The sequence below is a fragment of the Castanea sativa genome, chromosome 10 (assembly GCF_040712315.1).
Source record: "Castanea sativa cultivar Marrone di Chiusa Pesio chromosome 10, ASM4071231v1".
NCBI classification, from domain to species: Eukaryota; Viridiplantae; Streptophyta; class Magnoliopsida; order Fagales; family Fagaceae; genus Castanea; species Castanea sativa.
This window is the reverse complement of record NC_134022.1, coordinates 9,505,703-9,649,881: the sequence shown is the minus strand read 5'-3', so window position 1 is coordinate 9,649,881 and position 144,179 is coordinate 9,505,703. Positions and strand designations below refer to the sequence as shown.

General features: G+C 34.3%; 8 protein-coding genes and 1 pseudogene across 13 annotated transcripts in view; 5 read left to right on the top strand and 4 right to left on the bottom strand.

The window, feature by feature from the left end:
• LOC142611998 (uncharacterized) overlaps positions 1–14,063 on the top strand; it is a 17,218-nt gene extending 3,155 nt beyond the window's left edge. The window contains exon 2 of the mRNA XM_075784135.1: positions 12,568–14,063. Coding sequence (XP_075640250.1) covers positions 12,568–14,063 — 1,496 coding nt within the window. The remainder of the gene's footprint in view (positions 1–12,567) is intronic.
• A 24,689-nt stretch (positions 14,064–38,752) lies between these two features.
• LOC142611997 (uncharacterized) lies at positions 38,753–39,964 on the top strand. Its single transcript, XM_075784134.1, has one exon. It carries the CDS (start codon positions 38,753–38,755, stop codon positions 39,962–39,964), a length of 1,212 nt encoding a protein of 403 aa, XP_075640249.1.
• Positions 39,965–40,232: 268 nt separating this feature from the next.
• On the top strand, positions 40,233–40,939 carry LOC142611995 (uncharacterized; annotated as a pseudogene).
• A 30,456-nt stretch (positions 40,940–71,395) lies between these two features.
• On the top strand, positions 71,396–72,837 carry LOC142611994 (uncharacterized). The gene is made up of 3 exons (XM_075784133.1): positions 71,396–71,693; positions 71,831–71,952; positions 72,016–72,837. The coding sequence occupies exons 1-3, from the start codon at positions 71,396–71,398 to the stop codon at positions 72,835–72,837; spliced, it is 1,242 nt and encodes a 413-aa protein (XP_075640248.1).
• An 8,103-nt stretch (positions 72,838–80,940) lies between these two features.
• On the top strand, positions 80,941–86,494 carry LOC142611707 (putative disease resistance protein At4g19050). 2 transcript variants are annotated; one of them, XR_012840089.1, is made up of 3 exons: positions 80,941–81,042; positions 81,970–85,813; positions 86,245–86,494. XR_012840089.1 is itself a non-coding variant. In XM_075783818.1 (2 exons), the coding sequence occupies exon 2, from the start codon at positions 81,972–81,974 to the stop codon at positions 85,731–85,733; it is 3,762 nt and encodes a 1,253-aa protein (XP_075639933.1). In that variant the 5' UTR covers positions 80,941–81,042; positions 81,970–81,971; the 3' UTR covers positions 85,734–86,055. The 2 variants fall into 2 exon arrangements, 1 of the variants encoding a protein (XP_075639933.1); XM_075783818.1 differs by lacking the exon at positions 86,245–86,494 and having other exon boundaries at positions 81,970–86,055.
• Positions 86,495–87,346: 852 nt separating this feature from the next.
• Positions 87,347–89,723, bottom strand: LOC142612618 (RING-H2 finger protein ATL22-like). Its single transcript, XM_075784730.1, has 2 exons — positions 88,840–89,723; positions 87,347–87,826 (listed from the first exon to the last, which is right to left on the bottom strand). The coding sequence occupies exons 1-2, from the start codon at positions 89,486–89,488 to the stop codon at positions 87,666–87,668; spliced, it is 810 nt and encodes a 269-aa protein (XP_075640845.1). The 5' UTR covers positions 89,489–89,723; the 3' UTR covers positions 87,347–87,665.
• Positions 89,724–92,969: 3,246 nt separating this feature from the next.
• LOC142613567 (deSI-like protein At4g17486) lies at positions 92,970–99,678 on the bottom strand. 4 transcript variants are annotated; one of them, XM_075785953.1, is made up of 5 exons: positions 99,496–99,678; positions 98,954–99,225; positions 95,171–95,458; positions 94,723–94,809; positions 92,970–93,477 (listed from the first exon to the last, which is right to left on the bottom strand). In XM_075785953.1, exons 2-5 carry the CDS (start codon positions 99,117–99,119, stop codon positions 93,335–93,337), a joined length of 684 nt encoding a protein of 227 aa, XP_075642068.1. In that variant the 5' UTR covers positions 99,120–99,225; positions 99,496–99,678; the 3' UTR covers positions 92,970–93,334. The 4 variants fall into 4 exon arrangements, with proteins under 4 accessions (XP_075642068.1, XP_075642071.1, XP_075642069.1 ...); XM_075785956.1 differs by having other exon boundaries at positions 94,723–94,803; XM_075785954.1 differs by having other exon boundaries at positions 94,723–94,803; positions 98,954–99,678.
• A 3,499-nt stretch (positions 99,679–103,177) lies between these two features.
• Positions 103,178–107,505, bottom strand: LOC142612589 (nudix hydrolase 8). 2 transcript variants are annotated; one of them, XM_075784692.1, is made up of 9 exons: positions 107,105–107,505; positions 106,687–106,961; positions 105,893–105,958; positions 105,547–105,684; positions 105,207–105,284; positions 105,021–105,071; positions 104,850–104,884; positions 104,309–104,417; positions 103,178–103,688 (listed from the first exon to the last, which is right to left on the bottom strand). In XM_075784692.1, the coding sequence occupies exons 1-9, from the start codon at positions 107,241–107,243 to the stop codon at positions 103,482–103,484; spliced, it is 1,098 nt and encodes a 365-aa protein (XP_075640807.1). In that variant the 5' UTR covers positions 107,244–107,505; the 3' UTR covers positions 103,178–103,481. The 2 variants fall into 2 exon arrangements, with proteins under 2 accessions (XP_075640807.1, XP_075640808.1); XM_075784693.1 differs by lacking the exon at positions 105,207–105,284 and having other exon boundaries at positions 107,105–107,482.
• A 22,002-nt stretch (positions 107,506–129,507) lies between these two features.
• On the bottom strand, positions 129,508–140,638 carry LOC142611993 (uncharacterized). Its single transcript, XM_075784132.1, has 5 exons — positions 140,462–140,638; positions 140,188–140,284; positions 140,042–140,090; positions 132,144–132,247; positions 129,508–131,345 (listed from the first exon to the last, which is right to left on the bottom strand). Exons 1-5 carry the CDS (start codon positions 140,636–140,638, stop codon positions 129,508–129,510), a joined length of 2,265 nt encoding a protein of 754 aa, XP_075640247.1.
• Positions 140,639–144,179: the final 3,541 nt, after the last annotated feature.

Below are 144,179 nucleotides of genomic sequence, written 5' to 3'. Positions count from 1 at the left end.
TATGTATTCATAGTTTAGTTCAATATTGAGAATCTAATAGTGTTTGGTTCCAAGAGAAAAAATCCAACTGAAAGTGTATGTTATCATTTGCCCCTCCAAACACATCTTTTGAACTTTTGAGTTCAGGATCGTTCCACATAGAAAAGATAATTTGCATAGAAGATCCCAAATTGTTGGGTGTAAGAGGATAAAAACCTTTGTCCCACTTTGGCTTATTCAAATTTCAAATACTTTTCATAAGCTTCTTGGAAATTGGTTGTAGTGTTGTTACTCTTTGTTAAAATAAAAGGAATGTTGATATCCATTATCATGACATGTTTTTTACAAGCCCGATTCAATTGAGCCCAATCTTGTTGTGGGTAAAATTCATGTATTGTATTATATTAAATTTTTTTAAGCATGGTCTAAGGTTGTCATTGGAGATGATATCACCGACCACAGTGCCTCAGATAGTCATCAGAGCTAAGTCGTTGACCACCGCACCTTTGGGTTTTCTTAGAGAGAATTTGAGAGCTGAAGAATCCATGAAAGTAAGTTTCCAATCTAACTAAATGAAATGAGTTTTCTGCTTTTATTTTTTGATGATGCTGAAAAAATCACTAGTAAGCTGCGAGCACTCTCCAAACCGAAGCAACACTTGTAAAAGGAGAATAGAAGACCTAACAGAGAGCACCAGTGTGGTACCGGCCAAAAACCCTCCGAATGTCAAGTTAGAGTCTTTTTTAACAACCCTAGAGTGCTAGAGCTGAAGTGAATTATGCGTACCTTGGCTTATGAGGGTTTTGGGGTATATATAGTGGCATGGATCCGAAATAAGCGCCTTGGTGAGGAAGTACTTTCCTTCTAGGAGAGTAATTTATGGATTTTGCGTATCATCTAGAGCCCTTTTCCTTATAGGAATCTTCTTGACTAAGGCCGAGCATGTAGCGCAAAAACTTTCCTTATATGCACGTACATAGAGGACAAAACAGGTTAAGGATGAAGGTTGGGTTACCCCTTTAGCTTTTACCTCCTAAGGTCGTCACCCTACGTACGTCTCCTATACGGTCGTCACCCTATGTATGTCTCCGGCAAGGTTGTCAGCTTAGGACCTTTAGCTTTGACTCCATCAGCTGATACTTCAGCCCAACGCCGTCACGTATGGGGTGTAGCTGCGAACGTCAAAAGGAGATGTTCTAGTGATCATCGCTGACGGGCTTGATACTCCCGTCAACCTTCTTAAAGTATTAGTAACTTGTAAAACCACCACCATCATTTTTCAAATTACATTATTTCATTGGTTGAAAATTTTGGGATATCTTTATTTTGAGGGTTGCCTTAAAGTGGTGTTGAAAAATGTAATATTTGTAGCCAAAACTCTCACAGGAACGCTGCTAAAACTGGTCTGCAATTTTTTAAACAGTTGTATTAGCTTATTTCAAGGGTTTTAACGACCCTTGAAATAAAGTTAGCCATACAAAAGACCTATTTTCAGTGTTTGTTTGGACCCTTTTTAGTGGACCCTCAGAAATAGTGGGTCAAAGCAATTGAAGTTTTTTTGTAGTGCTACTAAATGGGCAAGGGACATTGGTAGCATCGTAGGTTTATGAAGGAGATCTTGTACCTAAAATTTCTACCCAAAAAGATGTTTTTTGCTCTGATTATGGCCAAACTTTTCTGCTTTACACTTTTTTTTTGTCTAAAACATATGACTGACCCTAAGTGGCTAGCCTTGTTTGCTACAACAACCAAATGCAACCTTCAAAGACCTGTCATGTTTAGGAAACATCATACCATGAATTTAGATCACTTCATTTCCTAAATTATGCAAAAAGCAAGTCAACCATCTTACCCAATTAAAGCAAATATTACCATAACCTCTTTGATTGATATCTTGGGGGTTCAAAACCTCTTTTATTAACCAAAAATCAATCACTTAGAACACCCTAAACTTAATACAAAAGGCGTCAATCAGATTCAAAAGGAACCAACCATGTTTTACCTACATAGCTGAAAATTTAGAGCAAAAGCTCATTCAACCAACTAATATTTTCATGATTCTAAAGCCAGGGGTGGAAATATAAGTACAAGGGAGTCTTCCTTCTTTTCCTCACGACCTCTCTCAATTTTCACTTTTCGCTGATTGCGGGTCAAAGTTTCAGACCTATGTTGTTTTTATGCATTTTTCAGCATATTTGTTAGGCATTTTGATTTCTCTCTTATTAAAACACCATTAGCCTCTATTCACTAAATTTTGGAATTTTGGACTTAATACTCTCCACAAATAATCACTTCTAAAAAACCCAGTGAGAAATTTGGGTCATTCTAGCATTTTTGGCCCTTGTCGCAAAACATACCCAACAAGGACTAATAAAAGAAATAATTCTGAAATCGAGACAAGGACTAATAAAAGAAATAATTCTGAAATCTGAATAGAAGAGGTGCTACCCAAAATGTTTGGATGGTACAATTTGACCAAAATGTTTTCCATGTTGTAAAAAAAAAAAAACTTTTTGTAGCAGGTTAGTTATTTTTTATGCATTTCTTGCATTGGATACCTGAATGAAATCTATTGTAGTAGTAAACTTAATATTAACCTGCAGTATACTCAGCAGAAATATTCAAATTTACAAATATAATTGATAACTCAAATTCAAAAGTTAAAAAATTTAAAAAAAAAAAAAAAAAAAAAAAAGAACTGGCAATTTCGCTGAATACATAATTCCAAACCCTACTGACAATTAAAGAATAGCAGCAAACATCTCCCCTTCGCACAAAAGAGATGTGCTTGCAATTTGAGTAGAAAATAAAAGCAAATAAAGTTTAGCTTTCATATAGGAAAGTAATCAACTAAGATATGGACGGGAAAAAAAAAACTGCATTAGCCCATTAAAGAATCGTCTACAAGCTAGGCACAAAGGGACTTGCTTTGCAAAGTGAAGAAGACCTAAAAGCAAGACAGCACATCAGTGAAAGTAATCAATTAAGAAGACAAATCTAGGAAAGAACTCCGAATTTAAAGTAAGGAATACTCTTCCAGCAGATTGCTTTTTTTTTTTTTTTTTTTCACTCAAAACCTAAAGCTAGGCAAGAACTTCAAATGCGAAGTAAAGAATACTCTACCAGACAACTAAATGATGTAGAATAAAACATGATTACTAGCAAATTGTAGAAAAGTAATGGTCCGTCTGGATTGAGGGGGGAGAGAGAGGGAGTAGTGGGGAGTAGAGAGTAGAGTTGGTCCAAAATTAACCTATTTTTAGTCAATTCTACTCTACTTTCCTTCACTCCTCCTCCCTTCCCCCTCAATCCAAACAACCCTAAAGATTAGTTTTCTCTTTTGTCATGTGTACCTCATTAAGAGAAAGCATTCAAAACATTATGGGGAGTTCGAACATATCTGAATAGTGTAATTATGGAGCTAATCAAATTCGTCAACAATGGAAGGCCACTTCCATCTAGAGAAGGTCGAACTCATGAAGACCGGTACCGTCTTGCCAGTCTCATTGCATCGTCAAAACCCTAGCCTAAAAAGCAATGATAAACATTCAAAGTAGCAAATTCAAATCATCTATTTTTCTTTATACTTTACCAATCATCATATGCCAAATTTATCAACAACAAAAAAAAAATCATCGCATGCCATGTGTTTGTTTAATTTTTTTTTTTTCATTGTGAACTTTAGTTATTTTTTAAAAGGAAAGTAAAGCTAATATAAGATAATTGTAATTGGTAGAACTCAAAGTGGAACACATAAGTGAGACAAAAGATTTATATTCGTAAATAGAAATTATAGCATAATACAAATCATTTGTACCACTTTTTGTGTTTCACTTTATGTTCTACCAATTACAACTTGTCATGTGTTTATTTTATTCCATTTTAAACTTTGACTATTTTATAAGAAAAGTTAAATAAATACATGACAAATTGTGATTGGTGGAACACAAAAAATGATATAGATGATTTGTATTTGTTATTGCACCCCGGAAACCACCGTCACATTTAATGCAAATATGCAATGCAATATGTTCCCTCCCCTTTCTAAGGCAAGTCAGAATATTAAGCCGCCCAAACATGGTCAAATCAGAATGACAAGCATCATCACCGTACATCCTTAGTACGATGGTTACCCCACCATATATACACTTAGATTAGGTTAGAGTACAATTCTATCTTAAAAAAAAAAAAAATGATAAGCATCAATTTAATTAGAGAAATCCAAGCTATGAGGCTCAATTTAAGGAGGTGAGGGAGATGCTTTATACAAGTATAAAAATATATCCATTGGGACTAGAGGTATGATCTTTTTCCACAAGAATTACACTTTCTTTTGAAAATCCCTACCTGACTTTACCATTGGAGTGAAATCAATAAACCCCAATATATATCGATTTCTTTTTTTTTTTGGTAAACAAAAAATGGGTAGAGGGAGGCGATCAGTGTGACTTCCCTTCCTAGGTGTGACCATAGTAGCATCCTACCCACTCTTGGGTGAGACCCCATACTCCCAGTTTGTGTGAGGAATTCATTTTTTAGGTCGATTGTTTAGGATGGAAATGAGATAAGGAGTAACAACACACAACTAGTTGCTTGAGGCTCGAATCCAAGTCCTGAGACTTGTTGACCCGGTATCTTACCAATTAGGTCACTTGATGTTGGTATATATACCATTTGCATAGCGAAAATTATTAGTGTTTTGTGCTATTAACAGCAGAAGCTACCTCCTAACTTCCGTGGCCTTCCTAGGTGAAGGAATCCCACTTCCCCAAAATACCCTAAAAAGTGATGAGAGCAAAAATCTTTTATAAAGCATCGAAGTAGTAGGATATAGCCATGTTGAGGTCTTTTTTGTTAGAAGAGAGGATGCTGAGGTTTCTATGCTTGGAAGTTTGGAATATTTGTGGCCTTTGTAATTTTGTTTTAAAGGAAAACTTAAAAAGTTCAATTTCAAAACCTAAACAGACTCTCTCTCTCCCTCTCTCAATGGTTTTCTAATTTTCTTATTTTTCTTTTATAGAAAAAGTTTTGCCACAAACTTTTTTTTAGAATGTGTTTTGGTACAAACTTAGTTGTAGTCTAAGGCTACAACTCTTACTAAAAAATTAACATTGTTATTTACTAAACACGCATGTCAAATTTCGTATTAAGCAAATGTTATTTACTATTCAGTCCATAAACTTATTTTCTATGCATAATTTTATAAAACAAAAACTTGAAATTTAAACATTTAATTGATAACATAGCTAATAATCTTTGATTTGTTGAAAATTTTGCAAGCATGAAAGCTATAAGAAGAAAATGTAATCTAATGGTTGATTTGTCAGAATTTACATCCAATAAAAAGATATTGAGTAGAGTTGTAACTTTAGGCTACAACCAAGTTTATTGCTAAACTATTTCATTTTTTTTATTGACCTCTTTTTTACTATTGAAATAATAAAAAAATAATAATTTTAGTTATTAAATATTCAAAAAATACTATAACAGCGCCGTTATGAGTGTTTTTAATGGAGTAGTGTGACGGAGGTTGACAATAGGCATTGATTGGGCGGTATTTTGAAATTTGGAGGACTCAATTGAACAAAAAATAAAAGTTAGAGGGCAAAAATAAATTCTAGTCTAATTTATAGAGTGGTTAATGTGTGTTTTGCATTGTTTTCAAAATGCTATTATACTCTAGTTGTGGAATCTCTTTAGTTTTTAACAAAAGCTGTTAATTGTTGATTTTTTTTAATAAAAGAAAACCTTTATTAATTAATTTAATATATAGTCCAACTGTTAAATGGGACCTATATAAATCCAATCTACAGTTCTAGTTAATTCAACTAGTAAAGTCTCTGATCGTTGTATAAAAGATCTAGGGTTCAATCCCCGCCTACACCAAACAAACTGATTGGTGTCTTGTTCTGATAATAAAGAGCTATTATTAAGAGCGAACGCCATAGGTTAAAAACTCACTAAAAAAAAAAAAATATTCAATCTACACTCAAAAACTACAGAGTCTAAATATCGATAAAATTTATTCAAAACTTAGACCAAAAACAAAAAATAAAATTTTGATAAGTTAACTTAGCCCCCAACTCCCTCGTTTATTAGGGCACCAAGTAACAAATTTAAGCCAAAAGTCTTTTAGCTTAGCTGGTTGACAACTACCTCTAGTGTTTCCAAGACTTCATAATTCAATAAAGAATATTAGACCCAAACAAAAGCTAGCTCATACACTCAATATTTGAAATTCTTGATGAAAGGTGATATTTAGAGCATTATTATTGGTGGTACAAAAAAGCCATATTGTTATTTTTAGCACTACCAACTACAAAAACTGTCGCTACATTGGTAGAGCCAAAGCCAAATATTTTGGCTTCTCAGCTACACTGCACAACTACTTTTGGCTGGGAACCGAAGCTCAAATGTAAAAATATAAAATAAATAAATCATTATTATATTGAGCGTTCACATTGGGTTAGATTATTTTATTCTTTTATTTTCTTTTTTCTTTTTTCTTTTCTTTTCTCATTTCTTCTTGTTGCTTCTCTCTCCTCACACTTTTCCCTAAGATTTTCCTCTCTTCCTTTACCTCACCAATCTCGCTTGCCCAGCCACTGACAGACCCACAAAGCCTGCCCAGCTCCAACCCACCCCTTGAGTAAGGAGGAGAGCTATGTTGATTGACTTCACCGACGCAGGGGAAGGGCTTTCTAACAACACCAATAGAAACCCAAAGTTTATTCATCCCAATCGAAACCCATGTGAAATTTTGTCCATTGAGAATGGGTATGATGCCCGGTTGTGTGTGCGTGTGAAATTTTGGTGTTGGTGGTGGCTTTGGGTTTAATAGAGTTGATAGATTTGTAAATTTCACATGGATTTCAATCATTTTGTGTTGTAGTCTATAGATTTGATAGATTTTCCCATGTAAAACTCAGGAGCACAACATGAGCTTTGGTTTTTATCAATGGTGGTCGTGTGTTTGCTACTGAGTTTCTTTTTTGAAAGTATGGAGTTGATAGGTGCTTTGGGTTTTATGTTTTGTGTCAGTATAGAGTTGATTTGGTAGACAAAGCATTACAAATTCCAGCCTCAGTCAGTGAAGTTTACATAAAAGCAAAAATAAAGGAAGAGGTTGCGGTGGCGGTAGTGGTGGCAGTGGCAAATGGTTGTGATGGTTATTTATTGTAGTGGATATATTATTTTATTGTATTAGATATATTATTTTATTGTGTTGAAAGCTAAAATGAAACCACCGATGTTGGGTGTTTTGTAAAGTGAGAAAGTAAAATAAATAAAGTAGTTTTTTGTGGTGCCAAATAGCTAAATTTATGGCTCCACCAATGTTATTCCTCTTATAAAGGAAGATGTATATCATTCACTTTTATTGTTCCGGTATAGCTTTCAATAAATCTTTCTCACAAAAGTAAAATGTTTCACATCAAAAAAGAAAATGATATTAAGAATACCAATGAAGAATACCATTACTTTTAAATGAATCATTCTTCAATCTGCACATTGAATGACTACTATTATTGTTATGTTTGTTGTTTGTTTGTTACCTTTTTTTTTTTTTTTTTTTTTTTTTTGAGAATTAGTTCAAAGATTTATAGATTAAAAAGTAGGCTTATCAGCCATTATAAGGTTGCTAATATCCGAAGGAATAGACGTCATCCTGATCAAAGAAGGAGAATAAAATCTGCAACAAAGTTGCCTTGCTTGTAAGCACGAGAGAAACAAAAACTCCTTCAAAGGTTAACATGCGACATAGTGTCCTTAACTAAGTGTCCAAAGGCAGAATGAAACATATCACCTCTTCTAAGGGAATTGATGACAATTTCCGTATCTCACACTATAATGGAATCGTGGAGACCTATTTCGTGGACAAAAAGAGCTGCTCACCTATTTGCAAGCATTTCAAGTATAGCAACAGATAAAGGTTAAAGGATTCTTTTAGCCAAAGTAGTCATCAATTCCCCTTCATGATTTCTTATCACCACCCATAGACCGGCTTCACCCGTATTGTTCATTATTTTTCATTTCAAGTATGGTTCATTATTAAATTATTATAAATTGAATCAGTTTATTGGATGATCAAAATAATATCACTTATATTGTTTATGACATCATCAATCTAACCACCAGTTGAACCCTACCTAATGAGGGAAAAGTTAAACTTGTTTTGTATAAACTTAGTGGGTATGCCTTACGTTGGTGGGAATGAATACAGTCTAATAGGATTAGACAAGGTAAAGACAAAATTCGTTCATGGCCAAGGATGAAAAAGATGCATGCTATCAACTTTTTTCCTTTGGATTGTGAAGAACTTTTGTCGTATACAAAACAAGATTATTATTAGCCAAGCGGTTCATATTTGAATTATTTTAAAAAGCCAAATATTCCATCAATAAAGGAAGAATTGCATGTTGAAGAAAATATTGTTCTTGAAGATTATGTAGAAGTAAAAAAAACAAAATATAGAGATTTCTAAAGAAATTAATGAAGGTCTTGTTATGGAAGAAGATCATAAAATCAAGATTATTGTGAAAGAGGATAATGAAGATCCTATTATAAAGATCTTGAAGTTGAGATGGTAGAGATCATTGAGGAAGAAATTGAAGAGGAAAGTTTCAAGGATCTCAATGAAATCAAATCATATGATTGTTGATCCCAAGATCCTTTTATTTTGGTGGTAAGCGATACACCGTAGTTTATTGATTTTTATTGGGTTTGATAAATTTGATTCAATTATCAGTTCTTATTTGGTAAATCTCTACAATTACACGAAGACCAAGAAAAAAGAAATTCAAGTTGATTTGTTTATTCCATTGATAAGTTGCAACTATGGAAAGAAGACCAAGGGGCTTAAGCATTCAAAGTATTTGTTTATTTGGAGCAGAAGATTTGAGATTTCAAAAATAAACTCGAGGACAAGTTTGTTTCAAGTGGAGGGGTTTGATGTAGGACGAAATCTACAATTAAGTTTTTGTAATTATTTGATTTTGGTATTTTTATGTAAAAAAAGTTATTTTAGGTTTAGGTGATTTATTTCCTTGTTTTTAGGTGCTTTTAATGCTTTTTAGGTCAAATTTGGTTCTTATTATGGTTAGATTTAATTAAGAGTTATTTTAAAATATATATTCTTGTCTCAAGTTTTGAGAAGCCCTTAAATAGGCCCCTAAGCCTGTAAATGTATTTTTTTTTTTTTACAATTATTCAATCAATAAAATTCAGACTTTTTATCTCCCAATTTTCTGGTGGATTCCAGACTCCTTTTTCCTTGTGGATTCAAGAAACTCTCGTAGATTTGAGATTATATTCCAAAACAAATATGTTTTGTTTCTTGTTTTCTAGAAGTAGACTTGTTCAATTTTCTAGAAGTAGACGTGTTCTGTTTTTTTATGTTTCTACATCCCACATCACTTAAACTGAAACTAAAAACCCATAATCTACTCAACTTACCCTAATTATTTCGGTGGTGCTATGGTGAAACCCAAAGCCTTCTCTTTCTTTAAACTAGAGCCATCAAGTATTGGCCAGAGCCAAGTACAATATTGGTCGGAATCACTAAGTACACCTCCTAGAGCCAAGTTGAGCCGCCGAGATACACCTCGATCTCCTTCTCCTTCTCGGTTTTTCGCGCTTCTTCTACCTCTCACTCTCCTGGTCTCTTGATTTATCTCTTTCTCCCTCTTGATCTCTCTCTTTCTTCTTCTCAGTTTCTCACTTTTCTGGCTCAGTTGTCAAGTGGGGTTCTATTTCTTGTTCTTCAAATGTGGGGAGGGATGGCCTGGGTGGAGTTATTTTAATTTATTATTTTTTAAAATAAAATTTTTAAATTTAAGAAATAAATAATTAAATATTAAATTATGGTCACAACGGCGACAATTTGGAGCAAATTAACTGCAAATATAGATGAAATATTAACGGATGGCTAAATTGAGGATGATTGAAATTTAGATGACTGAATGACAAAATTCAAATTTAGAGGATTGAAATGAAATATGATGAAATTTAGAAGGTGTGTTTACCTTTTTTATTTTATTTTATTTTTTGGCCTTTTTTTAAAAATATTTTATTTTGGTCACTATTGTCATTTCAATGAAGAAAAATGATGACATGGCATACGGAATTAATTGACATTCAAAAAGCCACATCAACGTAAGGAAAAGAGAGAGAGAGAGAGAGAGAGAGAGAGAAACCAACACCACTTTCTTAGTTTCTTTTCTTTCCCTTCACTCTCTTTGGCAACCAAAACTTTAGACCAAAATCAAAACACACTTAAGGTTCAGCATTTCAGCCCAAACGTAAAATAAAAATACGATTTTTTTTTTTTATATAGGAAGAAATACGACTTTTTTTAGTTAATTAATGAGCTTTTCTCTTTTTTTTGCGTAAAGTGGTAAACCTTAGTGATTTTTTATTTTAGTTTTAAAGTGTTTGGTTCTGAAGAAAGTAAAGGAAGTGGAATTGGATAACGGTAATTACTAATTAGTCTAATCATCTTTTGTGTGCCCGATAAGGTTTCAGAGGCTCCCATCGGCTACAACATCAACTTCAGTCGCTTAGATAACGGCAACGACCAAGTAAAACTTAATTGAAAAACTCGAAGACCAAAACGAAATTTTTAAAAACATTATATACTAAAATGAAAATATGCCTAACATATAAGAACCTTAAAACATATGATTCATCTCACAGTTATAAGCTACAAACCAAAGCAAAATTCAACAACTATATATTTTTTACAAATAAACACACAATTCCTCTATAGAATGTTCCCGATAAAATCCTCCAACACTGATCATTACTATTTGACCATAAAGCTTTCCAAATTTTAAGAAAGATGCCAAGTATAACTTCTATGATGCTGGTTAATTATTTGTCATGCATTGTACGTATTGACTACCAAAAGGAATACAGTTGTACTAATAAACAGTAGATTAATACCCAGAATTTACATGAAGAAGTATACAATATACTAATCACTTGAAAATATATAAACTTAAAAATATAATTGAGAACTCAAACTCAAAGGCAAACACATAAGTTACGATTGAGTTGAATTGCATACTTCCAAACCTCAACTACCAAGTAAAGAATATCCCCGAAACTTACATGAAGGTTTACAGTATAACGGTATTAGGTATACTTATTTGCATAGTGTGAAATAAAAAGTTAAAAATTTATTTATTTTTAAAATGCTGAAAGTTAAATTAATTGAAATAAATCTATAACAAAATTTAGTGTGGAATTCGCAAATAGTAGATAATTTAAGCAAAAATCTAGTTTTAAATCTGTTGCCAAACACACTAAAACTCAAAACTCAAAAGCTCAAGAGGCAAACATAGAATTTATGATTTAGTGGAAGGAAAATACTAATGATGTTTACAAATTTTATTACATAACCTTTACAAATTGATTGGTGATGAAAACAACATAATAATAAATATCATGGTTACATTTTTGTAATCAGTGACACATCAATTTATAGAAGTTATATATTAAAATTGTAATATATATCACTCTTTAGTGGAATGCATAATTTAAAACCTTTTTTGCCAACTAAAGAATACCAATAGACATCATTCTTTCCTTTTCACATCAACTTTCATTTTTTTTTTTAAGTAAACAATAATACTTAATAAAATACACACGAAAATAATAATACTAATGTTTTAAGGAGAAAAAAAAAAATTTATGTATATCAACTAATGGATTGTTAGTATTGTGTAATACATAGGGTGTAATTGAAACCACAGCAAAAAAATATTTTCCCCAAAGGAAAAATACTCTTTCCTTTGTGACCCAAAGGAATATTGTTTTTGCTTTTTAGTTTACAAATAACACACTGTTTTTTGTCGTATGAAAGAAACATTTCCCTTCCCCGAATTTGATGGTCAAACAAAACAATTTGCTTCAACTTTTCCTTCTCATTATATCCTTCCAAAACTGTTGTTTCTTCTCCATCAATCCAACCATGGCTTCCTCTAATGAAACACATAAAAGTCCTGGAGAAACCTTGACCCTTCCGAAGGGGAACCCACTGTTTCACCAACCACACTTGAAACTACCACCACCAACAACAGCAACACTGCCACCAACCCAGACAATAATGGCCACAGCAATGGCGGTGGAGGAACGGAGAGAATTAGCAACCATTTTAACCATCTTAAGAAGTTACTCGAACAAATGAAAAGCTACTTAACTGAACTTGAGACTCCTTCAGGTGATCAGCGATGTATACAACTAAAAGATCTGCAAAAGAAGCTCCAAGATTTAAGTGAAAAGAGAATTCACCCTCCGCTCCTAAAATTCCAAGCAGCAGGCTTAGTGATATCAGAAAGGAAATTTTGAAGTTAAATCAGCGGCTGATTTCATCACTAGACAGTCTGTCAAAAGAAAATAGTCAGAAATCTAATAATCTACAGACAAGCAGCGGGTCTAATGGCGGCAGTACAGTCCGAGAGTTGGTTAACGTACACCAGAGTGCAAACTTCAGGGAAGGCTCATTTTACAAAGAAATTCAGCATATTTTTTTAAACGAGCTTGATTACACAAAGAAGTTAATTTTGTCATGCTTTACTGTGTTCCCAGAAAATGCAGTGGTGAAGAGGAGGATCTTTGTATATTGGGGATTGGGAGAGGGCTTTTTGCAAACTTCAGGTACTGAAGCAGAAAGCACGCCTGAGAAAATCGTTGATGAAATTCTCAAGGAATTTCAAGAGCAGAGCTTGATCGAGCCTGCTATAAAAAAGCGAAAGCAGCCCCAGCATGTTAAAAGCTATAGAATGGATCCTCTTGTGCGTTCTGCTGTGACTCTGCTTTCCAAAAAAGCTAAGTTTTTTTATTATGATGGTAAGGGAAATGTGCTTCCCCAGAGAGATTGGACTTCTGGTTTAGATTCTAAGGGGAATCCGGTGGTGGATGAAAATGGCTCATGGCCACGCTCTCCCAGGTTGTGTTTGCAAAATATCGTGGAGACGGCCGAGAGGAAACCTTCTACAGGAAAGGATATCAAGCGAACGGTTTCAGAACAAGATTTGGAAAATGCCGTCTCATTATTTAACGTTAATGAGCCTTTTCCTGATCTCGAATTGGCGCGGCTAACAAAGATGAAAGATAAAAATGTGGCACAGACGAAAGAGCCAAGCGCGGCGGACTGGTTATCGAAGATGAAAAGTGCCAAAGTTGTTTGTCTGGGAAGCTGGCCGGGATCAGCTAAATCTCATATTGAAGTGCAGAGCAGAGAATTCTTAAGAGGATTGACAAATATGAAAAGTTTAAGATTCCTTAGCCTTCAAGGGATCTCTAGAATTAAAGAGCTTCCACGTTCCATGAGCCTGCTCAGACCTTTGTTGATCTTAGATCTCAAGGAGTGTCACAATTTGGAGATTCTTTCAGAGGAGATCGCCAATCACACGAACCTCAGGTACTTGGATGTTTCTGACTGTTATCTGCTAGCTGACATGCCCAAGGGGCTAGGGGCACTCTCAGAACTTCGAGTCCTTAAGGGTTTTGTCATTAGTAATCGGCAAAATCGAAGGCTGGGCACTTTAGATGATTTGAGGAAATTGAAGAAGCTAAGGAAACTGACTGTCAATGCAAGAAGTAAGGACTTCCCTACAGGAAACGATCTAACTGCTCTCCAAGATCTTGATGAAATAGGAGTACTTCGAAACCTAACAATAGTATGGGGACCAGCTGAGCCAAATAAAGCATCCAAATCAGAAGCTAAGAATGGAGAAGAAACCAAACCAGCTGGAACGGTTCCTATCATTGAGAAACTTCCAGAGAAACTGGAGAAGCTGGATCTTCAGTGTTTCCCCAAGTCTACAGCAACGTGGCTGACACCTGAATCTTTGCCAAACTTACAGAAACTCTACGTAAGAGGAGGAAACCTTGCAACTCTGGGAGAAAGCAAATGGTCCGAGGTTAAGACTTTACGTTTGAAGTACCTGAATGAATTGAAGACAACTTGGATGAAACTGCAGGAATCTTTTCCAAAATTGGAATACTTGGAGAAAGTCAAATGCCCTGGGATCACACTCTGCCCTGGCGACGAGCATGGAGTGTGGATGAAGACTATTTGATCAAATCGAACAAAAGCAGTTTTGAGAGGGATTGGTTGTTTACTACTGGCCTCACATTATTAAACTATATTATTGTCTTATGTTAATTTACTGCTATTTAATTTGAATTTCAATTCTATATCTTGTTTAAATTCTGTACTTCTAATGGATGTTACTCAATGAGAATAAATATCTTCTTATATTAATGTACTTCTTTATTTTTTGTTCAATGCATGCCATTTGAGAAGTTCTTTCATGTTAGTTTCTTCATAGTTGAATTTATTTGTCTTTGGAGAAAGACAACACATTTTGTTTTACATTGGCCAAAGAAGTCACATGATTAAATTAAACTGAAAAACCTAATTAGGCACAGTATCAGTACCTGAGAAAACTGTACTTCAGTATTATTTTCTTTTTCTTTTCTTTGTTCATAAAGGTTATTAATGAATGATGCAAGTTGAATCCCAATAAATAAATAAAATTCAAAACATTAAAGATCAAACTTCTGCTAGTGACTCACGCATAGGCAAAGTGTGGGAGAGGATAATCTAACAGTTGCCTTTGCAGTTTCATTGGAAGGGTCATATGTAACGGACTTGCTCAATTTCATGGAATTTTAATGGAAAAGACACCCAGAAAGCTGCTGTTATCAGCTAATTGGTATGCTACCAAGTACCAATACAGAGCAATGTCTAGTATCTTGTTTTCATGAAGCATCAATGTGTTTGACGCTAAACACATATGAGAGTGTTAGGATATCTATCATTTCCAAGACATATTGATTGAATTTTAATTATTTAGTTTGGACATTGTACTTGTAAAATGTTGTGGGAGTTAGTCTTGTATTGGGTAGAAGATGTATGAAGCTGGAATTCAAAATTGCAAGTTGAAGGTCTTCACTTAAGAAAAATTGAAGTTTTAACTGAATCTTTAAGGCGAATTGAGATTACGAAATAGACTCTTAAGAAGTATTGAGCTACAGTCCTGACTTTGAAATAGACTCTAATCACACTAACAAGACTTGCATTTGTTCACGGTTTATCAAGCTATAACTATAATTTCAAGTTTCAACATTCCTTCATTTTGATGAATGAGTATTTTATTCATACGAATACAAATGACCACATCATATTGTAGGTAGCTTTGGGTGCATAATATATATCTAACAAAGAGTATAATTTCTTTTCTTTTCTTTTTTTAATTTTTATTGTGTAAAAATGTTTTCTTCAAAAATTGATATATTGATGTATGTAATTGTAGAGAGGGAAAATTCTTGACCTATCACAAGCTAACACATCATACTACCAAGTCCACAAAATATAACCCATTACAAAGGGCCACATACTGATACTAGGTTTTGCTATCACTATTCAGAAACCAATAGAAACTAATAGAAACTAATAGAAACCTGCCAAGTGTCATTGAAATAGGGGCATAAAATTCATCAGTACGTGTAAGCGATGACACAAGCAATCCAGCATGTGTAAGCGATGACATAAGCAGACCAATCAGGCTATGACATGTGTCACTAATCAGACTCTACCACGTGTCGCTCACCTACCCCCAAACTCCTATAAATAGAAGCCTTCCTAAGACATTGAGAGGAGACAAAGAGACCGAGACACCATGACATCTTGAGTTCAGAAATCCAAAAGCTCTGCTGGAATTAAGCCCTGAAGCCTTTGGGAACTTCAAGAACTTCAACTTCGAATACGAAGAACATTCGAAGAGAAATCATCCAAATCATCTTCCTAGATCTCAAAGGTCACTAGAATCAAACTCAAAAGCTTCCAACACACCAAGCCATCCAGAGCACAAACAGCATCAAAGAAGATTCAGAAGTACAGAAACTCTGCCGGAATCAAGTCCTGAAGCCTCTAGGAACTTCAAGAACTTCAACCTCGAATATAAACAACATTCGAAGCAAAATCATCCAAACTACTTGTCTAGATCTCAAAGGTCACTGGAATCAAGCTCAAAAGCCTCCAAAAACCTCAACAAACCACAAATCAGCGAAGCTCTAAGGATTCAAGCCTCTAAAGCCTCGAAGAACTTCCACCACAAACCTTCAGAAAAGAAGAACACACGAAGAACACACGAAGAACACGAAGAACGTGAAGAACAAAGAATTTCTAACAAGCTTATAGCCAGAGATTCACTGTAATTTTGTTTCAAATTGAAGTATATTCGGTGTTCGAATCAAGATCACATTACCACAATTCCAATCAACAAATCTTTCAAGGAGATCGAATCAGATGATCACTCTTTTGTAATTTCAGAGTATTGTACCACACATTCATCAATACAAATTCGCATTTGTGAAATTATTTTACTTGTTTGACTTATTTCGAACTAAAAAATTTAGTCGTCCACAAATTCTGGCACGCCTGGTGGGACTTCTCTGCCTCTCATCTCACTCTCCTTCAAAGAAAGAAATTTTCATCATTTTGCTACCAACTTCAATGGCCTCTAGCAAGAACATTCAAGTTTCAACAATAGCTACTTCAATTAAACTTGGCACGGCTACCACCAACAATTGCATTGGTGCAATCAATCGTAGCTAGCCTAAAACTCACAATCAACTTCGAGCTCAATCAACCAAGGAAGCTAAGGTCCAGACAATCATCTCCGACCCTCTCACAAGAAACAAGGTCATCAACAAGGACATCTCCACCTTGGAACACCTCAAGTATGGGGGCAAATCCCCTTCTTCCTTCACAAGAAGTTGGTCGCACAATTTCTCTCCCATCAAAGGGAACCCAAAAAATGAGATTTCACGTGCTCACTTCAATTCACTTCCTTTTCCATCATCTTGGGAAGTTGTGTCAGTCATGATAACTAACACCTCTATTATGGAAGAAAAGATGGTTGAAATGGAACAAGGGGTCGTCTTTCTCATAAAAGCACTTGAAGATAAGGACTTCCAAATTGCAACTTTAATGAACAAACTTGAAATACAAGATCTTGGTGAGACAAGACATGGTTATAAAATCACATCTGCGAAGGATGAAGAAGGGAGAGAAATTGAAAACACTCACCGACAAGAACATTCTACCTCAATGGCCTCAATATCTATCCAACAACTGAAGGACATGATAACGAATACCATACAAGCACAATATGGAGGTTCTTCTACAAATTCTCTCATATATTCAAAACCCTATACGAAGCGCATTGACAATATGAGAATGCCAAATGGGTATCAAACCCCCAAGTTCTTGCAATTTGACGGCAAGGGAAACCCTAAGCAACACGTTGCTCACTTTGTAGAAACTTATGAAAACGTAGGGACTCAAGGAGGCCTCTTTGTAAAGCAGCTTGTTTGTTCACTAAAAGGGATGCCTTTGATTGGTATACAGACTTAGAACCCAAGTCAATCGATAGTTAGGAACAACTTGAGAGGGAGTTCCTCAACAGGTTCTACAGCACATGCCGCACGGTAAGTATGATGGAGCTTACCAATACTAAGCAGTAGAAAGACAAGCCCGTTGTTGACTATATCAATTGGTGGCGTTCTTTGAGTCTAGACTGCAAGGATAGACTTTCTGAAATATCTGCTGTAGAAATGTGCATCCAAGGCATGCACTGGGGACTTTTGTACATCCTGTAAGGGATAAAGCCACGAACATTCGAAGAATTGGCAACTCGTGCGCACGACATCCATTAGAAGTACAGAATTTAAACAAGATATAGAATTGAAATTCAAATTAAATAGCAGTAAATTAACATAAGACAATAATATAGTTTAATAATGTGAGGCCAGTAGTAAACAACCAATCCCTCTCAAAGAACCAATAACTATTAACACTTCCATAGTTAAGGTTCCAAAGAGAGAAGCAAAGGAAAATGAAAAACAACTTGAAGGATGGCAAAAGAACGAAGTGCGTCGTCTAACCTTTAAGGAACGTGAGCAAAAAGCATATCCGTTCCCCGATGAAGATGTGCCAAACATCTTAGAACAACTCTTGCAATTGAAGCTGATTGAATTGCCAGAATGCAAGCGACCAGAAGACATGGGGAAAGTTAATGACCCTAACTACTGCAAATATCATCGTATCATTGGCCACCCAATTCAAAAATGCTTCGTCTTCAAAGAACAAATCATGAAGCTTGCCAAAGAAAAGAAGATTGATCTAGACCTTGATGAAGTTGTCAGATCGAACCATGTGACAGTTGCTTGTGATGTACTTCCAACTCTCAGGTAGGGGGTAAACACCAATAAGGCTTACAAATTGATTAACAATGATGGTGTAAGGATCGGCCCCATACTTGGAAAGTTCCTCAAACACTTCTATGCTTGAAAATCGAGGATTGCTCCTCGGTAAGAGCTTAAACTACACACTGCAACGCTGAGAGGGTACATGATGTCTTCCATTGCCTTTGAAAGCGTACAAATAAAGAAAAATGAATCCCACTCTATGTCACCATTTGCGAGTGTGGCATAGTGGTTGGATGCCCATGTCGCCCTTAAGGCCGAGGTTTGGGATTCGATTAGAGGTGATACCCACTATTGCGCAATTGGTACCCATGAAATGTCGTGGGGTGTAGGGCGAGGATTACACACGTGAACCCTCCCTTTTTAAAACAAAAACAAAACAAAAACAAAAAAAAAAACAAAACAAAAACAAAACAAAAATAAAAACAAAAGCAAAAAACAAAAAACAAAAAAATCATCAAAACCATAAAAAAAAATCATCAAAATTTTTTTTTCGTTGAACTACGTAATGACTTAATTCCTCTCCGAGATACATAGGCAGCTTAGTACTCTTCACTAAGTTCAATCACATGAAAAGAAGAAGGATTGCCAGTCTAGCTTGAGGAGTTTTTCAAAGATCGTTGTAATAGAAAATGAAGACTAAATGAAGTCTGCATGGCATTCCCCATCTTCTATGGACATTCTCCAACGCTTATGAAGTATGCTTTGCATCACTTATCTCCTAGGGGCATCTTCTTGTACCTTGCAAGTCTAAGCTACATCATCTCTCTTCAAGGTTGTGCCACTTCATAGCTCTGAAATTTGAACCACATCATCTCCTTTCTGAGTGGTGCTGTTTCACATCATGTCTCTGAAATCTAGACAACGTCACCTTCCTCCAACATCTGAAGTTGGTGTTGCATCATCTCTCCTCTAAGGGCATGTTCGTGCAATATCAAAATCATGGTGACATTCTTCTCACATCTTCAAGGTTTTGTTGGCATCTCTTTGCATCCTCAAAGTCTTGATGGGAGCTTCTCAAAACTTCAACGTCTTGTTGGCATCTCTTTGCATCCTCAAAGTCTTGATGTGAACTTCTTGAAACCTCAAGCTTCATTATAAGGGCCAATATTAGTGTGACTTCAATGCGAATGCAAGTGCCAATGTGGAATGTTGACATAGCTTCATGGCAAAGATGAATGTTGGCACAGCTTCAGAGCAAATGAAGTGTTGACATAGCTTCATGGCAAAGATGAATGTCGGCACGACTTCAGAGCAAATGAAATTTTGACATGGCTTCACGGCAACGATAAATATCGCCATGGCTTCAATACAAATAAAGTGTCAAGGCAGCATTATGGCAAAAGAAGAGTGGAGCTTCAGTATAAGGACAAATGTTGGTGCGGCTTCAATGGCAAAGACTCTTGATGTGGCTACTTTGCAAAGATTCTTGATATGGCAACGTTGCAAAGACAAGTGTTGGTGCGGCTTAATTGCCAACACCAAAGCTAGTACGACTTTAAAGATGAGTACTGGCGATAGCATTATTGCCCAGCTGAAAATCCTTATGGAAATGTCGTTGCAAAGATGAATATCACTAAAAGATTGTTGATGCAAGAAGAGAATGTAACAACATGAAAGCATACATCAATGCAAGAACTATGCTATCAATGAAATACAAAGCCACCAAATGAAGGCAAACACTTCTATGAGAACGTTAACGTAAAGTTTGATGTCAAAATTTAAAGATCAAGGAAACTGTGCTGCAAAACAAAAACAAGCAACAACAAGAACTTATTAGAAGAAAATCTCATGGCACGTCAAAAAAATAAAATAAACAAAGAGAGAGCTTCAATTTTAATCTCTAGACTGTCCAAAAAAAAAAAAAGAGAAGTAAAAAGACAGTTTCTCTAGGCTTGTATTACGTTATCCACTGGAGATTATGTTTTGTATAATTTCATGCATGCCCTGGGTGGCTTTATATAGAAAACTTCTGTGATAACAAACAAAAAAGAAGGAGAGTAGGCAAGCCATTAAAATGCTGCCACCAAACAGATAATGTTTAAAGTTAGACTATGCAACTCAAATGCACTCAAAGTTAGGGAAGTCTGCAATAAATTTCGAAGATAAAAGATGGCATTCAGTGCAGAGAAACAAAAAAAAAAAAAAATGGTGGCTCACTACCTACCTCTCAAGTCTAAATCCTGGCACCGTCTTGTCAGAATGGCTACGATAAAAATAGACTAAGATGGCAACAAGTCCAACAATGCCTGCGGTCTCCTCTTCCAGATTTCTACAACTTCTGACAAGATTTCACAAAACTCAACCCACAGAAATCTTCCAAGGACTTCGAACTACAAGACCAACAAAAAACCGTCCACAGTGGAGCCATAACGCACCGCCACAAATTCCCAACGACCCTCAAATTTCTCATTCAAATCTGCGCAAATCTGAGAAAATTTTTACAAAACTGATGCCACCACTAGATCCATTGGCCCAAGATCTACAAAACATAAAATTTCAGGTTCAGATGCCAAGGAATGCACCTCCATGCGCCACCATAGGTTTCGCAGATCGTGGCCTCCTCCTTACCATCTGTGCAAATCGGACCACAAATTCAGAAAACAGAAACAACCACTTGATCCAACGGGCTCCGATCTGCAAAACCTAAAAATTTCAAGTCCAAAACATGAGCCACGCGCTCCCACACACCTTCAAAAGTTTCGAAAAACTCTGCCTTGACAAACACGCGCTTCCACGCACCGCCATCATAGTTCACGCGTTCACACGCGTTGGCACGTGCCATGACATCATGGATGATGTCATCATCCACTATCCATTGACCCGTTTGTTCAGCCCGACCTGAAACTGTGACCTGGATCTGAACTGCCTGAAATTTAAAAAATAGAAAAAAAAAAAAAAAAAAAAAGAGAGAGAGAGAGAAGGGCTTTGACCAAGTTGGACCTTTGACTTTGACCAAAAAGTCAAAATTTTCAAAACGGGCCTATCCCATTCAATTTTTCGCATACATTCCGATTTTGGGATCCGTTTCTTCAACCAAGACTCGAAAATTGCACAAAGGGTCCAATTCCTTAAAAGTTGACTTTTGCACAAATCTTGACCAAAAGTCAAAATTTTCAAGAAGGACCTGTCTTGCCCAATTTTCGCGTATGTTCCAATTTTGGGGTCTATTTATTCATTTGAGAATCCAAAATTGCTCAAATAGTGTGATTCTATAGTTGTTGGCTTTGATGTGAACTTTGACCAAGAATCAAGATGTTTGAGCAAAGCTTATCCTATTCAGATTTTCACAAAGATTTTGATTTTGAAATCCACTTATTTGTTTTGAACTTGGAGACCACCAATCTGATCCACTTCTCCAAAGTACTAGCATTGTCCAAAACTTAAGCTCCCAAGATCAAAATTTGAGATTCATCCATTTGGTCTGAATTCTCTCAAAATTGTCCTCCAAACTTCATCAAGGCTCCCCTTTCAAAGAACAGATAAATTCTCACAAATATGTCTCAAAATTGAAATTACATTGGGTCACTAGTTCAACCTACCATTCCCGTTCGGTGCCTACCATTCTCGTCCACCATTCTCACCAAAAAGTCTCATCCGCCATTCTCAACTACCCAACTACCATTCTTCATCTTTCCGCTATAAATAGAAGAGTCGGATTCACTAAAGCTCATCAAGAAAAAACACACTGAATCATGAAATAAAGATTTGTTTCTTTCAAAATCTCAAAACCTCATTCACACAGCCATTCCTCACTATAGCCTCATCGTTCTCAATACCTAGCAACCAATATTGCTTCATAATCAGCTTGAACTCATGGTTCAGTAGAAACCCTCCTTACAACATCATTGATTTTTTAAAATCCAAACAAGCTTTGTTTCCCTACTTAACGACCTCATTTGTCCATAAAGTTACTCATAACAAGGTCTACATTGTCGTTCCATGCTTCCTTTGACTTGGTTGGTTAGGAAATCTAAGTCCAGCAGAGACAAATGTTCCTAAGATTAGGGCTCCCGTAGTCTTTCTCCAACTGCTTGGTCTCCCATCAAAATCAGCGACTCGGAACAAACAGCAACTTGGTTGGTTTCTAAAACCAGGATCACAAGTTAGCTCCATCTTTCATCTTTTGTGCTTTTCCAACAAGTGGCATTAGGTGAAGGCTGTGAAAAGTGTTGGGGTATCCTAAAAATCGTCTCCCATCCAACACTTACGGTGACCTCCAAGGTACCAACTCATCAGAAATCAGCCTTTGGTGTCAGTAAATGGTCACCAAAGCCTCATTCCATGTTTCCACCAGTGTGGGGCCCAAAGGTCATTGTTGCTGGTACCTTAAAACAAAATTTTTGGAATTACTCCAACTTAAGATCAGCTTGAAGAATTTCAAAAAATATACTTCTAAAATTACTTCAACTTAATGTTCGTCAGCATGGTCCAGTTACACAAGCACATTCAATGACTTGCTATCGGGCCTCATTCAGCATGCAGTCAGTCCTGCATCCCAAGGTGTACTTCCCAGAACCATCTACACCAGAAAGTCCCCAACGTACAAGGCCAGCGCCATGGTGTCATATGTTTCACCCATTCACTTTGCTCCATCGCCATCTTCTTCACCACCAACATCAGCATACCCAGAATCCATAAGCTTCTGAAATTGCCTCAACTTAACCTAAGTGAAACAATGACACATGCACATTTAACCACTCTCCTATATGTCCTTGCTGTAATCCAAAGTATATTCTTCAAAAATAACTTTGCCTAGACTTCTTAAAAATGGGAGGCTAGCCCGATAGCTTTGCATGCTGTACCCAGCCAACATCCTCCCCTCTTCCCCATCTTCTACACCCTGTGATCGCCACCAACGATCCAAAATAATCTTCTGAAATTACCTCAGCTTAACCTCTACTGAAATGATTCAATCTTGCAAGTACATCCAACTTCTTGCAAATAACTTTCAGCCTCACCAACCCACTCCAAGTACAATGAAACACTCTTTTGAAACTACTTCGACTTAACCTCTGCTGAGAAGGCTCAGTCATGCAAGTACATTCAAATACTCGCAGACCCCTTCTCGATCTCATCAAAGCCTTTCATATGGGTGGGTCTACTCTTTTGAAATTACCTTATCCTACTGAAAGCTCCACCACCTTCAACCATTTCACTTGAAGAGTCAAGTATAAAAATCCATTTTCAAGACTCATTCACTCACCACACTCCAAAACTGTGTGCATGAACGAGTCTCGAGAGGGCATTTGTAGAGAGGGAAAATTCCTGACCTATCACAAGCTAACACTTCATACTACCAAGTTCACAAAATATAACCAATTACAAAGTGCCACATACTGATGCTAGGTTTTGCTATCACTATTTAGAAATCAATAAAAACTAATAGATACCTACCAAGTGTCATTGAAATAGGGGCATAAAACGCATCGGCACGTGTAAGCGATGACATAAGTGGACCAGTCAGGCTGTGACATGTGTCACCAATCAGACTCCGCCACGTGTCACTCACCCACTCCCAAACTCCTATAAATAGAAGCCTTCCTAAGATATTTAGAGGAGATAAAGAAACCGAGACACCATGACATCTTGAGTTCAGAAGTCCAAAAGCTCTGCTGGAATCAAACCCTGAAGCCTCTAGGAACTTCAAGAACTTCAACTTCAAATACGAAGAACATTTGAAGAGAAATCATCCAAATCATCTTCCTAGATCTCAAAGGTCACTGGAATCAAGCTCAAAAGCCTCCAGAAACTCCAACACACCAAGCCATCTAGAGCATAAGCAGTATCAAAGAAGATTCAAAAGTACAGAAGCTCTGCCGAAATCAAGCCCTAAAGCATCCAAGAACTTTAAGAACTTCAATCTCGAATACAAACAATATTAAGCAAAATCATCCAAACTACTTGTCTAAATCTCAAAGGTCACTGTAATTAAGCTTAAAAGCCTCCAGAAACCTTAACAAACCACAAACCAATGAAGCTCTAAGGATTCAAGCCTCTAAAGCCCCGAAGAACTTCCACCACAAACCTTTAAAAAAGAAGAACACACAAAGAACATGAAGAACGTGAAAAACAAAGAATTTCTAACAAGCTCATAGCTAGAGATTCATTGTAATTTTGTTTCAAAGGTCTTCGATCCATCCTTTAGCCAAATTGAAGTATATTCGGTGTTCGAATCAAGATCACATTACCACAATTTCAATCAACAAATCCTTCAAGGAGATCGAATCAGAGGATCACTCTTTTATAATTCAGAGAATTGTACCACACATTCATCAATACAAATTCGCATTTATGAAATTATTTTACTTGTTTAACTTATTTCGATCTAAGAAATTTAGTCATCCACAGTAATATCTCAAGTTGTTTGAAATGGAATAAAATCATTTGTATTTCACTTGAAATGGAGAGAGTGCATTTTTCTTTCGTGAATTCAAAAGTTTATAAACTGTTATGTTTTTTTTTTTTAAATAATTTTGTTACGTGACTCTAAATATATCAATTTTGGCTGATTTTTTTCCTTTTCCTTAGGGCTAATGGTCACTTGCATAGGAAAATTATTAGTCGATCCTTTTTCTAAGCAAAGTATATTATACATTTGTACAAAGCAACTTGCTCTGCAAAACGTGGGTTCTAGTTAACTTAACTAATAAAATCTCTGATAGTTAAATAAGAGATCTAGTTGGTGTCTTGGTCTGATAATAAAGATAATCCCCGCCTACACCAAAAACTGATTGATGTCTTGGTCTGATAATAAAAATAATCCCACCCTACACCAAAAACTTATTGATATTTTGGTCTAATAATAAAAAATTATCATTAAGAGCGAACGCTATATGTTGAAACTCTCTCTAAAAAAAAAAACGACTTACTTTGCAAATTAGAGAAAGAAAATTCCAGACAACAAATAAAGTAGGAAAATATTTCAAATGCCAACACTTCGCTAGCGTATTCCTCACTTTTGTACCGAGAAATTTCAGATTTGCCTCACCTTTATGAGGTCAAAGTTTTTTTTTTTTTTTTTTTTTGAGAAGAACTTTATGCGTTTAAAGTAAATTAATAAAAGACAGCTAGGGAACTCTAAATGTCAAGTAAAGAATAAACAATGATAATAATTTCACACACTTTATTAATGGATTTTAATTACTAAATGAGAATATCTTATTATATTATAGTACTCCTTGCTTGTTTGTTCCATGCAATGAGCCATTTGAGAAGACCTTTCATATTTCTTTATAGTTGAATTTCCTAATCATCATCGTCATTATTATTATTATTATTTTGGAGAAAAATAATTCATTTTTTGTTACATTAGTCAAAGAAGTCACATGATTAAAATTTACTTAAAAACCTAATTAGGTACAATATTTAAGATTTTATTATTTTTTTCATAAAGGTTATTGAAGGTTCTTGATGTATGATGCAAGTTGCATATCAATAAATAAATAAAATTCAAAACATTAAAGATCAAACTTCTTCATGGGCAGAGTGTGTGAGAGAGTTATCTACCAGTTGCCTTTGCAGCTTGATTGGAAGGATCGTATGTAATGTAACAGACTTGTTCAATTTCATGTGATTTTCATGGAAAATACACCCAGAAAGTTGTGGGTATCATCTAATTGGTATAATACCAATACAGAGCAATGTCTAGCTAGTATCATGTTTTCATGTAGGATCCATGTGTCTGATCACCTTACACACATATGAGAGAAGTGTTTGTATATATGCGCATATTGCATGACACATTTTGACTTATAGATAGCAGTTTACACCTTTTTTCCCCCCTTTTTTTTTCTTTTAATGATCGAATATATAGATAGGATTTTACAATCCAAACTATTCACAATATGTAGAATGAACGGAACACATTAATGATCTCAGATGACTCAGATTCACCCAAATCATATGCCATCAACAAAACTTTTTGTTCGCCTTGTTAGGCAGTTTCGTTCGCAGTTTTACCGATCAGCGAATTATTAAGCTAAGTTTATTTATTAGTCCAATTATAGCTTTAATTAATTATATAAACATCAATATTGTGTAAAACAAATAAGAGCCGAAACAACATAATACACAATATGGTAAGGCGATGATAACTGATAGAAAACTACTCCAAAAGGAAAAACCACTGCGGTGGGCATCTCCACCAAACCAAAGGAAAACATATCACTATATAGAATTGAAGTTTTAACAATGTAGAATAATCATATTTTAAATTGCTACTAAATGTAGAATTTACTATCTTTACTCAACACAACTCCAAAACTGTGGAATCTTCAATATATGTCATATCTGTTACACATGAACTTCTTGATCACGACTTCAAGTAACTACTTGAAGCTCTTGTTCCAACAACTTCTTGATCACTAGTCTTCAATTTCTTCAATCTTGATTTCCGGTTGATGCTTTGAGAGGGCTTGGAATACCTTAACCCTAGATGCACAATGTATGGCATTCAAAAAGTATTTAACACGACCTCTAGGTTTTCTTTTATAGTTTAGCTTTAGTGTCACAAAACCTTAGAAGCTTGAATGGCCGACTAGGCTTAAAACTAAAATCTGTTATGTGATTCAATCAATCAATTTTGATTCTCGATTGATTAAGAATATTAATTCTCAATCGATCAACTAGGTGTCAAAAAAGTATCGAGAACACAAAAGGCATAGTCTTCCTTGAGGAGTCATGGGCATCAATCTTAATTTTTAAAAAGACTCAAAACACACTTACAATACTTACATTTATTCATGGTTTGCTAACTTATAACTATAAATGCCTTCATTATAAAGACTGAGTGTTTGATTTATTCATATGAAACAATGGACCACACCATATTATAGGTTGCTTCAGGTGCATAACATATATCTAACAAAGAGTAGAATTTATTTTCTCAAAAAAAAAAAAAGTAGAATTTACATTTTCTTTTCTAAATTTTTATTATGTAAAATTATTGCCTTAAAAATTGATTTATTGGTTTATGATTTCTCTCACGTTGTTTTGGAATATTGAACAATATCTTTTGCATTTCACTTGAAATGGAAAGAAAACATTTCACAATTAACATTTTATTTCCTAAATCCAAAAGTGTAAAAACTGTTATATTGTTTTTTTTTAATGTGACTCTAGATACATTTAATTTGAGCCATAAAATATATCAATTTAATTGAAAATGGTAGTTTTTTTCTTTCTCCTTCATGTTTTGGGGGCTATAGGTCACCCGCATTGGAAAATTATTCAAGAGATAGGAATGTCAATACTTTTCCTAAGCTATACTCCATTAAATCTTAAAAATATAAACAACAAAGTATATTATACCAAAAAAAGAAAATGTTGGATATATTTCAACAATTTACTTTTGTGATTAAACAAAAGGAAACAACACACAGATCTAATTATAAGCAATATTAATACAAAAGGAGTAATAGGCAAAACAATAAATATATATTGCATATATAAAAGAAATCTGCAATATAATTAAAAACTCACAGACCAAATGCATGAAGGATGAATGAATCAGATCAAGTCTTGTGTTTGACACAATCTCTTTAAAGCAAATTTCGCCCCTCACACAATTACTGTAGTGCTTTGAGACTCACGGACGTCTGCCTCTCAGGATAAAATGATCTACAACATGAAAATGAAGCACACAAGGTCGTGCTCTGCAAACTACTTAATGTCTCTTTCTCTCTCTTTGACACAAAATGAAATGCACAAAATGTTCTCATTGGGAGAGTTTTCTAAAAAGTTTTTTTTTTTTTTTTTTTAATGAATGAAGGACTATGAAAAATTATTCGTTACTAAACAGGTACTCTGTTTTAGTAATAACTGTTGTGCATAGACTAACTGACTCAAAAATTAAAATAATAAAATATTATTATTTGGACAAGTAGGCCCAGTCCACATATGCCAAAAGTCCAACCCAATGTCCAACCCAATGTCCAACTCATGAACATATAAACTCATATATTATCTCTTTCCTTTCCTATGTGGAACTCAGGATTTTTACCATTTTTAATAACATCTTCAAGTAAATATAGAAAACATAAATTTCTTATTCACTCCATACTATTTTTCCAACAATCCCCCACATGAATAGAAATTGATAAACACAATGCAAATGATGATGTAGACACAGAGAGAGTAGAAGAAAAGTTATTGTATCAGGATAAGTAGCTTGTGGCTTTAAACTTTCCTTTGTGAAAGACTATATGATATACTAGCTAACCAGTGAACATGATGCCTTGAACTGTTCAACCGTTTGTGTATACCAAGACAATAGAATTCACACAGCTCCTTTTGGAACATATTTTGTTCTTATAGTTGTGTTCATTTCAGCCCTGAACATATCTTAGTAAATTCATAAAGTGCTTTAGAGAATTCAACTTTAAAACTCTCATGGAAGCAACCCACTTCACACTCATATAGGTGACTCTTATTAAAAGTATCATGTTATACCCCATTTGGAATTCCAAGATATAAGAATCATTAAAAGCAAAGTTTAACCTGAATATCGCTTACAGGCATCACTATTTCATCATAGGAATGGCTGGGAGATGTTATCTCCATAGTGATAAAAACTAGTTTCCACAATTTTGTTATCCCTTTAAAAACCTAGATCTTGGGATCTCTAGTCAACTAGGTGGGGTTACCATCATGGAAACTTTAGGTTATATGCTTTAACCTCATTCCCCTTGATGAGCAGTTTACTTGCTCTTCACTCAAACAACTGATTATGGATCCGTTTTATAATTGGAAGTCACTTCCATTTGCAAGCAACTGCCTCATGGTATTATGTCTCCAACAAATATGTTGAGACCTACCATAACTTTGTGCCCTACTGGTATATACAATTAAGAGGCACAAGTATCCAACAATGTATGTTTGTTTAGATTTGTAAAGACTTCCCATAAACACATATGCTCTTCACACAAGGTGTTCTCATTAGATTGTCGTTACATCTCTTATGTGAGATTGAGACAAGACAAGTCCAACAGATGTATTAGAAAATTTTATTTCTAGTATCACATTTACAACACCTACATCTTACGAGTTGAACTTAATGGTCAACATCATCTCAATAGCTTTTATTATTGCTATATACATGAACATATCTAACAATGACATAGCCTCTTGTGATATATTTCACATAACACACTAGACACATTAAATATAAACTCATTTAACATCATCTCATTGTCAAAATTTTCAAGTCATTGCATTGAAACTTGCTTCAATCCATACAAAAATTTAACAAGCCTACACACTTTGTTTCCTTGCACAAAAACCATAAACCCCTTTGGTTTATTGTGTATCAAGAAAACTCATATCTTCCTTTTCTTTATAGCCTTCTACAACAAATCTTTCCTTGTAATAGTCAATAATTCCATCAACTCTCAAACTATTAGGTGGTAGATCCACCAATTACTATGCATAGATTTCAAAGATGAATTTATTGCGCTATAGACAATCTTTTTTCCAAGAAGGCATCTCTCAAGATATCACTTCGTTGAGGCTTTAAGTTCATCTTCTAACATTTAAATTAGAAAATTTAGACCAAACGAATATAACGTTTGTCCTTTTACTACGCTTAGGCTCAACCTCTCTTCCATCAACTCTTGATCATGAGAGATACTAAACGTAGACTCAAACTTTCTTTTAAGAAAGTTTAAGACTTGAAATATATTCTAAATAATTTTCATGCATAAAAGAATAATAGATTCATAAATTAGAAAGTATTATGCAATACAGTTATGATCATGACCAAAGAAAACACAATTAATGGTTCTTTATCCTATAGGAATAGGAACCACCACCTTCATCAAACGCCCCCACATTTAAAAAATTCATAGAAAGGCGATCACTTTTTCCATAATTCACAAGGTGTCTTAGTGGTTTTCTTTCAAGGCATCTCAATGAAAAAATAATAATGGAAATAATAGCTTCCCCCCACAAGTTCTATGATAATCAAGAACTTATTGCATTCATTGAATTATTTCTCAACTTCATTCTTATAATGAATGGACATCTCTAATGTCTCAACCTTGCTATTTAGGAATTGCTCATAACAGATTCTTGTGCATACCATATTTTAGACAACTCAAGTATGTCAACTAAAGCATGTAACATATATTTCATCCAAAGAAATATTACAAAATATATATTGGGATTAAACACATTAATATCCAATCAAGTTTACACATGCCCAAAATATATATGCATGTATGTAATTAAATAAGACTATACATGCTCAAATACAACTATCATGTATCCTCCATATCAATACATAAAATTGTCTCTTAAAATTTTATAAATAAATAACACCTCTAGCCTAGGGGTGAATGATATAGTCTCTAACTAAGAGCAAAACCCCCATAATTACAGCCCATTAGTGTGCAATTCATCCCACTCTTTTCCAAGTTTTATGCTATCAAAAATTGGACTTATATCCTTACTTTGAAATTATCTCAAATAGCTCTTATAATGCTACTTTAATTATCAATTAGAAGATCACTTAATGAATTATTAAAAGGCTAACTAAAAACTAAAAAATGGCAGCCACGCCCAAAATTGAATGCATTTAAATGGATTCAATTATTTTTTATTTTTTATTTTTTTTGCCTCCATTGAAATTCCAAATTTCCTTTATTCATCTAACCCATACACCATTGCACATATGAAGCCGAGGACATGTTACTAGCACTAATGACATGTTTAATTGTCATTTACATCTACCCTTGATATCAAATAAATACCATATGACCATATATATCAATATATGTATTACTCATAGATAGATTACATGCCATGAACTAGTGCTATTACAATCTTGCACAGAAATTAATGGTCAGACATTAACTAAATTACAATCTCCCCAAAAATCCAATGTTATCTCTTGCGGGCCATTGCAAACATAGTAAATAAATTTTACACGGTAGAACGAATCAAGTTTGTAATATTACAATCAACCAAAAGCAACTATAATTGTTAAATAATTATATTTCAATCAGCTAAACTCCAAAAGAAGAACATATACTAGATTGAAACTTAAATAAATCAAATGTGGTTCCTTGAAGGACAAATATAATAATGTTAGGCATACAATATAATGATTACATATAATGTATAATATTGCTTTAACAAAACATTAAATGCCCAGAAATTAACGAAGGCACACAAATTAAAAATAATCAGATTTATACGTTGCACAATACAAACACACTAGCAACAGAGTCTAAATAATACCCAGCCAAGCTAATAAAACAAAAGGCTTAATATTATATAATATAATCATAACCACCAACTCTATCAAGCATGAAAACAACTTTATCAAAGGCTTATAATAATATCAAAAACACTGAACCAATGAAGCTATAAAAATATCTATAGTCAACCCACGGAAACAAAAAATCTTACAAACAAGAACAACGATCAAACCGACACCAAAAGGTAATGGAAGACAAAGACCAATAACTTTATAGAAAAACAAAGAGGATAGATATTCACGATAAGATAAAAACAAACCCAGTTTTGCGCAGGAATACAAACAATTGCCGATTTAGCGTTTTTCAACGATCACCAAATCCCTTTCACCGTAAATCATATAAATAAATTAAAATATATAAAATCTGCTTTAAGATGGTTAGATATATTTCAACAATTTACTTTTGTGATTAAGCAAAAATGAATAACACATAGATCTAATTATAATCAATATTAACACAAAAGAAGTAACAGGCAAAACAATAAATATATACTGCATATATAAAAGAAATCTGCAATATAATTAAAAACTCACAGACCAAATGCATGAATGATGAATGAATCAAATCAAGTCTTGTGTTTGACACAATCTCTTTAAAGCAGATTTTGCCCCTCACACAATTACTGTGGTGCTTTGAGACTCACATACGTCTGCCTCCCAAGATAAAATGATCTACAACATGAAAATGAAACACACAAGGTTGTGCTCTGCGAACTACTCAATGTCTCTTTCTCTCTTTTTGACATAAAATGAAATGCATAAAATATTCTCATTGAAAGAGTTTTCTAAAAAGTAGTTTTTTTTTTTTTTTTTTTTTAATGAATGAGGGTGTAGGAGGCAAAATTTTAAGCCAATTATATAATGCCACATCAAAATTTAGTGGCAAATTCTGAATTAGTGTCATTAAATTAATTAAATCGAATGATAACATGTGTCAGTGAAATTGATATTACATTGACATATTGAAATTTCTCATGTATCATTTGGCCCACAAGATAAAGATAAATTTCCTATTCGAAATATATGGATAATTATCGTTATTAAAATAAATAAATAAAATAAAGATAAATTTTCAATTCAAAATTGATAGATAATTATCTTTATTAAAATAAATTAAGTAGAGATAATTATTTATCTTTGTTGATTGTTATCTTTATCAAAATAGATATATAGATATAATTATCTCTAAGAAGAATTTGGGCTAATCAAAAGTCTACTACATACTTTCAAGTATATCAATTCAAAGTGGAGCTTATCCTCTAAAATCACTATAAATAGAGGACATCCCCTCTCATTTTGAGGACCAAGTTTTTAAGAGGTCTAAGTTCTGGAGAAATTCTGTCTCAAAAATCTTTGAAGAACTTGAAACATTTTTCAGGAACTTGAAGAACATTCAAAGGGCTTGCTTGAAGAACTTGAAGGACAACAAATCTCTAACAAGCTTAAGGCTAGAGCTTTGTTGTGAAGACCGTTCAATCCATCGTCCAACCAAAGTCAAGAAGTTATCCTGTTCGAGTTCTTTGAAGTTCTATTGGAAGTAAGCTAAAAAGCCTCCATAAACTTCAACAAACCCAAATCTTTGAAGCTCAACGGATCAAGCCTCTAAAGCCTCGAAAAACTTCAACCTAAGAGCCTTCACCTTCGAAGACTTGAAGAACAATAAATCTCTAATAAGCTCAAAACTAGAGATTTGTTGTGAAGATCATTCAATCCATCTTCCAACTAAAGGCAAGAAGATTCCTTGTTCAAGTCAAGTTCAATGAAGATAGAATCAAAGGGTATTCTTTTGTAAAAGAATTGAAATTGAAATTGTACTCATTATTCATCAATACAAATTTATATTTACAAACCATATTTCTTTTCAATTGTTTGATTTTCTGCAATTGAGAAATTTTGTGTTTATAGAGGAACTGAAAAATTATACATTACTGAACAGGTACTCTATTTCAGTAATAATTGTTGTGCACAGACTAACTAACTCAAAAATTAAAATAATAAAATATTATTATTTGGACAAGTAGGCCAATCCACATATGCCAAAAGTCCAACCCAATGTCCAACTCATGAACATATAAACTCATATATTGTCTATTTTCTTTCCTATGTGGGACTTAGAATTTTTACCGCTTTTAATAGCATTTTCAAGTGAACATAAAAAATATCAATTTCTTATTCACTCCATGCTATTTTTCCAACAAAAAAAGTATATTATGAAAACAACTTACCCCTGCAAATTAAAAGAAGAAAATTCCAGACAACTAAGAAAGTAGGAAAGTATTTCAAATGCCAAGGATACTTCACTAGCAGATTCCTCACCTTTGAACTGAGATATTTCAGATTTGCCTTAATGAGGTTAAAGTAAATTAAATGCAAGAAGCCTTAGGGAACTTCAAATGTCAAGTAGAGAATAAATATACTCTATCTGATTACCTTTGCAAAAAGAGATAAGCCTTAACACAAGTAGAAAAAGAAATAAAACAACTAGCATCCAGTACAATTAAGAAGATAAAGGTAGGCATGATCTTCAAATGCCAAGTAAAGAATGCCACACCAGTTAGAAAAATAAAAAGAGTAAAGAATAGTTCTCCAGAAAATAGATATTTGCCCTACACGTGTTAAGAAATAAATAAATATTTGCTTTACACATGAATCTTGAAAGTCTATGCTCTATACACTTCTTATATTCTTTATGCTTGCAAAATTTAAAGAAGATGAAAGTTCCATAGTTATGTCATCAATGACATATTTAAATTTTAAGTTTTGTGGTAAAAAATTATGCATAAAAATAAGTTTGTTTGAAAGCTTGGATTTGTATTAAAAACACAAGAGCTGTTTAGACCCCAATTTTAAAATATTATAGCTAGATTGCTTTTACTCTAACTTATCTAAGTGCGGAAACAAGAGTAAATAAAGCGCAATCAACTGATACTACTCTAGTGCATAAACATGAACAACAAACAATAAAAGTAAAGCACAAGAATAAGGGAAGAGAGATGCAAACATAAGATAACATGGCGATGTGTTATCGAAGAGAAAACTGAAGAACTCAAGGAAAAGCCTCTTTGCGGCCTCCAAGCGGTAAATCGATCCACTAGAAAATAAGTTTGGATACACGAATAGCAAGAGACCCTCCAAACCTAATAAGTTTGGCCTTCTTTAACTTTGTACGTAATAAGGGTATATAAATAGTATGGGTGAAGGGTAAGAAAGTCACACTTAAAAATCCTTCAGGCATAGAGTTTCGCGAGTAGCTTGTGGGAAGGCCTTACCCGTGAGACACTCGCGAAATCCTCCAGGTTGGTGTGACTCTTCAGCTTCTAGCATGTGCTTCTCACATGACTCTTTCGCGGGTTAACTTCTCGCGAAATCTACTTGTTCTTCAATTCATGCTCGATTCTTCACCAACTTAATACTAAACTCAATACAATAAAATCTCACAAAATACAATGAACAAAATAAATCAATTACAACACTTTTTGTCATGGAATAAAGCTAACATAAAACATAATTGTAAATCACAACTTTACAATCTCCCCATTTAGCTATTCCATGACAAAACACCCTATAACAGACTCTAGACTTAAACGTGAGTTTGGGAACAATGGCAAAACTCACTCACACCTAAACCTAAGAGCTGTGATGAACTTGGAACATGTATACCTGTAGCCTAAAACACTTGCACAAAACACATTAGACCCTCAAGGTAAATCAAGTGATAAAATGACAAGTATAATGTAACAAGTAAAATGCGATTAAGTAAACATGATGTGAAACATATGAGCAAATTGATCAAACACATGACAGTCATATGGAAATGACCACAATGATTATATAGCAAAGCAAATGATCATCCAAACATGCAACCAACAAAGCACAATAGCATAAGAACATATGCATGTCCAACACACAACCAATGCAAAACACCAAAGTATTTTCATTAAGGATACAAGATCCAACAAAGGCACAAGTGTGTTCCAACACATAAACATTATGCAATGAGAGCAACAAAACATAGATACTAAATGTAACTCAAAGCACCATAAAACAGCGAGAAAACAAGTATAAAGTAAAACAAGACAAAACAAGGTTTTCTAAAAAAAAATCTTCTCCTCTTTGGTATATACATCTCCCCTATGGCTTTCTCCCCCTACGAATGTGCACGAGGTAGAATTTCTCCCCCTAAGAATGTGCACATAAGTCATATAGAAATGACGAAACACTCCGGTATACAATCCGGTATATTGTTGATCAAATAGTAAAAGATTGACCTCTTGCCTTTTTGAAAAATCTGAGAATCTCACTCAACTCTCATTAAGATGCTGTGAATGCTTAACTAGAGTGCCTTGCCTAAAATCACTATCTCATCTCGAAATTCTTGCTCTTTCAGGTTCTTCTATGCTAAAGGAAATTCAAGATGCATGAAATCTTTCCAAGTATGGATGGCCTCAAGACCCTCAATCTCTCTAATACCGCGCAATCATGGCATTTACCTTCCAGGATTAGCAACCTCCCAAATCTTGAGTCACTGAATCTTTCTGACGCTTTAAGTTTAGTTGGGTTTGATAAGTCATACTCTCCTTTTGAAGATCGGTGATAACCATTTATTTGGCGGCAATGAAAATTAAGAAAAATTAATGGAAAAGAAGAAGATAATTTATGGGTTTTGTGTTTTTGTGTCTACATTGGGTTAAAAGTCACTAGTTTTTTTTTCTCCCAAAATACAATTTACACTAGCTAATTTTTTCCAAAAATTATTTTAGTCTTTTAAGTTTGAAATTAGTCATTTTAGTTAGGTAGCTTTGCTAACCTGCTCAAATTAGTCATTTTGTCCATTGCTGTTAGGGGTGCTTTGTTAAGTCAACAAAAACATCGCACTAGTTTTTTGAAATTTAAAATATTACTTAAGTAATTTTTTATTAATTTAATATAATTAAAAAGGAAAAATTAGAACAAAGTGAACGACTCATCTATTTCTATGGAGTAACAAAACAAAACCCTCATTTGATTGATTTTTTTTTTTTTTTGGCAAAGCAAATTAAGCAGAGTAGAATTCCCTTTCTTGAAATCCCCCTTGAAGCTAAAATCTTTTTTCTTTTTTTTTTAAATTTACTAAAGTGCAAACTGCACTCTTAAAATTTTAGATTCTTTAAATTTTACCTGAAATTTTAGAATTTAGATTTACTACTTAAAGTTATATTCTATTTCCATTAATAGTCTCTTCGCTCATTTTTTCTATTAATGCCACATAAACTTATCACATGTGTTTAGTTTGTCAAATAAAATGATAGCACATAATTTTTGTAGTCTAAAAAAAGTTAAATAATTAAACAAGCACATCATTTTATTAGACGAACTAATTGTTGATGCAAACGAAATATAACTTTAGAAGGTAAAATTTAAATTTTGAAACTTTGAAGTATAAAATTTAGATACTCCTAATTTTAACAATGTATTTTATACTTTAACCTTGTAGTTTATAATTTAACCTTTTGATTTTTCAGTTTTCACAAACCCCATCTCCGAGAACGTGATATCCCCAAAATTTTCATAGATCGCCCTGTTAGCCAAAACTTAGAATTGGGTGTTCTAGAAAGCAGTGGGAAACAATTTTATGTCAATAGACAGATCATGATCTCTAAAGGGACAACATGCCAAATCCACGTGGGTCTGAGAAAATAGATTAGTATTCGTAGTCGGAAAGAAAGACATTGTCCTTACACTTGCCCGTTGCAGATCAGACTCACCGTTTCTCTTGAAGTTAAAATGGAGTATAAAATTGCACTATGTTCCTAAAAACTCACATTATATTGAAGAAGATTATCTCTAATGTTTTTATCGGATAAATGTCTCTAGACATCGGAAACATTATTTAAGCAATACAGAAAGATTGATACTTGGTATCGGTCCATATATAATTCTCCCAGTATTTCTTGAGATTTTGTATGCCCTTCTGAATAAGGTTCAAGTTTGAGAAAATTTTGCCAAAAGCCTTGTAATTAGATTGGCACTTCCCCATGCACTTAGGGGTCTAGGGAAAAAATAGTTTGAGCTGCGGAGTTAACAGATTGTTGTAATTATTTCTAAAAAAGTTTAAGAAAATTTTGGGAATCTCACATTCTCAGGGTTTGCCAATAAAATAAATTGGGGGTTTCAGCTTTGCAAAAAACAAAAAAAAATTGAGGGTTGTGTTTTGTTACTCCAAATAAATAGATGATGTTGTTCACTCTGTTTTGATTTTTTTTTCTTTTTCTTTTTAATTTCGTTAAATTAATAAAATATTACTTAAATAATATTTTTATTCTCAAGACACTAATATAATTTTTTTTTTAACTCTTCTCCAGTTCTTCTAATATATAAATTTGCAATTACTTTTTCTGCACACGTCCCTTCTATTCAATTCCATGTTTTGCCCACAAAAAACTTGTTACTCTCTTTTTCTCTTCTACTTTTTTGTTTTTTTTTTTGTTTACTTGAACTATAGAAAGAAAGATACACTAGAGAAATAGAAAAAAGATCTAAAAATGTTATACTCAATTAATATAAATGGGTGATATTTATTTGCAATCTAGAAAGAGTTGGGGGGGTGGGGGGGAGATAGTACAAAAGAGAAAATTGTTTAGTGGTAAAATAACTTTTTGATTAGGTTGGTCTACTTTTTTTTTTTTTTGTTAAGGACGTGCTAATTCTAATATTTTATATTTAGTAAAAATTGAATAACAAGTTATAATACTATAAACTTACTCAATTTCACAAGACTTTAAAGTAGATTGTAAGTGATGAACAAAAAAAGTGATGCATCTATTAAAAAAATGGTGGGATGAAAGTTTCCACCACTGGTATTCAACCATTTTTGCATATTTTAAAATCAAGTATATTAAGGTTTTTTTTTTTTTTTTTTTTGAGAAACAAGTATATTAAGTATTAACTTCAATATAATACCGTAATAAAAAATTTGAGTGTATCTTTAGATTTATTTATGCATTAATTAAGTTTTTTTTATAAGAATTATGCAACAATTATGGGTTAACCTTGTTGTACTACACCAAATTATATAATCATTAACGTGCATCACGTGGTTATGCGAGTAGTACATATAACACATGTTGCCAAGCTTTTGCATTCTGCTTTCCACCATTAGCAGTTGCAAAATAACTGTGTATTCTTTAGCCAACGAGAGAGAGAGAGAGAGAGAGAGAGATCTATAATATATTAAAAATAAATAAATAAAGAAAGGCTATGTCTAATATATTGCCAGCCGTTTTGAAGAAGCTATGGAACGCATGGAATATCAGGGTGGTGATTCTGGTAAGCCTCTCACTCCAGACCATTTTGATACTGCTTGCTCCCTTGAGAAAACGCACGTCTCAAAAATTGGTGATCTTGTTCATCTGGACATCTTACGTGCTGGCTGATTGGGCCGCAACCTTTGCAATTGGACACATCTTTAGCGGTCAAAGCAATTACTCTGGTCCCTTTGATAAGGAAGATTTTCTTGCTTTTGGACACTTGTTCTCCAACGGTAAAAACAAAAGCCATACTTGTATTTGCGTAGATAAGGAAGACACGTTGTCCACCAATACTGACGACCTTATTGCATTTTGGGCTCCCTTCCTTTTGGTACACCTGGGTGGACCAGACATTGTAACTGCATTTGCCCTTGAGGATAATGAGCTCTGGCTTAGGCACTTCATCAGCTTCATAGTCCAACTTGCGGTGACTGTATACGTTTTCTTGCTCACACTTCCTGAAAACAAGCTATTGATCCCAACATTGTTGATGTTTGGGGCAGGAATCATCAAGTATCTTGAGCGAACATTAGCCTTGTTTCTTGCAAGCTTGGGTAGGTTCCGAGATTCCATGCTTAGACAAGCTGATCCGGGGCCCAACTATGCAAAGCTCATGGAGGAATTTTCTTCAAAGAAAAATGCTGGACTACCTACAAGGATAGAAATCACACCAGAGCCAGGTAAAGAAATAAAGCTTGCAGCTAATGTGAAAGAAGAAGGAGATTTAAGCGATGTTGAATTGGTGACATATGCTCACCGCTACTTCCAAATATTCAAGGGACTCATCGTTGACCTTACCTTAAGCTTCCGTGAGCGCTACGAAAGCCGAATTTTTTTCCAGTTGAGAACGGCAGAAGATGCGCTTAAAGTGATAGAGTTAGAACTCACCTTCATCTATGAAGCTTTCTATACCAAGGTGGCGGTGGTGCATAGTGTGGCGGGATACATATTCCGGGTTTTATCCATTCTTTTCGTTTTGGTGGCATTTGGATTCTTCTATTCTTTGGACAAGCATGGTTTCTTGGACATTGATGTCAAGGTCACCTACACTTTGCTATATGGTGCCATATTCCTGGATCTAATTGCTCTCATCATGCTCTTTTTCTCTGATTGGACTATTGCTTCTATGCATACCAATTGGGCCAACTGGCAGTTTGGATAGTGCTATATGAAGCTTGCCGAAAAATTTCTTCTCGTAAAGAGGATAAGGTGGTCTGAATCCGTGTCATGTTTTAATCTGATAGCTTATTGCCTCAAGCAACATCCATGTGCATACAAATGGCCTTTTGTGCGTTGGATCGATAAATACTGTATTAGGTACCTTGTAAATGAATGCTCCTGTGGAGGTCCAATTCCAACAAAGAAACTCCCTAAAAGGCTATGGGAATATATCTTTGAAGATTTGCTAGAGAAATCCAAAGACGCCGCAGATGATGCAGAAACTACCGAGAAGATATATATACTCAGCTAGAGGTGCTTATGCAATCCAAGAAGGCGACTATGATAACATAACAAGGTACTATATCGATAATCGTTTCTATGATGAGAGCCTTCTGTTGTGGCACGTTGCTACCGAACTCTGCTTTCAGAATACCCAAGAAAAAGATGCGGCCAATGTAGAAGGCATTTCTGGTGATGACCGTGGTTTGAGCAAGTTCCTCTCAGATTACATGATGTATCTTTTAGTGAAGGAGCCCAAACTGATGTCCGCAGTGGCTGGAATGTGGATTTAAGATATTGGGATACCTGTGCTGAAACTGTAAATTTCTTTGCCAGAAGGTGTATATATCAAGATCAGAGAAAGGCCTGTCATGCCATCCTTAGCGTGGATACAGAAGTTGGACCTGCTTGGATAAAGGGAGATAGATGCAAATCTGTACTGTTTGATGCATGTATGCTGGCCAAAGAGCTAAACAAAGTGGTGGAGAAGGAGAGATGGAAGATAATCATCAAAGTATGGGTGGAAATGTTGTCATATGCCGCTAGTCATTGCAGACCAGATGCCCATGCACAGCAAGTAAGTAAAGGTGGACAGCTTATTACTTTTGTTTGGTTACTCATGGCTCATTTTGGCCTCGGGGAGCAATTCAAAATCAAAGAGAGTCGTATTAGGACAAGGCTGATTGTGGGTAAGTAGTTGAATTAGTGTTCTATTGGTCTTGTTTATATATTTGTCAGCAATAAAATGGATTGTACTATATTATGTGAAACTCATTCGATCTATTCGTCTGTTGTCATACTGTTTCATCAGTGTTGTATTGGTCTTGTTATTAGAGTTGTATTCTTCTTCGAGCCTTTTTCTTTCTTTGTCCCGAGTTATCTATGAGAAATAAGGCTGATTGTAACATTGTGTGAATCTGATGTATCTAATCTAAGTTCTCGTCCTGCCATTAAAACTTAGGTAGTGCTTTGCTTCACATATTTTTCTTCAATGATTTTCTAGCGACTGCCTTGTCTTATTATCTGATGTTGCTTTTGGGGGAGGAAAAAATTGCAAGTAAACTAAGGAGGCTTGAAATATCACCTTGGCGAAGGATGACAAAAAAGGAAAACGAATGAAATAATAAAACAATAACAATAAAAAAGAGAGCACGTTAAAAGACTCTGGAATTGAACTATAGTGGATCAAGGTTAGTCCCATAAATCTTTCGTCAACTCAATTTTATCATCACACGATTTACACCGTTACAATTTTCCACCCATAATTAATTTCAGCCACTACAGCGGTCCATGTCCTAAACAGCAACACAATTTTCTTAAAAGGGTAAATTACTCTTAGATATCAACTTTAATATATAATTGAATTAGACTCATATAATACCCGATCTTTAAGAAATGACAATTCCCTTTCAAATAATTATCGAAATAATTTACTTTTCTCAAAATAGTTTAAGAATAAATTACATCATTCATTGTATCGTCCTATGGTTTGAAATATTTTTAAATATAAATGATAAAATTTCTAAAAATAAGTAATTAAAACCATGAACTTTCTAAATTATTTCAATTAATTTGTCCCCCCATGCGGGTTTTTTTGTTTTTACTCTCCATGAGTACTTAAAATTCATATATATATATATATATATATATATATATATATATATATATATATATATATATATATATAAGTTGGCCCAAAAAGGAACTTACAAAGTAAGTTTTTTTTTTTAATCCTAAAAGATAAATGCGATAATTCTTTGTGAGTTGTTATTGTTTTTTATTTATTTATTATTGTTTTAATAAAATATCACATTGATATTCATCTGTCGGGTCTTTTAGTAATGCCCTGATAAGTGGCATACTGGCATGTGCACTCTATTTATTATTTATTTTTGTTTAATTTTTTTTAGTTAATTATGACTCTAATTAGGCAAATTAAACATTCAGTATTTTAATTTAAACTGTTCAAAATATAAAATTTAATTTGAAATCACCCATACCATTGGGAGGAAACATATGATTTTCCTAATTTTTAGGGAGTTATAGATGATGAGGTTTCTTGGAGCCCAAGTTGCTTTCATTATTGGTATACTAGTCTCTGAATATGCGCTTACGTGCATGCTTAAAGACTCTTTTATTATTTTATTTTTTATTTTTATAAAGGTTAATAATATGCATCCATTATAATTTGGGATTATTACATTTTTCAAGTACAAAAAAACCGAGGGTGTGATGAGCATTATTTGTTTGCAGGTGAAATAATGTTTTGAGGGGTTATTGTAGGGGGTAAAAGCTATTGAATAAACAATTGGGTTTTGGGCCTAATCGGTTGGTACTAGTTTGTTTTTATTAGGGGGCCTCTAAGCCCACGAGTCAACTTACACTGCAGAGGTCCGAGGAGCCATCCGAGGATTAATGTCTCCTCGGACGGGCTCGGCAAAGGTCCTGGGATTTGTTAAAGGGGTTAGAGACAAGCTCCTAGAAAAACTGGTGGGTAAAAGGGCGATCCAAGCACCCTTTGAGGCAAAGACGTGTGAGAAATATCTGAGGAAAAAGCTGCTACCACCACATTAAAGACGCTGCATCTACCTGCCTGGTTGCATTAATGGAGAAATGACCTCTGAACAGTTGAATTCAGTCTTCTTGCTGTTGTTGGAAGACTTGAAGAAGGTGGCGGATAGGACAAGTATCTAGAAAAAAGATTTGTATGACACTTGGAAAAACCAGTAAAGAAGAAGTATATAAGGAAAGGGGATAGGAAAGAGAGGAGATCGACGCTTTCTATTAAGAAAAAGCAAGAACCAAAAAGTTGTAAACTTTGTCACAGAAAGGAAAGATATATAAAAATCGCCCTCGGCTTACGTCCGAGGAGGTCCTTTCGTCATATTCGTTTATCAATTGCATAGATTGAAGCATTCTAACCTGCTAATCGAGCTTCCAACATCCCGAACTTAGGTTTCAAACTCCTTCTCTACAAATTTTAGTGTATAAGACTCATTGGGCCTGAGCCCAACACTTGTTTTTGGGACCAGGTACAATTGTACATTTACAATTGGCGCCGTCTGTAGGGATCTAGCATTGAAGGAATTGGAACATCATGGCAGGCTTGGGTTCGCATCACGCAAAATCTCAAGGATCGCAGCCCGAAGATCTTTTTGAGCATCTTGAGCGCCAGAGGGATCGAGAGGGAAGGGTTTATAACGTATATCCTGGTGCGAGTCATACGTGCGGTGGAGGCAATGCCACCCATGAGGATGATGCCAAAGCCATGCAGAGGGAGATTAACCACCTCAAGAAAAAGCTGCGCCGTGTCAGACGAAGGCGGACTTCACCCCCATCCAATCTTTCTTCGGGGGAATCCCAGGGAAGCAGTTACAGTTCAAGGTCATGGATGATCTACCGGGTCGCAAGCATAGGAAGCTCCCCTCCAGGGGCTTGGAGAACGACACTATGAGCCGAGCGTTACACCAACTCTCCAAATTGCCCTTCTCACGCAGGATTGAGAATGGAAGGCTCCCTAGACAGTTCACCCAGCCCACCTTCACCATTTATAATGGCCAGACGGACCCGGTGGAGCATGTGAGCCACTTTAATCAAAGAATGGCAGTGCACTCTCATAATGAAACCTTGATGTGCAAAGTCTTTCCTTCTAGCTTGGGACTTGTTGTTATGAGATGGTTCAATGGACTAAAGTCGGGCTCTGTCAGTTCGTTCGGGAAACTTACTAGGGCATTCGCGTCTCAGTTTATTACGTGCAGCAGAGTTCCTCGACTGCTGGACTCATTATTATCTATGGCCTTGAGGGAGGGTGAGACGTTGAAAGCATACTTCGACAGGTATTAGGAGATGTTCAACGAGATAGACGGAGATTTTGACGAGGTGGCGATTAATACTTTTAAAGTGGGCCTTCCCACTAATCATGACTTGAGGAAATCTTTGACCAAAAGGCCCGTACGGAGTGTACGTCACCTCATGGACCGTATTGACGAGTACAAAAGGGTTGAAGAAGATCAACAGCAGGGTAAAGGTAAGGCGAAGGTTATCCCGCAGGAGAGAAGGGATTTCAGGTCGGACAAGTATCACAACAAGAAGCCGAGGAGAGATTATTCTAGGCAATCTGGCTCAGCCACTCCTCAAGTAGTTAATACTGTATTCCGAGAACCAATGCACCAATTACTGGAGAAAGTCCGCAATGAACCCTACTTCAGATGGCCCAATAAGATGGCGGGGACCCTACAAAGCAGAATTAGAATCTTTTTTACCAGTACCATCATGATGTGGGTCATACCACCGAGAATTGTCGGACCCTCTAGAACCATCTAGAACAGCTTGTTAGCGAAGGGAAATTGAAGCAGCACTTGTACCAACCTAATGGACAAGGCAGTTAGTCTGGCTCAAATAATCAGAAGAACAACTCATCTCGGCCACCTTTGGGAACGATTAACGTCATCTTCGCTGCACCTAGCAGGACAGGTTCCTGTCCTACCAGGGTGATGGCGGTTGCACACTCCCAAGCTAAGGAGTCAGGCTCAAAGCCGAAGATGATTAAAGGGAATGTGCCTGTCTTAGGATTCTCAGATGAGGATAAGATTGGGACCATCCAACCCCATGATGACGCCCTGGTGGTCACTTTGAGGATAGGAAATTACGACGTCAAAAGGGTGATGATCGATCAAGGCAGCGGCGCGGATATTATGTACCCTGACTTATTTAAAGGGCTAAGGTTGAAATGGGAGGATCTCACTCCTTATGACTCGCCACTGATAAGCTTTGAAGGGAAGGCGGTCATACCAAAGGGGCAGATTCGATTACCTGTACAGTCTGGCTTGGAAACGGTCGAGGTGGATTTTATTGTGGTTGACGCGTATTCCCCATACACGGCCATCCTTGCCAAGCCTTAGTTGCACGCTTTGGGTGTTGTCTCCTCGACTTTGTATGTTAAAGTAAAATTCCCTTCGGAAGGACTCATCGAAGAAATTCTTGGCAGCCAATCAGTGACAAGGCAATGCATATCTGCTGCAGTACTACATCAAGCCTCGGCCGGGAAGGATTTATAGCAATTAACAACTCTGGATGCGCCAAATGTAGCGACAGCGGATGAGGCCACGTGTGAAGATCTGGAAAGGTTTCTCGTAGCCGATGACCCCGAGAGGTTCTTTCAAGTTGGAATACGGTTACCACACCAAGAGAAGGCCGAACTGGTGGAGTTTTTGAAAGATAATATCGATGTCTTTGCTTGGGATCCCTATGAGGCTTCGAGGGTTGACCCAAGCTTCATTTGCCATCATTTGAACGTCAACCCTGCCGTTGCTCCTAGGAGGCAGCCACCTCGGCATTCTTCCAAAGAGCATTCTAAGGCTATTAAAAAAGAAGTGCTCAAGCTCAAAAGGGCTGGGGCTATTAAAGAAGTTTTCTACCCGGAGTGGTTGGCGCATACAGTTGTGGTGAAAAAGAAGAACGGAAAATGATGAGTATGTGTGGACTTTACAAACCTGAACAAAGCCTACCCAAAGGACTCGTTCCCAATGCCACACATCGATCAGCTTGTGTATGCCACGGTTGGGCATCCTTGAATGAGCTTTTTAGATGCCTTTCAAGGTTATCACCAAATTCCATTGGCGGCGGGTGATCAGGAGAAGACTGCTTTCATTACTCCAACAAGAAACTATCACTATAAGGTGATGCCGTTTGGATTGAAGAATGCTGGAGATACTTACCAAAGGATGATGACCAGAATGTTTGAGTCGCAATTTGAAAAGACCATTGAGGCATACGTGGATGATATGGTAGTGAAGAGTAAGACAATACCTACGCACGTGAAAGATTTGGACGACACCTTTCAAATACTTAGAAAGTACAAGTTGCGCCTTAATGCCTCAAAGTGTTCTTTTGGGGTGAGTTCCGGAAAGTTCCTAGGTTACATGGTGACTTATAGAGGAATAGAAGTGAATCCGGCATAAGTCAGAGCCATTCAGAGCTTGCAACCACCTCGAAATCCAAAGGAAGTTCAAAAGTTGACCGGGATGATCGCTGCTCTCAGCAGATTTATCTCTCGGTCAGCTGACAGGTGCAGGCCTTTTTTCCAATTATTAAATAAATGGAAGGGATCCCAATGGTCCGAGGAGTGCGTTTTAGCTTTCCAGCAACTTAAGGAATATCTTTCTCGGCCACCTATTATGTCTCGGCCGGAGGTTAATGAAATCCTGTTTGTGTACCTAGCTGTGGCCGTCCATGCAGTCAGCCTGGTCCTTATAAGGGACGACTGCGGGGTGCAAAGACCGGTCTATTACGTCAACAAATCCTTGAATGACGCTGAGGTGCGTTACTTGCCCTTAGATAAGGCACTTCTGGCCGTAGTCCATGCCACGCGAAAGCTTCCTCACTATTTCCAATCCCACACTGTTGTGGTTTTGACCCAATTGCCTCTCAAGTCAGTGTTACGCAGTGCTGACTACTCGGGAAGGGTAGCTAAGTGGGGAACTATTTTGGGAGCTTTTGATATCAAATACAAGCCACGCAATTCAGTGAAGGGCCAGGTTCTAGCGGATTTGGTGGCAGAGTTTGCTGAACCATTGTTGGAAGAAACTGCGAAGGAATCATGCATGGATGAAAAATCAGTTGGCATGATCATGGATAAAGGACCCCCAATTTGGAAAGTGTCCATTGATAGGGTGGCCAACCAAAGGGGGTCTGGTGTCGAACTTGTATTGGTATCCCCTGGAGGAATTGTCTTCGAAAAATCATTGAGATTAGCGTTCTCGGCAACTAATAATGAGGCCGAGTACGAAGCGGTCTTGGTCGGTATGAACATGGTACGTAGATTGGGGGGAAAGGAAGTTCATATGTTCTCGGATTCTCAGTTAGTGGTTGGCCAAGTGACGGGGACCATGGAGGCTAAGGATCCAAGAATGCAAGAGTACCTGACCCAGGTCAAATGTTTACAATCCGAATTTGATTCTTTTATCCTTTCTCACGTTTCTAGAAGTGGAAACACACATGTAGACTCGTTGGCCACCTTGGTGACGTCCTCGGCTCAGTGTCTGCCTAGAATTATCCTCGTCGAAGACTTGCTAAAACCGACTCTCACCACTGCAAGAGCCATCCATATCCATCTGATAAGGCCCGGACCTAGTTGGATTGACCCTGTGGTATCTTTTCTAAAAAGCAACATTCTTCCCAAGGACAAGTCTGAAGCAGATAAGATCCATTGAAAGGCGCCTCGTTTCTGGCTATCCGAGGATCAGAAATTGTACAAACGCTCCTTCTTCGGACCATACTTGTTATGTGTACACCCCGAGTCAACGGAGACACTTTTGGAAGAATTGCATGAGAGAATTTGCGGAAGCCATACTAGGGGAAGGTCCTTGGCCCATAGAGCTCTGACTTAGGGATATTGGTGGCCCAATATGCAGAGGGAAGCTTAGGACTACGCAAGAAAGTGTGACCAATGCCAAAGGTTTGCTCCCAACATTCATCAGCCTGGGGGAGTCCTTAATCCTTTGTCCAGTCTGTGGCCTTTCGCTCAATAGGGATTGAACATAGTAGGGTCTTTTTCGAGGGCTGTGGGAAACAAAAGGTGACTACTCGTGGGAATCGATTACTTCACTAAATGGGTTGAAGCTGAGCCCTTAGCAAATATTAGGGATATCGACTCCAAGAAGTTTATATGGAAGAATATTATCACTAGATTTGGGGTACCTCGCACACTCATTTCGGACAATGGCGTTCAATTTGATAGTAGAGCTTTCAGGAAGTATTGTAGTGACATGGGCATCACAAACAGATACTCCACCCCAGCTTATCCTCAGGGAAATGGGCAGGCCGAGGCCGTTAACAAGGTGATAGTCAGTGGACTCAAGAAGAGGTTGGATAACGCGAAGGGCAGATGGGTAGAGGAGCTACCACATGTTTTATGGACGTATCGGACTACGCCGCGCAGATCCACTGGAGAAACACCATTCTCTATGACCTATGGGGCCGAAGCGGTGATACCTTTGGAGTCTAGTTTCCCCATGCTAAGGACAAGTTCCTTTCGTCCAGAAAATAACGATAGTCTCCTAGGGAAAAGCTTGGATTTGGTTGAGGAACAGCGAGAGGCTGCTATAGTCCAAATGGCTTATTATCAGCAGAAACTTAAACGAGGATATGATGCCCATGTGAAGCTAAGGCCATTAGCGCTTGGGGATCTGGTGTTGAGAAAAGTTGTGAGTACTGCCAAAAACCCAGTGTGGGGAAAACTAGGACCAAATTGGGAAGGACCCTATCGGATCATTTCTGTAGCAGGCGTAAGGTCATATCAACTAGCTGATCTAGATGAAAAAATTATACAACGCCCTTAGAATGTAAACAATCTTCGAAGGTATTATTATTAATAAAAAGCACTTTTATCGTTCGTGGTTCAAATTATGAATATGTATTTGGGTTTATCTCTTACTATTGCTAAGTATCAAACAGAAACTTGGTGATGCATGGTCCTCAGACCACATACCTTATGGAAATTGATATTTTGTTAAGTATCGAACAGAAACTTGGTGATGCATGGTCCTCGGACCACATACCTTGTGAAAATTGATATTTTATTAAGTATCAAATAGAAACTTGGTAATGCAGGGTCCTCGGACCACATACCTTGTGAAAATTGATGTCTCATCATTTGTTAAACAGAACCTTAGTTATGTCGTGTCCATAGACCTTCCACTTTAGTGAAATTAATGTTTCAAGTTACAATTTTTAAATATTAAACATAAACTTGGTGATGCATGGTCCTCAGACCACATACCTTGTGGAAATTAATATTTTATTAAGTATCAAATAGGAATTTGGATATGTATGGTTCTCGGCCCATATGCCTTGTACAAATTGATATCGTACTTATCATTAAGACAAAGTTTGTTTATGTCAGGTCCTTGAATCCTTTACTTTAGAAATACTAGCAAAAATCCATGTCGTATTAGCGTTGAGATGTTGATGAAGTATTTTGATCACTTTATGCCTCAAATTGAATTCCAAGTTAGGTTGTTAGTTGTGCATCATTGTGTCACACATGTTATACTCTTGAGGCATGATTTGTAAAGTATAAACTAAGCATGTGTACTGTTGTTTAAAGTTATGATAGTTTAAATATTGAAAGTGGGATTAGCTAGTCCACTCATTCATTCTTGTGCTGATGGGAATTCTTATACTAAAAAGTCTAAGTCAAATGAAGATTAAATCGTGCAGTCTTTCATTAATTACTTCTAATGTACATTACAAGCAAAAAAAAAAAAAAAAAGTTTTTGTTACATAATAAGAAAGGGGAGAAGTCCTAGGCTCGGCCCTAAACTTTTGAAGGAAGGTCCTGCTTGGAAGTGCTACCAGCTTCGGTGCTTTTTAGCTCCATTTCAAAAGGGGATTGGACCTTCCCTTGTTTGCTGCCACTGGTGGAGGGACGTTAGGCTCGGCGCTTCGGCTTGTAGCCTTCTCGGCACCTTCACCATGTTCCTTCTCTTTATTGGAACTCGTAGATTCTATAAGAGCAGGAATGGGCTCTGGGATCATAGGAGGGGGCATGGAAGGAGCTGTTTCAGGGGTAGGGGTGACAGGAGGAAGTTCTTCTATCTCCTAGATGTCAAGGGGAAGCCAAATGTTCTCGGGCTTCCTCAGCTGAGAAGTTGAAGGAATCCCTGCTACACTTAAGGCTTCCTCCCAAACTTGCTGGCAATATTCTCGGCACAGCGCGGCGAACTCCTCTGTCAGTTGGTTTTCTGTCCTTGTAAGCAGCCTTCTTCGCGGCCTCCAGCGAGTCCTTGAAGGTGCGGGCCTCGTCCTTCATCTTCTCAAGCTCCTTCTTCAAGTTGGAGTGTTCCTGTTGAGCTTTGGATAACTCTTCGTCCTTTTGACGAAAAAGCTTGTGCTGCCCCTCCACCTGGGTCCTCATTGTCCTTAGGCTGGCCTCGGCACCATCTTTTTTCTCTTTTTAGCTTCGCCACCTACGTGGTGAGCTTCTCATTTTGCACGAGGGCCTGGCCTAAGGACTTCAACCTAAGCTCTAGTTCAAGCCCAGCCTTCTTTCAAGAATCCTCCACCCACTTCTCTGGGGCGAAGACTTCCTAGATGGCCTGTGGTGAAATATCAAAACGAATGCACTATTAGTAACACAAGTCTCCAGTACATAGGAATATTCCTCGCAGTAAGGTGTAATGAAAAACAAGGCAAGGATAAGACTCAAATACTTACTAGGGCCAAGTCCCTTTTTAGCGAAAGGAACAGATGAGGCTGGTTCATCTTGTCCAGGGCTTCCATGTCCTTGGGCAGCAGGAGGGGACGTTCTAAGGCATCGGCCAAGTGGAGGGCGTGGCCTTGTTGGAACGCCCTGATGTTGGACTAGCTAAAGATTGGTGCCCCGTCTAGCTTAAGCTTGGGAAACCAGTTAGCCGGTGCACGGCGCACTTCGACAAGGTCCCTGTTCTCCCCGCTTTCCACTAAGGAGGCACGTCCCTTGCCCTTGTCAGGTTTTTGTTGATGGGGTTGTTGTTGTTGTTGTTGTTGTTTCTGCTTCTTTTGCCTCTCCCCATTCGCCTCCTCGGCCTCACCCTTCCGTTTCTTCTTAGGCTCCGCAACGGGAGGCTTAGGATCGGAGAGAGGAGGGGGTGGGGGCAAGGACGGAGGAACCTGCAACCCCCGTGCTCCCTTTTGAGAGACCCTCGCACCCCTCTTGTGCATTAATTGCTTTAAGGCGTCCATTTCTTCTTCTTCGGAGCTGGAGTCAGGGCGGGCAATCACCAAACCTTGTATCCCCGAAGTCTCGGCGGGCTCATGCTCCTTGTCCAAGAGAATGATGAATGGATTTCCTCGAGGCCTTTTGACGTCCTCAAGTTGAAATTTGTCTATCTCTTCGTCCAACGAGTGTTATGAGGACGCTTGCTCTTCTCGGACAGCAGTTGTCTGGGAATGCGCCGAGAGGGGAATTGCCGCAATAGGGCGTGTGTACAGAATGGTGGTGGGATCGTCGGGGAAGATCGTGGTTGGAAAGGAAGCCTGGTCTTGCCACGTCTATCCTTCTACGTCGCTTATCCCCTGCGATGATTGCATTTTCAATCTCCTGGAAGTCCACTGATATAGGATCGTATCCTAATATCAAGTATGAAGCTCTCACTTGTAAATCTTCACTCACGAAGACTTCTGAGCGGAAGACACGATTCAGGTCGGCAACGTTGTAGAAGCTCAGGCGTGGGCGTACGTGTTGCTTATCTGTGAGAAGAGGCATCTGAGAAGACAAATATGGTCAGATCAGTGATAAACGTGAAGACCAGAAGCAATAGTGTGTAATAAGGATTAAAGCAGTAAAGGCAGCGAGATTGAATCACGTGTTAAGGAATTTAACTCCTAAGGAGTCACACCTGGATCTCCCCATACGACTGGGCAGTGAAGGCCGTCATGCCAGTTTCCTGAGGCGATGAGGTAGTCGTCCTTCATGCCTTTGTTGGATTTAGGCAGACAAGAGATCAACCTGACTATGCTGGACCCTGATTTAATGTAATATCCTACATTTTTGAGTTTGTGGCACTCGTACATGTAAGCAACGTCATGTCATGTGAGGTTTAGGCCCATTTGCTCATTCAAAACGTCGACACTACCTAAGACCCTAAACACATTTGGTGCGCACTAGTCTGGGCATAACCTATGGTTACGGAGGTATTCACTGGTCACATTTCTTATGGGGAGAGTCATCCCACCTTCTATGAAGGCAATCATGGGGATGATTACTTCTCCCTCCCTCCTAGCGTTACCTACAGCTTCTACTGGACAATACCTTAGACCTACGTCATTAGGAATTTGATACTTGGCCCTAAAACCTTCCATACCAGCATTGGTATCAACCAAGCACTTAAACCTACCCATCTAGAGGAAGCGAAAATGAAAGTTTCAAGAAGAAAGGGAGTTTAGATGGGAGCCGAGGACAGAAACCGAGAAGGAATGAGTAAAGAAAAGCAAAAACTTACTGGAGTTGGTTGTGCTATTCTTCATGAGTTTCTGGAGAGAAAAGATGATGATTGATACTTTGATACAATTGATTTCTGAAGAAATGAATGAAGGCGCGGGTTTCCAAGCATTTTGACGTGCGGGAGGCGGCCTCAAAATTAAATTTGTCCCGCTCAAATTTTCAGGGGCCAACCTGGACTGTTGGATGTGCATCTCACCGTTAAACGTGGGGAACAGGATGTAACTTGCGGTCATAAATGCGCACGTTCTGGGTTTCAAAGCGTCAGAAGGCATTTTCAGGGAACGAAAGGACCCCCACACGTGGGGCGGTCTACGGAGTGTGTGGGATATGTACTGTTTGGTTCAAAACTCTATCTTTCTCCTCGGGTGGGAGAGAAAAATAAAGTTTTGAGGGGCCATTGTGGGGGGTAAAAGCTATTGAATAAACAATTGGGTTTTGGGCCTGATCGGTTGGTACCAGTTTGTTTTATCAGGGGGCCTCTAAGCCCACAAGTCAACTTACACTGCAGAGGTCCCAGGAGCCGTCCGAGGATTAATGTCTCCTCGGACGGGCTCGGCAAAGGTCCTGGGATTTGTTAAAGGGGTTAGAGGTAAGCTCCTGGAAAAACTGGTGGGTAAAAGGATGATCCAAGCACCCTTTGAAGCAAAGACGTGTGAGAAATATCTAAAGAAAAAGCTGCTACCACCACATTAAAGACGCTGCATCTACCTGTCTGGTTGCATTAATGGAAAAATGACCTCTGAACAGTAGAATTCAGCTTTCTTGCTGTTGTTGGAAGACTTGAAGAAGGTGGCGGATGGGACAAGTATCTAGAAAAAAGATTTGTATCACACTTGGAAAAACCAGTAAAGAAGAAGTATATAAGGAAAAGGGATAGGAAAGAGAGGAGATCAATGCTTTCTATTAAGAAAAAGCAAGAACCAAAAAGTTGTAAACTCTGTTACAGAAAGGGAAGATATATAAAAATCGTCTTTGGCTTACGTCCGAGGAGGTCCTTTCGTCATATTCGTTTATCAATTGCATAGATTGAAGCATTCTAACCTGCTAATCGAACTTCCAACATCCCGAACCTAGATTTCAAACTCCTTCTCTACAAATTTTAGTGTATAAGACTCATTGGGCCTGAGCCCAACACTTATTTTTGGGACTGGGTACAATTGTGCGCTTACAAAAACCATAGCAATTTGTTTAATATCAAGAGAAATGCGTTAAACATTAGCATACAAAATACTACTTTACATGGAACCTAAGTCCAAATAAGTGACATACAGACAAAGATGCTTGTTTTGCCAATTTGATCCCTTTGTACCCCTATTAGATAAGAAGGGACACCAAAAAGCTTGATACATTATTCTTCTATATTTTTCAAAGTGTTTCACCACCACCTTGTGTGTTTCCATCATGGTCTTATGTGCTTTGCACGAAGTCAGATTGGCTACCTCTTTGCTAATGAATATTATACCATTCCTTCTCATGTCAAAAAGCCAGGTAGATAGAACCCTCAAAAACAACAATAAAGTTGTAGTCTTCCTCTGTACTTTTCATTTCTTTGACATCTCATGAAAATATTGGAACTGCCTCTGTTATTCCTACATTCAAATGAAACATCAAAATATTTGCCTTTCTTATACTTTGAAGCTTCGATTAGGAATAATTTTTTTCACAATATAGTTTTAAAAGAGTATCCTTCTCTTTTGAAGGCTCCTAATGGCCCTTTCTTCCTAATTCATATCCAAATTTAACATCAAACTAATCTCTACACCCACTTCAGTAAGTCAATTATACACCAAACTAAATGATTAATAAAATCTATTGGGTTTCGTATAATTGGTTGTGCCCCTAATTCTTACGGATTATAGTACAAAAAATAAAAATAAAAATAAAAACAATGAGGAAGTACCATACAATACAATACTGTTTCTGTTAAATCTGCACCTACAATAAGATGATGACCTTAATTGCACAATAAATAAACAAATCCTTTAAAGTTTTTTTTTTTTTTTTTTTGAGAATCATCTTTTAAAAGTTAAGTCCCACATTCTTTTTGGCTAAATCATGAATAAGTGACACACATTTTAAATATTGAATTAAGTGACACAAATAATGGACAAACTACACAAAAGATAAATATTAAAAGGGTGGACATAAAGTGCAAACTGTTTTATGCTTGAAATTTCAATTTTTGATGGGAAGGATTCTTCTCTAGCTACTTTATACTGTGAAATGTGAAAGAAAGGGTTTTGTATTTTCTTTTTTCTTTTTCTTCAACAACAGTATAATAAAGCTTTTAAATTTTTAAAATTTTCAAATTGAACATACTACCGGAGGGGGAAACAAAGGTGTTGTGAATTTGCATGACCATGGCAGTGCCTCGCTAGGACTTCTTTCCTCTAGAGCTGTCGGCTACTGAGTCGTCAATGGAGCCAACAAAGACGCTAGAGCTTGGTACACTGGTATGAAATCTTGATCGACTTCGTCGATTCCTGTTTCTAAAAAAATGTGTTTTCAAAGTTGTAAGTAAAAAATAAAAATAAAAAACGAAAAAACCTAAACAATGGGAGACGTAGTAGAAAAGGATTCACCTTTGGCTCTGTGTATTTGGAAACCGTTTGTGTAACCAAAAATTTAATGTTAGCCTTTTTGTAAAACAACTGAAAAATTCTATTTTTGTAGGGGAAGAAGATAAGTGAGGAGGCAGTTTTCGATTCCTTTGATGCTAGAAAATAGTAGAGAGAAATTTTAAAATGAAACAACCACTTCAGATAAGAAATTTAAAAGTGAGGAATTTAAAAGAGATGTGAAAGTGCCTAATTTTAAGGAATATGGATAACATGAGAGAGGAAAAAAACTGTTTTATTATTTACAAAAAAAAAAAAAATTATTTCACCAGCAAATAATTGTTTAATGTATAGGTGATTCAAGCTAATTATTTCACCAGCAACCGTGAAAAGAAGCAACTAATGTAAAGAATTTTTTGTTTTTTTTTTTTTTTGAAAGCACTAATGTAAAAAATTAAACAACCAAAACATATCAAATTCCACATTTTGGTATAAATATGTAGCAAAAATATATATAAAAAAATTGAAATTAATATCCCAAGTAGATGAATTAATGGAATTCGTCTATGTTCTGTATGAAGAAACAAACATGTACCATATTTTCTATACATGATTGTATTAGGCACACAATGTCAACCACAACGTGGCATATCACAATGTTACGAATCTCATACAGAAGGTTATAAAAAAAATTTTAAAAAAAAAACTGTCCAATGTAAAGAATAAAGATGTCGCTCTACTACTTTTTAGAAAATCTATGTGAAAATCTTAAACATACCTTGGATTGTGAGAGATTGAGTTTGTTGCGGTGAAAATCTTAAACATGCACTAAAAACAAAACAGGGATTGAGTTTGTTTACAGTGAAAATCTTAAACATGCACTAAAGACAAAAAAAAAAAAAAAAAAAAAAAGGGATTGAGTTTGTTAGAAAAACTTGCGGCCATTTCATTTTGGCAATTAGGTATTAAAAAAAATAAAATAAAAAAGAGTACGTTTGTGAAAAAAAAGAAGCTATTTTTTTAAAAAAAAATTTAAAGAAGAAGTTGTATTAATTATTGACAACTAACGTTAGAAATAAACGTAGAGGTGGGAGGAAAAACTGTTTTTTTTTTAATTTAACAAAAATTATGAGTCTTTAAATTAAGAATTTTACATGTCTAATCCTATAGTTTAGGTTTTAATAGTGGATTAGTCAATGTGAAGTTATTTTTTAGTCGGTTGTTTAGAATTACTGGATTGTCCTCTAAATTTGTCCAGGTATAAGGGTATTTTGAAAAAAAAAAAAAATTGGTCCAAATAAAGAAAACCCTTAGTATAGAAAATAAATATTTTAAATTAACTGCTATATCTTTGGGTATGTAGAATAATGTTGAGTGGGTGCTGGACATCTAGTTAAAAAAAAGACCGCCTTTAACGTTCGAATGAGTCAAAAAGCAAAACGTTCAATGCCAAAATATCTCTGTCAACACCTCCAGCTCATCAACAATTTCTTCGATTTCATTGGTGATAAGAGAAATCAATCGAAGACAAATCATAACTTTTAAATTTTTTTTTTTTTAAGTTTATACTGATGTAACAGTTGGCATGAAAATTTGTTAAATTTAAAAGTTTATAGATCAAATTGACACGCAATATAAAAAACAAAATACATAATTTACTACCAAAAAAAAAAAAAAAAACCCGTTCATTACATCTCACTATCTCAGTATTTGTACTCGTTCAACCCACCCCACTCTTCAATAATAGCATGTTTGGATGTTTAAAAGAGGAGGGGGAGTATAGTAGAGGGAGGGAGAGTAATTTAATTTCCTTGTTTGAAAATTTTTTAAGGAATGAGAAAGAGAGATTTGAAAAAGTTTAGAGGGGTTTCAACTACCTCTAACCCCTCATTTTTAATTCCCCTAAATTGGAGAGATTTGAAGGGAGAGTAAAGTAGATAAATTATTGACCAAATGAATTCCCTAATTCATCCTTTCTAAATTAACAAAATTACAAACCGATTATATAAATAATGTTTGTTTGTTTCCTGAGAAAATTTAAGCATTGACTTTCTGTTTGTTTCCTGAGAAAAAAAGCGCACATACAGTCCAAGTCTTCTTCTTTATCAATCGGAAAATCCAACCACATCTCTGGATGCATCCCGATATTCCTCGTGAAAGCTAGAACCTTAATGGTGATCCCGATGCCACCAAATCCATGCTCCTCCAAATCTGAGTCCGATTCCATCTCCAATCCGAACGAGTCGGCATTCATCTTCGTCGAAATCATGGGTGGAAGTTTACCTTTGTCTGACGTCCTCGACTTGAAGAAAAGAGAGAAGAGCGAGCGATTTGGGTTTTCAGTGATGGAAGAAAGCATGGGTGGCACGTCACTCCCATCGGGACTCGACACAAAGAAGCGGCGTGTGAGCTACTTCTACGAGCCGAGCATCAGCGACTACTACTACAGCCAAGGTCACCCAATGAAACCCCATCGAATCTGCATGGCCCATAACTTGTTCAGATTCTGTCAACCCTCCGCCGACGGGTCCATCAGCGTCACTGTCATGCTCAATCGTGGCGACACTGATATCGCTTTCAACTAGGCCAGTGGGCTCCACCATGCGAAGAAGCTTGAGGCTTCTAGGTTTTGCTATGTCAATGATATTGTGCTTGGCATTCTTGAACCAACAGACTAATAAGATTCAATGAATTTTTGAATTTATTTTTATTTTTATTAGAATTTTTTTTGAGGTAATAAAAATTATTTTATAATAGTTAATAGTAGTTTTATACTTTTATTGGTGGTATTTGATGGAATGAGAATGTTGATTAAATAATTATTTAATTTAACAAATTAATCATAGACCAATGTTGCAAGTCTATTTTTTAAATAGGGGTAAATTTGTCTATTTAAATCATTTTCTCTCATCTCTCTCCTAATTTTTAAAACATCCAAATAAGAGGAATGGCTAATTACTCCCTTCCCCTTTACTAATTTTAAAAGCATCCAAAGAAAGTGGAGAATAACCATTGTTATTGATATAGTTTCGTTCCGGCCAGAATTTTTCGTATCAATATGCAAACCGGTACCAGAATACCCCACGTTCCACCTCGGGTCAGATTTTGAGCTGTTTAGAGCCATTCCGAACAATTTTGGCCGAGATGTAAATTCCGGCCGGTACAGGATTTGGCCTGTTAAAAAAAAAAAAACAAAGAAATAAAAAGAGTAAAGGTCCAAACGATGTCGGCCCGCCGTTTAATGAACCCAGCGTCCCAAGCCATTTCTTCTTCTTCTCCATTTTGTATCCACTAGTTTGTGCCTTTGTGGGACTGGTCTTTTCACTCTTTTGATCTTTTATTTTTCTATTGTCTTGACTCTTGAGTGTCTTGGTGTCTTCTATCTATTCTATCATTGATTTCAAATTTCAACTTTTCTGAGCCCATCACGTAAGTAACTTTGGAAATGACAAATAAAGTTTAAAAAAAAATCCAAAAGCAAATGTCAATTAGAGGTATTATTTTTATTTCCCTCATTGAGGACAATGTACAATGGTTTATAATTTTATATTAATGTTATATTGATAACATTTTCACAATACTTACACAATAAATTCTAAATAATAGGTTGATATCAGCTGTTATTGATAAACAAAAAAGTAATTTTAATTTTAGGTTTAAATTAAAACTAATAATAACTAGACACTTATGATTTGTTGTAAAAATATTGTGAATATAGTACTTTTTTTTATTATTAAAGTTTTAAGATTCATATACTAATTAAAATGTTAAGAACTTTTGTACCTTGACTTTCACATTTATTGTATTTTTTAGGATTATCCAAAATGTGAATTTTATTTGTAGACAATTATAAATAAATATTTTTTTTAATTTTACTTATTTAATTTAAAAAAATAATTAAATTCATTTTTTTATATAATAGTAACATTTTTTAAAATTTAAACTTTTATGTTGTATACGTGTGTATTCATATATATATATATATATATATATATATATATATATATATATATATATATATATTTAGAACCCCGAAACTCCTTGAAACGGTATGCCAAAATAAACCAATACCGAAATATTCCGTTTCACTAGACAAACCGAAACGGGGTCCGAAATGGAATTAATAACATTGAGAATAATCATTCCCCTCTACTCTCCTCCCCATTACTCTTCTCTCCTCTACTCTCCTCCCTCTCTAAACTTCCAAACAAACCATAAGAGAAAAATTGAGTTTTTAATTTCAAGGCAATCTCAACTTCTAGCTTCAAAATAGCAATGGTCACTTATAGATCTCACTATTAGCCCTAACAAACTAAAGAAATGTACAACAATTATATGCCATCAAAAAGCATCTGTGTGGAACTCCTGAGGCTTTTTTCGGACAACCTAGGCGTGCAAAAACTCTCGGATTGGCTGAGCTTTAACACACCAGCATCGGATGAGCATATTGTCCTTGTAATCATTGTTTTTCCCTTCCCCTGTTCTATATATGTTAAAATAGGGTATCCTTAGCTTGTATACTGTTTGATATTATTAACACAATACCTATCTCTTATCTCAAAAAAAAAAAAAAAAGCATATGTTTGCAACTAAAGAACAAACAAACATTGCAAGTTCCTCCATAGAACCCTGATGCGTATCCTCGATCACTGATTGAATTTCGAATTTTCGATGCTCTCCATCTCTGGACAGTACAATTGGACCAAAAAGCTTTCCTTGTTTTAAGAAACAAAAAAATTGTTTGTTGCATGTTAGTATTTTTTACAATAATTTACTTTCATATCAATTTTTTCACATTCACTTTCATATTTATAATGTGGACTTTTTCTTTTTCTTTTCAAATCTGTACATCACATCAATTGTGAATATGCATAAAATAGCGGGTGTAAAATGAGTTTAAGAAAAAATATTTTTTCAATTCTTAATGCATTTTTTGCATTGGATGCAAGAAAGATATACTATTAATAGTATATTAACATGGCAAGTATCTTGCATAAATTAATGACATTGCCTGACTCTTATCTCAATGAGAAGAACTTAGGTTTGAATCCTCCCTTATACATTTACTAAGACAAAAAAATGTGCATCTTCAATATTTACATGTAGAATGAATAGTATCCCCAAAAAGAATTTTCAAATTCTCATATATTTGAGAACTCAAACTCAAAAATAAACATGGAAATTACCATTTTAGATGAGTACGTATAAACCTTGATTGCCAAGTAAAGAATAGCAGCAGACATCTCCCATTCACACAAAAGAGAGAGGCGCCTTGCAAGTTGAAGAGAAAATAAAAGCAAATGAAGTTAAGCTTTCCTATAGAAAAGTAATCAACCAAGATAAGGCCATGATAAAAACTTCAATTGGCAAGTAAAGAATAATTCTAACCCAGCACAAAGAGCCTTGCCTTACAGATTGAAGAAAAGTAAAAGCAAAACAATGTAAATGGGTGAATGGCAGAGCAATTGGTTTTCTGTAAGAGTGTAAAGTTGTGATTTACAACTATATTTATGTTTGACTTTAATTCCATGTCAAATTTGATTGTAATCTATTCAATCATTTTCCTGTATTTTTGTGGGATTTTATGTAAGGGTTGTGTGTGAGAGTTTAGTGAAGAATCTATGAAGAAGTGGTTTTCCCGACTTGCCTCGCTACTACTGACCCACAAAACAAGCCACATGAAAAGCACATGCTGGAATTTGAAGAGTCATTGACAGACTGGATTTCAAAATTGACTCGCGACTCAGGCCAAGTCACGAATGACCCACGAAACCCACTGCTTGTTACTTTTTGGAGTGTGACTTTTGCCATTCTTTGCCAACACTATATAAACCCTCATTACCCACGAAATGTAAGAAGAATGAGTATTTTCTAAAGAAACTTTTGAGAGAGAAACCTTAGCCAAACAATTGAGAGTTGGAGATTGTTTTATCCATAATCCTTCACATCATTTATCTAAATTTTCCATCTACTCCCACATTTCCATCTACACATCCTTGAGAGGTTCTTAACCCAAACACTTACCTCACCCATTCTGAGTTTGAGAGATGTTTTGGTGCCTTTGGGAAGCATTGGAAGAAGTCATTGAGTAGCGGATGCAATCAGGTAGAATTGTGAGATCTGGATAATTAGTGATGACAAGATTCCGAGAAGTTCGTTGGTAGTAGGAGTTTGTAGGGCTCAAGTATATTAGATAGATTAGGCTTTGAAGGTCTTTTTGATATTCATGTACTCCAACTTATTCACTAGTGGATTGATTTCAACTTGGAGGGCCGCAAAGAGGTTTTTTGCCGAGTACTTCGATTTCTTCTTCAATAATACGTCTTGGTGTTATCTTTGTGTTTGCATCTCTCTTCCCTACTCTTTAAGCTTTACATTTATCACTTATTGTACTTGCTTATGGCTTAAAGTAGTGTTCCGGTTTATTGTGCGTGTTTTACTCTTATTTCGCACTTAAATAAGTTAGAGTAAAAGTAATTAAGTTGTAATTTAAAATTTGGGGGGGGGGGTCTAAACAAGCATTAGTGTTTTCACACTAATTGAGGTTTCAATGAGTATTATAGGCTAATAGCTACTCAGTGATTTGTTCAATCTACTTCTACTACAATATTTTTCTTCTGCACAATATTTGTTTTCTATATAGTGTTGTTTTTGCACAGTGTTCTATATATGGTTGTTTTCTATACAGTGCTTCTTTTTCTTCACAATGTGTATTATATACAATGCTGTATCTGCACACTTTTTTTTTTGTTGCATATTTGGTTGTTTACTACAGAATAGGTCTGGTTTCCCTTGTATTGATGTTGCAAGGTTCTTATGTAATGTTTTCTCATACTTTATCTAATAAAATTTCTGTTTTTTATCTATATAAAAAAAATAAAAAATAAAAGAGAATTAAGCCACCATCTAGCCATCACATGCCATCAAAAAAACCCATCTCAACCTTCGCCCACCTCAACCAATTCCAAAATCACAAATCACAACCTATCTTAGTCGCACCCACCAACCAAATCGTGACCCAATTTCGATGATGCATTGATGTGATACCCAATGAAAGTTGATCGTGAGAGAGGGAGAATAAATGAGATCAAAAGGGCACAAAACCACCTTCAAACTTAGATCTCCTTCAAACCAAACTAGCCACTATCCAAAACCACCACCACCATCTCGTAAATAAAAAAATTAACACAAACCTAGCAACCACAACACGTCAACACCCATTGCATAAATAAAACTGAAAATCAACACAAACCTTGCACTCACCGCACAAATCAAACCAAACCCATCATCTACCACACCCACCGCCCCAATCAACGTAAATATCAACACAAAACCTACAAAAATTAAACTTCATGATGAAGTCAAATTTGTCAGTCGATATGTTCGTCCGGACATAATCCAATGAGAATGAATTCGAGACTTGCAACAAAATAATAATGGATTTTCCTCCCTCTAAGGTCACTAGCATGGTGCCTACCAATGAGCCTAAACTAATGAAGCTAAATTCATCAGTCGATATGTTCGTCCAAACGGAATCCGATGAGAATGAGTTCAAGACCTACAATAGAATAACAATGGATGTTCCTCCCTCTAAGGTCACTAGTGTGGTGCCTATCAATGAGCCTCCAATGATGACTATGAGAGAGAAATAATAAGAACTGAGAGTGTATTTTAGTATGTATGGATGTGAATGTGTGTACCTATCCATACCTTTGCTTAGGTTCTGGGATGGTTTATATAGATCTCTAACTTCTCTAACTGCTAGAGGCCTTTAATGGTGGTCTTAATGGCTCTTGTAACGCATCTGATGGCTTTATGAGATGATTGATTATCTTGCCAATGGTCATGTATACGTGTGCATCCATTGGCAACGGCTTATGCATTAATTGCATATTTATGGCGCTTTAGTTGTCCAACAATACTTGCTTTGGTCGTCCAAAGGCTTTTATGAACAATGAGAATTTATTGGTTCATCATTTCATAAACCCAAATCCACCACCATCGTAGCTATGGCCACCAAATTTAGTAGTCACGATTCATTATAGCTTCGACTACCATGAGATGGAGGTTAGGTGGAGAGAGACAAATAGAGACAGAGATAGAGGTAGAGTTTGGTGAGGGGAAGGAGAAAGAGAGAGAGGAGACCGTTTTGAGAATTAAAAAACATTTTGTAGGACTAGCTAGACGAGGAAACTATCTCACCACATGTGGCTATCACTGTTGATCACTACAAATTTTTAATTAGTTTATTAAGTCTGATGCATGGATTTTTGTGAATTTTTAGCTATATTTTTAACCTTAGATCAGTTTATTGACACTAATGTGAATGCTCTTACCACTGCGAACCCTTAGTGGGGTGGTCACTTCACAAGTATAGATACTTGCGGGGTGTGGGGGGGGGGGGAAGGGTCGGGGTTCAAGTCTCCAAGAAGGAGCTTCACACATATATACACTTAAATTAGGTTAGAGTAGAAATTCTATCTTGTATAAAATAAAATAAAAAAAAAATAAAAAAGTAGCAAGTTTTGTTCTATCAAAAAAAATAAAAATGTGAATGCTCTTACATTTATTCATGTTTGCTAACTATAACTATAAACTCAACATGATTCTCAAAAAAAAAAAAAAAAAAAACTATAAACTCAACATGCCTTCTTTATAAAGAATCAACATTTAATTTATTCATACGAAACAATGGACCACATCATTTTTTATAATCTTTTTTCGATAATCGAAACAATGGACCACATCATATTATAGGTTGCTTCAGGTGCATAACATATATCTAACAAAGAGTAGAATTTACATTTTCTCTTTTAAATTTTTATTCTGTAAAATTATTGCCTTAAATTGATATATTGGTTTATGATATCTCTCACGTTGTTTTGGAATATTGAACAATATCTTTTGCATTTCACTTGAAATGGAAAGAAAACATTCACAATTAATATTTTATTTCCTAAATTCAAAAGTGTAAAAACTGTTATATTGTTTTTTTTTTAAATGTGACTCTAGATACATTTAATTTGAGCCATAAAATATATCAATTTAATTGATTTCTTTTTTCCTTCATGTTTTGGGGCCTATAGGTCACCCGCATTGGAAAATTATTCAAGAAACAGGAATGTCGATCCTTTTCCTAAGCTGTACTCCTTTAAAACATAATAATATAAACAGCAAAGTATATTATGCCAAAAAAAAAAAGTATATTATGCAAACAACTTACCCCTGCAAATTTAAAAAAAGTAAATTCCAGACAGCTAAGAAAGTAGGAAAGTATTTCAAATGCCAAGGATACTTCACTAGCAGATTCCTCACCTTTGAACTGAGAAATTTCAGATTTTCCTTAATGAGGTTATAGTAAAATGCAAGAAGCCTTAGGGAACTTCAAATGTCAAGTAAAGGATAAATATACTGTAGTTGCTCACCTTTACAAAAAGAGATAAGCCTTAACACAAATAGAAAAAGAAATAAAACGACTAGCATCAAGTACGATTAAGAAGATAAAGGCAGGCATGATCAACAAATGCCAAGTAAAGAATACTACACCAGTTAGCCAAATAAAAAGAGTAAAGAATAGTTCTCCAGCAAATAGATATTTGCCTTACACGTGTTAAGAAATGAATAAATATTTGCCTTACACACGAATCTTCAAAGTCTATACTCTTCCTATATCCTTTATACTTACAAAATTTAATGAAGATAACAGATTAATAGCTATGTCATCAATAACATTTTTAAATTTTAAATTTTTGTGGTAAAAAATCATGCATAAATAAGTTTATTGATCGAATAGTGATCCATTAAAGCTCTTGAGATTCATCAACTCTCACATGAATTTTTTTTTTTTGGTGTTAGTGTTAGGGGGGCCATGGCCCCCAGGATTTTCAAAAAATGCCCCCTCCCCCTCTATTTAATTTTAAAATTTTAAAATATTGAGTAAATTTTCAGTGATGCCCCCCTTTCATTTAAGAAAAAATAAGTATAAATGCTCTTTAATTTATTGTTGACTCCTTTATTTTCCTTTTAATATTGAATTTTTTGTCATTAATTTTAGGAGAATTTAAAGAATAAGTTAATAAAAATATATAAGTAAATCTCTTTAGCAAAAGATTGTTATTGTTTTCCAAAAATAAAGTCATACGTGTTAGGGTCGTATTTTCTATGTATTGGTTTATCCTTTGACAAAACGCATTTTACTTGTAATTGAGTAGATCTAAGTTGGGTTTAATATATCAAGAAGTATGTTGCTCAAACATATCAAGTGGTATCATTAAAGACATGAAAATCGAACCAAGAAATAAATGAAGAAAAGCTTATTCAGACAAGCTCGACACTAGTTTCGAGACTATCTATCGAAAGTTAATGAAGAATTCTTGACACAAGCTTGACACCTCTCAATCTATCAAGCTGACGGATGTCTAAATATAGCCAGCAACATTTTATTCTATAAGGTTATTTATTTATGAGTTTGTATAATCCTGATAGAACTAGGAGACCCCAAGGTTTGTGTAAACCTAATAAGAATAAGAGAGCCCTTTTAAAAGGCCCATTATGCTCCTATTTAAATAAGGAGATGGTGAAAGAAAACTCTAACCCTAGAAAGCTTAATAAGATTTTCTTTTTGAAACCCTAACCTCCTCCTACAGAAAGAAAAAGATATTGTTTCGTTTCTTGTACGCCTTTGAGTTCTATAATTAAGCAAAATCTCTAGCACCAATATTGAAGATCTTATTGGTGTTTCTATGTGAAGCTGTTACAAATCAACTAGAACAATCAAAGAGTTGCTGTGGAGTTAGTCACATACTGGGATCTATGCAAAAGAGTTAGTCACAGTTGGAGGTTTGTGCAAAAAGAGAAGAAGATTCTACAAGATCAAGTCCAATTGGGGATTGGAGCAAAGGTTCAACTGTAGGTTGATATTTTGGGATAATCCAAGGTAGTGGTAAGATTCCTTATACTTGTAATTGCTTGTTCTGAATTAGTGGATTATTGGGAGTAGTGACTTGAAATTCACTTGGTGGAGTTTTTACCTTGCAAAAGGTTTTATCCATTCGTCAACAAATCACCGTGTTATTTATTTTTCACCACATAATAGTTTATTTGGTGATTTGTTGGTACCTCCACGATTTACATGTAATTTAACATAATTAATTAACTTGATAATTAAATTAATTAACTGGGGTCAATCTATAACCTAATAATACGCATTTATATATATATATGAGTAAGGAGAGACAAGCATCAGTTTAGGAGCCACTTCGTGGTGTTGGGTGGTTGTGATAAAAGTTTATGGTTCAACCATGAAGGTTTGACCCAATGAGAAAGATAGAGAGACAGAGAGGGTGTATTAGGAGGGAGTGATTGTGTGTGGTATGTCTATTTGACTTATTCATGAAATGTTGATATGACATGTTTCTATTGAATAGTGTAAAATAAGAGATTTATACCAAGTCCTTATTGAATGTATTCTTTAAAAATAATATATGAATAAGCTATATATACAACATTTTTACAACAATTTCGCAATAAAGCATAGATGACAAGCTGTTTATAGTAGTTGAAGGAGTGATGCTGAGAATCACCTAATCAATCCTAGAAAATTATTTAGACCCTTGAATTTTAAATTTACAACTTAATCAATTTTTAGGCTAAGCTATCAATTCACCCAAATATAATTGATTAGCCAATTGAATTAAGCATGGATGATAAACATAACATGGTTAACAATATAAGCATAACAAAGCAAGTAGGAAACCTCTAGAAAATCAACCATAAGACAACACACTAATGTGTTATCAAAGAGGAAAACTCAAATACTGGGCATAAGAACCTCTCTATGGCAAGGCCACCAAACCAATCCACTAAGATATATAATTGCAGTAAAATTTGACTCACAAACCCTCCGAGTATTGCAAAAAACTTGTACTTGAACCTTCCAAGCTTTAGTTAGCTACTAATGAAGCCCTTTCTCTATCTTAGCTTTCAGATTTATAACCAAGCACTGGCTGCATCTTTAGGTCATTAAGACTAATTGTGGAATGCTCCAATGATTTTCCAATCACAATCACTAGTTAAATCACACAACTCAGGAATTAGTAAGGAAATATTGGTATCAATCTCCTCACTAAGATATCTAGCTATGTAGAGAGGGAGAAGGTAGGGAGAAATGAGTATATGAACTAGGGTTTATCTAAGTTCTCTAATACTTCAATTGAGAATTTTTAGTTGTCAAAACTTGTGGGAAATGAGGCTTACATAGATGGGAAAAGAGTTGGCACTACAGAGAAATTCGTAACAAATTTCTCTTAGGTTCTAAGGAATTCGCTTGAGCCAGTGTCTTCCGATGTTTGGCAAAAAAAATCTGAGATTTGCTAGACAGATTATGCTTGAGTGAATTTCTTGATATCGCAATTTTGATTTCCAACTACACTTGACTTCTACCCAATACACGACAAGTTCCCACACAAATTTACAATACAATTTTTCTTCAACATGATAGAAAAGTACATCAAATTTGTGAATTTTCCAACAATATAAGCTAAGGGCATTCACATAAATGGCTGTATAATAGAAAAAGTAGTCAAATATAATTCTCTACGTCAGTCTGTGTAAAACACTGTAGCTTTTCATTTTTCCACGTCTTCCTGTATGTTTGTATTTTATTTTTTTAATAATTTTTTCTCTCACCTCTCACGTCAGACTCACATCAAATGCTCTTTCTTCTTCATTATACTCTCTCTCTCTCTCTCTTCTCTCCTGACTCTCTTCCTTCCCCACCTCCTCCAGACAACAAATCCTAGATCTAGACCTCAAACTCATCAAACTCATATGGCTTTCCTAAATCTAGATCTCAAACCCATCAAACTCATATACAAAACCATATCATCAAACCCATATAGAAATTTATGTGAATCGTCAAAGAAGAAGAAGCTGTCAAGAAGAAGAAGAAGAAGCAGCGGCTACATCAGCAGAAGAAGAAGCAACGGCTATAGCAGTAGCACAAGAAGAAGTAATGGCAGCAGTAGATGAAGGAAACGGAGGTCCAGCCATGGAGGTTCCCCTTTGTGGTGGTCATGTGAGCTTCGGCCATGATCATGGAGGTCCAACCATGGAAGTTTTGTGGTGTTCAGGAGAGAGGAGAGAAGAGAGCAGAGAGATGAGAGAGAACACAAAGAGAGAGGAGAGAGGAGAGATGAGAGAGAATGTGAGAACAAATAAAGCAAAAATAATATTAATAAATGAATAAAAAATTATAATTTAAATAAAAAGATGCGTATAATAAATAAGGGTTTTGGTAACGTGAGACTTAGGGTATACAATAATTTATTTTTTTTTTTTAAAAAATTTAAAAATTAAAAAAGTTTTAATAATTTTTTAAATTTTGAAGAAATTTTTTTCAAAAATAAATAAATTAATGTATGTCTTTAGGGTACACATTAACTGAACCCAATAAATAGTTTGATGGATATATTTTGTAGGAGTGACAGTATAAAATATAAAATAAAAAAAAAGTAGATTTTTATGATAAAATAGAAAGAAAAATTTAAACTAACTAGTCTGAATGTTGTAAAGATCCGAACAATTTTTTTTTAGAAACAAACGCATATACACACAGGAGAAGAAAAAGAATTCTAACACAAAAGCACATCGTAACTCCACTCAAAAGTTATGGATAAAAAAAAAAAAATGTTAAGAGTGGGTCTAGACAAAAATTAGCAATATTCTACCATCTAAAATTTGTTATGAAATTATTATGGCCATAGCACAACTAAAAAAAAAAAATTCCTATTCATGTGGCCAATACATGTTGTGGTTCTTGTGGGTTACATTTTGGCCTTAAGGTCCACCCTTAAACCATCATATGAACCAAAATTCCAGTTTTATTTTATGAAGTACGGACGCATATACACACAAGGTACGTGACTAATAAATTCTTGGAAATTGTTTTTAGTTTTTAGTTGGTTTTTTTTTTTAGAAACAATTCTTGGAAACTTAAGACATAACCTGTTGATACCATAATTAATTCATTAATTAATACATATTTTTAAGCATACTTTATTTATCTATATATTTTTTTTAAAACTATCAAAACCTTTAAATACCGAATAAATTTTTTTTTTAAAAATGTCAATAAAAAAGTACAATTTTGTTTCTCTGCTAATGCTAATATATCGATGAGAAGTGAACACATATGCATGCAGAAGCCTGCCCAACTTAACCTAGACCCGACCCACGACGATTTTTTAAGTATCCGTACTTCTAAAATTTGGCTATTTCCTTTATAATAATATACATGAATATTTTGTAGACATGGCAAAACAGACGGGTCAGATGGGGTTCGGGTCGGATTAATCGGGTTGTGGGTCAAATCGAGTTGACCCGTATTTTCACATGAATTTTTTTTTTATATAAAGAAAACAACATGTATTTACCGTTTGGAAAGTCATGCAACAAATTACTTGATATAAAATGCATTATTTTGAATTCACCACTTATATCAAGAATGAACTCAGTTAAACTTATTAATACTTATTCAATAATTTTAAAATTATACAATACTTAACATTGCTATCTAAAACAAAATAACACAAAAATAAGTAAAACAAATGCACAAGTTTTATTTCTACACAATATCAATATTCCAAAATATAAAACAAAATTACGAATGATTTATTGGATAACTCATTTGACAAAGAATAAAAACATATAAGAAATTTACAATCTTGAAAATTAATTTTATAATCTATTATCAATTGTGGTTGGCACTCTATTTCAAATTGAGATATACATTAAAATTTGATTGTTTAATTATTTATACATGGTCTCTTTTATGAATACCATATCATTGTTAAGCAACACACACTCTATGAAATATCATAATTTATTTTAAAAGCCATTGATTTTGGACATAAATTATTAAAAAATAAGTCTAAGCATTCATAATTTATGCTAATTTGATAATTTGGCTTCACCATTTTCACACTTGTAAACGTTTCTCACACATGTCTAAAATTTTAAATTTATATTTTTAACTCTACTGTAACAAGATTATCTTGGCATATATTTTGTTATTTGATATCTAAAAAATTTTACTCATTATAGCTCAACCATTCATCTTACAAATGACTTATTGGATAACTAATTTGATAAAGAATAAAAACATATAAGAAATTTACAATATTGAAAATCAATTTTATAATCTATTATCAATTATGGTTGGCACTCTATTTCAATTTGAGATATACATTAAAATTTGATTGTTTATTTATTTATACATGGTCTCTTTTATAAATATCATATCATTGTTAAGCAACACACACTCTAGGACATATCATAATTTATTTTGAAAGCCGTTTATTTTGGACAAATTATTAAAAAATAAGTCTAAGAATTCATAATTTATGCTAATTTGATACTTTGGCTTTACTATTTTCACACATGTGAATATTTCTCACACATGTCTACAATTTTAAATCTATATTTTTAACTCTACTATAACAAGATTATTTTGGTATATACTTTGCTATTTGATATCTAAAAATCTTTACTTATTATAGACTGTTCAACCATTCATCTTTCAATTAATTTGCATGCAGTTATATAAATGTCTCAATTGTTTCCTTTCACAACAAACAATTAAATCGACATTGTCTTAATTTTATTATTTTTTTACCAAAAAAAAAAGTTCTAAAAAATTGTTAGAGTTTGAGTCGGGTCGCAGGTCAACTCATTTTTGCTTCAGGTCAAAAAAATTGAATTCGAGTCAAATATTTTTCGGATTGGAAAATTTTCCTTCAACCCTTTTAAAAGGACCACTCTTATGCTAATTTCATATATTATATGATAAACTACTCTTCTAGTCACTCACGTCCATGAGAATGGCACCACAGACACAGAGTTGGCAACCCACAAAATAGATAGTCAAACAAAACTAGCTGCTTGGCCACACTTTTTCATTCTCGATAATATCCTTAATTCCAAACTTTGTGTTTCATCTCCATCAATCCAATCATGTCTGCCTCTAATGACATGCAGTTGCAAAAAAATCCTGGAGAAACCTGGATCCTTGCACAAGCGAATCCCCCTGTACAACCCACACCAGAAACTAGCACCAACCCCACCACTACTAACAGCAACGGCAGCAACAATGAGGTCAGCAAGAAGAACAATGATGATAACAGTCCACAACCTGCTGTACAACACACACCTGAAACTAACGACAACGGAAACACTGCCACTAGCACCACCAGCATGTGCTTTAGGATTCCGGATTTTCATTTACTTAAAAAAAATAAAAAGATCACCAAGGTGAATTCGAATAACGAAGCGGTGGCGGAAGACTCGATCAGGAGGAAAAAAGAAGAGGACAACGAAAGGATGCGTTCTCAACTCAAAATGTTACAAAAGAAGCACACCCAAATTGAAAGTACATGACCTTGCGAATTTTCGCGGAAGTCCGGGTCATAATGACCTAAACAGTCACCTAGAGAGGCTCCAAGATTCAGTTAAGGCATTTCCCAACAGTGAGGATTCTGGAAAAAAGGAAGCATCCACTAGTAAAACACCTCCAGTTGTCAGGCTTGCTGAAATCAACAAGGAGATTATGAATTTAATGAAGCATCTATCGTCCCCAGAAACAGCGTTTAAGGCAGTAAGTTTGAGTAGTACTCATTTACAGTCAAGCACCGGGTCTAATGGCCGCAGTGCAGTCCATGAGTTGGTTAACGTACACCACCGTCAATGTTTCAAAGATAGCTCATTTTACAAAGAAATTCAGGAGATTTTTGACGATCTTGATAACAAAAGGAAGTTCCTTTTATCTTGCTTTACAGTTTTCCCAGAAAATGCAGTGGTGAAGAGGAGGATCTTTGTATACTGGGGGGTGGGAGAGGAGTTGTGGGACGCTTCAGGTACTGAAGAAAGTATGCCTGAGAAAATCGTTGATGGAATTCTTGAAGAATTTCAAGAGAAGGGCTTAATTGAGCCTGCGATATAAAAGCGAACACTGCATGTTAAAGCTATAAAATGCATCCTCTTGTGCGTTCAGCTGTGACTATGCTTTCCCAGGAAGCTGGTGATTTGTTTGATTATGGTGATAAGGGGAATGTGCTTCCCCAGAAATATTGGACTTCTGAATTACTAGATCCTAGGGAGGAACCGGTGGTGAAGGTGAATGTCTTATTCCCAAGGTGTAAGAGGATGTGTTTGCTATAAGTCGAAGAGGAGTATCAGGAGCTGAAGCTGAAGCAGAAGCAGTTATTAGAGAAAAAACCTTCTATACCAAAGGAAAGTCAGTCAACATCAAGTTCGAATTCAGAAGATACAGATCTAGAAAAAATCGTTACATTATTTAATGTAAATGAGCCTTTTCCTGATCTCGAATTGGCGGGGTTAATGAAGAAGAAAGATAAAAATGCGGAGCAGATTAAAGAGCCTAGTGCGAAGGACTGGTTATCGAAGATGAAAGATGCCAAAGTTGTTTGTCTGGGAAGCTGGCCGGGATCAGTTAAACGTAATATTGAAGTCGAGAGCATTGAATTCTTAGAAGGGTTGAAGAATAGCACAGGTTTAAGGTTTCTTAGCCTCCAAGGAGTCTCAAGAATCACAGAGATTCCAGAATTTATAGGCAACCATTACAAGTTGGAGATCTTGGATCTCAAAGAGTGTCACAATCTGCTGGTGCTTTCAAAGGAGATAGGCAAACTCATGAACCTCAGGTACTTGGATCTTTCTGACTGTTATCTGCTAGCTCGCCTGCCCAAGGAGATTTCCGCCTTCGTACAACTTCGAGTCCTTGAGGGGCTTGTCATTAGTAATCCGCGAAGAAAAGGCTCGGCTACTTTAGAAGATTTGAAGGAATTGAAGAAGTTGAGGAAACCGACCATCAATGCAAATAGTAAGGACTTCCCTACAGATGATGATCTAACTGCTCTCCAAAATATTGGAGGAGTACTCCAAAAGCTAACAATAGCATGGAGAGCAACGCTAGCAGATCAGCAAGGAGAAGCTCAGAATGGGGGAAATGCCAGTTGCTGGCTGTTAGAGATATATTAGCTCATTAGCATAAACCCAAGCTTAATTTTACTTTGTGTGCAAGTCAAGTTTCCTACTTGTATTAGAATTCTATTAGTTTAGGGTTTAGTCTACTATATATACACATGTTATAGTTCATTGTAACACAGGATTTATTCTACACTCTAATATATTATTGATGTAGCTCTTTAGGGTTTCCTTAGTGGATGTAGGCTGTTAGGCTGAACCACGTAATCCTCTTGTGTTATTGTGTTCTATACTTTATGCTTTCGCTTTCGCATCCATAATAGCATATTCAACATGGTGTATCAATGCTAATATTTAACATGGTATCAGAGCTACCTTCCTAGGGCCATGGTTTTCTGTCCTTACGGTGTATTAAGAGCAATTTTTGTCTTCTTTGGTGTTTCTTCGCTGCGTTCATCTTCTTTGGTTTTCCACTGCTGCCGTCAAAACTCTCTGGTATAGTCATGTCACTGTTAGAAGTCGCATCAACACTGCAAGACCATTGCCTTTCTCAAGCCACCGTCACAGAGCCAAACTTCATTCAAGGGATCTTTTCAATCTAATCAAATCTCAAGATTTCATCAAGTTTTCATCTTGAGTTTGAGAGTGGGTGTTAGAGATATATTAGCCCATTAACATAAACCCAAGCCTAATTCTACTTGTGTGCAAGCCAAGTTTCCTACTTGTACTAGAAGTCTATTAGTTTAGGGTTTAGTCTACTATATATACACATGTTATAGTTCATTGTAACACATGATTTGTTCTACACTCTAATATATTATTGATGTAGCCTTTTAGGGTTTCCTCCGTGGATGTAGGCTGTTAGGCTGAACCAAGTAATCCTCTTGTGTTATTGTGTTCTATACTTTATGCTTTCGCTTCTGCATCCATAATAGCATATTCAACATGGTGTATCAATGCTAATATTTTACACTGGCAAATGTTCAAATCAGCTTCAAAGCAAGCTAAAAAGCAACACAACCCAAAAATAGTGACAGGGAATCTTCCAAAGCAACTTGAGAAGCTGGATCTTCAATGTTTCCCCAAATCTACAGCGATGTGGCTGACACTTGATTCTTTGCCAGTCCTAGAAAAACTCTACATAAGAGGAGGAAACCTCGCAATTCTAGACAGAAGCAAGTGATTGAAGGTTCAAGCTTTACGTTTGAAATACTTGCGTGAATTGAAGATGAATTGGAGAGAACTGAAAGATTCCTTTCCAGATTTGGAATACTTGGAGAAAGTCAAATGCCCTGGGATCACAATCTACCCTTGCGACGAGCATGGAGTGTGGATGAAGAATCCTGATCAAATCGAACAAAAGTAGCTTTGAGAGGGATTGGTTGCATGTTGTTCTCTACTGGCCTCACATTATTATTAAATACTATTCTGGTGTGTTGATACTGGATTGCTTTTTTAATTTTATTTTGGCGTAAATGTAATTTTAGTCCTTATATTTTGACTCAATTTCTATTTTGGTCCCTACATTTTATTTTTACCATTTTTAGTCCTAAACTAATTAACGCGTGACGTTTAAGTCCTTACTATCACCCAACTAACAGAAAATACTGACGTGGCTAACGGCACAGTAAAATAATAATTAAAAAACCTATTTTGGCATTAAAAATTTGCCACGTCAGCATCTAAATTAATTTTAATTAAATAAAAAATTGAAAACAAAATTAAAAACGAAATTATTTCGTATGCATCAAAATCAAAACTCACTAACAAACCCAATTTTTTTCAAAACTCACTAACAGATCCGTCGCAACTAAAACTAACCCAACTACCAAAACGACAAACACTAAAACCTAATAACCAAAACTAATAGCAAAAGAGAAAGAGAAAGAGAAAGAAAAAGAGAGAAGAAGAAGAAGACAGACCAAGCAAGGGTCAAAGTGAAAGAATTCATAAGGGTAAGGCTTCTTCTGACTCAGGCTCTCCCAGGCTTCTCTTAATTGGGCTATTCCAGTTGAAGATACATCGATCCCGATGTAGTGACCAATTTGGGCATCGTTGTTGAGGCCAAATCCTCCTCCTCCACAGCAATACAAGTCACACACAGTCGCATATAGGTGCGCGAATATCTTTATCAGCACCATTTTTGCGAACTCGTACAGCTTTTGGGGGGGTTCAGATGGGGTTTTGGATCAGCAGAAGGAAATTGGGTGGGTTCCAATGGAGTTTTGATTGGCGTGGGTTCTGTTGAGATCAGAGTTTTGATCGGTGTATATGGAGATCGGGTTTTGATTGCGTGGGTTTCATTCCGATGGGGTTTTGATCGCGTGGGTTCTATAAAGATCGGAGTTTGTTTGCGTGAGTGCCGAAATAATGGGTTTGCTGGGGTGATTGTTGATTTGGTGATTTGTTCAAGCGCTTCGACAGCGTAAACGAAAAGGGAGAGTTCGACATGCTGTTGCCACTGGGGTTGCTGGCTTTTCGTTTCTGTGCTGGGTTTGATTGGATCTGGGTTTAGAGAAAGAGATGGTGGGTGTTGGGTTTGCTGGGATCTGGGCTTTCTCATTGGTGATCGTTGGTAGGTTTAACTAGGTTTGATCGGATGATCGGTGTGGGTTTGTTGTTGTTGGTTTGGGTGTGGTTTCGTGTGAGTTTTCCTATGTTTGCTCTTGTTCATGCTCTTTGATATGGTGATATTCATTTTTTTTTCTTGTAGGTCATGCTCTTTGATTCTGGGTTTTGATGTTGTTGCTGGGTTTGATGTTCATGTTCATGTTCAATTCATGTAATTTTTTGTTTTTCATTTTTTTTATTTAATTAAAATTAATTTAGATGCTGATGTGGCAATTTTTTAATGCCAAAATATATTTTTTAATTATTATTTTACTGTGCCTTTAGCTACATTAGTATTTTCTGTTAGTTAGGTGATGGTAAGAACTTAAACGTCACGCGTTAATTGGTTTAGAGACTAAAAGTGGTAAAAATAAAATGTAGGGACCAAAATAAAAATCGGGTCAAAATGTAAAGACTAAAAGTGCATTTATGCCTTTTATTTTTCTTGAGAGAGAATATTGCTATTTAATTTGAATTTCTTTTTTGTTTTTGGTTGATTGTAAAATTTTAATTTTAATTTCAAATCTATATCTTTTCTGAATTCTGTACTTTATTAATGGATTTTTATTAAATAAATGACAATATCTCCATATATAATAATAATACTCCTTGCATGTTTGTTCCATCGAAGTCAATATTATTTCATATGACCTTTTCATATTTCTTCGTAAAACGCTATTGATGTACGTCTGATGCAGGATGAGTACCACTAAATGGAATTAAAACATTAAAGATCAAACTTTTGCTGGTATTGCTCATGATTTATAAGTAGGAGAGAAGATTTTCAAAGTGTGGGAGAGGGCCTAGCAGTAACCTTTGCAGCTTCATTGGTAAGAATTGAAATCTGTTCATTCTTGTATGATACGTACGGCTTCTACTTGGTCCCTGTTTGTTTGGAATTTCGAGATCCTTATTACAGAGAAGGGTTTCATGCTGGACTTGATATCAAGTTCATGGAATTTTAATAGAAAAGACACTCAGAAAGCTACTACTATATGCTATCCAATTGGTATTCTGGCAAATACCAGAACAATGTCCAGTAGTATGTTTTTTTGACCCACGACGATCATAACCCTACGCAGAACATAGGAAATATATTTGTGTAATATGCAATGTCACTCTCATACTCATGTAGGATTCATGTATTTGAGCCAACACACATATTAGAGGAGTGTAAGGGGTGGCTCGATGCATTTGGGGGATTAGGCGAATATATATATATATATATATATATATATATATATATATATATATATATATATATATATATATATATATATATATATATAATATGACTTTTTTATAAATAAAAAATATATATATATTATTTGAACTCTATTATCTTATTTTAAATGCAAAATTATTAATGTGGGAGGGTGAGGTCTAAGGAAAAAACGTCACCAAGTAGGCCGACCCGAGGAGAAGTTGGGCTTAACTTCTCATCAGCTTCAGCCCATCACGTCGACAAAAACTCAGATATTGAAACCGAAGAAGCAGGCAGTCTGAGGAGCCCGAGAATTGAGCACTCCTCGGAAGACTATGTATAAGCCACTTGGACCAGAAGATTAAAGACTGAGAAAAAAAGTAAAAACGTACAAGTAAAGAAGATGAGGAGCTTCCAAGTAAGGTACTCATCACCTCCGCATTTAATGTACTACACCAACTTAGCTAGTAGCATTAAAGGCAAAATGACCTTTGAATAGTACTCTCACAGCTTGCAGCACATTTTACAACCTCCAACAAAACCCTAATGGGACAAGCATTCAAATGAATATTAGTGATTGTACAAGTGGAGGGCTGAGATATACTTCAAGTATCTATATAAGAAAAGGTGACTACTTCAGATGGGGGGACAAAGAAATTATAAAAAAGCATACATCGTGTAACCATAAACTTTATAACCAAGACTTGGATATTATATGAATCAATGATCCTCGGACTAACCCGAGGAAGAACGAATTCAAAAAATTATCTCTCTCTAGCAACCTCTCATAACCTACTAATCTAAACAAAACCAATAAGGCTCGAAAATGTTGACCTTGATAATACACCTCTATAAATTAATTGTATTGGACTGTCATGCCTTAACTTTCCTTCCAACAAGGTGGGTAGTTGATTTCGGTTCCCCTACAACTAATTTACCACATAGAATTTTTTCTTAGAAAGTTTATAGATACAAAAAAAAAAAAAAAAAAAAAAAAAAAAATGACAAAACTCCTCATACCTATTGATGTGGCAGATTGATAGTAGTAAATAAAAGTAATGTTAGTAGTAAACCTAGATAAAAACTAATAAAAGTTTTACAACTCAACAATTGTGAAAAATGTTATGAAATTTATTTTCTGTATTGCTCTCTTTTCTTCTTTTTTTCTTTTTTCTTTTTTTAGAAATGTTATATTTACAAAATTTTCACAAAAAATCCTAGGTGTTAAATTGTTACTAGTTCTAATTTGAATGCACAACTAAAATTTTTTTTTTTTTTTCAGCCAATAACAACCTATCACTTAGGATTTGTTATGAAAAATATTATAGACATAACATTTTTTTTCTCTTTTTCTTGTTTTTCATTTGATAAAAAAATATTATTTTATTTATTAGCTAATATTTGAGCTTAATTAATACTATTACAATGAAATAAATAATTCTATTAGTAAAAATTTTAGGATTTTTTTTACTTGAGGCCTGAACCTCTTTCGCTTATACTGTGGAGCGGCCCCTGAGGAATGTTAAACTGCGGACAATCTTTTTTTTTTTTTTTTCTTAGTGAAGTGTGTATAGAATCTCATCAATGATGTCAGACCAAACCAAAGCATATGACATTGTTAAATATAATAGTTTATAATTTGAATTAGGGCCCCAGAGGGCCAATTGTAATGAAAAGCCCATTTAGGGCTCATCCAAGTCTCATTCTCAAAAAAAAAAAAAAAAAAAAGGGCTCATCCAAGTCCTTATATACCGTGCATACGGTTCTTTGTAACACACAAAACAAAAATAAATAGGAAAAAAAATGCTCACACCCCCTCTAAACTTTAGAGCAGTGACCAAAACATTTTTAAATTTTTATTTTGACCAATTTATTCCTTAAACTTTAGACAGCTGCCAAATCAATATATCTATCAGTCTAGTGTTAACAAATTAACAAGATACTCACGTAAGAGGCATGTGAGAATAAAAATTACCAAAACATTTTCATTGAGAGGGAGAGAGAACATTAAGGATCAGTTTAGGGAGAGAGAGACGATCGTAAAGAAGGCCATAACCACTGCAGCATCCTCTCTCCAATCCCGTAGTTCCACCATCACCTAGCCGCGCTACTCACTCTCTCTCTTTGATTTTTTTTTTTCTTTTTATGCTTCTCTCTATTTTTCCAATCCTTGCAATATTTTTTTTGTTGGTTTGGTAGTTGGTTATGGTGGATTGGGTAGAGTTGGTTGTGTTGAAATGCCCATAATTGGATGTTTTTCCAATCCACTACTTTCTCTGCATGTAAAATGCAATGCTTTTGAGTATGTTATATAACTATTTGATGAAATGCCTGAGAGGGATAATAATTTAAGTTTATTTTGATGCATTTCTACTAACTTTTGTTAGTTAAAAACTTCTTTTTGATTTTCAATGCTTGCGAAGAGGTGATATTTTTAGATGTATGTAGTACATTGCATTCAGGGGCAGAGGTACATTATGGGTTACCCCCTTCCCCCCCCCCCCCCCCCCCCAAAAAAAACTTAGAAACCCTTTAATAGATAATTGGTAAATTTAGATTTCACCCCATTTATTTAATAGCCACCCCCAACAAGAATAAAGCTTCCCCCCGCCCCCCTCCTTCAACACATCAACCAAATTTAGATCCCCAAAATCCTAATTTTTTACCATTTGTCTTTTTCCATTCGTTCTCTCAACACTTCTGCCATATCTCATATACTTTTATTAATGTCTTCTAACTTTTAGTTTTAGTTCCATTTAGAAGATTCATTCTTTTTTTTTTCCAAAAAAAAAAAAGATTCATTCATTTTTTTTCTAAAAGGATAAAACTTACGTATAGACGTATAGTATATTAAATTCCCCAATTAAACTTAACTATATTAAGCACAATTATTCTTGAAAATAAAAATAATGTTTGTGTTTTATTGGTCATGGTAAATAATGTTTGTGTTTTATTGGTCATGGTAAATAGGTGGTCGATTTTCATTAGGAAACGTAATTTACTACACTTAAAAATGTACCGTATTTAAGTTTTTCCCTTTCCCAAAACTTTACAATACATCCTTCCATTTTTTAGAGATAATTTCAACTTATAACATTTGCTCTTAATTATTACTTTTTATCTCAGACCAAAATATCAATTGGTTTTTTTTTTTTGTAAGCGAAGATTAAACCTCAGATCTCTTTACTTAATCATTTAGCTTGTTAGCATTTTAAGTGCTAATAAGAAGTACACTAATAAAAAAAATTAATGCACGAAGATGCGTATGTATGTAGTAGTTTAAAATTTTCTTGAATTACAAATTAATATGATAGTTTTACCTCAATCCCCCCAAACATAAATATCTGTCTCCATCCTTGATTGCATTGTGATCTTGTGATGGACTCCACACCTCACAAAACTAAGTGCAACCTGCTCCTGCTTCGTGGAATCAACATCTGTTAGAATTCGGGGGAGCAAAAAATAAAACAAATTTTGGAGAATGAGATCTTCCCAAGCTAGCCAAAGTATTATCACATCTGTTAGCTTCTCTAAACACATGGTTGATTTGCAAGTAAGGACTTCTATACAAGAGAGATCTACAATCACCCATCAAATGCAGCAATTTAGGGTGCACTTTGATCACTTTCAATTTGTTGTTGCTATGTGAAGTCGAACTACTACTGGAAAATGGAAATAACCCCCATATAGATCAATGCTTTGGCAGTAATGGAGGTGTCGAGGTTGCAATGGAAAAACAAAAAAGAAAAAGGAATTTATGACATTCTACTAATCTAAAGCCATTATGAGGCCATTGATTAACACGTGTCATCTAAAGAAGATATTGCTACCACCTGTGCTCACATCTTGTTAAAAATCTATGATTTTATATAATTTTTTTCAAAAAAAGAAAAAAGTTAAAATCATATTGCTCTGGCTATTGCAAAATTACGCAGGTAAACCAAACCTTGTTGAGATTTGATTATTTATTAAATATGAGATAAAATATATAAATTTTTTTTATAACTTTCATAACTCATACCAAATGTGTGACAAAAAGAGAAACATTAATACTAATATATTTTTAAAAATACTATTTTTGTTGAAGTAAAAAAGATAGACAAAAACCAAAAACATAAAAGTTTTTACCTCCAACATGGCTCACCCAGAATTCAATATGAGTAAAACATTTGCAGCTTTAAATTTAAAAAAATAAAATTAGAAAGAAAAAGAAAAAGTCGCTTTAAAGTTTAAAGCAATTATTGAAAGGGTAATTTCGTAAACACAACTCGCAAGTGGTTGACTGACTTGGGAAAGACCAAAGACTTCTAAGTTTTAAACCAAAAGCCAGCGAGATACCAAACGAGACTTTTGATCAGTCATACTTGAGAGTTGAGAAAGCTCAGACTCAGAGAGTTGAATTTGAAGGAGCTGTTTTGCTTTGCTTTGCACCCCAGAAAAAAAAGGTACCAGGTTTTTCGTTTACTTTCCTTTTATTATTTACCACGTTTCTGATCCTAAGTAATTTATCATGCCGTTTTGGTATAGATAATGTAGAATAATGTCTAAAATTAGAAAATGTGTTTGTCTGTGCATCTTATCTTATCTTAACGATCTCTCTCTCTCTCTCAGAGGATCTGTGTCTGTGGAGATATTGAGAGCTTTTTTATTTTGTGTCTCAAATCTTAGCTTGAGAATAAATTACGGGTTTCTATTTTTTTTTTTTAATATTGTTTTCGTTATTCAAGCCAATGATTTTATAGTGCTACGTAACAAAATAATTTTTCCACCACTTTGTTGTATCTATGATTCTATGTCCCCATTAGTGATATATTTTACAGAATTATAGATTCCACAATCCACTAGGGAAGTTGATATTTTTGTTTTATACAATATATATTAGTAAGTAGTTGATCTCAAAGAAGTACTTACAAGAGCTAAAGTCATTGTAGCAGAGTGGTTTAGGCAGAGGACACTAAAAAGGGTGTGATTGAGTTTGAGGTTTCAATTCATATTTCATAGCAAACCTGTTGAAGGAATTTTTTTTTGGGTAAGAAGCACGGACATTCCAGAATCCTTAGCATGTCCATCTCGGACATTGACACGCCGGGGACACTATGCTTGTTCTCAATGTAATTTTAGATATGTTTTTAAAGATTTTGATGGTTGTTATTTGTTTTAAAAACTTCAAATGAACAAAGAATATGTATAGAAATAAACATTTAATGAAAATCTTTTATAAAGTGTTGTAAAAAACTTTCTTGGAGGAATAAAGTACTTTGTGCATGTGTGTATAGCAATATGTGTGTGTTTGTGCAAGGTGGAATTTATCTTTTTGCTAAACTGATTCTTTTAATCTTATCAAAATTCTGACATTGAATTTTTCATATTAGCTATGGCCTTGAGAGAAGCGGAGAAAGATAAGATACTTGAGCTGTTGAAGGACAACAATGTGACAACAATTGTTCTCATTGGGGATGCAGGAGTTGGGAAAACATGGATTGCAAGAAAGATAGCTGATTCAGCAGACAAGGAGGGCCTATCTTATGTGACTCTTTGGGTATTTCTGAATCAACAAGATGATAAGAAGTCTCTCGATGAGAAATACCAAAATATCCTTCATGAGAACATTGCCCGTCAATTGTCTATACTTTCCATTATTGAGGAGTGGGAAGATAATGCCACTAAGGAGGAGGACCATGAAGAGGAGAAGCTGGACTTGAAAAGTAAGATATCTGCTAAGCTTGAAGAAATGCGATTGCCTGATCCTAAAAAATTTCTTCTCTTGATTGTCGATGGTGTTCCTGATACGATGAATGAAAATTATATTATGTCAGCATTTAGGAAAATTATGCGTCTGAATGAGCAGGCTTTGTTTAAGGTTTTAATCACTAGAAGAAAAGAGCCAGCTGTGGAAGTAAATGAAGTGACTGAAACAAAGAGTGAGATAATAAAAATAGAGCCTTTGTCTGATAAGGGATTAAGTCTGTTTCAGGAAAGAGTCGCTGACAACGTTTCAGGCATTGATGATTTTCAAACACATGCCTCAAGAATTGCAGAAAACAGCAAGGGTCTACCAGCTGCGATTGTAGTAATAGCAGAAGCCTTAAATCGCATTGTAGAGCATGATTGTGGGTTTTGGACATTGGAAAGTGCTATGAAAGAAGCAGCGACATGTGAGGATGCACATAACAGTGCAAATCCACTGCTGCGCTGTGGGTATGAAATGTTGCCGAAGAGAGATAAGGCTTTGATTGATTGTTGTTGGTATAGCTTGCAGTTCTTTCTCAAGCATGGTGGAGTCCATTACAATGAGTTGATAGCTTGCTGGATATTGGAAGGATATTTTGGTCCCGTTGACCATGTTGAGAAGGTGTATGAAGAGGGACATCGTGTTTTAGTGGAGCTTATAGATCGCCATCTGCTGAAAATACGAGATGATAATGTCGTTGTCATGGAAGGATTAGCACTTACAATCCTTGATTGTTGTCCTGATAGGAACGAAGGGAAATCAAGTTTGGGTTTGGCTAGAGTGTTTGAGGGTGGTCATTGGCAAGGTTTTGGGAGAATCACACATGCAGATGGTTTGATAAAAACAATGTGCAATTGTGACAGATGGGATAAAGTGTCCACACTACTAATTGATGGAAGTCGTCTCTCCAGGGAAGTCCTTGATACATTCTTTCTGCCAATGCAGGGACTCAAAGTTCTTGCACTTTTCAATCCCACAATCAAATCATTGCCATCAAACTTGTCTAAAATGGACAAGCTTCATCTTCTTGTGCTCAGAGGATGTGATCTATTGGAGAACGTTGATGATATCAAAGAACTAAAATCATTAACGGTTCTTGAGATATCAGGTGCTACCTCCTTGAAGAAAATTCCAGATGATTTTTTTTATAATTTGCTTCAACTTCAAAGCCTGAAGCTCTCTGCGGTCCAGATCAAATTGCTGCCTTCTTGCATCTCTGAACTGAGTGAACTTAGGTGGCTCATGCTAAGGGGGTGTGCTAGCTTGGAAGAACTTCCAAGACTACAAAAACTTGAAAACCTCCTACTGCTTGATCTTTCTGGTGCTATTGAATTGAGAAAATTGAAAGATAAAACATTTAAAGCACATGCAAAACTTCGAATGCTTGATCTTTCCCAAACAAAGATTGACCGCTTGCCTTTTTTGAAAAATCTGGGAAATCTCACTCAACTCTCCTTAAGATGTTGTGAATGCTTAACTAGACTGCCCAGCCTAAAATCAGTATCTCAGCTTGAAATTCTTGATCTTTCAGGTTCTTCTATGCTAAAGGAAAATCAAGATGAAATCTTTCCAAGTATGGGTGGCCTCAAGACCCTTAATCTTTCTAAAACCGAAATCAGGCATTTACCTTCCAATAATAACAGCCTCCCAAATCTCGAGTTGCTGAATCTTTCCGATGCTTTGAGTTTAGACAAAATCGAAGATAATATCTTCGAACATCTAAGATACCTCCGACATCTTGAACTCTCAAAAACCAAGCTTCAAAAGTTACCCTCACTTTCTAACCTTTGTAACCTTGAAATTCTTAATCTTTCAGGTTGTAGTGCTTTGAAAGAAATTGTGGATCAATCCTTTCAGCACATGACTTGCCTTCAACAACTTAACCTCTCAGAGACTAAGATTGAATGTCTACCATCCCTTTCCAATCTTAGTAACCTCTGTCGACTCTTACTAAGAAACTGTGTCAATCTCAAAAAACTTCCACCTCTGGCATCTCTATCGAAACTTGAGGAGCTTGATTTATGTGGTGCAAGGTCTTTGAAAGAAACTGAAGCTAAATTCTTGGAGAACGTGGTTCACCTTCGGTTCCTCGACCTATCAGGAACTGAACTTAAGTTACCTCTCACGTTCAACCTCACCAACCTCACTCAGCTTTTACTTCAACGTTGTAGACTGTCTGGATCATGTCTAAATTTGGAAAAATGTACACAGCTAGAGGTTTTGAATCTTTCTGAGACAGACATTCGGTCTCTACCATCACTTGAAAATTTTAGCAATCTCCGTGTCCTTAACTTAAGAGATTGTTCAAGCTTGGAGTTGCTACCGTGTCTGGAATCAGTTACTCATTTGGAAGTCCTTGATTTGTGGGGAACTAGAGTCAAGGAGTTTCCCTATGGGATCTCACAGTTGACTCATTTGAAGCGCCTTAATTTACCAGACTTAAAGGATGTTCAAACACTTGACTGGGGGAAGATAAAGAACTTACCGGAGGAGCTAAATTGGGATCAGTGTGGCATCTTCAAGTGCAGTCAAAATAGGCCTTGCATGTCATTGAGTGGCACTGAATTCTTCCAATATTTGAAGACAAATCCTGGGTTATGGAAGACATGCTTCAAAGAATTTCAGTTCTCTGTTTGTGCTCATGAAAAGGAAGGCACAGCTAGGGACATTTGTTGGCACAGAGTTGACCCTAACTTCAGAGAAATCTACTTCCAGATTCTTTCTCTTCCTGAAGAACATGGCAAGTATCTGGAAATTGTTGGATTTGATAGTTTTACCGGGTTTGAGGATGCCCTCCTAAAAGCAGAATATATCTCTTTCATTGATAACAAGTTTATGAAATCCTTATCAGACTTGGCTGCAGGTGTGAAGTCAATGAATGTTGGCAATGTCATGGCAATGAAAGGCTGTTGGCTAGAGAGGTCAACCAAAATGCAAACTATTTTTGATGAAGCAGAAGTCTTAATGGAGGAAAATCTTGAGACTCTGTGGGCGTCAAACCTTCCCATATTGAAGAGTGTCTCCAATGGAAACTTGCAACTTGGACACCTTAAAAAATTATATCTAGATTGTTGCCCAATGCTTGAAACTGTTTTTAATTCATCCCAGCTGCCAGAAAGTCTTGAAGTCCTCCAAATTAAATTCTGTGATAAATTGAAGACTCTGTTTATGCCAAATACATCAACAGATTGTAAACTGCAGAATTTACAGAAGCTGCACCTGGTGGAACTGCCCAATTTGACTAGTATTGGGATGCTAGAGTTGAAGAGCGTTCTGGATATATTTCCATCTATAGAATTATTCAAAGTCAGAGAATGCCCAAATCTCGAAAATTTAGATAAGATTAAGGACTTCAAATTTGCATTTGTTGAAAACTCTGGACCCATGAAGTCCAGGGATCACTAGATTGAAGGAGAGCTCTCATGGTTTAATTAACAAGGATAGCACTAGTTACATTGTGCATCTTGCACCATTTGTACACTCAGGTTTGTTATGGCTTCCCTGCATCTTTTTCATTCATAGAAACCATATTTTGATATTCCCGCCCAGCTTGCTTTTTCCCTGTTGTTCCGTGTTAATTTTTCTTATGCCTTTCTTCGTGTATCCAAGTTTAAGGTTATTGTAAAAGTTGTCTATTTTAGAGTGCATTATTTTTCCTAGTCCATATAATGCTCTGTAAACATTGTTTTTTATTGACTTATGCGAATCACCTATGTTCTTTTCCTTCTAGTTCTTTTGGTACAATGTTGAACTGTAATGTACAATATTCAGCTTCTAGGTTGCAGTTGTTTGTATAGGACCATTAATCTACTTGCCTTTCTGGTATTTTAAAACAACTTGATAAACTACTAGCTGGGAACAGAATGATACTTTGCTTATGTCCTTATACAAAGTAAATATCTAAATTCATGTTCAGTTTTGGGTGAGAGCATTTTGAAGCAGCAGATCCTTGGTTCGCCACTGCTTAATTAGCTGAGACTGCAAACTAATTAGCAAGTTCTGAGTCCATGGTATGGTGGTCATGATCAAGCATCATGTAGCAACTAGGTCCAGAGAGCTACTTACCACCAAGAAAAAAAAATGAAGAAGAAGATCCACATAGCCAAAGCTCAAAAAGTATTTGTATCTATTTTGAACTTGTAATTACATGATCAAGCCATATGCCAAAGAGGATTTTGTATAGAAGATTTCACTCTGTTATAAGATTTGCCTTAAGTTCAGTTTCTATCTAAAAGAGGCAAAACCAAGAATCTGATATCATGTTTGGGACTTGTCTCTTAATGAGTTAGTTTTTATTATCCCCGCGACTGGTTAGAATTGTTAACTGGTGGAATTGAATCAATTGATAGTTTACAAGAGTTTTATGGATGGTTAGTCAAATATGTCGGTAAATATGCTAATATTAGTTATTATAAAAAAATGTTTGTTGATTTGCAAAATTTGGATGTTAGATATTAGTGATAAAGATGAAGATCTCTTGTTTGGGGTTTATTGGGATTTTGAGTTATGTGATAATGCATCTACATCGTATTTGTATCTTTCAGATTTGTTGTTGAAATTTTCTCTTGACCGTTGCCCATATTATGTAGGCTATTGTTGAACTGCGTAAATTTCTGGTGTTCTCTTTTGTATGCGGTTGTCTTTTTATTTTTGGGTTTGGTTTTCTCCGGTCCTATTATTTGTTTTGAAAATCTTCCTCAAGTCAATAATCACAATCGATATTGGTATTTGAGCTTCAGCTTTTACAACAATATAATATAACTCTCTCTTCTCTTAAATTTTTTTTGTAATATTACTAATTCTCAAATATAATACTACCCAATGAGTATTATACATAAACTATTAAAATATATTTTTCAAAATATTTCCATATGAGTTTATGATGTACTTGCATATCCGAAAAAATCTGTAACCAATTGTTCACTTTATACTCCAATGCATATTACTTAGAGAGTATAATAAGGACCCTTAAGACGTGGTAAGAAGAGACACAAACTCTGGTAGTCAAGACTCAAATCTTGAAGTAATGAAGTCACATGCGTGTTATTATGTCGAACGTATCTTGGAGAATTTGAGAAAACATCACTTCTCATCTCAATCTTATGTCTGATTCATGCAATAAAACCATTTTGTTTGAGTAGCCAAACTTCTTTCTAGTGTCCACTTTTTCAAGATTATTAGCTTTTAAAGCCATACTTTTTTTTTAAACAAAAATTTATACAATCAAAGCTAATCCATACGACTATACCTACCTTCTTATATAAATACAATTTTTTTTTTGGCCTCTAAAGGTTCTTCTGTACTACGATGTCCTAAATAGCTCATGCTTACTATTGATCACTTGCTGGGTTTCAAAATCTGGTTATAGTCTCCTAATTTCTCAACCACAGTTGAATACTTTTCTTCATCCTGGCAGTGTATTTTCTTCGAGTGATAGATCCTTATAATCGTCACTGTTGCCACCACCATCGCAAAAATGAAGATGCCGATACTGAAGACTAAAAAATCAGACCACAATTAGTATAAACTTACTAGACCAATCTCTCTTTTATTATATGTGAAAACTAACAAATACTACTAGTTGAGGCTTTTACCTACAAGCACGTGCATAATAAAACCCCAAAAATTAAGATTAGTTTGTATTATGATTTATATATAATATATATGATCAATTGATCATGTATTGAAAATGGGATACACAATACGAGTGTTAGCTAGTGAAAAAGACCTTTTTTGTGTCTGTTTTCCTCTGTTTTGAACAAGATATTGATGCTAGCTACTCCAATTTTTCAATTCATACAATTTTAAAATATTAATGTTACAGATATTCTAAAGTTCAATCAAGGGCATGATAGCTAGTTATTTGACAAGGGTACATAGTGACAAGAAGGGAAGTTTCCTTTCAGTATTTCTACGAAAACCGGGTCAAAGTCTTTGTCAATTTGACCAACGTGGAGTAGAATTGAAATATAACTAATTAAAACCTTTGAGAGTGCTTATCCTACTACATGATGGACACATAACACATTTATGTGAGTGACATGACATGCATGACTTCATTAGTTTTAGATCTTATTTTCCCACTATGATTCCATGTGAATGCTAGAAGATTAGACAGACAGAATAGTTACTTGGAATATGTGATAGGTTGGACTTTAGGGGGGTAGAAGATTGCTAGTAATTTTTTTTTCCCCCTTCTTTGGAAATGACAGAGCAAGTCTGGAAGAATTTAGTAGTACATAAATTTTTCTGATATCTCAAAAACTCTCAAAACTATTGTTTTATTATCCCCATCATGATTTTATTATTTTCTTTTTAGTAAAATGAAATTTTCTGTTCTTTTCTAAGAAACTACTCCTAGTACATGACAATATGTCCTGGTACATACTTCACAAGTTTCATTACTAATCAAAATCAAAATTGTTAATATTAGAAATTGTTAAATATTATAGGACATAATCAAAATTTCTAAAAACAGGGGGAAAAAAAAAGGACAAAGGACAAAGATTACCTATATCATGTGCCAAGTTAAAACATCCTGTTTTATCCTTCAATCCACAGTGGCCTCCGTTTGCTTCACAATCTTCTGATCCAGGCAAATCCCAAGATAATCCAAGACCAAAACTATTGTCAGCTAGGTAAGGACTATACTGAAAAGGAATTGCCACAGTTTTCACTGGCCTACAAGAATTTGGTATGGCCAAGGAAGGCTCTACAGTATAGACATGATATTTGGAGCCACTTAGGCAGGGGATCTCACTGAATGAAGAAGAAACCAACCTAGAAGAACAATTGAGGTATGTGTAGTTCTTAACAACATAGTAATAATGGTAAGGTGTAAGAGAGAGATTGAGGTTAAGAAAGACTTCATGGACACAGCTTTTGGGGTCAAGAAGACTAAGACTTTTGGTGTGGTAAGAGATGGATTTAACAACCAAGTCACCATTATAGGATGGGAAGGGAATGAAAGTGGTGTTGTCTTTGCATACAAGCTCAAAACCAGGGTAACCACAGTGTTGGAGTTGCCTGCCCTTTACTTGGAAAGGGAATTGAATCTTGGGAGCTCCATCACCACACTGCATCATGGTACAAGTGTCTTCATAAGCGTTTATGCTTAGCAAGGTGGAAGAGAAGAGAATAAGGAAGAGAAAAGCATCCATTTTTTAACCAAAAAAAAAAAAAGGGTATGCAGAAGACACAAGTTTGGGACAATGATAGTTGTTAGTTACTCTTTAATCTTATTCCTATGTGTTATATAACTTATATGGGAGGGTGTTTAAGTGGAACAGGGAAAGGAGACTGTGGCACACCCGAAATGACTCAGAGGCTGCAAGACCCAAAGGGCAAAGCAAACTTCAGCCACCTAGATATGCTTTCTTTATTTTCTTTTTCTCTACAGAACAAGTGGGGAGTTTTCACTTTAGAGAAAGCAAATATGGTTTATTATTAAAAAATTTATCCAATTTTTTTCCATCGTAGAGTGTTTATGGGGGTTGAACTTGAACATTCAGTTGGAAAGTTTTAGGTAGTGGTTTTGGACCCAAACTTTGAGGAAGCATACAAGAAGATGCCTAAGGAGACTTTGGTACCCGGTCAAGAACGCAACCTAACAATCTGACCTCTCTTTTTACTTTAAAAAATTATAATAAACAACTAGGCCTCTCTTATTTTTCACGAGCTAATAAACTTTTACCCGTTTTTATATTAACTCACTTTTGACATTCATTTTTTTTTTTACCACATCGTTTAAAACCTTCTCTATTTCAAATCTTAGAAATTGAAGCTTGTAAGTTTTAATTTCAGTTTTATTATCGGTGGACCCCTAAACTTTATGATCTTTCTGCTTATCATTTTCTGTTTTGGACCCTAGCCTTTCCAGCCATACCTCGTTAAGTAACAAATACTACTTCATTTTGCAGGCTCTAATGAGTCAATATCACTCACCAGTCATTGCCTTACTGATTAAGTTAGCTTGACTTTAGTCCTCTCAATTAATTAGCTATCAATTTAACTAATCAAACACTCAAAAAAACTTATTTTATTCAAGATTGTATGATACAACTACCGGCACTCAAATACCCTCTGGTCACGCAACATTGATTGTATTCTAATAATGCAACACAATTTATGATGCTCCAAATTGATTGTATATTGATTGATGCTCTATTTGTTTTGATAGGAAATCTTTTGTGAATTTTTTTTTTCCAGTATTTGTTAGTATTATAAAAAAAAAATTAAAGGGAAACTGTCAATGGTTTATGGAGAATCTTATTAAAAATGTGACTAATTTTTAAGAGATTATTGTGTTTGACATGTCTATAAGTTTATTTCATTTACTAGTCGCTAACTTGTGCTATGCACGAAAACTTACATATTTGTGAGGTAGACAAAAATAATTTTATAAAATCTTAAATTGATTAAGAAACTACACCATTGCATGATTTGCTCTTGTATGACTTTAATTTGTTTTACAATTTGATGAAGAAGTTATTACTTGAACGTGCAATAGCTTATAAAAAATTTGTCAAAAAATTTCAAATACTGCAAAAAAATATAAAAGAATAAGATGATTCACTGCTTAGAAATTATTGAAACAAAAAAAAATATATATGACTAAACAATAGATAAATATAAAAGAAAGATTGGTTACATTCAAAACAATAATTTTAATTATTGCAAGTTTTTTTTATCTTGTAAAAAACAACTAAAAAGAGTTTGATGGTTTATGTACAAAAATTAATTTTTAAAGAAGTTGCAGTAAAATTGTTCTATTATCCAAAGAAGTTAAACTTTATCAATAGTTGATGATTTTTACATTTATCCAAATAAAGTCATGTTTAGGATAATCTTAATATATGACTTATTCAAGTTATTTATTTATTTATTTATCAACATTTGAGTTTGAGTTTAAGTTAGACTTGTTAGAGAGATAAAGTTTCACTCCTAATTAAGTTTGAACTAAACAAAAATAATTTTGTTTTAAAAAAATGATAATAATGAGTTTGAGTATAAGTTGGATTTGTTAGAAAGATAGAATTTCACTCCTTGTTAAGTTTGAACTAAACAAAAATAATTTTATTTAAAAAAAGATTAAAAAATTGATGAGTTTGAGTTTAAGCTGGACTTGTTAGAAAAATAGAGTTTCACTCCTTGTTAAGTTTGAACTAAACAAAAATAATTTTATTTAAATAAAATGATAACTTTATTTAAATATTTTTCTGACGTGGAAAATTGTGGGAGTTTCAAAGGTTTCGGTTTTATATATATAGATTAGTGAAATCTTGATGTGGCATATTGCTATTGGAGGGGGTAAAGTAGGGGATTTTCATAAGGTCCTTGAATGTCTTCTCACCCAAAAAGAAAAAAAACTTTTATATTTTATATCTATAATCTACTACATGCCCTCTATTCTGATTAAAAATTAAATATTAAAAAAATTAATAAAAAAAAAAAGGAGAAGATGGGAGGAGAGTCTAACCCTAAAAATCCAAGCACTATTCATTAATGCCCACTTCAGGAATTTGGGCCCTTTAATTAACTAGTCCTCGAGAGGTTTAGACAGTACCAACTCTCTTATAACCAAACCAAACCAATCCATCTATGGGCTTCCATTTCTTTGAAGTTTGAAATCCTGATGAGGGCTTCATGACAAGGACTCAAGTGAAGCTATTGGCACTACTTATCAGAGGGTGATCCAAAGCAGTACAACCTTGCAGGTGGAGCTTCTGGGGCCATAACCCACTACGGGAGTGGCGACACCATGTGGGATGGACGAGTGAACTGAACCTATGAGCAAAAGATCATGATACACGAGGTGGGCTGACTACATATTCCAGCTATCAAGTCCTATATGCCCAGCCATACGCCCATACCTACCTAATGCACTAGAGATTCTATCTCTGATTGAGAGAACGCTAGAGATTTTACCGATTTAATTAACTTATGATACCCCAATTTATGTGAAATGGGTTCCATAAATGGGTATTGTGCATTCGTGTGTTGAGTGACTTGAGTCCCACATCGGGTGTAACACAACACATGAATTGTGATAGTTCGGATTTTGTGAACTAGATTGTGCTGTGTTAAGTTAAGCTGTCTTTAGTCCTATGTATGGGTCGTGTCTCAACCCTTGGTCAGACTATTCTACTCCCTACCCACGAGATCCCTTGAAAACTCCATGAACCAAAAGTCTGATGGATGGAAATTGAGACCTCAAGGGTAACAGCATGTCTACCAAGTCCAATTAGCCCAAAGCCTGGATGTCATTGAATGGACAATTTCAACAAACGTTGATTGTAACTTGACTAATCTTTTTGAAGTATAAGCACATATGTAGTTAACGTTTTCCTAATTGGAACCCACATCTTGTCTTGAAGTTAAGATAACGCAATTTTACAAACTTCTTTCTTTGATCATAAAACTCTAGAATCAAAGAAATGTGGGAAAGAGAGAAAATAAATAAATAAATAAATAAAAAGTTGGCAAAAAAAATACTACTTTGTAAAATATTTCAGTCACCTACCAAATATTCTCAGCAAAAAAATTTAAAACTTCGTCCTACAAATTTGTACACAATAAAAATAGGTATTTTTCTCTGTATTTCAATGTAAAAATAAAGGAAAAGAAAAAAACAAAAAAAAAAACAAAAACAAAAACCTTAATAAAATATTTCTGGGATCTGCAATACTCATCATTAAATTTGAGAGTATGTCTTTCGAGTTTAATAGCAAATAAAAGAGCCCTTACATTTAAGAATTACTAACATGCTAATAAGCAAACTTCTAATGCAGTTATAGGAATATCTGAAGAATAATCATACATTAAAAAACAATACTGGCCGCATACAACCTTTTGGCATCAATATTGTACCAGGAAACATATATTAAAATTTTAGAAAAATTTACTTGAGACATGTTCACTGATACACCTGAGCTCATACATTACTAGAACAACCAACAAACAGACTCAAGAGACAAAAGAATTGGAACAGGATTTGGAGGAAAGAATCACATGAGCTCCCTTGCTAGCCTCACTGGTTTTTCCTTAAGAAAAGCCACATCGCCATTTGGTGTGGTCAGGAGATGATGATTTTGCTCCCCTTCACTCTCTACTGATGCAGATGATACAACCGATTCTGACCCATCATCATCTGTATTGACAAAATATTTTTGATCAATGGAAAGAGAGAGAGACCTCAACACTAACACATGTAATAGGAAAATCAAATCTCTGAATTTACTGCTTTCTGCTGAACAATTAAGCAGTCACTGTCAAGACATTCCTAGAACTTCTTAGATGAGAACCCCAGATAACTAATTATAGATGCGACTGCAGGGATTGGATGGTTCCAGCTTCTAACTTCTAAGTGCCTAAAAAATCATTTTCACTGGATATCCTAACAATCCAGAGTTTAAAATTTAAAGAAACAACACCCAAGCCTTACCCATATGTTTTGGATCAACTATGGACCTAGTCAGCAACTTAGACCAGGTCACATTTATTCTATTTCGCCAATCTATTCTATTCTATCCGAAATCATACTTTTTAGTACTTCATGCATTGACATGCCATTTTTTACTACTACTATTAATATTATTCTTGGTCTTCCTCTACCTTTTTTAATTCCCTCAACTTGAACAACTCACTCTTTCTCATTGGTGCAATAATTGCTCTCCTCTGAACATGATCGAACCATTTCAAGTGACTCTCCCTCATCTTTTCATCAACAGGGTTCATCCCAATCTTTAAATTCCTCATTTCTAATCATGTCTTTCCTTCTGCACTTATCCATCCTAAAATTCTCATTTGAACTACACTTATTTTATAAATATGTTGTGCTTAACAGCCCAATATTCAGTACTATAGATCATAGCTAGTCTTATAGAAGTCTTATAAAATTTTCTTTAAATTTATAGATATTCTATGATCAAACAATACTCTTGATGCACTTCTCCACTTCATCCACCTTTCTCTTATCCTAGGGTTCACATATTCTTCAATATCTTCAACTTTATGAATTATCGATCCATAACTTAACCATCTTATTGTAACTTGATAAAGTTCAACCAATGCTAATTAAGCATGCGATCCTAGGGAATATCAATGATTTAACTAACCTTTTCACCTCATATTTTACACGTTCAAAAATAAATAAAAAATAAATAAAAAATAAAATAAAAAGATAGAAAAGAACATCTCCCTTTTATTTCCATTTTTCGACAAAATGAACACATAGCATATATAGAAATATATGGTTAATCAATTACACACAGCGACTCTGTTATACCAGATTTTGTTTTCTTGGATAGCCAATGACAGTAATATTTAAGAAGAAAATACTTTCAAGCCTCTGAGGTAATTAGTCTTGCAAAAATGGTTGTCTAAATAGACTTACCAGAATATACTGGATGATCGGGAAGATGTCTCACTGCTGTAACTTGGATGCTTTCAGGCAGAAGACAATTGCAGAAAGAACCTGAAACTTCAACCAGATAGACAATCAGATTAAGGAAAAGCCAGTCATATGTTGGCCAAAATATCCATTTGCAGTGCCAATAATTGTAAGCAGCTCTTCTGCTCACACCCTTTGAAAACCCTATATAACCAATCTACCCAAAGGTGTGAAACTGCCAAAAATTAATGGACCCTGGAGAGATCTGATGTGGCTGATAATATAGAAAAAATAAAGTATGACATAATGGAAGAATAGTGATTGATCATGTGTTTAATCATATGACCAGGTAACTATGCAACTATGTTCATACGCATATAGTCTAGAAGCTATGGTGAACTTCAAGGTAGATTCTCAGTAATGTAAATACGTAGGCAGAGAGATCTCTTACCTAATCGGGCAAGCCGATTAACCCATCCTGGTATAGACTTTCCAGTTAGCTGCAGAGAAACTTCATCTGTGAAGTGGTTGCAGTTCTTGGCAATCAAATGATAGGTGTCCCCATGATATTTTGCAGAAAGGTGCTCCATGAATGACCGGAACTCTGAACGAGACATATTAGTGCTGCCCAACAACACTGACCGTCTGAAGATGAAGCCAGGGCAACTTTTTGGTTCCACCTCAAACACCCCACTGGAAGAGTACTCATGTGCTCCAAAGCCATACTCCAAACCATGCACTGTCCATCAAATTTCAGAGACAACTTTTTATGGTTGGCACACCATAGAATTGAAAATACAAAAGCTTCACATCTAGAATCCTCAACAACTATCCATATACAATATCATTTGATAATATCCTAAGATCAAAAACCCCTCATACATGAGTGATCTTATAGGATACCTGCCTGTAAGTCACAAATGGCAGAGAATTGATCAATTGAAGCAGGAATTTACATTTTCCTAGAAAAGAGGCCATTTATATTATAGCTACTACAGCTATTTAGTGCATGACAATTGCAGGAAAAGATAATAATGAAATAAGTCCAAGCATAACCAGTTGAACTAAGTATTTTGGTAGAATGAAAGACCATGTATGCATATGTGCCTATAATATCACCAAAAAAAGAATTAGCACATGGTACAAGTTTGTTGACATAGTCATCCACTAAAGAACCACTGAAAAAAAACTGCACCAGTTAGACCCAAATCAAATGGGTTGATGCTTAACAACAGTAATTCATGCAAATTTTCAAAAAATTTAAACAAGAGGATGCATATAATCTAACTCACTTTTGTTGTTGCAGATTTGAGAATATCAATCTTGAAATTTTCGTTTAATATCTATATAGACGTGAATCATGTGTCTAGCCAGATGCAACCAATAACTGACGTAGAACAAAGTTTCCTTGGAATTTGTCAAAAGCTATGATCATTAAAAAATCTACAGAAATGGCATGCAGTCATAATGTTCAGTCCATTGACCCTTATTTTCATGCCTAGATTTAGTTTTTTTTTTTTAATATTTAATTTCATTAATATTAGTCTTTCATTGAATTAGTTGAAATATTATATTTTTGACAGCTAGTTGGAATATTGTATTATTTTTACTTCTTTTTTTTCTTTTTTTTTTTAAGAAAATCTGTCAAGAAGAGTTCCCAAACTAGTTTTATCAGTGGAATACAATATTTCTCTGATTCTAAGATTTTTGGTTGATTATAGATTTCTAATTCTTGAATATTAAATAGGTTCATTAAGGTAGAACAAGAGCCAATTGCGTTTTTGTTTTGCGTTAAGTGGTATCATAGCTGTTCAGCAATCTAGTACAGCAAACGAGGACAAGTACAACTAGCATATTGATGAAGATCAAGGGAGTACAAGCCCTTTCAGCCAGGGATGGCAATGGGCAGGTTTTTTGGGTGATCCCATCCCCTGCCCAACCCCACTCAAAAGACCCCATGCCCTATCCCACATCAAGTGGCAACAGGGTTTTCCATCCCTGGCACCCTGGCCTGCAGGGATTTTTAAAAACCCAACCCACCCTGCTGTGGCCTGCCCTACCCACCCTGCTGGTATTAGCAAATTTTCAAAAAACCACATTCATTTCTCTCTTTTCCACAAGAACAAGATATAATACTATCTCCAAGCACAAAATTTAGTAATAATAATAACAGAAAATTCAACTACTCCATCACCCAAAAATAAAGACCAAACATAGGAAACTAGGAGAGCATAGCAGGACAAATCAAATTCCCAAAATACAGAGCACCATGAACTAAGAGCACTAACCAATTGATTCAAATGGAGAAAATTAAAATCAAACTGACAAGAACAACGAGAACTTGGAGAAGAGAGGAGAAATCCTAGCATTATCATTGACATGAGGACATGGGGATTGGAAATTGGATTCTCACAATCCTTTGAGGAGTGGCAATCATGATTGTCATATTATTGAGTTGGTCATTATCGCTCTTCATTGGAAATGAAATAAGAAAAAAGATCTTGTGTGGAGGAACAGAAAATCAAAAACATGCAAGAAGGTAGGTTGTTGGAGATGGTGTTGGTGTTTGTTGGGGTTAGGGAAGTCCTGTATTGAGAAGTGAGAAGTTAAGTGCCACAGAGTGAGTGTTTGGTCGGGGTGATTTGTGGGGGGATGGAAAATAGAAAGGAGAAAATAGAGGGGATTTTGAATATTGGGGTTGTTTTATTTGGGTGGGGGGGGGGGGGGGGGATGATTTGGTGGGGCCCAGCTGGGCCCCATCATTTTGAGGTGTTTTCTTGTCACCCCAAAATTGGGGAGGAGAAAATGGGGCAGAAAGAGGGGCTTAGATAAAAATTTACCTATCTGCCCCTCTCCTATCCCAACGCTAGTTTTTTTTTTTTTTTCAATGTAACGTGAAGTCCCCTATAGCGTTGTCCAAAGTTCTATTGGACTCTCACCATTCTCTATTATCTGCAATAAGGTTCCAAAGCATGCACTTGACTTAGTAAAATTGGAAAAGTTGTTGGTCTGAGAGTAACAGCAATCAATACAGCAGAACAACTTCATTCAGGTCAGGCAGAGATCAAAAATAAACTTAACAATGCTAGCCAATAACCTTAAGCTAGGACAAGATTTAGCCTACTACATTTACATTTACGTTAAAAAATAACCTTAAATTACCCATGAATCCACCAAAAGACTAACTTAATAGAATATAATAAGCTAAAACAAATTTAGGAATGAAAACAAGAAACAATAGACAACGTCTTATTTGCTAGATTTTTGATAATCACACTTCTAGGGAAATGCCTAGAACAGCCATTCTACATTAGTCCTAGCACATGCTTTTAATCATAGCTGGCAAAAGTTGTGCATAGCAATGCAAACATGAAGCTTCAAGATTTATCCAAAGTTAAACAATTATAAAGCGTGATATCTTCCACTCACCATTTGAAGCACTCGTTTCTATTTCTAGTGCAATCATTTTGCAGAATACAGCTTTTTATAGCATATTCATAACTATTACAGCATAAGACAAGAAAACATAATGGCAATAACATTGTGACCTTGTCATACAATCCCATAATTATCTATTTCCAATTTTTGCAGCATTGAAGTTTAAAATAACTTAGGCTGTAAACGAACCAAGTATTAAAAGTTCAGGCTTGTTCATTTGGTTTTATTTTGAACACGAGCCAAACTTGAGCTTATTACCAAAAAAGATTACATATTCAAGATTGGTTCATTTCCTTGTTGAACAAGTTTGAGCTTGTTTACGAGCTACTTGATTAACTTCCCAAATATAGTCAAAACTTGACAAAAATTGTGTTACCCTTCACAAATCTATGAATTTTTACAACAAATAGATTGTTTATATTATCAACAAACTGCAAATAGTAATTTGATATCACATGAACCTATTTACAAATTTACACAATCCAACCTCAAATCTATATAAGTATATTTTAGACAAGTATACATATGAAAATAAAATATTATTATATACAGTAAAATCGATCATCATGTTACTATTTAAATCGATCATCATGTTCACCAGCTTGTTCACGGACACATTATAATGTATGAGCTTGGCTCGTTTAATAGCCGATCCTAAAATTGGGCTAAACAAGCCTTTTTCTCAAGCCAAGCTCAAGCTGTTCATAATAAGCTTAATTCATTTACAGCCCTACGACTCACTTCAAATAAGTAAGAAGCTAAGAAACACAATGCAATGGGTTGGAAATTCATATACCTTCGATACCGGAATGGAAGATCCCGAGGCCGAACCAGTAAAGGTAGTTGTTAATGGGAGTGAGATCATAGACATTGAGGTACAACAAAGCCTGGTTTTTGGTTTCATCGCTCTCATCCTTTTCCCTGCTTGAGCTCGAGCTAGAGCTCAACGGGAACAACCGCATTTTTTTTTACCAAATTGCCACTCCCTCAACACCCAATATTTGCATACATTTGTATATAATATTTACACACTCACAAGCTTATCATCTCAACACCAGTCCAAACACCCTATAAAACCAAACAACAACAACAAAAAGTTACAGAATTAAGAGAAACCCTAACGATGTGTTTGGCAGAGTGCAAGTTCCAACTCAATATCTGGCACGCCAATTTAAGAAGAAAGCTACGGTTTCTTTTTGGGGGAAAAATGTTAAATTCTCGGGAAACAAACAGGGTTTAAGAGTGAGTGAGTCTAGTATATAAAAAATATGAGGAGCGGTGGAAGGGAAAGGTGGATCGGAGGGGGAAAAAATGAGAATTGGAGGGAAAATGTTTTACCTGAGTCCGACAACGGGATCGTGTTTGGATTGGGAGCGAGCGAGCGAGCAATTCAGAGATTTTGCTAGTTTTGCTTTATTGGGAAAGTGAGAGAGAAATCCAGGGAAATTGTGGAATTTTCAATTTCAATGGAATCTGTTTCTGTTCGTACACTGTTGGGACTGGGATTTATTAAAAATTATTAATACTTTCAAAGTTTTTTCTTTATTTATTCAGAGCACACGGACACCGGTTTTTGACTATTGCCAATGCCCCTTGCTTTACTGCTATATCACGAGTCTACCCCTTCCTTTTTTCTTTTCCTTTTTCTTTTTTTTCTTTTTTTCTTTTTTGAGAAGAAGATACCATACCATACCCCCTTCATGATGGTTGACTTGGTTTTTCCATTTTTTAGATTATTTTTAATATTAATTATTGATTCAAAATATTCTACACTTTTCATAAATTTAAAAAATATATATTTATTAAGTATATATATATATATATAAATGTAAACGATATTCAGAATCAGATTATACAATAAGAAAGAGAAATGAAAGGTATTCTTCAAAATAAAGAATGAAATCTTCACTCTCTTTTGAACACTAATAAGAGTTAGAGCTGCTCTATTACATTGCAAAGGCAGACTACCAAAGAAAACAAAATAAAAACTCTCACAAATCAAATTAATATCATCAAGTATCCATGCAAACTCCAAATGGCAGATTATATCTGAGTTTAGGAGATCATCAGTTCAGCAAACATGCACTCCACAACAATTTTAAAAGAACAATTTACTTAACAAAATAGTAGTGCTTTCCTCATAATAGAATTCGTACTCCACGGTATATCCAATTATTTCTTTATTCATTCACATGCCACCTTACTTTAATTAATATTTTTTTTAATGAGGCTTTAAAGAGATATACAAAAACTTCAAAACTAACTTTTATCTTTATTTATCTCACATTTATTAATTAAGTTACCAAAAAATGACAGGATGCCAAATAAATGTTATTAGGGTTTTTTATAGCATTTTTTGGTGTGTTATGAGAAGTTAAGCTCATCCCATAAGAGAAGTCGAATCAAGCTCACCTTAAGGAGAATCAAAGTGCCTCTAAGTCAAGAGGCCTTTAACTAATGCATTTGGATGCAGTTTTCAACTAAATGTTTATTTACTTATTTGGTAAAATCTGAATAAATTTATTAATTATTATTTGAAATGAAAATAGTAGTAGATTTTATTTATTCAGAATCTGGTTGACAATAGGAAAGATAAATAAATGGCATTCTCCATGCCTCTTTATTCTCTTTTGCCGCAATAACTAGAGTTAGAGTAGCTCTATTTCATCACATTCACAAAGGCACACTAACAAATGATACATATGAAAATTCTCGTAAATCAAATTTATATCCTCAAGTATTCACGTGTCCTCTAAAGGGCTGTCTAAATTTAAGAGATCCACCAGTTCACCAAACGTACATTCTACAACAATGTAAAAGAAACAATTTACCTAACAATATAGCAGTACCTTCCTCATAAGTCATAACAGATGTTGTAGTCCACAATACATCCAATTCTTTCCTTGTTCATTCACAAGACATTGTTCTTTAATTTATACTTTTTTATAATAAAAAAATTGAGGTTTTTAAAAATTGTACAAAAATCTCCAAAACTATCTTTTTTGGGAAATAAAGTACTAACTTTTATCTTTTTACTTGAAATTTATAAAATAAGTTACCAAAAATGATAGGATACCAAATAGATGTTATTAGATTTTTTTTTTTTTTTTATGCCCATAAGTCTGTTCTTAAAAAAAATGCTCCTAAATTAAGAGACATTTTACGATAAATGCTACGTCTATAATATTTTCACAACAAATTATAAGTGGTTAGTTGTTATTGGTTCAAATTTAAATCTACCATTAAGATTACTTTTTTACCTCAACAATAACAACAAGTAACGAATTGCCACTTAGAATTTGTTGTAAGAATATTATGGACATAAAATTTCTCTTTTAACTAATGTTGACTTGTTAGCAACTATAAACACTCGTTCCACATCCTTGACACTTCATTGCAAAACATGATCATGAGTTTGATACTCAACATACTTAAGCGATTTTTTTTCCTTTATTTAAGTTATTAAGGTGCTTAATTTTCTAATCCAAATAGATCAATTTTGTGTTTTAGGTTTCTTTCTTCTTCTTCTTCTTCTTCTTCTTCTAAATGAAGAAACCATAAATGTAACATTTCAGATATAATCATATGAATTTCTTTTTTGAGGATTTGGATTTGGTACAAGTTAGATTAAAAGTTATGAGTAGTTTAAGAAACATAAAATCTTGGATTGTTTTGTCATAAGTGATCCACACCGATCAAAGGGTTTTTTTTTTTTTTTTTTTTTTTTTTTGAGATAGGATGAGTGAGAAGTTGGTGGGAGTGGCAATTCGGAACTTTCATATATAAAAAATGCCCGTCAGAATACTATTGGCCTATTGCTGACAATAATACAAGGTACATATATGGCTGACATTCCGGATTTTTGCATGTCTGGCTCTAGGACAGAATGTAGCATACACTATAATAACTTTATGGATATTCATGATTAAGAAAAGAAAATACCATTGCAGTTACTTTCATTTATGTTACATTCGTCAACTCAAATATAAATCTTCTTTGAAAGCTCTGTGAATCTTTGTCATTGTTCATGATTAATAAGTAGTTTTGACTTCACAAGTGTCGGCCAATTTTTTACCTACTATATAACTAAACTTACAATTAATGTAGCAGAAAACATGGTATCAATGTTTTGCTAGAAACTGAAGATTGGGAACCACAAACTTGTATTGAAATTTTAGCAATCCGTTCAAGATTTTTTCAGGCTAAAACTATACCTACTAGTTTGCGACTTCAAATTGGTATTGAAGAAAGGGAAAAAAAAAAAAAAATCATTAGCAGGAATTTGCATAATCTAACAATGAGAAACTGTGACCAGCTCATGTTCGGCCTGAGACAATTGGATGTGACAGGAGAACAAACTAGGGAACAAAATAAAGAACAATGTTTTGTTTCTAGCAAAAATAATAACAAAAAGTATGACCCACTGGAATGAATTGTCTGACCATGCCCTAGATGGCATAAGGAATTAAGGATAACTTAGAAAATAGAAGGACGAAAATAAAATAATATTAAGAAAAAAAGGGGTTGATGTCTTTAATAACATCATACATGGCGTTATGTTCTTTTGCCTCTGACATAATAATATTAGTTGGAGAATGGTGGCTAAGAAGCTCAGCCGACCTGAATTCTTCAGGTTTAACAGCAGGCAATTTGAGCTGGCCTATGTTCTTTTCAGCTTTGACCCATCAGCAGGCAGTTTGAACTCATATTGATGCATTCAAAATTTGAGAATAGCTTGTGCCCTCTTAGCTAGTTTCAGAAAGCTAGGCAAGCAAAAGTTTTCATTGCTACTTCCAGAGAGTCCCAAGTTCTATCAGGCCCTTTAAGTTTCAGGTCTTATGGTCAAAATTTTTATACTATCACAATGAGGGCACGGTAGGGTTTGGACTTTGGAGTTATACAAGATTCATGATGTGTATTCTCAAATTTTTCAGTCTTATGATAAAATAAATTATGCCCTTTCCAATTTACTAAAGGCATTCCTTATGAGCGTCTAAGAGGATGAGAAATTGGATCAGGCTTTGTCCAACATTAAACATTTAGCATTAAGTTATGGTCACTCATGACTCATGTACAATTGACACATTTTACATTAGAAAGATCATTGTTGTATTTACATGATATACATCAGCTGTAATATCCATAAAAATGGATTACTCCTAAGGTCATTCATCCTGTAGCTGAACTCGGTCTCAATCAATAAACTCAAGTGTGAGACTCTTATCATTTCTGCATGAAAACTGGGAGGATTGTGTGGCAACGCAGAGTAGTGCTTAAATGATTCTCAAAAAAAAAAAAAAAGAGTTGTGCTTAAATGGCTTCAATTAACTGGCGCCACAGTTGAAATCTTGATTTTGAACAACATTGTAGTACAGGGAAGATAACTGGCCATCAAATTTTGAGACCATTTTATGAGCAGATAAGCCACAATAACGCTCCCCTAGCCGAGCAATGCATATATCAATAATTTTCTTGAACATGCAGTCCTCTTGGATAAGTGGTTGCTGCACAAAGTCAACTAGGGGCATCCACTGCATGGTGGAGCATAAAATATTCTGAAGTCAGAAACTATATATGATGCCACATAAAATTTGAAGAACCTAGGTTGATGCATTTGTAATGTAATTTGTAGTTCATTTTCCCCAAATCCCACTGAACAGTTAGTTGGGTATGTGAAATATTTTTATTAAGTTATTGGTGCATTTTACTAATAAAGGAATGCATGCGAGTCAAATAACTCTAACAAAAAGCATCTAGTTAATCAAAGCAGTTCATTATAACAGTGTGATGATTAAGGACAACAATGAGTTGGTGATGCATGAAGCAATTATTTCATAGACAATATTGTAATTCATTTCCACAGCCTGCATGCTTGCAACAATCATTCCACCTACCTAATTTTCTTTAGTTTCCTTTTCCTATTTTCTTGTGGCTCCAAACAAAGCCTTTTTTGTCTGACACTTGAGTGTATGAAAGGATTTTCATAGAACTGATTGTAGATAATTAACCAAAAAAAAATAGAACTGATTGTAGACAGCTTCACCTTAAATTGGTTATAGGTGACAGGCAAGTATTGCAGAGGGTAAAGAAAGCTAATGAAACAGTGTAAAGCATTCTTGAGTGTTCTATAACTGTAAGTTAGGACATTTACCTTTGCTGCTTGAATTTCAAGATCATCTATTATGATTTGAGTTGACAGGGGTCTTAGCATGCAGATGAAGAACAAATCTGACTTTTCAAAAGCCACATTGTGAGCATGCCTGGAATTGCAGTTGCAGAGAGAATTAGATACTGTTAGTGCAGGGATTAAAGTATTTAGAAAAGTATAGAGCATAAACAGCGTCCAGTTGCACTGGTCAATGGTGCTTCACACCAGAATCTATGCAATGCAGTTATGCCGGCTATACAGACAGTTAATGAACTTAACCATACAGCCTAAAATTGGTAACTATAATTATTATTAGATTCTTGCCTGTAACAAGTGATTTTCTCTATGTTACAGAGTGAAAGTAAACATGCAATAATTGCACTTCCTTTTTTAAAACCACATAATAATAGTTATAATATGTTTTTAAAAATATTTCAACATTTTTTTAAAGCTATACAAAATCCAACCATTTTCATATGCCCCAGATACTTTTCTCCCCTTTCATTACTTGCCTTTGTCTATGAGAATAACATACTGTCATTACCTGAATGCTATAACTTCAACAAACTCAGAATCAATCTGCAATATATAAGAATCAGCTAATGTCAATTGGAGAATTCAACTCGCCATTTATGCTAATTGAACTAACAAGAGTAAGTTATTGATGTCCAGGTAAAAAGAGGCTTAGAGAAAATATCAACTACTACATTCTTACCCCCGTTTCCTCCTTGACTTCTCTAATAGCTCCTGAAAATATCTCCTCTGACTGATACAAATAAAACAATTGGTAAGAATAAAAAACAAACAAATTGAAACTATTGAGTTTTACATTATTTTTCTGTTTTAAGTAGGATCATCCAAACAAACTTGCAGTCAAGGTACAACTTAAATAGAAGTACACCTCAAGAACAAAACCAGTTGGAATTTTCCAAAGGCCAACAGATGCTGGAGCACAGTGTTTCTCTTGCACTACGAGAACCTGTAAATTTTCATGAGGTTCCTTTATATTAGATTGAAAATGAATCTCTTCATGATGCATGTACAATATTATCATAGGATGTTAACTCTAGAGCATGTGTAGTGATTACTACAGGATTCATTCATATTGCTATTTGAACTTCTTTGTTCTGTGAGATACAGACCCTAGGTACCTCATTAAGGCTACAGTGGAGGACCATATATACAGTTAACTCATTTTGAAGACTCATCTTTGCCACATTATCAACACAAACAACAAATACCTCATTTTTGTCGTTAACGACAAATCCTCCAACCCCTACTTGATGTGATGCATTATCAGGAAGCATGCAAGGTCCTTCAGGTATCCAGTATGTTAGCATCAAATATCCTCGCTCTGCATGGTGGTATTGGAAACCTTCCTGTAACCAGTTGACATGTCTCAGAGACTCAATGGCGTTTCAGTAAGTAAATCATTCACAACAAGAATGAAAGGGTTAGTATTTCAAAAGTCATAATATTAAGTTATCCTGAACCTGTATGCAATCTAGACGGCTGAAGCTGAAATCAAATCCGGGTTCACTTATACATTAAGGGTCCAATACTGGAAATTTTGGGTGCAGAAGTTACCTTTACAGCAATTGGAACAAGCTCAGATCGTTCCACTGGCAACTTAAGCCAAACTCCCTTCTTCCCCTGCAGTAAAATGACCTCAGATTTTGAGTGTCTCAAAACTTCAAGATGCATTACATACAGCATAAATTCTTCTTGTGCCAAATATTGATTGAAGGCTGACAAATCCATTGAAGTAAAAGTAAGTGACAAAAAAACTTGGAAGTGTTACTATCATGTTTGTACTTACACACACAGTTTATGAAAATTGATTAGTTCCACTATGTGAACATGAGAGCAAAATCTTGGATTGTATGATCGAAGTCCTAGTCTAGTTTGAGAAACCCATCATACCAAATTTCATTCCAAATTTCAAGGAGCACACAATGGGTGCAGCAAGGGGATGGCTACATATTTTAATTGTATGACTGAGCCTTTAGAACAAAATGGTATAAGAAACCTTCAGCAAATAATTAATATTTGTAAGATCATAATTTAATCTACCAAGTTGTGCCCAATGCTTGCAGTTCTAGAAAAGAAAAAGAACGAACAAGTCGTTTTTATATTATCATCATTATATACTCATTGTGGTAAAGAAGAGTTCTTAGCCACATCAACTATAAAATAAAAAGGAAAGAAAAAGTATTCCATGACAAAAACAAAAAACAAAAAAGGAAAAGAAATCAGATGCATCCAGTCTCTTTCAAAGGCACTGGTTATGCCTAAAACTTGTAAATTGTAATGGCCAACGACACAGCAAAAGATTAGTAGTATTTAATTTGTGATCGTTATTTTAAAGACTCAGAAATTACCATATTTTTCCAATGAGAAAGAGAAGCATGAAGTATAGAAACAAAGGCATTTGGGTTAGCTGGTAATCTTTCTGGATCAACTATAACTCCCCCATACTCGTCATCAAATGCATGAAGTACTCTGTTATCACTACAATACAGCCTTGAGCTTGTCCCATTTGTCCCATTGATCCGATAGGACAATGAAAGTTTTCCTTGACCAATCGAACCAATGGCCTTTTCTGGCAGATATGTGTTATCTGAAGTACTTGCACAAGTAGCTTTCAGAACTATTCCTGAACCCAAGATTGAGAAAAAAGAACGAGAATAAGAATCTGCACCCTCATGTAGTAAAAAATCTTAGTTCATACACTAAGATGAGTCTAAGACAAATGTCAAAAGTTGGAACATTTTGTGCTTAGTTAAGTGAAAGAATTACCTTTGCAAGCACAGATTTGTGGAGAGAACTTAACACCAAGTATATTCTTGAAATTCAAAAACGGGCTACAGTATGTTCTTCCCAGATCGACTATCTCAGACACAGACACAGAATTGGATTCAAACAATTTCATCTCCATCACACGGGAGACAGCTCTATAATCTAATGAAATCAAAGTCTTTAAATAAAGACATATAACAGAAGCTTAAAGACTTAGACTAAACTATACAAGAACAATTTTACTTTTATATTCTTATATCAAGATTCCCATAACACGTATCGCTCAAGAACAAGAAAAGAACATGGAATTCATCGTCATTCGGAATGAACTAGAGCTTGCATGATGAAAGTGAAAGACTTGGAAATGTAATGGGAGACAGAAACAAACGTAATGAGCTAAGTTAATTAGCACAAACTCAGGTAGAGACACACTGATAAAGTTGAAAATTAAGAGCATATCTTATCCAAGTATCTAAGATTAATATGGTGGGACTATATGTATAGCTAAATTTGTGGTGTAAAACGCGTGGTGTGTGTTCAACAATTTTTATTATTTTGAGAATCTTGTGTTCAGCAACAGGTCAAAAACAATTACAGCTAAAATGAAAAAAAACGAGGGAATTAATAACTTTTTTTAAAAAAATTATGATAAGAAAGTGAAAAAGGTCCCACGCGCTGTCAAAGAGTGTGGAGTGTGGTTTTGTAAAAGAATTACTTCCTGTTTTTGTTTTTGTGGGCATAGCACAAAGCAGATTCCATATTATTGGAAAGATTTAGGGTTGGTTTGAAATTCGTTTATTTTGTTAAAATTAAAAAAAATTTGCTAAAATATTGTAGATAAATGTAAAAGTTAATTGAAATAGTACGGTAGGACCTATAAATAGTACTAAAAAGTGTAGTAAGACTCATAAATAGTAACAAAAATAAACTGAATAATAAAATAAATTGACAAAAATTATTTTTGCCAAACACACACTTAAAGAGCATAAAATAAAATAAAATAAACAATGAAAGGTCTAGTCAGAAAGCATTGATAAAAAATTCTTGATATGGTAAGGAATAATGTCACCTTTACAATAGTGGCATTTTGACGTGGACTCAAAATTTCTTTGGAAAATTCAATAATTATGAAAATTTTTGAATTATTTCTCTTAAAAATTTCAAGAAATGTCAATTAGTTGAGTTACAAAACTCTTAGCAACGTGAATTTAAGTTTGATTTTTTATTTTTTTGAGAATCATTTGGAGTAAAATTCTCCAACTTAAATAGTTAAATATGCTATAATTTTTTGCAAAAACTGTTGAAAAGCAGTTGGTTGAATTGCACTATTGGAAAATTTTAAGTGAAGCTATGATCTTATGGATATGTTAGTGGGAAATGCTACATCCTTGTTCCCTTAATTATTTTATTCTTTCAATTTTTCTTTTCATTTTATATCTGTATCTAACTGTATCTTGGAAAATTACCTTCATGTCATATGTGCCGTTTGGTGCAATAATTCTAGCTTCTAGCAAAACAATTAAATAGTTTACACATGTTTTACCCCGCACTAAATTATACACTCTAGTGAGTAATTCTTAGGTACTCCTGGAGCACGGAGAATGGTGCTCCCTCCTCTCACATTCATGGTGGGACCCGTTCATTAAATGCATGGTGGGGCCTACCATAAATGTGAGAGGAGGGAGCACCATTTCTCTATGCTCCGGGACTACCTAAGAATTTTCCCACTCTAGTCTCTATATCATTTAACATTTGAAACATTTAGAATGACACAATTATTAATGAACAAGTCGCAGACCTTGCACGTTGGGTGTAATCTCATTAAATTTATTTATTATTTCATTTTGAACTAATTTAATAAATAGTAATGTAATTTATAATTATATTTTAATTTATTATAAGGACAATCTCAAATGTAATATATATATATATATATATATTTTTTTTTTGACGTACCAAATCAAAACAATATAAATTTTTTCAAGAATTCAAAAGGTAAGTTAGCAAAAATATTAATTTTTTAATAAAAGTTATTTATAATTTTTTATGTATCATTAAAAATTATATAAAATCTAAACATTTTTTTTTTAGTTTTAAACAAACTTTCTCAAACCAGAAATTTTCTACCATACAATCAAAAACACTGACAAACTTATCTAAAAAATTAATACAACTCAACAAAACTACAATTCAAAAAAAAATAATAAAAATAAAAGATTGCAACTCTTTTTCCTTTAAAAAAAAAAAACAAGATTACAATTCCAAAGAGGAAAAAATAGTAATGTTTATTTTTTTTTAAATAAAAAAGTGGTATTGTGTAAATATTGACATAATCTAAGCTAACATCTAATCCAACATATGTAAAATGAATAGATAAATGATCAATTTTAAACACAAAATAGAATATGTTTTCTTAAAAATCTCAAAGAACACACTAATAAAATAAAGAAGATGAAAAACAATATAAAATATTTGTACACGCTTAAAACAATTACTTAAGCATCTAAGAACATCATATAATAAAGACATAACAATTTGCCGCTAATATATTAAACTTAATATTTACAAACAGTGAAAAGAAACTACACAAAGACTACTGTCTTCAAATACAAAAACTGTTCTTCATTAGCTTTTTTGGATTATCCTATTTTTTCCAAATAAACTAAAATCTAACAACAACACAAAACATAACATATTGTAATATGATTTTTTCTCCAATTCAGATCAACATCAAACACCATTCATTAAAAGTATTTAGTGTTGTAAATAAAATGATAAACTAAATATAAATAAGTTTTAAACTATTTAAACTAAAGTACTTAAAAGCTTTAAACGAAAGCAATGTAAAAATATCCAAAAGCTATAAAAACTTTAAAGTATACTAGATTAGCCAAACAATGGTTAGACTATCCAAAAGTGTGTGTGACTGTAGATAAGCTTCCTCCTTTTGAGCCCACAAAACTCCCCCTTTCAATATGTACACCGCCTTTCATGTGAAGCTCTCCCCCTTACTATATGCTATAGTCAAAGCTATATACAGAGATGCTCTCCCCCCTTTTTGGCACGAATAGCTAAAGGCTCTCCTCTAGCTTGCGCCAAATCTCGTCCAACTGTATCTCAATGGTTGTTGGAAGAATCTGAACTTGGTTGTTGGTAGAGTATATGACATTAGCAAGACTAGAAATACGCTCATGCAAACCCTCAACCAAGGTAGTCAACCTATTAGAATGAGAGCTAGATGGTCCCGGCTGAGTGCTAGTAGACTGTGGCACGGGAATGTGAGGAAATGCAGTCTCGAGATGCCCTAGGATAGTGGGAGCAACTGATCAATGTCCAGAAGGAGTGGCATGGGGGGAGAAGTCGCTCTTTGGTTTTTTGGAGGACTTTGCTTTCCCCGTTCAGCAGAAGAGTGACTCTTGCTCATTTGGAGAGACATCATGGATATTGGTCATTGACAAAGTAGGATAGTTCTATCTTTTGGTGGACGAACACCTTTAAGAACTATGATTTTCATGACAAGACTGCAGAAAGGAAGAAAAATTCGTGCAGTTGATCGTCTTGTTGTTTTCCCCATAGTCTAAAATATGCGAGCACAAATGTCGATTGTAGCTCCTTTGATTAGATCATACGGAAACTGTGCTCTTCCAAGATTGATAAACCCAGTGTTGGTCAGTGGATATAGGTTGGAAGACATGATCAATGTGAGAGTCTTCAATTTTGGTCCAAACTTTGTAGTACCAATGGACGTGCCTTTGGCGAAAACCTCATGATCAGCTCCTAGAATGTCTAGAATCTCTGTCATTGGAGCTAGTCTCTCATCATATGGTGAAATGTCCACATGCCCCGAATGATTGATGTGAAGAATCTTTGCAAGATAGTCTGAAGTGATGATAGAATCATTTTCTCGAACCCAACACTTCAGTTCAGCTCCGGTGATCCAAGCGTTTGAGTAAAACTCTTTGACCAATTTGTCAATGGGATCCTCAAAGTTACCAAACAAGTTTGCCCAATCTTTATCAGCAAATATCTTAAGGATGAAAGCGGATCCCAAGGTGTCAAACCGTACAACCCTTTCCACCACAGTAGGTGCACTCTCAAAGTTGTTGGAGAAAGACTAAAAGTCCAAGAGAGTCTTAAATCTCTTGTTGTCAAAGTCATCAAATGAATGTCGGGTTCTCTTTGACACAGGGGATGATGTGAGTTCAATCACTTTTTCATTACCACGAGAGGAATGACGATACATCTACAGAAAGAACAGCCACACAAATAGATAGCAACAAATGCAAACATGAAAACAAACTTGATTAGAAATAAGTTAATCCAAGAAAATGAACAAAAGTCCTAAAAAGGAACATAAAAACATAAAACCTAATGTCACAAGATCATGTTTTAAATGCTAAACATGAAACAATACTTATCTTGCATGAGTGAAGTGCAAGACATGTCAAGTGATTAAGTATGTGCACCAATTGTGCATATGGTGTGCATATAAGATGCATGACTGTTGACACCTTATTTTACAACCCGCATTTAACCTTACATGAAGAGTAAAAGGGTAATTTTGCCTTGGAAATTGCATCTTTATTCTGGTCATAAGATCCTTAATCTCATTTCACCAAAATGATCTTGATGTTGTAATGATCAAATCTACTGGTCATAAGCCCTAATCGGACCATTAGATTAAAAGTTATCATCAAATCAAGTTTTAATGGCCGAGGTGCACTATCACAAATTGAGTCCGACTATATGTGATTATGAACAATTGATTCCAATTGGTTATAATTATAATCAATTTGAGAATAATAATGTGTCATAATTTGATTTGTTAGGACTACATTTTATGGTAAGGTTGCACACACCTAATTAATTAGATAGTTAAACATTAATTATTCAATGAATAATTTGTGTAATTATCTTTTAATTAGAGTAAATTTGTAACCAATTAAGTTTGAAATGAGAGTAATTGGAGCCATTTAATGTTAATTGGGAGTTAATTTTGGACCTATTAAAGTTAATTGTGCTAAAACCATTTTTTAACAAATGACCTCTGCTCACTATTTCATCGATATCTCTCGTAATATTTTGAATCTATGAATAAGGTTAATTTTCTCAGAAACTAGACATCCAGGACTTCAATTTGAACACAAGAATGAGACAATTCCGATCAGAATTGAGTCAGATATGATTTTTCGAAATTGGCTCTACAAGCTGTTACAGCAAGTACGGGAAAACCAAATTTTGGCTTGCTCCTCACTCCCACCAATCTTTACATTTAATGCTCCAGATTTCTCCCAAGGCCAAAATGAGGGCTAGGTTCATGATTCTTTGTAAACCCTCATTAATGGTCTTCCATTCATTTTTCCTCCACCACTACTATATAAATCCTCCTCTCCTTCATTCCAAAAAACAAAAACCCCATCTCTTCTCCTCTCTTGAGTTTTAGGAAGTTGAGTAGTCTTGTCATATTTTAGTCTTCTTGAGACTCAAGGTATTGAGTGAGACTCACTCTTCCTCTCCTAACTCTTCTTTTCCTCCACTCTTAGGACCTCTCTCAAGAGTCTCTTCATCTACCATATGGATCTTACATGAAGGTATAATCTCTTTCCCTAATTGTTTTTTGTGTTGCCATGATGAGAGTTTAAGATTAAAGCATGATAGTAATCATTTAAACTCCCTTGAATATGTTTGAATGTTCCTAATTGTTCTTATATGTTCTTCACATGTTCTTGTTTGTTCATCACATGTTCATGCATAACACTAGTTTTAATCTTATCAAAAATATGAAAAGCATGTTTGTTTAATAATTCTTTCAAATCCTTGAATCTAAAATTTCACTATCCACACACATTCACTAGACTTTATTTTTCAAATCTAAATGCAATGCTTAATAAATTGAATTAGAGTTTATCACATGCACACACTTTAAATTAAACATACAAATTAATTGATAACATATTGGATGATGTGATATGAATGTTGACCACCATAGTTTAGAAGACTGGTTTCATCAGGCAAGGTGGGTGCCTAACACCTTCCCACCTTGTAACATAGCCTCAGAACTTAGATCAAGGGTTGATAGACCAATGTTTATCGTTGTAATTTTCAATTTTTAAATTGTAACTAGGAAACAAAGCTATGTACTTTATCTTAGATTGTATCTAGGACCAAAGTCATGTAATTTTCCTATGATCAATGTAAATTCAATTGAAAATTAATAAAATGAGGAATTTTTCAATTTGGGTTTTCTTATTTATCCCAATAATTAAATAAGTGGCGACTCTATTGTAAAACGCTTGATCTAAAGGGGAAAATATAATCAGTTGAACCTCCATTTTGAAAGGCAATAACACGACTCCACCCATTCGCGTGGATTTGGCCCAACACTCTATAAAAACAGGCTGGATGCGCAGTCTCTCACAATGACAAAGCATGATAAAGCACTCATGGGGCAAAGTGTGTAAAACACACAACCAATATTTAAAACATGTTAAGAATATAAAAACATAGTAATCCTCAAAATTTGGTACTCATCGGAGTCCAAAACAACGATAAAATGTCATTTGGGCATTTCATCAAACACTTAGAGTGCATGCAAACTACTAACATGTAAAATAATGCATGAACATGTTGAAATCTTGCCTAAATACATGTTAAAATGCCACTTACGGCCAACACAAACACAAACACAAACACAAAAAAACACAATGGGACATAGCCCAATCAAGAAAATTAAAAAGATTTGCAAGAAACTTAAGTTTTTCCCAACCCTTTCAAAAATAATCCAACCCTAGAACTCCTAGAATCTAAAACTTAATCTAAGAAAATAATAGTGAAAAAGTGTTGAAACATACCTTAGTTGAGTCTTAGGATGGATTGATCTTGAGTTTTGGGTGAGTGTTTGAGAGAAAGTATGTTTTGGGTTGAGAGAGACAGAGGAGGCAAAATGAAGAGGTTTGAATCACTGTTTGGCTTTAAAAACTACAGATTCATGCATTTTGCAGGTAAACTTCTCGTGAAGTTACTCGTGAAATTTCCACTGAAGCATACTGACAATTTTCGCAGGTAGCTCTTACTCACGAGCTAGTCGTGAAACTCTTTTTCTAAAATTAAGTGTATTCTGAAATTTGTCATCCTCATTTTCGCGGGAAAGGCTTAATTGCGACTCACTCGCGAAAATGCCTTTGGAAGAATTTTTGATAAAAATGAAATATACATTTTGGACAGAATTCTAAACACACAAAATACATAAAAACACTTTAAAAAACATATAAAATACTCAAAAAAAATTTTGGGTTTGGTCAACAAGCAATTGAGTATACACATCACATTTGAACATGAACAATCACACAAATGGAATAAGTATTCATTGAACATTAGACTTGTGTAATGTGTGTGTGGGTCAAGTATGAACTAGTCCATAGTCTAGTTTGAAACTTCAATGATTAATTCAATCAAGTCATACACAACTAGTACGAAGTCAAGTGACTTATCTCACTTGTAGAAATGAACATATATGATCCCTCACTAATGTGTTTACAATAGATTGAAAGTTTTTCATTTGGCTTCCATTTTTCATACTTTTGATAAAATACAACTTAAATTTCTGAGAAGCGATGCCATGAACTTTTTGATGTATTTTTGACAAATAAGCTTTTGGCTTTGACACCATACATTTTAATACGTACATACTCCACCTTTTCCTAGTCAAACTAATTTTCGAAATAAGGTTTTTTCAACTCTTATTCCTTTTGGATATTGACATTTGAAAAGCTCCTTTGAAAAAGAAAAAAAATTGTGAAGAGATATATAGGCACCAGTCTACTCATTAATCAAGATCAAGTAAAACTATTGACCAATCATTCATTAATAGCTTGAAGATCTATTTACAACAATCAAACGTAAATTTCTAGATGTTGCTCACACTTAGAAAATGTGCATACGTAACAAGCTAAGCTCGTAAATACACTACGCCATTAATATAGATGTACTAAGCCAAACTTACATGTGATATATACAACATAAGTGATCAAAATTTTTAAGATTTTTCACTTTTTATGAGTTTTTGAATTTTTCAACACACTCAAAAACAGGACAAATAAAGTAAGATCAACAAAAACAAGCAAAAACTTGTAAAAGAAATATGTTAAAAACGGAAATAATGACACAAGAAGATTGCATATGTCATGATGCATGAAACTATAACCCTAATACATTGGAAGTATTAATGCATGGACCTAGTGAATGATCATGCATGAGTACCCTTCTTCACCCACACTGTATGAGTATTTTCAATGAGATTCCTAAATGGAAGGGTACAGCCAACATAACTCTCAAACCTTAGACTGAAACTAGCAAAGCATGATGAAATGTTCTTCAACATCTCCTATGAGTTGTCCCTCATTTTCTCCTTTAGCTTGAATTCCCTTTAGCATTCTTCTTGAGGTGTCTTGGCCACACAAAGAATTAGCCTTCTTGAGTGCTTGAAGCTTGAAGCAATTTGGCTTGTGTGCCTTCACACTCCACAATAATGACAAAAAATGCTTCACTTGAGGTCCCTTTTGACTTTTGGGTAATGACTTCCCTTTATCCTTTGGTTTTGCACCAGTGGTTCTCTTTACAACAACAAGGGTCTCAATCTTAGGCTTCTCCACTTTGAATTTCTCTACATTTTTGGCCGACACGAACCTCACTTCCTTCTTGGATTCGCTGCTTGAGCTTCCTTCACCGGTATAGCCTAGACCAACCTTATCTTTTGAAGATTTTTGAGAAGAAAGCATGCTATCAAGTTTCTTGGTGGAGATGCGCTCCACTTTAACATTTGCTTGAACGATTTCAAGCTCAAGAAACTTGATTTTCGAGTAGGCATTCACCAATTCTTCCTTTAGCCCTTCAACTTCATACTTTGTCTCCTTAAGTTGCACAAGTGTGTACTTGTGCTTTTCTTCAATTTTCTTCATCTTCTTGATGGCATTATTTGCAACCTTGACATATTTGCCACAATCTTCTAGCAACACATCATACACTTCTTGAAGGTTCTTTTCACCTTCGTTGAGACACACATCCGAATCTTTCGAATCTTCAACTTCTTCACCTTTGGAATGTACACCAAGCTCATCAACCAAGTTGTTCAACTCATCTCTAGAGTCAACTGTGGTAATTGCCATGAAAGTTGTATAGTTTCTCTCACTATCACATTCTCCTTCTACATCAAAATTTGAGCATTTTGAATCACTAAGGGTGGTGGTAAACACTTTCCCTTTTCCCCTCAAATAGTTTGGACATTCTTTCTTGAGATGCCTGTGCCCATTACGTTCATAGCACACGATTCCGTAAGTTGATGACGAGTCTTTCCCATCCTTTTTCTTGAACTCCTTCATGTCACTTTTTGTGGATGAGAATTTTCCTTTGCCAAATGACTTCCCACTATTCTTTATCTTGAGAAATTTTCAGAAGTTCTTTGCAAGAAACGCCACTTCCTTCTCACATCGTCTTCTTCGGAATAATCACTCATTGTCTCATTTATAGTTTTAAGAGCAGGTGATTTGCTGGACTTGTGAGAAGGGAGTCCAAGCTCATAGGTTTGGAGAGATCCAATAAGTTCTTGAATATTTATCTCATCCAAGTCTTTACTCTCCTCTATAGTTGTAACCTTAGCCCGGAAGCTTTCGGGTAAGGATCTCAAGATCTTCCTCATCACTTTAGCATCTTCCGTCTTCTCCCTAATATTGAGCTTGGCAATCACTATCTCGTTGAGTCTCCCATAAAAGGAATCAAACGACTCATTGTCGCTCATCTTTACTTTTTCAAACCGAGTAGTAAGCATTTGAAGCTAGGGATGGCAAAAATGGCCCGACCCGATCCAACCCTAATGGGTCCGGGTAAAACCCAGCCTGCAAAGCAAATAGGGCGGGTTTGGGTTTTAGAAATACAACTCATAACAGGTTCGGGTCAGGTCTGGGTATTATGCATACCCAACCCAAACCCGACTTGTATATATATTTATTAAAAAAATTAAAAACCCTAACTATAAATACTAACTATGCTAACCCTAATCCTCATTTTTCATTTTCCATCATTCTCTCTCAACCGCCTCCCTCTCCCTTATTCCCACTATTACTTGTTACTTACTGTCGCCGCCCTCCTCTATCTCGCAGTCGTCGGTCTCTCCTCCACCTCAACAGTCCATCCTCGCTCTGTTCCTCACCGCGCCACTCCCTCCCTCATCGAGCCGCCACTCCTCCACCTCACCACAGACACCGATCCTTCCTCTCTGCCTCCCTCACTGTGCCGCCACTCCTCCACCTCGCCACAATCACCAATCCTTCCTCCCTGCCTCCCTTACCTCACCTTAATTGGAAAAAGGAGGGATTTTGTTGGGTTTTCCGGATGTGTTGTGGTTTTGTTTTTGGAGTTTTGGAGGGGTTGAAATAGTGGTAGCTTTTGTGTTGTAAAGGGCAGATCAATCTTTGTCTTGTGTTGGTGTAAAAGGAAAAATGAAGGATTTTTATGTATTTAGGCTATGTGCTTAGGATTAAAGTATTTGGGTTTGTAATTTTTATGTATTATTTCATTGTCAAATTTTTATTTTAAAGATTATGTATTTAGGATTTTTGTATTTGGGTTTGTGATTTTATGTATTATTTCATTGTCAAATGCATTTTGAAGGTTATGTATTTAGGATTTCTGTATTTAGGTTTGTGATTTTGAAAGAGAAAATGAGAAATCTAAAATTAAATTATTGTAGATTTGTGTGATTTGGCTGTCAAATGCTATTGATTTTTTTTTTTTTAATAAATTGGGCCACGATTCAAGCTCTCCAAGACTTTAGATTAGGCCTTGAAGTGGCAAATCTAGGCAGGGCCTATAGGGCGCATGGAACCTGAAGAGGCGGATTTGGTTTTTTTTTTTAAATTCGTTTATTAAGCGGGCCAGGTTCGGGTTTTTGGGCCTGGCCCGCAGGGCGGGTTCAGGTCTAAAGAAACTCGGCCCGAACCCGACCTATTGTCATTCCTATTTGAAGCTTAGTATCCTTAACCTTCTTGGTACCTTTGTAGGTTGTCTCAAGAATGGTCCATGCCTCTTTGGCGGTCTTCACATGCGAAATCCTATGAAACTCATTCGTAAAAATACCACAAAAAATAGCGTTAATAGTTTTGCTATTGGCATTTGCCAAAGCAAGGGCAGCCTTATCCCATTTGGATTTGGCGGTAGTGGGTGTTACATACACATCCTCAACAGAATCCCACACCATCTCATCAATGGCACAAAGAAAAACACGCATATGTACTTTCCAAAAAGCACAGATACTCCCATCAAAGAATGGAGGAGCATTGAGGGATTGATATCTGTCCATCTCACTTGGGGTCTAGGATCACACTAGGATAATGAAATCCGACAAGTGTACATGCTCTAATACCAATTGAAAGTTCAGATTTGTGTAAATATACAAGAGCTTATTTAGACCTCCAATTAATAAATTATGGCTAGATTGCTTTTATTCTAACTTAAACTAAGTGCGGAGTAAGAGTAAATGAGCGCAAACAACCGATAGCACTACCCTAAGTCATATTCATCCAATATCAACAATAAAAGGAAAGCTTAAGAGTAGGGAAGAGAAATGCAAATAAAAGATAACACTGAGACGCATTACCGAAGAGGAAACCGAAAAACTCGGTGAAAAACCTCTATGCGACCCTCCAAGTCAAAATCGATCCACTAGAGAATAAAGTTGGAGTACATGAATAACAAAAGACCTTCCAAGCCTAGTCTACCCTATGTACTTAAGCCCTCCAAACTCCTGCTACCAATTGGCTTCTCGAACCTTGTCTTCTCTAACTTTTCGAATCCCGCAATTTAGCTCGATTGTATCCGCCAATGAATGGCTCCTTCCAATGCTTCCCAACAGCACAAAATCTCACTTTACACTCAAATGGGTGTGGTAAATGTTTTGACTATCAACCTCTCAAGGATTTAGAGATGAAGAGGTAGAAGTTGAGGAAAACCACAAGGAAATGTGTACATGATTATGGGTATAATAATTTCCAACTCTCAAGTGTATTTTCTACGGTTTTCTCTCTGAAAAGCACTCCTAACAATTTGTGGGTAATGAGGGTATATATATAGTGTGGGTAAAGACTTGATAAAGCAAAACACAACTTTTTGCCAAACAGAATGTTTCGCGAGTACTTCGCTAGTTGGCCTTACCCGCGAGACACTCGCGAAAACCTCCAGGCTAGCATGACTCTTCATCTTCTAGTTATGTGCTCTACACGTGGCTCTTTCGCAAGTAAGCTTCTCGTGAGACATTCGCGAAATCCACTTGTTCATCCTTTGAAGCTTGAGTCTTCATACTCTCTTGTACTAATCCCTTACAATTAAAAACCCACATAAATACAGGGAAATATGATTGAAGAAATTACAATCAAATTTAGCATGAAATTAAAGCCAACACAAAATAGTTGTAAATTACAACTTTACATTTTCCAAATAAACTAAAATCTAACAACACAAAATATGACATATTATAATATGATTTGTTCTCCAATTCAGATCAACATAAAACACCATTCAGCAAAAGTATTTAGTGTTGTAAATAAAATGATAAAAAAAATACTTGCATCAAGGAACACTTATGAATTAGTTAATAATAGGACGATAAGGGAACAAACCTCTATTAGGAGATCCTCCTATGAGCAGTGAATTTTTTTCAAAGAAAAATTTTAAAAAGTAGAATTCAAATAAAAAAAACAAATATTCATCAATCTAAGAAAGAGATATAGGGAAAGAAAAAATCCAACAAAAATGAAAAAAAAAAATGAGAGAGAGAGAGAAATAACCTTTTTTGTATGGGAAATATATGCATAGAATGTGAGTGAGTGGCAAATTTAAAGTTAGATGGTGGGAATAAGAAAAGCCAGAAAAAAAGAAGATGAAGGGGAAAAATAATATGTAAAGTTAAAATCGCCAAAGATGAATATATATAGACTATACTTTTGTTTGATTTTCCATTAATTTATTATATAGATTATAATATCAAAATAAAAAGAGACAAATATGTAAAGTTAAAACTGTCTAAGATGAATTTGTAAAACCAATATATTTATATATTTAAATTTGTAAAAAATCTAAAGGTAAAAAAATATGAAAAAGACTAATTATGTGGCTAATGACGTTGTGATGAGGTGGCTCAATAAGAGCGTAACAACAATAAATGCTACGCTTCAGCTTATATATATTTAGAATTTCATATGTGCCATTTGGTGCAACAATCCTAGCTTCTAGCAAAACAATTAAATAGTCTACACACGTTTCACTTTCTTTTTGTTTTTTTTTTTTGAAGATACACACGTTTTACTTCTCTAAAGAAATGAACAAAGAAATTCCATTCCCCACCCCCCCCCCCCCAACCCAGCTAAATTATAGACTCTAGTCTCTATATCATTTAAGATTTGAAACATTTAGAATGACACAATTATTAATGAACAAGTCGTGGACCTTGCACGTTGCGCGTGATCTCATTAAATTTATTTATTATTTCATTTTGAACTAATTCAATAAATAGTAATGTGACTTATAATCATATTTTAGTTTATTATAGGGACAATCATAATTGTAATATATATATATATATGTGTGTGTGTGTGTGTGTGTATTTGTATATATTATTTTTGTCGTACCAAATCAAAACAATATAATTTTTTTCAAGAATTCAAAAGGTAAGTTAGCAAAAATATTAATTTTTTAATAAAAGTTATTTATAATATTTTGTGTATCATTAAAAATTATATAAAATCTGAAAATTTTCTTTTAGTTTTAAACAAACTTTCTCAAACCAGAAATTTTCTTCCATACAATCAAAAACATTGAGAAAATTATCTAAAAAATTAATAAAACTTAACAAAACTACAATTCAAAAAAATACAAATAAAGGACTGCAACTCTTTTTCCTAAAAAAAAAAAAAACCAAGAGTACAATTCCAAAGGGAAAAAAGTAGTGAAGATTAAAAAAAAAAAAGTACTGTGTTAATATTGTCATAATCTAATCCAACATATGAAAAATGAATAGATAAATAAATAATTTTAAACACAAAATAGAATTTGTTTTCTTAAAAATCTCAAAGTACACACTAATGAAATAAAGAAGATGACAAGAAATCTAAAAAATTCGTAAATGCTTAAAACAATTATTCAAGCATCTAAGAACATCATATAATAAATGCATAACTATTTGCCGATAATATATTAAACTTAATATTTACAAACAAGGAAAAGAAACTGCACAAAAACAATTAGATAAGTTTTTTTTTTAAAGTAGTATTGTATCAATATTTTCATAATCTAATCTAACATCTAATTCAATATATGAAACAGAATAGATAAATAAATAATTTTAAACACAAGAGTTTTTTTTTTTCTTAAAAATCTCAAAGAACACACTAGTGAAATAAAGAAGATGAAAAACAATATAAAATATTCATAAACGCTTAAAACAATTACTTAAGCATCTAAGAACATCATATAATAAAGACATAAAAATTTGTCGCTAATATATTAAACTTAATATTTACAAACAATGAAAAGAAACTACACAAAGACTATCGTCTACAACTATACTAACAGTTCTTCATCAGCTTGTCTAGATTATCCTTCTTCTTCTTTTTTCCAAATAAACTGAAATTTAACAACAACACAAAATATGACATATTATATTATGATTTTTCTCCAATTCAGATCAACATTAAACACCTTTCATTAAGAGTATTTAGTGTTGTAAATAAAATGATAAAAAAATACTTTACATCAAGGAATGCATATGAATTAGTTAATAATAGGAAAATAAGGGAACGAACCTCTAGTGGGAGATCTTTCTATGGGCAGTGAATATATTTTTATAGAAAAAATGCATAACTATTTGCCGATAATATATTAAACTTAATATTTACAAAAAGTGAAAAGAAACTGCACAAAAACAATTAGATAAGTTTTTTTTTTTAAAGTAGTATTGTATCAATATTGTCATAATCTAATCTAATATCTAATTCAACATATGAAAAAGAATAGATAAATAAATAATTTTAAACACAAGAGTTTTTTTTTTCTTAAAAATCTCTAAGAACACACTAGTGAAATAAAGAAGATGAAAAACAATATAAAATATTCATAAACGCTTAAAACAATTACTTAAGCATCTAAGAACATCATATAATAAAGACATAACAATTTGTTGCTAATATATTAAACTTAATATTTACAAACAATGAAAAGAAGCTGCACAAAGACTATCATCTATAACTATACTAATTGTTCTTCATCAGCTTGTCTAGATTATCCTTCTTTTTTTCCAAATAAACTGAAATTTAACAACAACACAAAATATGACATATTATAATATGATTTTTCTCCAATTCAGATCAACATCAAACACCTTTCATTAAGAGTATTTAGTGTTGTAAATAAAATGATAAAAAAATACTTACATCAAGGAATGCATATGAATTAGTTAATAATAGGAAAATAAGGGAACGAACCTCTAGTGGGAGATCTTTCTATGGGCAGTGAATATATTTTTATAGAAAAAATTTTAAAAGTAGAATTCTAAAAAACAAATATTCATCAATCTAAGGTAGAGATACAGGGAAAATAAATAAAAAATGCCAACAAAAAATGAAAAAAAAAAATTGAGAGAGAGAGAGAGAGAGAGAGAGAGAAATAACCTTTTTTGTATGGTAAATATATGCATAGAATGTGAGTGAGTGGCAAATTTATAGTATGATGATAGGAATAAGAAGAGCTAAAAAAAAAAAAAAAAAGATGAAGGGGCAAAATAATATATAAAGTTAAAGCTGCCCAAGATGAATATATATATAGACAATACTTTTGTTTGATTTTCCACTGATTTATTATATAGATTATAATATCAAAATTAAAGTAATGAATTTATAAAGTTAAAACCGCCTAAGATGAATTTTTAAAGCCAATATATTTATATATTTAATATTGTAAAAAATTGAAGGTAAAAAATAAATATGAAAAATACTAATTATGTGGCTAATGACATTGCGATGTGGTGGCTCAATTAACAGGATCGTAGTAATAATAAATGTTGCACTTCAATTCGTAGATATATATATATATATATATATATATATATATATAGATTGGTAAAAATATGATAATATTTATAAAATATCATTTATTATATATTAGAGTTTAGAGAAGACATGACTTTTGGAAGCGAATCTTATACTATTTTTCTTTATTTTTTTTTAAAAAGTAAGAGGTAAATATAGAATAGAAACTTTTTTTTTTTTTTTTTTTTTGCTCTTGTACTAAAAAATAGGTTTATGAGAACATTTTTTTAAGTAGTATCTAAACAGAAATCCTTATTAAAAATCAACTTTGGAAAGTTTCATATTTAAAATTTAAAAAAAAAATAAATATATATATATATAAAAGCTAAAAGCTAAAGTTAAAATTATTAAAAATCGAAGGGAGTACATGATTTGATAGCCATTTATGTGTTCAAGCTGTGTTTGGTTTGATTGTAAATGAATTTGGGAAATTATTTTACACCCTAATGTGTGTTTGGGTGCACATGTAAAATATGGTCAAACTGAAAATAATTTCATTTGACCATAAAATAAGGTCCCTGGACCCGTAAATTATTTTACACATCTCATTTACCTTCAAATGGTTTTCCGAACTCACACACAAAGAGAGAGAGAGAGAGAGAGAGAGACTGCACCAGAAGAATCAGATTGCCGTGAAGCTTTGTTCACCGTGCAAACTCCATCCACTGTCCCTGTCTTCCTCATCTCAGCGTCTCTCTTCCTCCTCTCTCTTTCCCTCTAACCAACCAAGGCTGAATTTTGAACTACATGTCACCTATCTACAACCTGCCACCCACCCACGTCGTCGCCGCCTCAACCATCTCACTGCCCTCGTCGGATTTTTTTAGCGCTCTTTTATTGTAAAATAATATTTATTCTTGGGTTTTGGAGGAACGGTGGCTGGGGTGATTCGTGTGTTTCACAGATCTGACAAGTTGGGGGTGAGTTCTAGCGAATCTAGCGTTGATGGTGGCTGATTGGGGGTGGTGGATCGATGGATGGGGTGGGTTTTTTCAGGTTATATGAAGGGTTTTTTGTGGGTTTCATTGGTGGATCGGTGGTGGGTTTGTTGATTATGATTTTTTCAAATTATTTGGTTATGTGGTGGTTGATAGTGGCTGGGTTTATAGTGGCTGGTGGTGGTTGGGTTTATAGTGGTAATTGTGGTGGTTAGGTTTATGAAAATAGGTTTTTACATGCAAAACCAAACACAAAAAATAATTTTCCAGTGAATTTTCCACAACATAGACAAACAATTAAAAATATTTTCCTTCACGCAAAATATTTTCACTTGAAAGTATTTTACACTCGGAAAATATTTTACATATTGCCAAACACAGTCTAAAGTAATATAATGGAATCCATCCTGTAGTTTTCGGTAAAGGGAGAAGCTAGGATTTGATTTCAAATGATGGATTCCACGTTTTCATGGAGGGAGAAGCTAGGATTTGATTTCACATGATGGATTCCACGTTTTCATGCTAGGATTTGATTTCTTAAAGCTTTCATCTACACTATTTCCTTTTTTCCCCTAAAATATTTATCTCTGAGAGTGTTTAAGAGCTTTTTTAAAAGAATAAATATGATAAACATAAAAAGAGCATGGTAATTACATGCATTTTTTTGCACCAAAAAATAAAAAAAAATAAAAAACATTGCTTGCATTTGATGGTGTTCATAAATGGCCAAAAGTAATTGAGGTATTTATTTATATTGGCATATCATTAGGTTTATCAACAAGTTTATAAATATAACAATTATTATAATATATTTTTAACTATTGAGGTAGTATGTTGTGATTGATGTAAATAAAAGTTATGATAGTGACGAATCTATATGAAAGTGATGCTGACCCAATCGCAATTTATCATGTTAATAGTTATGAAAATTATTATGTATTTAATATTATCTTGGGTGTAGAACATAAAGACTTTGGGCCAAAAAGCCATGGGACACAAACCAATGGCTTAGAAGTTAGAACATGGAAGGCCCACTATCAAGAAACCTTTTATAGTTCAAAAAGGACACCCAAACATTGCTCCATGCAAAGGTTTGACAAAAGGGAAAAACTTAGGTATTGTTCATGAGATTCACCTCTTAAAATTTAGCCATATAGTTGTACTTGACTAAAAATATAGTTTCATCCATGAGAAAAAATCCACATAGCTAAATTTTAAAAGGATAACCTAATGAACAGCACTTAAGGTATTGTACCTAAGTTTTGTCATAAAAAAAAAAAACTTTAACATACCTACTTTAAGGAATTTTTCTCTCACCATTGTTATTTAACATAACATTCAAAGTACTTCTGATTAACCCCATAGATTAGTCTCAAATATAGTTAATAAGCTTTTTCTAATTTGAAGCATGCTTTGGTCCCTTATTGGTGTACACTTAAAGGATCCTCTCCTCACATTTGATTTCCCACATTATAGGTTGAAAGCTTTACTACACTATAACTAGTTTAGGCCCCCAATTCTAAATTACTATTTAATTACTTTTACTCTAACTTAACTAAGTGCGGAACAAGAGTAAATGAATTGTAATAAAACCAGAACACTACTCTAAGGCATAAGCATGTACAATAAACAATAAATGTAAAGCTTAAAGAGTAGGAAAGAGAAATGCAAACACAAGATAACATCGAAATGTGTTATCGAAGAGGAAACTGAAGTACTTGAAGAAAAACCTCTCTGTGGTCCTCCAAGCCGAAATTGATCCACTAGTGAATAAAGTTAGAGTACACAAATATCAAAAAAACTCTCCAAGCCTAATCTCCCCAATGTATTTGAACTGTGCAAATTCCAGCTACCAACAGCTTCACGGAACCATGTCTTCACTTATTATCCGGATCCCGCAATTAGCTCCAAATTGCATCCGCCAATCAATGACTTCTTGCAATGCTTTCATACGCACCAAAACTTCTCTCAACACTCAGAATGCGTGAGGTAAGTGTTAGGGCTAAGAACCTCTCAAGGATATGTAGATAGAGAGGTAGGAGTAGAGGAAAACTTTCAAGAAATGATGTAAATGACTGTGGGTTTACAATCTCTAACACTCATATGTATAGTTAGGGTTTTCTCTCTCAAAAGTTTGTTTGAAAATACTTCTTACAATTTTGTGGAGAATTTGGGCTTATATAGTGTTGGTAAAGGTATGAAAAAAACACACTTTAAAAAGCTCCAAACAATGAGTTTTGCGGGTCACTCGTGACTTGCCCTGAGTCGCGAAGTGACTTGTGAAATCCAACCTGGCATGAGACTGTTTAGATTTTAGCATGTGCTTCTCATTTGGCTTTTTGCAAGTTGTCACTCGCGAGCCAGTCGCGAAATCTTTTTCTTTACAGATCTTCACCAAACTCTCACACACAACTTTACATTAAATCCCACAATAAATACAATCAAACTTGACATGGAATTAAAACCAATATATAAACATAGTTGTAAATCACAACTCTACGTAGGTTATTTATTTTTCCCTTCAAAAAGTGATGGGGTAAAAGCAAACTATTATATATTTATTGTACAATAATTCTGGTCTTGTCTTTATTCGACTTGTTTGCTTCAAGTGCAAGTGCAATATGAATGGATTTGAAGGCAGCATTGACAGAATCATAGAACTTAATGTACTTATTATCAATGTACTGCTAAAATTTTCCAACATTCTATTGATCTTTATGAAATTGGCCAGTGGGATTTGATTTTTCAATAATACAATGTATATTCTATAGATCTTTTGCTTTGTTTCGGCCGCTACAAAAACCATGCCTTTGTCATCTAAATGCACACTAAGTTACTAACTATTAGATTTAGATCGTCTTGTATTATTTTATAAATTTAAAAAAAAAAAAAAAAAAAAAAACGCATAGTCCAATACAATAAAAATGACGGAAATTTTATAGCAATCCATTTTCTGTGCAAATAAATTTCCAATTTCAAAAGCCAACCAAAAACGAGCGTGTCTCCCATTCTCTGTGCGATACGCGTAGGTAAAATGTTTTTGTCATTTCGAAATTAGTTCACATTTTTTTTTTATCTGAAATTGCGTGGATAGCAATATTAGCACGTGATTTTCATTTGTCTTCAGAGATGTTTGTCTTTTTGAGTGAAATGTTTACCAACCGTCCACTAAAAACGAGCAATGATATTTATTTATTTATTTTGCTGAATGAGCAATGATATTTATACTGGTATAAAAACGGGCCCAGACATACACCTCATACATTCAATATCCATCATCCCTATCACAACCTTTGGATTCAGACCGGGGATTAATGGATATGATTATGAGATTCATGTTTTATATATGAGAAGAATAATGCATATTATTCAATATATTAAATAATTATTGATATACTGTTTCAGCTTGATCGATAAAGTTTTTTGTCAAGTAAATACTAATGCAGAATAATAATGCAGAGAGAAAGAGAGGCCACAAAAACACTTCTCAGACTCTGTAATATGGGTTAATGTCAATATCATTAGAAGCAAATTAGTAGCATTCAAGTGTGTGTTTGGATCGGGGTGAAAAATTAAAATTAGGCAAAAATATAAAATTAACTTTCTAATTTTTAGTCTTTTTTTTTTCAATCTTCTAACTTTCAGTTTTGTCATTTTAATTTTTTAACTTTCAATTTTTGTCAATTCAGGACTTCATTTGAATTTAGCCAGGGGATGCTGTTAGTTTTGGCTTCTTCTTTTTTTAATAAATTTCGGATTTTAAAGAAAAAAAAAAGGAAAATCTGTAAAAAAAAAAAAAAAAAAAAAATTAAGGGTAACGACAAAGAAACCGATTCAGAACTCCACCACCGAACTCCATCAGAACTCCATCACCGAACTCCAGTGACAGTGCATAATATTAGGAAAAAGAAAAAAGAAAGGACAGATCAAGATTTCTTTTAAACAAAAGCACTTATTCCAGAAGCACTTTCTGAATCGGTTTCTTTGTTTTGATCTCAGCTAGCTCTTTCTTCAAAACACTTCTGATCCGTACACCTTTATTTCACTATTTCAGACACAAAGTGTGAGAAACGATGGCATTTCGAGCGGTGATGTCGAGGCGGGTCACGAATCGGAGCTCCGATATTCGAGCGAGGTGGATGTCAACGTGATGGGGGAACGTGGAGCCTGCAGCAGAGGATCAGATTCTCGGCGTTACGAAGCCTTGCTTGGCTGATCCTAGTCCCAGTAAAGTTAGTGTCGGAGTTGTAAGCTCCTTAAATTTTCACTCCTAGTTATTTTCTTTTTCTTCATGTCTCTCTGTTTGGTTGCTCGGAAAATGGACAAGGAAAAATACTACCAGAAATTCTGAAGGTTACTATTATGTTTACGTTGCGGTGAGTTTTTATTTAATTTTTATGAATTTGGATAAAACAGTTATTATTTTATTTGGATCAAAAGCCAAAGAGTTTAAACTTGAAATTGCATGTTTCAGATTTCTAGAGCCTTTGGTAGTTGCAAATCTAAGATCTAAGATGAAACTGCATCAATTTCTTTTCTTTTCTTTTCTTTTTTTTACAGATTTTCCTTTTTTTTTCTTTAAAATCCGAAATATATTAAAAAAAAGTGCCAAAACGACGCTGTTTTGGCTTAATTAACGGCAGTCACTAAGTTTTAACGGAGTCTTGCATTGACAAAAATTAAAAATTAGAGGACTGAAATGACAAAACTGAAAGTAAGAAGACTAAAATGAAAAAAATTGAAAGTTAGAGGGTCAGTTATGCATTTTTTCTTAAAATTATTTTACTATTCAGCTTATTTTTGCTACTATTCATAGTTCTATTGCACTTTTTAGTATTATTCATGGGTCTCATTATATTATTTCAACTAACTTTTACATTTATCTATAGTATTTTCAGTAATAAGTTTTCAGTTTTAGCAATAAGCGATATCCAAATAAACTCTACGTTGTAGAATACGAAAATTTAGGGTTAAGTGAGAATAATGAAGAAGAGAAGAATATAGACACACAGAAAAGAAAGAAAAGGTTGAGGGCATTAACTTGATCAAGCCCATACCTTAGCATATATTTATATTAAGGTTTATAACATGATTACAAAAATATCCTTATTAATAAGCCAAAATAAATGACAATTATAATTTACTCTTATCAATTGTCAAGAGTTATATAGCTCAGCTAGTTAGTACCCATCCCCTTATTAATATGCTAAAATAAACGACAATTATAACTAATTCTATCAGTTGCCGGGAATCATGTAGCTTAACCGGTTGGCACTCATTTCCTGTTGTAACTATCAAATTATCACAACAAAACAAAATAGTTATTTCAGCCGTCCTAAGTTCTTGTTCCTCCTCTAGCGGTCATCTTTGACATTAAGTTCTTGAGATGATCATAACGGCTATATTGGTAATCAATCAAGACACAGAGCTGCCTTATGGCCTCCCTCTTCTCCTCCCCTAGATTCAACAATTCCTCATCCTTCTCTTTAATACTCTTCTTCAATTCCTCCACCTTCTTTTTAAGTTGGCTGATGGCTTTCTTCAGATTCAGCTTTTGCTCTACTTCCTTGTTTTCCTTTGCTTCCAAATTCCAAACCTTCTCTCTTAACAAGAGTTCCTGTTCTACTTTGTCATCAAGTCGGGCAACTAAACAATCTCTATAAACCTTCAGTGCTTTCATTTCTTTATTTCTCTGTGTCACCCATTCCTTTGCATGCTGAATCTCATTTGACATCTTGTTAATACGATTTAGAACATTGATGTTGTCCACCTCAAGCTTATTGACCACCAGGTCTGATATACTCAATGTATTGTTTGCTGCTACCACTATAGCTCTCATCTTCGTTATCTCAGCTCCATAAGTTGCAGTCTTGGCTTCAAGCACTCTAATCTCTTGCTCATACCTCTCTTTTGTCATCCTGTAGTTGTCTTTGTTTTCAGTGTGTAGATGTTCTATGATTAGGACTCTTTGGCACAACAGACGGATATTATCCTCAATGTTATTGCGGAACCTTTCTGCTAGTTCTTCTATCTTCCTTTCTGCAAAGTGTAGACTTTTCTCGTTTTTAGTGCTTTCCTGTTCTTTCAAAGTTCTCTTCTCATCTCCAAACTTGCTTATTAATTCGTAGTTTTGACTTTCTGCAAGGGTCAGTCTTTGACATGATTCTTGTTTATCTCTCTCAATTTGGAACTCCAACTGGCTTTTCCGAGTCTGCAAAGAATCCAAATCCTGTTGCAGATTGTTAATTTGTGCTGATAAGGTCATAAATTGAGTGGAGGCTTCATTCTCTTTAATTTTATATTTCTTTTGAAGAGCAGAGATCACATGTCCCCTCTCTGTCAATGCACTCTCCAATTCAAGATTTCTAGCATGCAGCCCTTCCTTTTCCTCTATCAAGTCCGCAATTTTCAATGAAGAATAGTTCTCACTATCTTTGAGTTTCTCCAGGAGGCTAGCTACTTCATCTCCTTTGTCTTTTAACAAAAACTCAAGTTGCAAAATCCGGGCATGCAATCCAATATTTGTCTCTATTAGCTGTGTAGCTTCAGTTGCTTTGCTTTGAATATGTGCTTTCATATTTCTTTTCTGGTCCTGCAAGGATTCAACTTCAAATTTCAAGCCAGTTAACTGACTCTTGAACTCCCTTATCCTACCTGATGCTTGAGTTTTATGCTCCTCATACTCCTTCACAATAGCCAAAAGTTCCCTTTCTCTTTGATCAGCTTCAACCCTCAGATTTTTGTTGATTTGCTCAGCTTCTTGAATTTTGCACATTGCTGCCATGTGGTCTGAATTTAAATATTCCTTTTTTGCTTCAGTAGAGGACAACTTATGATTTGGATCAGCAACTTCAAATTCTTCAGTTGCCAGCTCCTGATTTTCATTCTCCAATTTGCCATTATTACCATCTATTTCGTCTGAGGAATAATATTCTGAGTCCGAGCTTGAAGGAGACAAAGGAAAATTTTCCTCTTCTCTGCCATGAAGTCCTGTATCCAAGTCTCTTCTAAGATGATCATACATGGAATAGAGTGATTTGTACCTTTTGTAAAAGTTCTCGACGAGTCCAACAAGTTCTGACTCCTTCTTTGGATCTTTTGTGATTCCATATTTTCTACATTCAACTTCATCCTTGACAAGCTTCAAGATTCTTGTCACATAATTTTCAGTTTCTGCAAATTACAGAAAAAAATCCAGAATGCTTACATAGAAAAAAATAAATAAAATAAAAGTGGCTACTGTTAACATATGAACAATTCATAATATATTGGAAAAAGTAGATTGGGTAACTGGGTAAGTTAGACAATGAGTGCTATTTTACTATAATGATACAAAGCAATGAGTTAAATAATAATGGCTATGAGTAAAACCAACCAGAAATTCCAAGAAAGATTTCAATTCCCTCATGTTTCTTTCAAATCCTCATAATTAGTAATACCCATTATAAAAAAGAATTAGTAATGGCCACCAACAATATAAATTACAGTTCCCAAGCTTCAGTTATGTTATCAGATCCTCAGATCAAGCATGTACACAATGATTGTTTTAGAGGAGAACACCTTGGTGAGACTCTAATTTAGTAGTTAATTAACATGAGGACACCACTTACCCCAAAGGCTTAACCCAATGAGTTTAATTCCAATTTTTATTAACTACTAGTTTTTTTCATTAATATCCAATGTGGGAATTCACTACTCAACTAACCACATATATTATTTTCTGCCAAATATAAGAAAATAACTTTTCCCCCTTGGTAAGGGGAGAGAACTAAATTGAAAGTCTAAAGGAATTGAAGCTTTTGTAAGTGGCAAAAGTGACATGATTTACAATAAACTTGTTAGTTATTTATTTTTACTTAGGTTAGTGCCTAGTAGTATATCATTAGAAAGCATTCTTTAACCTTCAAACCCTGTAACTGCGAATGCAAGTTCAAGATTAAGTTCATTTAGAAGAGAGAGTTGCACCAGTACTTTTAGTCTGATCTAGTTCTTCGGCTTTTTCTGGATCAACTTCAACATGATACTCCAAAAACTTTGTTAACTCCTCCATCTCTAGTTTAGGTTTTTCAGCAAACCTACACATAAAGAGGCACTTGTCAAGATGAAGCAATTATCAAGCAAAACAGACTAGAGATCTGGAAAAAAAAAAAAAAAAAAACCCAAATCATGGGAAACCAGATTCTGCACACGCAATAATTTGACAATTGGTTACTTAGCAAAGAAGACTCTAGGTGCTTGCCTAACACCTTTTAATTAGTTCATTAAATTATTAAAGGAACAAATACATTAAGTGCACAAGTGATCAAATTAACCCAAATTTAATAATTTTTTGAGCTAGGTAGATAATGGTAGAGGAGGGAGATGTGGTTCGAAGTTTCAAATCACAGATATTGAACACTATAAAGAATGTCATTACCACCCCAATTCTTTTTTCTTTTTTGAAAAAAAAAAAGAATAAAACAAGGACAGTTCAACGTGTCAATTGGAAACATACTACATTGAGGGGAACAAAAGAGAAGAAGAAGGAAGCTTGCCTGCCCATTTGTAACGAGCAACTTTACTTATTCTCTGCAATGTATTAACACGCTACTGAATTTCCAAGCATTGTTTATATATTATCATTTTACCATGCAAAAATAGGTAGCATTAGCATTCATCGGTAGTTAACACATTTTATACCAAAGAATTCTGTTGGAAAATTAATTAGCGGGGGCCAAAATTAGCTTTTTATCAAATTTCAAGAAAAAAAAAACATGGGATCTTCCAGAATTGAACCTAAAATCTCCAAAAAAAAAATTACTAAATTTACTAAACTTAAATACTCAAAGTTCTTATTTTTCTAATTGATTGCTTAAATAAAAGAAAGGAAATGTTTTAGGAGTTATAATGTTGCTATTCAGGTGCGCTTTAGAAAGTTCCAAGAAGCCATAGAAATTTGAATTTTATGTTGTTTTACTTTTAGGATTTCAAACTATGAATATCTTCTTTTTTTAAAGAGATAACATGCTACTAACTTCGCAGCTTGAATCCTTTCCTCCTTAAACCTCTAAGCACTTTGTGCATGGAGATGTACCAATTCAACTACAAGGTTTTTGGCAAATTATGAATAACTGAATGACTTAATTAAGTGGATCATTTCATGATTTAACAAAATAAATATAAAAAATAAATTAGTTACCTGTGAATTGAACACAACTTTTCTCCCAGATGAATCTGAACATACAGTGGAATAAATTAACTTTAAAAAAAAATATCTTCAAGAAAAAAAACGAAAAATAGAGAAAAAAATTATAGTGAATTTTTTTTTTTTTGGGCAGGATTATAGTGACTATTTCAATTTTGTTGTAGTACTTGTCCTTTGAATACCCTTTAGGTTCGGCATTATTACCGTGGAAACCGCCAAGTAAGCATATCATTATTCTTGCTGTCTCAGGAACAGAAAACGCCATACATTCTTATCCCAATTAATCGTAAAATGTTATTCATATTAGTTGATTAAATGACACTTGTAACATTTCTCGCCTTTTTCTATCTCTTACACAGAGTCAAGGGCGTCGCTGTAAGGGGAATCCACACATGTTGCGAGACGAGGCTCATAAGACTGTCTTAAAAAATATTTATAAAAAATAAAAAATTAAAGAGTCATTTATGGGGAAAAATATCTGTTTAGAATTAGTCTTTCTTTATTTATTTTTGCCGAATGATTCTCACAGTTTCAATTTCATCCTTCACTTTAATTCTTGAAAAATCAAGGTCCTTAATTATCAACGTGTTAATTTTGACACCTAATTTTCAAAAAATCAAGTCATGTCCCTTTTAAGAAGGATAAAGTGAGTTCTCTTTTGAGTCTGAGATAGAGAATGACGCCTCATATTTCTATCTTTAGTCTATATAAAAAGTGAGAATGTTTGAGTGGTTTTGTCGAATACTTCTTCATGCATCTGGTTTTGTTGAGCAGTTTACGATTTTGTGGTTTTTTTAAATATTAATTAATAAGTGAGTAGATGTGTAATGGGTGATTTAGTTACACTTTTATCCTAGAGAAGTCATGAAAACTTAAAAATTATGAGGTTAGTTTTGTTTTTTTGAGTTTTTTTGAAGTTAATTGATAGGTAGTGAGAGAGAGAGAGAGAGAGAGTAATGATTCTATCAAATAATATTTAGGTTTTATTTTTTAGGTTAAAAATTCACAGTCACACAGGTGGACAAAGAGAGCTAGGAAAAATTTTAAAAAAGAAAAAAAAAATACGCAACAACACTTAAGACTTCACTACTTTTCAAAGATAAAAAAAGTAATTACATTTCATATAAATAGAAGACTGTCGTTTAAGTTCTTTCTAAATTGTTTTGTCAAACATAAACAGCCGAACTCTCATTTTTTAGGTAAATGTATAGATATTATAAGATAGAGTATTCGATTTTAATATAACCTTTCTTCTATTAAGCAAAGAGGAGGACCTAGATTTTCTCAAAAAAAAGAAAAGAAAAGAAAAAGAGGAGGACCTAGCCAAGTGGGCCTCAGTCACACACATGCATGCGCAGGCCCACACTGAATCGAATCAGGCCAAATTGGGCATGGGTGCAGGTGTTGGTGCGTGCGGGTTGGGCTTGTTCAATGTAATAGTGTGTTTGTTCTTCATGTTTAATTTATCAAAACAACGTGACTATTCACCTTGTACCTGTTTTGAATTGTTGCGCATTGCGCTATAAAATATAAATATCTCATCCCTTATTCAATCTAGTCACTTTTGTCTTTATATCTTTGTGCATTAAACTCAGTTCTATTTGATATGCACAAAACTTGCTGTACTTGTTCAGTGTGTAGGAGATCATTGTATCCTTAGAGGCAAACACCCAAAAGGCTCAAAGCATCACTGTGAGGGATAAAATCAGTCTTTAGTACATAGTGTAAAACACTAACCTTAATCAGAAATGATTTTTTCATCCTTTCTTTTTCATATCTGTGAGTTTAAAGCTGTTACTTCCATTTATTTTATGCAGTAACATAGTTGATATTTTTGTTCATGTTTGTTTAAAAATCACAAATAATATATGTTACATGTATTAAAAACCCACCATAGATGACCCAAAAGCAAAATTGAAAAACAACCCCTAAATCCAAACAAAGAACCCACGACTCTTACACCAATTAATTAGTCACGGAAGCGGAAGTTTTTATGCCAATTTTTTGTGAATGTGGTTAATTATAGTGGGTTTTTATATGAAGTAGAAATTGAAAAATGAAAGGCACAATATTCACAAAAGGAACATGAAGATTTATGTGGTTCGATCTTAGGCGTATATTTCACTAGTGGCATAGAGGATAAAGTTTTACTAAGAAAATAAAAAGATTATAAAGGCAAGGGTGGAGCCAGGAATTTTTTTTTTTTGGCCAACTTGCGGCATTAATATATTTATCAAGACAACCCTTATATACATATATATATATATATATATATACACACACACGTTTTTTTATTATATACACACTTTTTAATTTGATAAGTTATATATATACACTCACCCAACAAAAAAAAAAAACTTAGTATTTTCAATTAAAGTTATGTTTGATGACAATCTTTATAAAATAAAATTCATTTTTTCCATTTTTATGATGAAATTCTTAAAAGGTTTCATTTTAAATACAAATGATCAAATTTTATATTAAAGTAAAAAATATTTCAATTGAACTAATGAAAATTTCAAAAACATACAACTAAAGACATTAAAATAAGTTAAGCTCCAAAAATATTTAAAGTTATCTTGCTCTAACCTATTATGTATCAACTAAAGACACATTTCATATGTAGTTTTAGTGACAAGATTTTTTTAATGAGTTGATGATTTGTTAATCGCCACATAATGAGTTAAAAAAGATAAATTCAAACATGTTTGTTGCCAAACTTTATCAAATATTTAACAGATGTAAGAGCACATTTTACAATAAAAATAGAATTGCGAAAAATAAAGCTATATCTCTATAACTATTAGACCAATTATTTTTTTTAAGAGCATCATTGAACTAATTCAAATATTTGGGGACGCCAGCTCTTATTTTTATAGACTAAACTTTGAAAATACTAAAATAATTATATATATAATTTCAAAATTTTCAAAATTTGGGGGGGGGGGGGGCCATGGCCCCCCGACCTTCAACACAGCTCCGCCCCTGTACAAAGGTGGCAGAAAAACGCTCTCACAAAACCTATATCCCAAATACATCTAAATAACTCTCTCATAAATAACAAATGTTACGATTTTTTTTATTTAGATATGTGTGTGTGTGTGTGTGTGTGTGTTTTGGATATTAATCAGGGAGAGAAATCTAGGATTTTGATGTACATTTTTCTTTATGGTTTTAGAGTGTGGTTTTGTTGGGTTTTGAGTCTTGAAAGTGATTGTTTCATTTTCTTTTTCTGTGTTTTGGATGTTAGGAAGAGAAAATTTTGATTTTGATGTATTCTTTGTATTTGAATAGTGGTTTTTGGTCTAATATGAAATTGTAGTTTATCAAAAAAGAATAGTGGTTTTTGGTCCTGAATGTATTTGTTTCAATTTTTTTTTATATAGTTTTTTCTAAAAATACGTTTTATGTTTTTTTTTTTGGATATAGGGAGAGAAATTTTGTCTTGAGGAATAATTGCTAATTTATACTCTGATGATGCAAGAAATGAATACTTTGTTAATTTAAGTAAATGTTATTTAGAAATGAATATTTATTCTACCTTACCTTTGATTTCCTGACGCAAATTGTTTTGCTTTTCATTTTAATAATGGAGAAATAGTTCTATTAATGAGGGAGTTGGCTAATATTTGTTATTGGGCCATTGGTTAAAGGGCCATACGGTGGGTTTAGTAACCCTAATTTTGCATACTATGGGTTATTAGCTGCTCGCTCCCATGGACATACTACGTAGGCACACTGACAAACCACATTGATTTTTCTCCCCTCTTCTTTAATCTTGCATAAATTGATATGTTCACAACAATTAGTCGCGGATCTCGTACATTGCGCATGATAATATTTTTAGGATGGTCTCATTAAATTTATTTTTACAGTTTGGACTAATTTAATAAATAATAATGTATTTCATAATCATATTTTCATTTGTTATAGTGACAATCACAAATGTAATATATATTTTTTGTCATACCAAAATGAAAACAATATAATTTTTCTTAGGAATTCAAAAGTTTGAAAAAATATGAATTTTTTAATAAAAATTATTTATAACATTTTGCGTATTATTAAAAAGTAACTAAATTTTGGAAATTATTTTTTAGTTAAAAAAAAATTTCAAACCTAATTTTTTCTACCATACAATAAAAAACACCGAGAAATGTATCAAAAAAATTTATAAAATTCAACAAAACTACAATTTAAATAAAAAAAGAAAGGGAATAATAAAACTCACATCAAAGTCAAACTTAGTCTCTCGAATATGTAAAACGTCAAATGTGATGTGATCAAGCCAAACACTCAATGCGTAATCAAATTCAAAAATTTTACCCTATCTATATATATATATATATATATATATATATATATATATATATATATATATATATATATATATATATATAAAATAGGTGAAGTAAAGAGAAACTCCAATTAGAATTCTAAATTAGAATTCTAATCTATTGTTGTGCCACATGTTAATGTAAATATGAAATTGGAGTCTAATTTGTAATTCCGATGTGCTTTTTTTTTTCTTTTTTTTGTCCACACCCGTGTATTTTCAGGTTCACCTCCCTTTTTCACACCCACGTATTTTCAGGTTCACCTCCCTTTTCCACATGGAATTTCAAAAGAATCTCTTGGTATCAATAATGCATGTATTTGGGTATTTTTCTATCTTATATAAGAAGAAGTTCTCCAGATATTTCAATTGTGCTTATCTTTACAATTTTCATGGTCCTGGTTTATGCTCTGCAAAAAGAATTCCAACCATTCCTAAGGTTTGATTACTACTTTCTTTCATCTACCTATACTGTCGTTCCTTTTTGTGTAAACTTTTTATTGTTTAATTATATAATTTTGTGATTTTCCTATGATAGATGTTGCATGTTTATTGCCTTTCATCTGCCTATACTTTCTTTCCTTTTTGTCAATAATTTTTATTGTTTAATTATAAAATTGTTTTGTTTTCCTATCATTGATATTGCATGTTTCTTTTCTTTTTTCATAACACGTTATCAACACGAGTCTCTACCCAATTTCAAAAGGAAGTTGTAATCTCATTATTTTTCAAATATCAAAGATTATTTGTGTAGTTTTCTCAACTCACTGTAAGTTTTCTTTTAAGGAATTAGTACTTATCCTATTTGTTTGTCTTTACGTTTTATGCTCATAATTTTAGTGATTTTTAATTGATAAAATTTTTATAGATGAAGTAGAGAGAAACTCCAATTGGAATTCTAAATTAGAATTCTAATATATTGTTGTGCTACATGTCAATGTAAATATTGAATTCGAGTCTAATTTGTAATTCCGATGTGCTTTCTTTTTTCTTTTTCTTTTTTCCACACCCGTGTATTTTCAGATTCACCTCCCTTTTTCACACTTACATATTTTCAGGTTCTCCTCCCTTTTCCACACCCACGTATTTTCAAGTTCACCTCCCTTTTCCACATGGAATTTCAAAAGAATCTCTCGGTATCAATGATGTATGTATTTGGATATTTTTGTATCTTATATAAGAAGAGGTTTGTCAGATATTTCGATTGTACTTGTCTTTACAATTTTCATGGTCCTGATTTATGATCTGCAAAACGAATTCCAATCATTCCTAAGGTTTGATTATTGCTTTCTTTCATCTACCTATACTGTCGTTCCTTTTTGTGTAAATTTTTTATTGTTTAATTATATAATTTTGTGATTTTCCTATGATTGATGTTGTATGTTTATTATCTTTCATCTGCTTATACTTTCTTTCTTTTTTGTCAATAATTTTTATTTTTTAATTATAAAATTGTTTTGTTTTCCTATCATTGATATTGCATGTTTCTTTTCTTTTTCATAACACGTTATTAGCACGAGTCTCTACCCAATTTCGAAAGGAAGTTGTAATCCCATTATTCTTCAAATATCAAAAATTATTTGTGTAGTTTTCTCAACTCACTGTAAGTTTTCTTTTAAGAAATTAGTACGTATCCTATTTGTTTTTCTTTACGTTTTATGCTCATAATTTTAGTGATTTTTAATTGATAATTTTTTTTTGTGAGATTCACGTTATTCTATTGTTATGAGATGCACATTATGAGATTCACATTTAATTGATTAAAATATTTTGTTAAAACTTGTTTGTGATAAAGCAACTTAATCATAGTTATATGTACCGTGTATAAATCAACCTTGAATATATATGTCTATATAGCATTCTTTCATTAGAATTTTATATGATAAAAATATTTGTTAAAAAATTACATTATACTAAGTTTTATTAAACATGAATAAACTAAGTCTTTTAAACATGACTAAACTCATGATTAATAAATAAATAAATAAATAACAAAACCAATAGTGTCACTTAAATAATAAAATGCAATATATTTATTTCCATTGTTTTATTAAATTATATTCATTCTTATGCGGTAGCATGGGTTACATACTAGTTATACATAATGATTGTAATCAAGTCAATTATTATGTTAATATTTTGGCAAAAATCCAAAACTGACTTTTTAACTTTCAACTTTTGTCATTTTAGTCCTTTAACTTTCAGTTTTGTTATTTTAGTCCTTTAAGTTTCAATTTTTGTTAATTCAGTATTCCGTTAAACATTAGTTAGGTGTCTCCATTAAGTGAGCCAAAATGACAACAAAAAAAAAAACTGTTATTCCCTTCCCTGACTAGAAACTCAACAAACCTAGGGACAACCCCAGATTGAATTACTTCCTCAATTGGAGGGCTTCTTTCTGTAATTCCAAAATTTCACCAATATACATATATTATCAGTCACATTCATTATTTTACATAAAACATAATCAATGAGAATACATAAATTAAAAATACCAATAGAGAACAGCTTCTGAAATTGAGTAGTAGCCTCCAATTGCAAGTTGCTATCAGTAGACCAAACCCCAGAAACCTTCAAAGGAAGACTCTCCAACTGTACCACAACAATCAAAACAAAAATATGCAGCATTTTTAATCAAAACCCAAAAACCCAAAATCCCTAAAAAAGATTAAAAGATCAAATAGTGAAACCCTAGAAAAGCATGGATCATCATCAACAACATTGAATTGGATAAGAGTAGTAGTAGAACTCAGAAGTAAAAGAAGTTACCTTCTTTTTTACGGTGGTGGTGGCGAAGGCGTGGAGAGGGGAAGAGAAGGATTGCTGGTGAGTGGCTTGAAGGCCTTCTCGACGCTTCTTCTGCAAGCTCTCCTCGCGCTTGCTCTTGCAGATCTTCATCATGTTGTCCTCGTGTCGCTGGCGATCCTCATCGACTTCCATCGCCATCTTGTATCAGTTACGGCGGACCTTGGTTCTCTCGTTTGGCCTTAGTGACATGGCTACTAAGCTTTCCTTACATGTTTTCAGGGGAAGGGGAATGACATTGTTCCCCTTACATTATTTTTTTTTAATAAAAGTTTTTTTTTTCCTTTAATTACAATTTTTTTTTAAACAAGCCAAAACGGCGTCGTTTTGGCTCACTTAACGAAGACACCTAACTGATATCTAATGGAATACTGACTTGACAAAAATTGAAACTTAGAGGGCTGAAATGACAAAACTGAAAGTTAGAGGACTAAAAGTGTTATAAAAAAAAATACATGAAAGTTAGAGGGTCAATTTTGGATTTTTGCCTAATATTTTCATAGTCTAATCTAACATCTAATCCAACATGTGAAAATGAATAGATAAATAAATAATTTTAAACTCGAAATTGAATTTGTTTTCATAAAAATCTCAAAAAATACACTAATGAGATAAGGAAGATGTACAATACAAAATATTCGTAAATGCTTAAAAAAAATTACTCACGCATCTAAAAAATCATATAATAAAGACATAACAATTTGGTGCTAATTTGTTAAACAATATATTTACATATGGTAAAGGAAACTGCATAAAGATCATCTTCTTCAACCACACTAACTGTTCTTCATCATATTGTTTAAATTATCCTATTGTTTTTCAAATAAACTAAAACCTGTCAATAATACAAAATATGGATATATTATAATATAATTTTCCCCCAAATCTAGTCAACAACATTAAAAGTATTTAGTGTTGCAAATAAAATGATAAAAAAAAAATACTTGCATCAAGAAACACATATAAGTTAATCAATAATAAGACAATGAGTGTGCAAACTTATTCATAAAAAATCCAATAAAAATGAAAAAAAAAATGAGAGAGAGAGAGAGAGAGAGAACCTATTTGTGTGGAAAAATAAAATATGCATAAAATGGAAAAGAGTGACACATTTATAGTAAGAGTGTGAAAATAAGAAGAGACAAAATAAAGAAAGATAAATGGGCAAAATTATATGTAGAGTTAAAACCATCTAAGAGAAATATGTATAGACAATACATAGTTATAACATTAAAATTAAAGTAGATAAATGTGTAAAGTTAAAAACCATCTAAGATGAATTTGTAAAGCCAATGTGTGTGTGTGTGTGTGTGTGTATATAATGTCAATTAAAAGTAAAAAATAAATATGAAAAAAGTAATAATGTGGCAATGAAGTGGAGGATGAGGAGACTTAACAAGAGCGTAGTAATAATAAATATTATGCTTCAGTTTTTAGATATATATATATATATATATATATATATATATATATATAATGTCAATTAAAAGTAAAAATAAATATGAAAAAAGTAATAATGTGGCAGTGAAGTGGAGGATGAGGAGGCTTAACAAGAGCGTAGTAATAATAAATACTATGCTTCAGCTTTTATATATATATATTACTCGTGAAAGGGTCATGAATGTCATGATGATAATTTTATATATGTTTACTACTTTTAAATTTAAAGAATGAAAAGAAGGCAAATAGTTTAGTTTAGTTTTTTTTTTTTTTTCCTTTTTTGATAAGTTCATAAATAGTTTAGTTGATAAAATTTCTAGCTGACGTTATAAGCATCTTATTGCCCTTACCAAGCTTTAGAGGCTGGATAAATTATGTGTCTAGAATTAAAACTTTAGTAATATGACCCTTTGCATTAGTTGCACAGTTTTGTTGGAAAATTTCATAGGGTGATGTCAACCTCTGTAATAAAATTTCAATCTATGGTATTTGCTTTATAAAATTTCACTTTTTTTCTTCTTATACTATAGAATTTTAATCTATGATGTTCACTTTATGTTGTTTATTGTAAAGTTCATATTTTTAGGTTGGCAAACCTTGATAAAATGTAATCCATTTATAGTGTTTTTGGTGAGTCTTGAGTGTATTAAAGGTGTATTTTATAGTCCGAGACAATGACCCAAGTTTAGATCAAGAAAGAACCAAATTCAGAGCAAGAAAACAAGTTTCAATCGATTCGACACCTAGCTTGACCAATCGAGATTTTCGATTGCAAGCTCAACACCTGGCTTAATGGATCAAGATTGTGATATTAGCAAAAATCTGAAACGTGAAAAAGCCCATAACTTGCTCGTTTTAAGCCCGATCCATAATCCATCTGTTATGCTATTTAAAGGATATCTAGGGAGGCTTTTCAAAGAGAGAACTCACCATATGTGCAACTAGGGTTTACATAACCAAGTTTCTCTCAATCTCATTATATTGGAGACTTTCAAAGTAGACTTGAGTCCCCATCTATTCAACCTGTGAGAGTTCAAAAGCACATAGAGAAAGATCAACATGGTGTTGTTACTGCCATAGTGCAGATCTTGTATGAAGCTATCGAGAATTCAATTAACCACAATGGCTGATCTAAAACCTTTGATTGAAGATCTCAAAATCACAAATTAGAGAATTTGTGTGCAACAATTTAACAGTAGAAGAGTCTGTAAATTCGAAGTTATGTGTGGTCACATAAGTAAGTACTACATGAGGTAGCGGTGAATTTTTTATTTTATTTTATACAAGATAGAAATTTTATTTTAGTTTAATCTAAATGTATATGTATGTGAAAACTCCTTCCTAGAGACTTGAACCCCAACCTTTACCCTCTACACTCTACAAGCACTTATACTTGTAAAGTGATCATCACACCAATGGTGTGCAGTGGTGGTAGCAGTGAATTTAGGGTTAAATCTATTGTACAAAATTTTTATTCTATTAGTGAAATGTTGCCTTGGGGATTGTTTAGGTTAAATCATTTTCAAGTTTTTTACTTTGAAATTACAGGTTCAAAAGTTTTCCTACATCATCACTCTTGGTGTTCATGTAATTTGTGAATGTGTGATGTTTGTTTAAATTGGATCTATTTTATAATTAATCTAATTAATTATTTAGTTAAAAGTTGATTAAATTTGAGGCAATTGGGGTCTAAAACCCTAACAATTATTTTTTATCATCCAACCAAAATATTAGTTTATTTTTTGTGTAAGCAAAATTCATACCTTAGATTTTTTATTCCATGACAATTGCCAGATAATTATTAGTTTATTACCCGACTTTAATAATTATGGTACCAATATCTAGCTAAATATACGCAGTTGTTAACTGGTCAATGGAGAAAATCACATACCCTCAGTTTCTAATTCTGGTTCATCAGCCTATGCAAAGCTCAATGAATTTCAAATATAACAAGGAAAAGACCGAATCACATATGCCATTGTCGTCGAGAATATAGGCATGAATTAAGTTCTACAATAATTTAAACTTGTCCTCAATTACACAATTTTTTTTTTTTTGAGAAGAAATTAAACAATTGACAAAGAGGCCAAGTCCGTACCCTTTATCTTCTCCAAAAAGTCCGTACTCCTTTTTTATTTTTTTAACCACATATTAGGATTATTCTATTTCCTTGCTGGCTAAATGTGGCCTCATTGTCACTGATACAAAAAGATCAATTGGCTGGATGTAAAAAAAAGGGCTA

Bases quoted from the DNA above. Each gene is read 5' to 3' on its own strand.
- LOC142611997 (XM_075784134.1), top strand. From the start codon at position 38,753: ATGTCTAATATATTGCCAGCCGTTTTGAAGAAGCTATGGAACGCATGG.
- LOC142611994 (XM_075784133.1), top strand. From the start codon at position 71,396: ATGAAGCATCTATCGTCCCCAGAAACAGCGTTTAAGGCAGTAAGTTTG. The intron at 71,694-71,830 runs GTACTGAAGAAA...TTGTGCGTTCAG, and splicing joins GGAGTTGTGGGACGCTTCAG to CTGTGACTATGCTTTCCCAG. The intron at 71,953-72,015 runs GTGAATGTCTTA...GAGGAGTATCAG, and splicing joins GGGAGGAACCGGTGGTGAAG to GAGCTGAAGCTGAAGCAGAA.
- LOC142611707 (XM_075783818.1), top strand. From the start codon at position 81,972: ATGGCCTTGAGAGAAGCGGAGAAAGATAAGATACTTGAGCTGTTGAAG.
- LOC142612618 (XM_075784730.1), bottom strand. From the start codon at position 89,488: ATGGATGCTTTTCTCTTCCTTATTCTCTTCTCTTCCACCTTGCTAAGC. The intron at 87,827-88,839 runs GTAATCTTTGTC...CTGATTTTTTAG, and splicing joins TAACTTGGCACATGATATAG to TCTTCAGTATCGGCATCTTC.
- LOC142613567 (XM_075785953.1), bottom strand. From the start codon at position 99,119: ATGCGGTTGTTCCCGTTGAGCTCTAGCTCGAGCTCAAGCAGGGAAAAG. The intron at 95,459-98,953 runs GTATATGAATTT...TTTGATGGACAG, and splicing joins CTTCCATTCCGGTATCGAAG to TGCATGGTTTGGAGTATGGC. The intron at 94,810-95,170 runs GTAAGAGATCTC...ATCTGGTTGAAG, and splicing joins TAATCGGCTTGCCCGATTAG to TTTCAGGTTCTTTCTGCAAT.
- LOC142612589 (XM_075784692.1), bottom strand. From the start codon at position 107,243: ATGGAGATGAAATTGTTTGAATCCAATTCTGTGTCTGTGTCTGAGATA. The intron at 106,962-107,104 runs GTAATTCTTTCA...TCTTGGGTTCAG, and splicing joins ACAAATCTGTGCTTGCAAAG to GAATAGTTCTGAAAGCTACT. The intron at 105,072-105,206 runs GTGTACTTCTAT...TATTTGTATCAG, and splicing joins CAACTGGTTTTGTTCTTGAG to TCAGAGGAGATATTTTCAGG.
- LOC142611993 (XM_075784132.1), bottom strand. From the start codon at position 140,638: ATGGCGATGGAAGTCGATGAGGATCGCCAGCGACACGAGGACAACATG. The intron at 140,091-140,187 runs GTATTTTTAATT...TTGGAATTACAG, and splicing joins TCAGAAGCTGTTCTCTATTG to AAAGAAGCCCTCCAATTGAG. The intron at 132,248-140,041 runs GTTTGTTGAGTT...CTTTATGTGTAG, and splicing joins CAATCTGGGGTTGTCCCTAG to GTTTGCTGAAAAACCTAAAC.